Genomic DNA, 144,179 nt, shown 5'->3' on the forward strand with positions numbered 1-144,179 from the left:
AAAACTCCCCTTATCTGCCTAAAAACAGAACCTCCAAGAGGAACTTAGATGTCATAAATGCCTTCCCGGAAGTTTCATCATCCAGGGAGGACTGACTCTTCTTAGAGGAGAGGAGACTAGATGTTGACACCACACCCAGACACACTTTGTCACAAATTAGCACCCCTTTCATCCGTTCTTCTCAGGGTCCACTCTCCTTTTCTAAAAAGTCACCTCTTCTCCCCTAAGATGCCTAGGTTTTCCCAACCCTTTCTTAAAATGGGATTTAAGCCTAAATTCTTCAATTTACTCATTTTTCTCTGGATATCCCCTACATACACACAAAGCACACATGTTAATGAAATTTTATTTGTTAGTTTTTTCTTGTTAATCTGTATTTTATTACAGAGATATCAGGTGATAACTCAGAATGGTAGAGGCAAAATTATTCCCCCTACTACACACATGAAATCTCCTAAATTCATTATAATGCAAAAGTTTATTCTATTGAACTCTCAACAACTGTCTCTTATGAAACAAAGCTACTTCTTCTTAAGACCTGAATACTGAGTTTATGAATTTTTCTCTTAGGTTAATTGAACCTGATTTTTCCTTCGTGGGCTCAAACCATGCTGTTGTGTATAAGACAAGCCCCAAAGGGTGTGATAGGTCAAAGCCACTCTGAAACATGAGACACGGTCAGGGCTCAGGAAAAACTCTCTCCCAGAATTCAGTTCACAGGAAAAATCAGGTCACACTGAACAGCAGGGGCAGTCATAAAGACAGAAAATGAAACCAGGCTTGTTTTGGAAGTGGTGGTCCCATGGAACCTCAAATCAGCCTCTATATCTGGCTGAGTCACCCCAGGGGGCTCCACCTAAGGTAATGACAGGGAATGCCACTGTAGGTGGGGTCATCTTGGGGTGAGGAGATGGCATGTTCCGAAGAAGTTTTCAAGACGGGAAACCGCATTTACTGAGATCTTAAAATATGACAAGGCATGCTCTATGCCTTTCTCATTTTAATCCTGAAAACAACCTTATGACATTATCTTTAGAGACAGGGAAACTGCAAGGAACTCACATCTGGTAAGCAACATAGCCGGATTCCATGTCCTGTCTGTTCTATTCACACATCAATACGGGCAGATCTGTGGGACTGGCTCCCCCTATGGGGGCTGAGGTACAAGTAACCTTGGTTGAGCCTCTGTCGGGTGCCAGGCATTGTGCTGTCTCTGACCTTCCCTATCTAGTCCACTCTTCCTAAGTGCCCTGAAGAGCAGGTCCGAGCACTCCCCTTCTCCACGGTGGAAACACACAGCCTGACGTCGTCAGTGTGTGCACACAGAGACTTGGAGCCCAGCTCTGACTTACTTCAAGGCCATGTTGTTTCCACGAGCCAGCAGCCTCCCAATCTGTCTGGGGAGTGAAGATGTAAGTATCCAAAGATCGGGTATAGTGTTGGGCAGAGGACTCGAGCCGGGTGACTGGTTCGGACAGAAGCACAGAAGTGTGCAGCCACAGAGAGGAGAGCAGGGAGCCCTGGCGGCTGGGGTGGCCATGGACTTGTCATAGTTGTCTTACTGCTTGTGTCTCACTTTCCTGCCAGCATCTCTCTCCCATCCAAGTACTAACCAGGCCCGACCCTGCTTAGCTTCCGAGATCAGACGAGATCGGGCGCGTTCAGGGTGGTATGGCCGTAGACGAAGCATCTCTCAAAGGTCGAGAGAGGCCCAGGATGTTTCCATTTATTTATTTATTTGTTTGTTTATTTATTTAATTTTTTTTTGCAGAACCCAGTTATGAGTTTGAATTTGGGGTTCTAGCCAAACGTTCCTGCAGAGCTCCCCCGCCGCGGGCCTCCCCGCTGCCTGCACCCCGATCCTGGGCTCTGCAGGGTACACTCCTCTCAGGACCAAGGGGCTCACTTTTTCAAAAGGTCGTAAATAGAGCCGGGCAGAGCCCACGCCTGCTCTTTAACTGGTACCCTAGACCCGTGACATCACTGTGCACCCAGGGAATGGCTTATAAATATCTCCTGACCAACTAAAAACACACATTACCCTTTAAAAAAAAAAACAGTCCCCCAGCATTTCAGGAAAAATGTGGCTACTAAAGTCAATTTCATGGGGCCACACTGAGATTTGCCAGCGAATTCTGAGCAACCACAAAGCATGAAGATGGCAGTGGCATCGCGCAAAATGCAAGCAGCAAACCATAAATATATTATCATTTCTAAAATCTCTTCCTTTTAAAATGTGGTGTTACAAGACAGCGCTTCCTGCCTGGGCAGCTTGCTGTCATGTCCTCACCCCACACAGCCTGCTCTCGCCCTCCTGTGAGAAAGAAGAAGGAAGAGGAGGAAGAAGAGGAAGAGGAGGAAATCTAGTGCTATTGGGAAATTGCTTGCTGGCTAAAAAAAAAATCCCCTCTACCTCAACACTTGGTCCTCCTAACCTAGTTCTGGGAAAGGTCTCAGTGGTCAGAGCTTTACACATCTAAGCCAAACAGAACTCACTCGGAAACAGAGAGGAGAGTGAGAGAGAGAACATGAGACGATCTGAATAAATAAACTACTTTTAGCCTAGTTTTCCATCCTAAGTAAATGTCACCTACAGAAGAATGTGTTCAAACACCATCTTATGAAAAACCGTCGCTGGGAAGCAATGGGCACGCGATTTCCTCCGGGCAAGGAACTTGGGTCTGCCTTCGGTCTCACACGTGCACATCTGCGCGGGTGATCAGGAAGACAGAAATGGCGCACGGCACTGCCTCCGTGTTCCACGGCTACAAAACAGACGTCGCGACGGTCTGATAAACTGCATTCCTAGCACTGGCTTTTAGCAGATTTTACAGACAGATTGCTTTAGTACCCTCGGTGAACTCCAGAAGCATTTCCAAAACGTTGCTTTCCTGCCCTCAGTTTTTGTTCCTCTTTCAGCTGTGAGCCTGCTAATGCTGTGGCGGAAGGGACCTCCCACTGTTCCGGAGTAGAAATGGATGGATGAATGGATGAATAGATGTACGTGTAGATGGATGTACCTGGTCCTCTGTCTCTGGGCCCAAGGGCCTGTGCCTAGAGGAGCTAGTTATTTCTCAGCAGTATCAGATTTCTGTTGACTCAAGAATCCACCCAGAAATCTGAGGAAACATCTCTTGTAGAGTAATACCAACACTCCCTCTCTTAGCTTGTGTATTGACCACAATACACAGGAAGGAAGTCACAACTTAAAAATAAAATTCACACATAAACCATCGGCCAACATTTTAATCTTCATCTGAAGTCTCACAGTATCCCACACGGAGTTTTACCCAATGTCATTAACAGTCACATGGATATTCAGACACCTCTGGCTGCCTTTAGCAACCGGAGAAAACCCTGGCCAGTGGTTGGCTTTGAGACCCACATCCTACTCCTCTGTCCATCTGTGTAGAGGTAAATTCCTCAGGCATTATAACAGGGTCAATGGACCTCTTCAAGTGGAACTTGAGAAGGATCTTGGGAATTGCTTCCTAGATGCTAATGAGAGATGAAGTACCTTGTCATTGCGTCAAAGGAATTTTCATCTAACTTTCTGATCTTCCACAAAATTATGCAACTAAAGTCTTCCTCCTCTACGTCCTTTCCCACCTGATGTGTCCCTGGATGTGGTATGATCATATCAGAGCCCAGAGCAGCCAAGAGGAGGTTCCAGTGTCTCTTCCCAGAGAGAAAGTGGGTTTCCATACCTTGAAGTGAACTTAAGTAAAAGATTTGTTTCAACTTCTGATATACATATTTCTTTTCCTCTTTTTTTTTAAGCGAGAAGAGGGTAAGTAGAGAGACACACTCTCGGATGCACCCCAACCAGGATCTACCTGGCAACCCTTATCTGGAGCCAATGCTCAAATCAACCAAGCTATTCTCAGCACCTAAAGCTGATGCTCGGACCAACCGAACCACTGGCTGCAGGAGGGGAAGAGGGAGAGATGGGGGAGAGGGAGGTGGAGAGAAGCAGATGGTCGCTTCTCCTGTGTGCCCTGACTAGGAATTGAACCCAGGACTTCCATAAGCCAGGCTGATGCTCTATCCACTGAGCCAACCGGCCAGGGCTATTTATTTTCATTTTTTAGATCACTTCCTGGTAATAGCGAACACTTGTATAGATGACTGGTTCCTTTTTATAAGTCCCAGTGAGCCTCACTGCTTCTCCTGATGCCTCGATGCTCTGCCTATTCCCCGATGGCAAAACTCACCCAGAGGTTATTGTGAGGCCAATGGCAGAGCCATCTGGCACCCAGGATGTGGAAAGTCATCATTTGAATCCATAGATCATCTGGGTCCATTAAGTGACCTCTATTTGTAGTCCGGTACTTTGTTAGATAAATTCTTTTCCAGAATGTACACTCCAAATCATCACTCTGTACAAACAATGCAATCAGACACCTAGTCCTGGACACACCTTCAAAAATATTACCGTACACTTATTCACAGGCTCCGCCCCTTCCTAGCCCTTCCCCTCACCCCCTGGCTAATGTGAATTGTGTATTTATTTGCTGACTGAAGTTCTTTCTTTCCTGGTCTCAGAGTCCCCCCCCCCCCCCATCAGTGTTAGAAGTTGAATAAACAACCTTATCTTTTGGCAGCAATTTTTAAAAACATAAGTGCTTTCTTTTCTCTCCACAACCCCCTGCCCTCCTCGAGCTGTACTAGTACCAACTTCCCCAGCGGGTCTCCAGAGCCTTGTCCTGGCACCCGGCACCTGGGAAAATGCCGCCTGATAGTTTTGCTAACCCAGTGGGGTGGCTGGTGTTCAGCAGATTATGCGGAGCTCATTTCTCTGCTGTGGTGTTACTTGAAGGTCAAGGTCCACTGTACTTCAAGCCACTCCTTTAGAACACAAAAGCCAATATCCTTCTCACAAAACCGGCTTCAAGTCGGATACCATGGAAGCAGGTAGGTGCGGCTGCACAGATGCGCTCAACCGGCTGGCCGAGAGCAAATATTTACCCCTGCAGGGGCGGGGCTGAGGGCCTGGCCCAGGGACAGTTGCCTCAATAGCTCTCTCCTTCTCTTGCTCCATCTGCATTAAATTGGATCAAGCCTCTTTTTACAGCCTTCCGGAGAAAGGTTCATCATTGCCTTTGATAGAGCCCTGTGATGCGTCATTTAAATCTAATTCACTTACACATTCAATCTGTGCCTTATCGGCACTTACTAATCCAGTGCGCGTGGGCCATTTCTCATTATGGTTGAATAAGCGAGAGAGAGGCACATCGGCGTGTCTCATCCCCACATCTCTCTATGATCCAGTCTGTGGCTGAGACACAGAAGAACCAGCGTCCCTTGGTTGCAGTCGCTGCCCTCGCAGAGAAAGTGCTCTGAATGCTGACCGTATCTAGTTATGTGGGAGGAAAGGGCCTTCTTGTCCCTCTGAGAACAAACCCCAGACACAAACCCCCAGCACCTGCCTGTTTCCGGGCTGCGTGGTCTCAGTTTCTCTGATTGTCTTTGAAGCTGTCCTTTGAACCCCCTTAAGGGTGTTTTCCTCCACTGACACCAAGTGTTCTGTGGCCCAAGTTTACTGAGTAAACAGCAGACAGGAGAGTCTGCAAACGCTGTGAAGAATGTGCAGCCCTTTAAGAACAAAGGCCACGGCCAGCCCTGAGTCCAGCAGGCAGAGCGTAAACAGGACAGGAGTGGCCAATGGCCAGGAATGTGGAGGTGGATGTGAAGGGCCAGGGGAGAAAGAGGCAGAGAGAGGAGTAGCTCAGGAGGGGAAGGAAGAACCCACTGCAGAGGAGTGGAGCATGAGACCTAGGTAGGGCTTGAGAGTGACTCCAAGGCTGAGCAACAGGTAGAGGGACATGAACACACTGATCCACAGGAGGTCCTTGTTGGACAAATAAGTTTGTAAACGTGATTTTTATGTTCACTTTGTTAAAAATGGCCACTGCTTGTGTGATGCTGCTGCCACGTGATAATGTTGATTGCCTTTCTGCTTGGGAAGGGGCGTGGTTATGCTAATGTGTGCTGGAGGAGGGATTGTTGTGCCGAAAAATTTTAAAAGAAGGAGCTAGAAGGCCATTTTAGAAGAGAGGCCATGTGGTGGTTGGAGGGAAGGCAGTCAAGATGGAGGCATGCAGATGGGTAAAAGGAGAGCCTTTGATTCTAGGAAAAACCAGAGAATGTCAGTGGCTTTGGAAGCCCTGAATGGAAAGGGAAGTATTTTCCTGCTGTGTGTATTTACTTGCCCACCGGATGCTAACGAGAATAAAGGATGGCCCACCATTTCTTGGCTCCGTTGTTTCATTACAATCTGTCTGAATCAAATGAGAACCTGCACTGGCCAGGCGGCTGTGATGGTGGCTGGGGCTACTGGATTTCCAGTCCCGATATGGGGGGCCGGTGTGCGTTGGAAGGCTTGCCTGTGCTATACTCTCTCGGCAGGTGGGGCTTTTCTCTCGTGTTCTGTGACAGGCAGAGGCACTGGAATCATCTGATGGATCTTGGCTGGAATGGTTGGGAAAGGACGCATCTCTAGGCCCTGCTCTTCTATATTTTTATTTCCTCCAAGAGGACCAAGGCCACTAAGTCACAGGAGGCTGCATTCAGGGGGATGTTACAGGGGCGAGGCATTTTGAAGAACGCGAGAGCAAGCAGCAGTGTGTGTAGGTGTGAGCAGAGGGGTAGCCCTGTCTCCTGGAGAGGGGCTTCTAAGTGCCACATGCCGCCACTCTCATGGGCAGCAGCCGCTCCCGCTCCGGTGTGGGGAGCAGCAGCCACACGTAGGAGAGGACCGCTACCTCCGGGCGCCAGGACTGCACCCACTGCCCCCCAGGCCGGAACCGCCAGCCTTCACTGCCGCCACCACTTACGGTCTGCTCTTTCTCAGTTATTCTAAGTGATCAACACTTTGAAACAATGAGAAGCAAGGCTTTTCAGAGTTAAATAGAAAGTGTCGACCCTTTACCAAAATGCCAAGAAGAAAAACAAGATCTGAATATTTTGCAGAAGTGTTTACCATGACCGCAAGTAGGAGCCGGTTTCCTAATTTCAAGGAATCGGCCTTTCCCAAATGTCTGGGGAAGTGGGAGCAAAGAGAAGGGGTTTGTGGAGACCTTTCCCCTGTGTTTAGAAAGCCGTGATTGACCAGGAAGGCCATCTCAGGATTGTATCATTCATTTGAATGAAGGGGTCAGTGACAGACATGCGTGCCCTCATCCATGTTCCATTCTCCAGGAGGAAACAGGCGCCCAGGGCACAGAGCTGCCCGGCCCGGGCTGGCGGGCAGAGAGGCACTGCCAGGGGAGGTGACTGTGCTAATACTTTCATAAACACTCTTGTTAATTTTATTAGTGCCCTGGCTGTAAACTCCACAGTTTTTGAATAATCTGTCCCAACCCTCCTTTTCTCATAAACCCGATTATTTTTCATTTTTGATTTTGCAGAAGGAAGATTTTAATTTTGGGGAGGTGAGCAGGGGTGGGATGGGGAGGAGGCACCTATGGCATTACAGTAGAAACACCCATATTTGGCAATTTCTGGCTTGTTGACCTATTTCCTGGATTCTTGTCTCATTCCACTGTGCTGTATTCATTTCCTACTGCTGCTCTAAGAAGTTATGACCAGCGTAGCAGCTGAAAACAACTCAACACTTGTTATCTTTTTAGACTGATAATCAGAAGTCCGAAATGGGTATTACAGCACTAAAATCCCGGTGTAGCCGGAGCTGTGTTTCTTTCTGTCTTTTCCAGCTTCCCTGCGCGGCTCTCATTCCTTGGCTCGTCGCCAACCACCTCCAAAGGCAGCAGTGGCCACTCAGGTCATTGTTCTGCTTCGTGACGCTCATTCTCTCCCCTCCTCTCATTTATAAGGACCCGCATGAAGACCTGGGGTCCCCCCTGGCGGATAACCCAGGACAATCTCCCTGTCTCAGAGCTCGGACTTAATCATATTTGCTAAACCCTTTTTATCGCGTTTAAGATGTGCACAGTTTCTCTGCGTTAAGATGTGGACATGGAAAGGGGCGCACATTATTCTGCCACCAACCTGTCCTCTACCTTTCCCTGTGATCCTGGGAGGCCACCCCAGCTGACAGGCAGCTCATTGAGGGGAGGGACCACTTCTCTACGTTTCTGTTCCCCCCACAGCAGTGCCCAATTCAGATACTCAAAGCATATGTTAATTAACTTTCCTTCCTAATTCTCTGTGTGTGTGTGTGTTTAAATTATTATGGTTTTTCAATGTATTGGGATGATATGGCTCACCAAACCATCCAGGTTTCAAGTGTGCAGCTCAGTATAACACCATCTATACACCATATTGCGCACCGCCCCCACCAACCAAAGCCTCTTTCATCCTCACTCCCCGCCCCTTGCCTCTGCCCGTGGCTCCACCCCCTTCCTCGGGCTGTTACCGCCTCTGGCTGTTGTCTGTATCTGTTATGTATGTAAGTCTTTTTTTTCTTATAATCCCTTGATTTGAATAGCACCCAGCTGTATATGCTTCCAGGTATGAGTTGTGTTGAGCCAACTGAGCTATCTTCCCATCTTGCCAGGCCCTGGGAATGCAAATTGGATTACATATTGCCTCCATTTTTAATAAATTTGCCTTGCAGACTTTTCAAGATGACTGGTTAGCATCCAGGGCAAAGGTTCTTTAAAATATGAATAACACACAACTAGAGATAAAAGGAAGCGTGCTGCTGTACCAAGTGCCACCTGACAGAGCCAGGACAGAGTCGGGGGAAATGACTAAGTCCACCAGCGTCAAAGCTTCTCTCTCCATTCTGAATCAGGTCACGGGGAAAATACGCAAAGATGTAGTAGTATAAAAATGAGAACCTAACGATAGCAAAGTATATTCATCCTTAAACATACCAGAGGAGCTAAAAAGTGCTCGCCTAATTTAAAGGAACACAAATAAAATTTAAATGTAGAGAGACTCTTGGGGTTAGGGAGAAGGCAGGAGGGACTGATATAAAAAGCCCTGGGGGGTCCTCTGCTTTGTCTGTCAAATGCTCAAACAAATTCAGGCTCCATTTCCAGTTCACACTGCCCTCTCTCCACCCCACCTCTCCAACTGCGCAGGTGCAGTGATGTAGTGACATTGCCCCAGCGGTGCTGCCTCCCTCTACTGGAAAATGCAGCCTCCTTGGCCTACTGTTCCCTCACTTTTCCAGGTGTAGCTAAGATGCAACCAGATTTATCCCAGTGAGAGATCTTTCCCCTCTTGTACCCCCAGAGCTCTTTGCAAAATGCAGAGCACTGATCACATAGGGCAGGGGTCCCCAAACTTTTTACACAGGGGCCAGGCCAGTTCTCTGTCCCTCAGACTGTTGGAGGGCCGGACTATAAAAAAAAACTATGAACAAATCCCTATGCACACTGCACATATCTTATTTTAAAGTAAAAAAACAAAACGGGAACAAATACAATATTTAAAATAAAGAACAAGTAAATTTAAATCAACAAACTGACCCGTATTTCAATGGGAACTATGCTCCTCTCACTGACCACCAATGAAAGAGGTGCCCCTTCAGGAAGTGCGGTGGGGGCCGGATAAATGGCCTCAGGGGGCCGCATGTGGCCCGCGGGCCGTAGTTTGGGGACCCCTGACATAGGGCTTCGCCGTCGGCGACACAAATCCCCTTACAACCCGTAAAAGCAGAATCCAGCGAGCCTTTTCCAGTATTTCCCAAAGATGAAAAGCTGACCACATCTCCCACCCAGGCTCTTCTGGAAACTTGTCACAACTCTGAATATGTAGAGTTGAATTTCCTTTCCTTTGATCTGGGCAGGTTTGGGACTCATTTGTTTTATTCGGCAAGTCGCTGGTGGTCATGATGACCATTAATGCATGTTTGTATTATGTTACTTGTCAACTAACATTTGGAAGAAAACATGTAACTGTTAGTAACTGTGTCACTGCATCTCTTTCATTGGTGATGCAATAGGACACTTCCCTTATATTAAAAGGGCCAAGAATTGTACACTTGAAACATATCATTTTATTAGCCAATGTCACTCCAATAAATTTAATTAAAATATTTTTAAAGACTAAATGTTTTTTAGCCTGACCAACCAGTGGCACAGTGGATAGAGCATCAGACTGGGATGCTGAGGACCCAGGTTCAAAACCCCGAGGTCGCTGGCTTGAGCAAGGAGTCACTCGCTCTGCTGTAGCCCCCTCCCTGGTCAAGGCACATATGAGAAAGCAATCAATGAACAACTAAGATGCCACAACAAAGAACTGATGCTTCTCATCTCTCTCCTTTCCTGTCTGTCTGTCCCTCTCTCTGACTCTGTCTTTGTCACACACACAAAAAAAGAATAAATGCTTTTTTGTTGAAAGTGTCCATAAAGTTAGCAGTTAAGGTTGAAATTTGTCAAAAATTTCTTCCCAAATTATACTTGTGAACTATAAAATAAATTGGCTAATCAATTTCTATGGAAAAATGCAGTGGAAATGATACTGTAGGACTTCTAGGTCATAAAAGGCCCTGGGCTTCGGCCTTGACTGCTGGTGCACTTGCGCTTGGAGCTCTGAGCATCTGTGTTAGGAGTTCAATTGCTTAAGGCCACGATGGCATGAGGAAGCCACACCACACGGAGAGGCCGGGAAGGGTGCTCCAGTCAACAGAGCTCATCTTGACATGTTCCCAGGCCCAGCACCAGACATTTCAATAAAGGAGCCTTCAGATGACTTTATCCCCCAACTGCTGTGTCTTTTCAGCCATCACACCCCAGATATTATGGAACAAAGATGAAGCATTCTTGCTGTCTGAATTCCAAATCCACAAACTCCTGAGCACAATAAGGTGAAGATAAGAGAAATAAGCAGAAAATAAGCAGAACTGGTGTGCCTAGAGACCACTGAAGGTAAGTACAGCACCCCTTCCCCAGGATTCCCCAGGGTGAACTGTCCTCCTACTGTGGGGTAGACCAAGCGCCCCAGGCGGGAGTGGCCCCTGCAGGAGGACAGCAACAAAGGAAGCTTCTCAGATAGGTGAGGAATCTTTATGCAGTCTGGGAAAAGCTCTTTCTGTTACCTCTTCACATATATATATTCCCCCCCCCCACACCCCGCCATGCCACATCGTGGGTAAGATACACACACACAAACACATGCACACACTGCACAGCTAACAGTGGGCAGAACTTCCTGGTGATTGGATAAAGTAATTGTTGCTGGGAAGAGAAGGGAAGTGCCCACTTCCGGTGAGCTTTGCCTTCTGTGGCTGAAATGTGAAGAACTTGGCGAACTTCCCAGCCCGAGGAGTCTATGTGGCAGACTGATAAGGACAGGAGAATAATCCCCCCCCCCCCCAGCTACTGGAGTAATTGTGAGCGGTCCTGCAGGAGGCCCTTCCTTATATGGGCAAGGGTGAGGATACAGAATAAAACAGCAGATTCCCTGAGATGATCTTGACAATGAACAGTCAGCCATGGATATTGTCAAGACATTTAAAAATCCAAGGGATTATTATTATTTGGACTGTATTTTTTCTTTGCTTATAAAACAAGCTGCACAATTTTGCACAAACCAGGAACTATAAAGTTCTTAGATTTTCTTCCCCAATTAAATTAGTTGATCAGTAAATAATTACTAAGCAGGTAACTCCAAATATGTTCATTCAGATAAAGAAATTCCAAGAACCAACTTAAAAATCTGTAGTGGGTGGGCGTTTCCTTCTGTGTCATCTAGGGCTCATTATGTATAAAATATTATAAATGTGCTCAACGTTCAAGGCTCCAGACTTATATTTCAAATATCAGGCATCCTTCTTCTTGTCTAGAAAAGTGTCAATACATACTGACTGCTGGTTTAAGTTTCGTTGTTCTTATAGTATAATCATCGACCAGTCACCCTCGATGATCCGGTCACTGCATAGCAAAGTCTCCCGCGTGCCTGGGCTGACATGCTGGGAAAAGTCAGTTACATCATCTTGTCTTAGTGAAGGTGATGCTGTGTTACCAAACATAAACCCCCAAAGTTCAGTGGCAAAATACTATTATTTCTTTATATGAAACATAAAATTTTGCTTATGGAATTTACTTCCCACTCCTGTAGTGTCCAGTTGACACAAGGAAAGGACAGGCCGAGCTCCACGCTGCATAATCCTGTGGAAACCCCGGCTAAAAGGAGCAACACATCCGCAGTGCGTGACTGGCAATGCCGCCCGCGGCACAGACATCCCGCCGACCTACCCAGAGAGAGCGAAGGAGTGTGTGGACCGGGCCTGGAATTGTCTACATCACTTTTGCCTACATGCTGATGGCCGGAACTCAGTCACCTGGCCCAAATTAGATGCCAGTATTTCTAACAGGAAATGGCATCCCTGGCTGAGAGATCCACTCTCCAGAAACAGGAGCGAGCATAGTTCTTTGGTGAAAAAGCAACCCTCTACTACGCATCTTATTGAGACTGGGGGTTCCATCTGTCCCCAGGTCTGTGGCTAGTGCTATAGATGATCAGGTCAAGCTTAGTCCCATCAAGATCCAAAAGCTCATACTTTGCTGTCTTGGTCTATATTACATTTAGTTTGGAATAAGGCCATGGAGCTGAGGGACAGTCCTTTGCATGAGGACGTAGCACAGATGGATGAGGTTATGTTGGCCCAGCTCACGTTATTTGCATAGAAGTGCTATAACCTCCTATGTTCATTCACCCAAGGAATGCGACCAAATGTGGGCGTGCCTGTGAAAGAAGAGACTGTTCTTCTGGCCCTCAGGGATAGATGGGCATGCTCACTGTCCCCAGCCCAACCCTCTGAAACCAGGAGCAGACTTTAAGAAGACTTGCTGTGGGACTAGGCCTTCACCTAAATTTCACTTAGTAATAAATTTCTATCTATCCCTGTTCTTCTGTGAGAAGCTGCTAATGATGTAATGCCCAGGGCAAACAGATCTGTGCAGAGATGTATCACTTACATAATAAATTGGCCTGGCCTGTGGCCCCATCACCCTCCTTGTATGTAGACCTAGATTATTTTTAAGAATGGCAATGTGAAGCATCACTTATTGTTATCCCATTGTACGAGGCACTCTGCAAAGTACAGTACTGTATAACCTTTTGTCTGTAATAGTGACAATTGTTCTGCTAAGTAGAAATTGGGTCTTCATTTTAAACTGAGGTACCTCAACAAGGTCAAGTAGCTCACTTAAAGTAAACGATGAATGGCTGAGCTGAGATTCAAGTCCAGACCAAGGTAACTCTACGATCTGTTCTCCACCCACCATGCCATAGGACTAGTATCACTGGCTCCCCCACAATCGCACCATGGGGTGCTTACTACCAGCTTCCAAGAGCAAATGCTTAGCATACACAAGGAAAACACCAACCTGTTCATTCTTCCCTTGCAAGATTCACCCAAGTAAGTCTTTTCAAATTGCTGGGGGCCAGCCTGATGCCTTCACCTCAACAGAGTAAACCCCATGTGCAGAAAGCTTGAAGAAGATGTACTCATTGAAAAGGAAGATTTCATTGCATAACAGTTACATACAATCTGTGGCCACACCCATGCTAAGGGTAGGCTGTTGTGTTTTAGATTATTGTAAGTATTCATGTCATCGTCATACAAGGCTGACTTCCCTTCACATAGCTGCTTCTTCAGAGTCAGCAGTGAGGTATCCCTTCTCTATCTCCAGAGATGTTACAAAAGCAACATAGATTCAGAGAGTGACCAACTGGTTGCCAAGACAGCATGTTTGCCAAGCCACAGAACATTTTAACAGATAGTTACTAAAGCCAAGAATCCATATATGACTTAGTAGCACCTTCTTGGATAAAATTTTTTTGTGTGTGCATCTTTGGAGACTTTTAGCAAAGGCACAGCATTTTTGGTGTTGGAGATCACGACAAAGAAAAGAGCCTTGCATGTTCCCTTAGTACTATTATCAAAATAATGACTTCGTTTATTAGAGTACTTTACTTAAGATTGCCAGTCACTATGTGGATATTTTATGCACGTTGTCTTAATCAACCCTCATGATGGTCCTAAAAGACTATACTATTATTATTTCTATTTTACAGAAGAAAACAAAAGCAAAGAGTCAGATTAACACCTCACAAATGACAGCAGAAGAACTTGAGCCCAGGTTTGTCTGGCTGCTTCTAAAGCCCTGTGTTCTTTTCTGTGTCTCAGCCCACCTAGAGACCCAGAGCTGTTTGCAGAGAATGCCAGCCAGAAGGAACTACGGCCTGGAGTGGGAAGGCTGTCCGGGCTACATAGCAGTGTTGTTGTGCAACTTGAAGGAAAGGAACACTGTGTTCTGAAGTTGCACAAGGAATGTAAACAAGACGAATGAAATCTCTCAGAATCGGTGCTAATCCCTGGCTGAAGTCTGAGTCTAGAAAAAGCTTTTGTGTAGCATTTAACTAGGTAGCTTGGCTCCCAAAATACTTAAAGAAAGTGGTGAAAGCAATGACTGAGCTTTGCAAGTGTCTGTGCATTTGAGGTAGTTTATTTTCTTTCTAAGCAAACAGTTTCCTTGCTTATTTCAGGTCTCAAAGGCTTGTTGAGCTATTTAAAATTTCCTAGGAAGACTGGAATTAGCTTAACTGACATTTGTTGGTGAAAGTAATTTCACTAGGTTTGATAGCAGAGCCTCGGTTCTTCCCAGTACATTCCAGGGCCATCTATGTATATTTAAGATTTGTGAGCACTTACGGGGGCAGCAGTGAGATGGAGTTTCGTGTGGGACCCCTGGCAGCATGTCCCCTCACATACAATAAATAGATCAAGGCCATGACTCCCCAAAAGTGCTTCAGTTGCTTCAAATGAAAATGCTTACAAGTAAAAAGTTCATGTATATTTTATTACATTTTATCTGTAACCAAGGCTTTAGGAAATTACAGGTACAAATGAGTTTTTTAAAAATGTACCATTTATCAGGTGTGTTAAGTCTTACATATATTATCTTATTTTATCCTGACACCACCTTGAGTTTGTGGAGGAAATGCTTCTCACGTCCACGGTACACAAGGAAACTGAACTTCAGAGAGGTTAAGGTATTTTTCGCAAGGACACAGAGTAGCTGAGCCCAGATTCAAACCCAGGTCTCTCTGCTTCCAACAACAGGCTCTTTATCACTTCTCTGAATAACAGACCTGAAGTTTTCTAGCGCAATTATGCAGCTGCTCATCTGAGAGACAGAGGACCTCAGCATCACTTTGAAGTTCCTGATCTTCCGAGACATCTTAGGAATCCTTAAAGAGTAGCAAAGGGTGGTTTTTATATGTTCTTAGAGATTGCTTCTTTCTTTTTTTTAATATACACGGTCCTTTCTTAGTCCACATCGACCCTGGCCAGGTAGCGTAGCTGGTTGAAGTATCGTCCTGATACACCAAGGCTGTGGGTTTGATTCCCAGTCAGGGCACAAACAAGAATCAACCAATGAAGGCATAAATAAGTGGAAAACAAATCGATCTTTCTGTCTCTGTGTGTGTCTCTCTCTTTTCTTCCCTCTCTCTAAAACTCAATCAATAAAAATTTTTTTCATAAAGAACAAAGCAAACCCACACCATTTACATACCAAAGTCCCCTAAGTCTACTATCCATTATGTAAAGTAATATAGAATTCCATCAATCTGCAAGTCACTTATTTTGAGTCTTAAGAATTTGCCCATAGCCACCTATACATTGTGGAATTCTTTGTTTTTTATTATTGAGTCCTTCACACTTTTGTTATCTGGAAGCCTTCACCTTTCCAGACGTAACTATGAGTGGATACGACTGCGAGACTGAGCCTCACGGCCACGTGAGCCTGCCGGCCTCCTCCGCTGGCCCTCATCCCGGCTGGGGCTACGGTAAGCTGGCATCGTTTCACCTGCTCTTGGGATCCTAGCAGGCCTTCCTGCAGTTGAACATCGCCCTTCAGTTCCCCAAAGATGTTGATGACATCACAAGTCATAGACTTGGAAATGTCACTATAAAATCCCTGGTTATTTCTGAAAATGTTCCATATAACCAACTTCTTAGTGTTCACAATTCCCAAGAGACCACATTGTCACTGTTCCTTTGTCAGGGATGCCCAGAATAGCTTAAAGACAGGAAGGAAGGTGTCACCTCCCTTGATCCAACACAAAGGTAACTGTTGATGCAACAGGCTTCTGAGAAGTCCGAGAACTCATAGCGACCATCTCCCCCTTGACTATCCCCACACCCACTTACTGTGCCCTTCGCTCAAGTAAAGGTTGAATAAGACACGAACCCCTTTCTATGGAGTATGGCCTCCTCCCACATGACTGTTCACTCATGCTTTGAGCTTCAAAAGACCAAACCCAAAGAGAGCATGGCTTTAACTTTTGTCCTGGGCTGTAACTTGAAAAAAAAAAAAAAGCTAAGGAGCCCAGTTACCTCTTTTTGGGTGAGGTGCCCGGTTCAGTAGGGGAAGTAGAGGAAGAACTCACAGAAATTCTGGACAGGTTTGGACAGATTATAGAAGAGAAAGACAGGAGTGGAATGAGGTGTTGTTTATATAAAGTTTATATAATTTGGGGTGCCCCCTTGAAGGAAAAGAATGCAACATTATAAAAAAATATGTATGAATGTCAACAGAGTGAGAACACAAAGCAAGTTATAAATTTAAAACTGACAATACAAACATCAAGAAGTTCAGAAAATTAAGATTTTTTTTACTAATTGCTTAAAACACCTCTACTATACTTTTAATGTACGTTTATTTTTAACATTTTTATAGAAAAAGTGTAAATATAATACAGCCTTTTCTCTAGCTTACTAGAAAGTTCCTTTGTACATTACAAGTTGTTTTTGATAATATATAAATACTCAGGCTTGTTTTCAAGTTTGGGGAAACTTCTATAGTCTTTCGTACCGGAATTGTATCAGGTGCTGTCACTATTTGTAATACTGCTATGGGTTTGTGTCCAAAACCATAGAAAGTCTGACAGAGTCTAGTTCATGCAAATTCTATCAAAAAATAAATTACATATACAAATGGTGAATTTACAATTAAATGCTCTGCATTACCAAGGCCGTTCCCAGTTGGGAGAACTACCCCTTGAGCAAGTGTCAGTGAGAACCGTATCTTCTGCTTAACAGTTTTCTACTTGGAGGACTAGAAGAATTTCCGCAGACTGGCCTCTGGCTCTGGCTCCGCCCATTTCGGGCATGATTCTCCTCCACTCCCCTCCTGCTCTAATGCTGGTGCGGCTTGTCTCTGACTCTGCACATTCATGTCCTCACACTGTGTAAATCTGCCCAGTGGGCCGAGAGAGTATTCTTGGAAGTCATTCCTCATTGAAATGGTTATTAATAACTACATGTGATTTGGTCTGAAAACTGCATAAATATACTTCATGTAACCCAAACTAAATATATCTCCAACTCAAATTCAATTAAAGCAAATGCAAAAAAACACCCAGGCTCACTCCCAACACTAACACACAGAAAATAGAAACGGAGAAGAAGTCAGAATGGAAAAATAAACAGCAGTCTTAATTTGTTACTTAAGTGTTTTACTTTCACAAATTTTTAAAATCTATGACCTTTGAACCCATTCTTAGCACCCTGGTGGGGACTTAAAGAGGCCCGAGCAGGTCAGAGACCCTACAGCTTAAGCATCAAGAGTTTCATGGCAAATGGCCCACGGTGGTTACAGTTCAAGGAATGCCGGAGACAGAGTGGGCTCTGTGTGACATGCTCTCCTCGGCACTGCTGGGCACCACGTACCCCCACCCCACCCCAGAACCCTGGGATTCAGACGGCCTGAGGAATGAAAGAGGGAGGGAAGAATCCTAAAATTCAGTTTATACAAAAGAGGCTGAGTTTAAACCTTAATTCTGCCATCAAGTGAACAGAGGGCTTGACCTAGTGATCCAATTGAACTGCAGAAAAAGAAAAGCTACTTTTTGCCGTGAGAACTGTAAGCTGTTGTAAAGTGTACCCCCAAAATTCAGGTTTACCCAGAACCTCAGAATGAGACTTTGGAAGTAGGGACTTTGCAGATGTTATCAGTTAAGGATGAAATCATCCTGGTTTCAGGATGTGCCCTATATCTAATGACAGTTGTCCTTTTAAAAAGAGGAGAGGGCACAGAGAGCCACCCACAGAAGAGGTCATGGGAAGACAGAGTCATGCAATCTCAAACCAGGAAACTCTTGGGGTCACCATGAACTGGAAGAGGCCAGGAAGGATACTTCCCCAGTGCCTTTAGCGGGAAGGACAGCCCTGGTGACACACTGACTTCGGTCTCTTAGCCCCCCAGAGGGACTGTTGAGCAGAGCACCACATGTGTCCTCTGCAGCACGGCAGCCCCAGGCTGCGTACAGGGCTGTTCCCTGCTCCTCGGGCTCCCAGACAGCAAGGCGAGGCCAGGCGAGACCGTGTGAGTAGCCTTTTGTGACCTGATCTTGGAAGTCACACGGCGTCACTTCTGTCATTGGCTAATGGTCAAAGCAATCACAGGCCCAACCAAACTGCAGGGCAGAGGACACAGACCCAACTTCTCAATGGGAAAAGTGTCAGAGAACGTGTGGTCACGTTTCAAACCTACCATACTGTGTGTCGTTCTCTCAGACTCTCCTCAAGTCCACGCAGAACCTAGAGGAACGAACTACATTAGCTCTGTCTGGAGATGTGCACAGGGACCCCCCCCCCCCCCCCGGCTCAGTCCACACGGCATCTGTCAAGAGAGACCACAGTAATGGCACATTAATAATTTAAAGCACTGTTTCACCGAAATCTCCGGTAAGTGTTTGTCACAAAAAGCCCATCGGCGGACTGTATCCCTAGACCTTTTGAAAACAAACTTTGGAAAATATGTTGACATCATTTCTTTGTGTGATGATTGTGTGGTTCCCCAAGGGCTGTAACATTCCAACTTGTCAATCATGCTGGCAAGAGATCATTCCTGGGGTAGGAGATAAGGACCTTGAACTGAGATGAAGGGTACAACTTCTTTCTCCCTGAAGCCATGGCTTCATTTGGTGCTGAGTCTGAGGATGGAAGTGCCCCGAGTGGGTATGAGCTGTCCCTGGTCACATGTAAACAAGCCATGAAGACAGCAAGGTAGTGAGTGGTCTGGTGAGAAAACCCAGGGCAGATCTTAGTCTGTGCAATGTTTGTAAATTATTTCCTGGGAATATCTATATCTATATCAATATCTATATATCTATATCTATATATATCTATATTTATACTGTATCTATATCTATATCTATACTGTATCTATATCTATATCTATACTCTATCTATATCTATCTATCTATACTTATATCCACAGATTCCGAGAAGAACGCATATGTGTACACACGGTTTTATGTTTCTTACTTTTTTCCTTGAACCTCAAGAAAAACCTGTTATGGTTTTGCAATCTCCTTGGGAGCTCCTCAGGGGAAACCTGAAACTGGCCCCTGTAAGCAGAGGGCAGGGAGAGACCAAAGAAAACCTCCAAGTATTTCAGATTGGTAGGTGGCGGGTTTCCTGGTCAAAGAAGCTTACCTAAGAGGCCATCCTGGGTGAGGAGTTCTCCACCCCCAACTGCCAGGGTCCTTAAAGTTTATGCAGAGGCTTTAACTGAGGTCAGTCTCAGAGAGCGGAGGCCTTGACTGGTGTCAGCCACGTACCCAGTCCAGATGGTCTCATCGCCACATTATTGTCCCAAGGCTGTGCCCTTGGGCAGCTTCTGGCTCGGGGAAAGCGAGCGGAGTGCACGTTCCAAACACAGAGGAAGCAGGGAGGCCTCCCACTGCCCAGCTCCAGCTCACAGGGCCAAGCAGGGGTCACGTCTTCTTGACGACCTTCCCTAGCACTTGTTAAACATCATAATGTGGTCTTGGCCATGCTGTGAGGAATTCGTGAAAATCCAAGCCTATGCGATCAGTGGGCAAAGAGCACAGAAGAGGGTGGCATCTCCTCCCGCAGGCTAATAGTGGGAGCCGTCTCTAAAGGAGGCCAGGGCGCCCAGTGGAGATGTGATCCTTAGGACGGTCAACTGCAGTGTGACCAGAAGGTCAAGGTGGAAGGAAGGCCCTGAGAGAACTGCTCCTGAATTCCGGTCGGATGAAACCTTGGGAAACAGTCATAAACAGCAAGCAAACAACTGTGAAGGCAGCCAATACCTCACGGTAATCCAGTGAGGGGCCGTGTCATCAGGATACAGAGCAGATGGGATGCATGGACGTCGCCGCTCAGAGTGCAGAATGGCAGCTCAGCTTTGGGAAACAGTGTCACAGTTTTTCACAATTAACTCAAATACACGCAGTCCTAGTCAGCCCCGACTGCCAGAACAACACAGCATAGGTTCAAAGCGGATACTTGTTTTCTCTCAGTTCTGGAGGCCGGCAGTCCAAGATCAGGGTACCAGCAGGGTTGGTTTCTGTGAGCACTCATTCTGGTCTTGCAGGTCACCACCTCTGGCTTTGCCCTCACAGGGCAGAGAGAGGGCCAGAGAGAGATCTCAGCGTCTCTTCTTATTACAACACCATTTCTATGATGAGGTCCCACCCTCATGACCCCACATAACTCTAATTACCTCCCAAAGGCCTCATCTGCAAATACCATCATTTTATTAGGAGTTAAAGCTTCACCGTATCAAGTTTGGCGGAGGGTGGGGGAATCCACAGATTCCGTCTACAACATTCTAATCTCGGCCCCTCCACAATCCATGTCTTTTTACATGTAAATACATTCATTCAATCCCAACAACCCCTCAAACTCTTAAGTAGCTTATACAGCATTACCTATAAAGTCCAAAGACTCATCTAAATGTCATCTAAGTCATGTACGGGTGAGACCAGAGGTACAATTTATCCTGAGGTCAACTTCCTCTCCACACATGGCCCTATGAAACCAGACAAGTGATGTGCCTCCACACAGTGGCGGGGCAGGCACAGGGTAGACTAGACGTTCCTATTCCAAAACAGAGAATAGGAAAGAACGGAGGAATGGCGTGTCCTGACCATGTCCCAAACCTGGCAAGGTGAGCTTCACTAGCTCCAAAGTCTAGAGAATCATCCTCCTGGGTTCAGTGCTCGGCCCTCCAGGCACACTGGGGTGGCAGTGTCACCTCTGTGGCTCTAGGTGTGGGGTCCTGCCCCCACGGCTTTGGTGGGAAACCGTCCAGCCTGTTGCATCACCGACGGGTCGTTTTTCCCTCTTCCTGAGGAACAGCGCACATGGACAGCTACATGGCTCTATCGTCCCATCCTGTAAGACCCAAGAAGTCCGGCGGCCTTCCTTCCTTGTTCCCGGTCTCCACGCCTCCGCCTGCGACCAGGCACTGTTTCCGCTCGTCTAACCCCATCAGCTCGTTATCAAACAATAGCCCGGCCCTGTCACTGGAGTGCTCTTCAGAACATGCTTTCTCATTTTCAGCAGAATGGACAGGCTGAGCATTTTCCAAATTGTCAGCTTCTGGTTGCTTTTTGCTTAACAATTCCTTCCTCACTTCATCTCTTTCCTTTCACGTTTTACAATAAAGTTAGGAAGAATGAAGCCACACCTTCGACACTCTGCTTAGAAGTCTCAGCGAAATGCCCAGTTTCATTGCCCACGAGTTCTACCTTCCACAGAACCTCGAATACAGTTCAGCCAAGGTCTTGGTCACTGTATAGCAAGGATCACCTTTTCCAAAGACATGCCCCTCATTCCTGCCTGAGACCTCATCACAATTGCCCCTACTGTCCATATTTCTAGAATGCACCTCAGAATTCTTCCAGTCTCCAACCATTACTCTGTTCCAAAGCGGCTTCTAGATTTGTCGGTCTATGTTACCGTAGAACCCCACTTCTTTTTTTATTTTTTATTTTTATTTATTTATTTTTTTACAGAGACAGAGACAGAGAGAGTCAGAGGGATAGACAGGGACAGACAGACAGGAATGGAGAGATGAGAAGCATCAATCGTTAGTTTTTTGTTGCGTGTTGTGACTTCTTAGTTGTTCATTGATTGCTTTCTCATATGTGCCTTGACTGTGGGCCTTCAGCAGACTGAGTAACCCCTTGCTGGAGCCAGCGACCCTGGGTCCAAGCTGGTGAGCTTTTGCTCAAGCCAGATGAGCCCGCACTCAAGCTGGTGACCTCGGGGCCTCGAACCTGGGTTCTTTCCACGTCCCAGTCCAATGCTCTAACCACTGCGCCACCGCCTGGTCAGCCAGAACCCCACTTCTTGATACCAAAGTCTGCTTACTCAGCTCAGATTACCATACAAAATACCTTAGATTGGGTGGCTTTAACAACAAAAGTTTATTTCTCACAGTTCTGGAGGCTGGAAGTCCAAGATCAGGGTCTCAGCGGGCGGGTTTCTGGTGAGAACACCTCTTCCTGGCTTGTAGACAGCCACCTCCTCTCGGTCCTCAGTCCAGTCTGCAAACATACACGCACCATAAACCCAGCAGTCTCCTCCCCTCAATACTTACCCAAAGGAACTTGACATAAAACAAGAACACCAATGCTTAAAATTTTTTTCCACCATCCCCTAAAACTGAGAACAACCCCAATGTCTTTTGAAGAGGACCAGAATAGGTCATCCCAAAGTATGCCACTTTGGTATAAGAATTATTTGGAGCTGAGGGCAGTTGAAACACAGCAGATGAAGACAGGAACCTTCTCAGAGCTCCCCTTCTCGGACTAAGAGCAGAAACTTCTGAGAAAGGAGCGAGGCCATAAATTCTCCCTCTTCAGGGAGTTTACGGCATGAGGAAGATGGAGAGTTGGCACCTGGAGGGGCCTGCACAAACAGACTGTACTAAATAAGACTTATCTTCATTTGTTTCCCAAAATACTTACCTTCCCATAATTTACCAGTCCTAGAGGCTCAAAACCCTTTTCTCTTGTCTTATCACTTCTCCGCAAATTTATGGCCCTTTTGCTAAAATGGTAGATAAGCTTCTAGGTCTGATGGTCCTTTTCAGGGTTTTAATATCTGTGAGGGCCCCCTCACCCCTATGCATATGAAGTCAACCTTTTTTTTTTTTAATTAATGTTAATCTTTTTTTATCTTTTTTTTTTTTTGTATTTTTCTGAAGCTGGAAATGGGGAGAGACAGTCAGACAGACTCCCGCATGCACCCGACCGGGATCCACCCGGCACGCCCACCAGGGGCGATGCTCTGCCCCTCCGGGGCATCGCTCTGCCACGACCAGAGCCACTCTAGCACCTGGGGCAGAGGCCAAGGAGCCATCCCCAGCGCCCGGGCCATCTTTGCTCCAATGGAGCCTTGGCTGCGGGAGGGGAAGAGAGAGACAGAGAGGAAGGGGGGGTGGAGAAGCAAATGGGCGCTTCTCCTATGTGCCCTGGCTGGGAATCGAACCCGGGTCCTCCGCACGCCAGGCCGACACTCTACCGCTGAACCAACCGGCCAGGGCCAATGTTAATCTGTCTTTTATCAGTTCAGTTTCCAGGGCTTCAGCTACTGAATCCAGGAGGACAGAGAAAAAAAGGGTTTTTTCCCTCCCCTGCACTTTCAACAGTTAAATGGATGAACACACTGGGACCCCTCCATAGGGGGGAATACCGCTCCACAACAGAGAAGAACCGACACATGGATGAATGACATGGTTGGATATCAGATACACCACGTGAAGAAAAAAAAAGCCAGACACAAAAGGCTGTGTGCATTGTATAATACCATTCATATGACATCCTGGAGCAGGCAAAACTTCAAAACTTGTAAGAACACAAAGCTGATAAGCTGCCGCCAAAGTCTGGGAGTTGGGGGTAGGGATGGCCACAGCGGCAGGAGGGAAGTTTCTGGAATGCAGAAAATATTTTACATCCCAGTTGTGGTGATGGCTCCGTGGCTGGGCATTTGTCAAAATGGAATTGAACACATTTAAAAGATTAATTTAACTACAGGTAAGTGATGGCTCAGTCATTGATTTTTAAATGAGGACAAAAGAAGAAAATGACAGAGAATGAATGCCAGGCCATTAAAAACCATGTTGAAAGCCTATTCCCATCTGCTGGAACTACGCTCACATTGCATGGACCACAGTTTGTAAGGGAGGGCTTGAAATAACAGATTAAGCCTCCAGACATCACACTGGGATCCCTCGTTTATTTATTCATCCCACAAACATTTAGTGAACACCTACCATGGCGTTGTTCTAGATCAGGGGTCCTCAAACTACGGCCCGCGGGCCGCATGCGGCCCCCTGAGTCCATTTATCCGGCCCCCACCGCACTTCCGGAAGGGGCACCTCTTTCATTGGTGGTCAGTGAAAGGAGCATAGTTCCTATCGAAATACTGGTCAGTTTGTTGATTTAAATTTACTTGTTCTTTATTTTAAATATTGTATTTGTTCCCGTTTTGTTTTTTTACTTTAAAATAAGATATGTGCAATGTGCATAGGGATTTGTTCATAGTTTTTTTTTAATGTCCGGCCTTCCAACAGTCTGAGGGACAGTGAACTGGCCCCCTGTGTAAAAAGTTTGGGGACCCCTGTTCTAGATGCTAGAGCGTGTAATGGCAAATTAAAAACGAGAGGCTGGCCTGAGCAGGCAGTGGTACAGTGGATAGAGCATTGGACTGGGATGCGGAGGATCCAGGTTCGAAACCCCGAGGTCGCCAGCTTGAGCATGGGCTCATCTGGCTTGAGCGCAGGTTCATCAGCTTGAGTGTGGGGTCACCAGCTTGAGCATGGGATCATAGACATGACCCCATGGTCACTGGCTTGAGCCCAAAGGTCGCTGGCTTGAAGCCCAAGGTTGCTGTCTTGAGCAAGGGGTCACTCACTCTGCTGGAGCCCCCTAGTCAAGGCACATATGAGAAAGCAATCAATGAACAACTAAGGTGCCGCAACGAAGAATTGATGCTTCTTACCTCTCTCCCTTTCTGTCTGTCTGTCCCTATCTGTCCCTCTCTCTGTCTCTGTCACAAAACAACAACAACAACAAAAAAATGAGAGGCGTAATTCTGCCTGTTGAAAATAAGGGAAGAGACTTTCCCCTTCTACTCATTCTTTCAGAAGTTCTTTCTCTCTGTCCTCCTCAAATGTGGGGATTTATTTTTAATGGCTAACTAAGGCTTCAGACAGTCTCAAATCTCAAGAATGTTTCTCAGGAACCCAAGAGCTATCTCTGTGAAACGTGATCATCAAAGAAGAGAATGCTCTATCTCCTGGTCACTTGACTCAGATTGCAAAATTCTAGCTTATTTCAGAATCAGAGACTAAACACTCTTCCAAGTCAGCCTGGTCTCCTGCATTATCCGCAGCCTGAAGGGGGCGTGCTGCTTTTCGATCATGTTTAAGAACGTGGCCTCTTTGGCATACTTACGATCCATAATGGCATTTGAAGGCGTCATGGAGAATCCTAGGGGTCTGTTGGCATTTCCTCTTTGGTTAAACTTATAATTTCGCTTTTCCTTTTTTTAACAAAGATAAACATTAAGCAGCTTCTATTGAAAGTCACTAGAAACTTCTGATAAATCTTGGAGCCCGAATAAGGTTTTTTTGGTATGTATGAGTGTTCTTATGGTGCATGAAGCAGCCACACCAATTTCCCCCAGCTTTAACATTTTTATCGTTTCCTCCGCGTGATGAGGCCATTTGCCAAGCGGCCAGGCCGCTTGAGCTCACGTGGTTCAACACGGTAAAGCAGTGTGATCTTTGCGAAGACATTTCCAGTGACCTTTAGGGACACAGATGTAAGTTAACAGGGTGTGGTGCCACCTGTGCTGATAACGAGACAGAAGAGGCTGAGAGGGCGAAGAGAGACTTCTCTGCTAGCGACGTTTGTGCGGCCAGAGGCGGTGCCAGCCGTGTTGGCACCTCTCTCCTCCGCCCAGTTGCTGGTGTTACAGATCCTGATTTCATAAATGTTAACACACGGGAAAAAAAAAGAAAGTGAATCATCAATCGGAGGAAATCTGGCAGTTTTCAGAAATCACAGACCTTGAGAACCCGACTTAGTCAGCAGAACGGGGGCAGGTCCACCAGTTAGAAAGTTGCGTCCGTCTCTGCCCTCCCTGCCAGCCCGACTCCCTCCGCCAGCAGCAACTCTGGAGGTAACAGAGCTCAAGTCCCAGCCTGGAGGGAAAACCAACCTGAAAAGGAACAAGATGACCATGGTTATGCTTAAATTTCCTGCCTGAACGACCATTGGGTTCATTTCTTCTAGATTAGACGTCATTTCCTGAAGGCTCCTAAGCCTATGTATGTATGCTCAGGGCAAGGACATCAAGGTCCCTTTTCTAGGGCCTTGGACCTCATTTAAATTAGTATGAACACAAAGCCATTGCGAAACACGTGTGTGGTTATTATCCTTGTTTTGGGTCTTTTTTGTTTCTTTCTTTTTAATAAAGTGATAAAGCAAACCACCTTTTCATCGTGGGTGCGAGTTCTCACACAGCAAAGCTCCTCCCATCCTGTTTTGTCTTGCTAGTTTTCTGACAAGATTCCCAGCTTTATCAGAAAGCATAAGACCTCTGGGGCCTGGAAACAGGGGACATGCACCTACACAGGAAGGCAGAGCCAAGCCAGGCCAAGATGCACGTGTCTGCGAGGAATTTGTGCGACGCCCTGGAAGAAAAAGTCCCCTCGTGGGGGCTCGGTGCCCGGCTCAGTCAGAGCCTGCCCCAGGGCGAAGTGGATGAGCCCAGTGTGTGTCTCTGCAGCCACTGCTCCAAGCCGGTACACACAGACCCACGGAGCCCGCCGGCCGGAGGATCAGTGAACAGGAACCCAGCCTCCTGCCCCGCACCTTCCTTCTTCACTCCTGGGCTGGACGGAGAGGGCAGCATCTCTGCTGGGGCAGCTACAAACCTTTCCCTCTCGTTTCTGACCATGGACTCCTCCGCTTTGCCCCACCTCCTTCATCACGCAAGCTTTCAGCTATATCTCACTAATTTGGGTTGATTTATGGGAGGAAAAGGCCTCATTTTTTGTTCCCGACCGTCTCTGCATGGCACTCTGGGAGGACTGGCCTGGCAGGATGTGGGTGGAGCATCCTGCCAGAGCCAGGGGCCCGGCACTGGGCCACTGCAATTGCAAACAGAAAGAATTCATTTAGAAGAACAGAGCTCTGATCTAAGTAAAAAGTCGTCGCTGCTCCCCACCCCCACCCCCACCCCCGCCCCCGCCGACCCCTCCCCCACCCCGCTAGGTTTATGTAAACGCGTCTTCTGCAGCTGCTTACATTAACTAGCATAATCTTCTTAACATAACAACTAGCTTTTGGGACGCTGATACTTTTTTTTAGCAGCAGATTTTGTCCACAGGTTTTCTTGTGGTCAATGATATCACCATCATTCTTTTGCTGGATAATAAATGTCTACAAACATTTTGTGCAAATTACATCTTCACCATCCACTTCCTTGAGAACCAAAAAGATAGCAATACATTTTTTCATTAAGCATGCACTTAAAAAAAAACCAACCAACCACCACATTGTTAAAATAAATCGTGGTGGGTTTAGGCCGCAGGATACGAGACAACCGCAGCCGCAAGAGCACGCAGGGCGCTTGGGACACGCTCTGCTCTACGGCAGACGTGAAGGCTCTGACTTCGGCCTTCTGCACATAGTTCACGTTCAGCCCGCTAACCTCTCTTCTCCCACATTTCCTGCTGGCCTGGTCACATGGCAGTATGATGGCATTGCTTCTGTCCCAGGCCAGGGCACAAGAGACTTGCAGGAATTGGCTATTCCTGGGCACGTGTGTCTGAAAACGCATTTTACTGTAAGCATCCCACACGCTGTCCTTAAACAGGAGGTGATTGTTATGCTGTGTCTGGAAAGGGTCAGGGATGCAGGTGAAAGTGAGAACTGTTTTCACAGCACGGCACATGCGCCTCATACTGTGACCATGAGACCACGGTGTAAATACAATAAGACCAGAGATTTACCAAACTCATTTAGGTTAATGTGACCATTAACGTGAATAGATGACCAATTTTTCAAAATGATCCATGTTCATTATAATTGAAGAGAAGACATGAGGGTAAAGTATTGAACAGACACATGCATATGTTCTACCTTATTTATTAAATTCTTTAAAACACGTATCTCTATCTTCTTTCCATTGGACTTGCCCCACTGAGTGTGGTGGTCAAGTTCCCGGTTACAAATGTGTTTCTATCTGCTTCTATTTTCATCTCACGTAATTTCTGCTGTATATTGGTGGTTACTGTATTATTTGGTACATAAATGTCTATGATTTATCTTCATTGTGAATTGTCGTTCCCAGCCTGATACAGTACACATTTTGATTCATTAACAGCTCTTTGGCCTGAACTCACTTTGCTTAATATAAGAATCATGCCTGACCAGGCGGTGGCGCAGTGGATAGAGCATCAGACTGGGATGCGGAGGACCCAGGTTCGAGACCCCAAGGTTGCCAGCTTGAGCAAGGGCTCATTTGGTTTGAGCAGAGCTCACCAGCTTGGACCTAAGGTCGCTGGCTCAAGCAAGGGGTTACTTGGTCTGCTGAAGGCCCACGGTCAAGGCACATATGAGAAAGCAATCAATGAACAACTAAGGTATCGCAACGAAAAACTAATGATTGATGCTTCTCATCTCTCTCCGTTCCTGTCTGTCTGTCCGTATCTATCCCTCTCTCTGACTCTCTCTCTGTCTCTGTAAATTAAAAAAAAAAAAAAAGAACTACTGCCTGCCTTCTTATTGTTTTTATTTTTCTAGTATATCTTTGCCCATTTCTTTGTTTTTGGTCTCTTGTGTCTGAGGTGTGTCTATGAAATATAACATAGGGTTAGGTTTTGCCTGGTGAGCCAATTTGAGAATGAGCTCATCTGTCACTATAACAAAGAAGAGAATAAACCAGTAAAGTATGACTCATATGTTTAGTCTCAAGACTGTCACATTACTTTATGTTCTAATTATTGTTATATTTAATGTATTACTTTATTTGGCATGTTGTTTTTGCTGTTCATTTTTTTCATGCCTTTTGTCATTTCAGAATGTTTATATGTTTGTTCCAGTGGTTGTCTCTGTACTCATTTCATTTAGAGCGTCCTTAATCTCCCTTTTTTTCTTACTAAACCTTTACTGTCTTATCTGTTCATTTCCATTCTTCTTCACCTGTCATCTATGCAGTGGTCACCATCACTGTTCTACCCTCTTGCTCCTCTCCCTTGCCTTCTCTGTTTTGGTTGTGTGATTTTTTACTTCCTCAGAACACATAGCATATAGACACTATACTTCAATCTATATCCTCACCCTTGTCTAAGCCTTAGCTATATGATTAACATGTAATTGTATTACTATATATTATATTTATAAACTGCATTTATATATTACATATAAATGTATTTCATATTTATCTATAAGTATATAACATAATTTTATATAATTATATAACACATGATATATAAATAATATAACACTCAATATAATGTAATAATATATTAGAGAAGTGTTACATCATAAAACACACTTCTGCTGCCAGTCTTTTTGCTGAAGTTTTCCACTCACCACTTGGTTAGACAAAGTGCATCCCCTGGAAGAGTCCACAGTATATGTGTCCATTAGCCCCTGAGCTGCTGCCTGTGGAAACCATTTTCTTTAACCTTGATACTTGAAGGACAGCTTGGCTGGAGAGAAAAATCCTTGCCTTCCATTCTTGCTCTTAAGCCTCTTCAGAATGCTGCCTCGTTGTTGCCTGGCTTTCTAACTTGCCCATGACAACTCTGGTGCTCATTTAATATTCTTACTCTTGCAAGCCCTGTAGTGCATTATTACATCGTGGTCCCAAATAGATAGGTCTGTGCCCAAATCCCTGGAACATGTGCATGTCCCCTTATTTGTAAAAAGGGACTTTACAGATATAATTAAGACTATTGACATTAGATCATCATGGATTATCCAGATGGTCCATAAATTCAATGACAAGTGTTCATTTAAGAGAAAGACACAGAGGGGTAGATTTGAGACAGATCGTGAAATAATTACAAGGACACCGAGGAGGAACCCACGTGAAGACAGAGGCAGAGACTGGAGTTATGTTGTCACCACAGAAGGAACACCTGATGTTACCAGAAACTAAAGAGACAAGGAAGGATTCTACCTTGGTGCCTTCGGAGGAGGAGGCCCTGCTGACATCTTGGTTTTGGACTTCTGGCCTCCAGAGCTGTAAAAAATTATTATGATTTGTTTTAAGCTATCAAGTGTGTAGTAAACTGTTAACAGCAGACCTAGGAAATTAATATAGGCCCTGAAGATTGTGTGTGTCTGTCTGTCTTTAAAACCTCACGATTTATAAGAAAAATGTCTCAATATTGTTTTTTTATAGATAAAATTTCCTAGCTATACAGTTGGTTTTATCAATATGTAGATTTGCATTTTCTCTATATTTCTGGAGAGTTTTCTGGAGAACTGAACCCAAGTTTATCTGCTGTCAAAAACCCAATCTCAGCCCTGGCCGGTTGGCTCAGCGGTAGAGCGTCGGCCTGGCGTGCAGGGGACCCGGGTTCGATTCCCGGCCAGGGCACATAGGAGAAGCGCCCATTTGCTTCTCCACCCCCACCCCCTCCTTCCTCTCTGTCTCTCTCTTCCCCTCCCACAGCCAAGGCTCCATTGAGCAAAGATGGCCCGGGCGCTGGGGATGGCTCCTTGGCCACTGCCCCAGGCACTAGAGTGGCTCTGGTCGCCGCAGAGCGACGCCCCAGAGGGGCAGAGCATCGCCCCCTGGTGGGCAGAGCGTCGCCCCTGGTGGGCGTGCCGGATGGTTCCCGGTCGGGCGCATGCGAGAGTCTGTCTGACTGTCTCTCCCCGTTTCCAGCTTCAGAAAAATACAAAACAAAACAAAACAAAACACCAATCTCTTTCAGGTACAGTGGAGGCTATAGGAAGAATGTTCCGTTCTCTATCGTTACCTTGGATGCTTTACTTCCTCTGGGTGCTCCTGGGGAAGCGTGGTTTCCTCAAGGCTCAGCATGTCGTGACTAGGCGCTCTGTACCCATTCCAATCTCCTTCGAGGTGCCTTCCTCTACTGCAGAGACAGGAAGTCTGCCAGCGTCGCTCCTAGGCTTTCTAGCAGCTGGGCTTCTAACTAGTTACACGCACTGGCATGAGATCGGAAGTCAGACCCAAAACAAAAGCCACGTTCCCACTGATTGGGCCACTGGCGATCGTGATTGTGGAGACTTTGGGAACTTCTAAAGCTGTGTGCGAATGTCTGGCCACTGATTTAATGGGTGTCGAGAGATAGTTAGGGTGGGGGAGACAAGGACGTCCTATCTCAGATTTCAGCCCAAGCAGCGTGTTCTCATGGTCAGTACTTCAGTGACAGCCTCCTGATGTCCGACCCTCACGGTGGGGGCGAGGTGGAAGCAGCCTCATCACGTGGGCTCAACGTTGCAAACACTGGTGTCTCTGTCTTCAGTGCCTCCGCTTAAAATAGCTCGTGTGGTATCTGTTTCCTGCAGCTGAACCCTGCTGATACATGCAGTGTTCCTCCTCCCCACTAACCACTGGCTGCTGCATCTGCTGCCCTGTCATTGGTTCACGACGCTCTAAAATGAAGGCTCTGTCCGTCACTCGTCACTCCCTACCTCCCTGACCCGGCTTTATTTGTCTCCATACTACTGGTTGTCACTCAAAGAATACTTATTGGTTGAATGCCCGCCCCTGCTAGAATCTAAGCTCCATTAGAACAAGGACTGTGTTTTCTTCACTTCTGAACAGCTCTCTCCAACACTCAGAACAGTGCTGGTCAACAGAAGGAACTCAATAGGTAGAGTTGAATGAACAAGCCTACTTTTCTTAACAGAACCCCGACTAATAAATTAACATGTCAGTAACAGACTCATCGATACTACACAGCCATGCTTTCTCCGGAAGATTTCCACCAGGTGTAGACAATCCTGAAAGACACAGAACAATGTGCGTTCCCTGAACTTCAGCATGGAATGTAGGGTGACCAGCTCCCTCCGGTTTGCCTGAGACTTTCCCAGGTTGGGTGCTCAAGTCCCATGTCCCAGGAACCAACCCTTTCAGGCCTGAGCAAAGCGAGGCGATTGCTTCCCCTGTTTAAATCCATGAGGTGTTCAAGAAAGGCATTTGGAATTCTGTTCCCTTAAATCAACCTTGCAAATAAAAGTTTGCGAACACGATGCTATTAAGCCAGCCTGGGGTTTCCTTCCGGTATCACAGCTGGGTTGGCAAATGATTCCCAAAGCCATTATGTAAAGCGTGCGCCACGGCTTTGGGCTGCATTTTATACATGTTTACTAAAACTTCTGTTTGCCATTACTCTAAACACATTAGGGCTCAGCCTGTAAAAATCTCTTCTGTATCACAGCAAACACACTACCTGAGCTTCTCAGAGAAAACGCCGCAGCATTTATATACTAGATTTTGCGTGGAAGGCTGGAGAAGTCTAAGTTTATAAGCTTGTTGGAAGACGGAAGACTGAACTCTGTAGAGAATACTTATCCATGGTAATTCTAGGAATACGTCAAGGCTTAGCCACTGCTAACCGTAAGGAACTCACCCCCTCTAGCTGCTAACATTATCCTGAAACGTCAGACAGTGTGTTCGAGTACAATTTATGGATTCAAAATGCCCATGTCTAAGAACTGGCGCATCAGAGAGAATTTGGAGGCTGTGAGTCTTCTTGGATCCTTGACTCAAGTTTCTGGCAGATGGGAGGGACATCCTGTGGTACAGTATTGGTTTTCCCTGATGACTCACGCGGATGAATGTTTGGTTGTTTCGATTTTAAACTGTTCTTCTCAACCAAAACTGAAACTTAAGAGACGCTATCACCCTGGAATTTTTTTGCACCTGCAAAAACAGTCGTGTTACTAAAATCAACTGTTTTTGCTGCACGGGCCATTGCACATGACAGTGTTGTTTCTCCAGCCATGTGTGTAAGCAGCCGTTGCACAATCCAGCACAATCTAGTCCAGAGAGCTCACGGTCTCTGTCTGTACATGTTTGAAGCAGATACGGAGAAACTGACCAGCCCTCTGAAGGGCCGTGCGCTTTGTTAGAGGAACAGGTCAAAGCACTTTGGAAAAATGCTCTCAGGCTGTGTGAGCTCTGAAATGCCCTGCGTCTTGATCCTTCCCCAGCATGACTCAAGTTCTTGGACAGACTTAACATTTTTGCTAAAACCCGCTATTAAGCCTGGCCACTTCCTTCCTCCCAGGCACTATTTTCAGTAGCAGAGACAGGAGCCCCTGCACCTGTTGCCACCAAAACCTCATCTGCCCGCAGAGCAATGCCCACGCTGAGGCATGGGATGGTCTCAGTGTCCAGAGGGCTAGGCGGGGTACAGAGGCCAGAGAGCCTCCAGAGGGAACATCTCATGGACCATCTTCCTGCATCTCCTGACCAGACTATGTGCACAACCTGGGGCTCTCCTCTCCAGGTCTGTGGCTGGCTGTGTTCTTTTTTTTTTTTTAATTTTTAAAATTCATTTTAGAGAGGCCAAGGGGAGAGAGCAAGAGAGAGACAGACAGAGAGAGAGAGAAGAGCTGGCTGTGTTCTTAAGGGGTGCAGCCAAGAGTCCCAACCCCCTTCTTTTGACATTGATGTGATGATCCCAGGGGAGAAGGAGACCCGGGGCGACTGCCTACTATGAAGCCTACCCGAGTCCACACCTGGGAAGTAAATGTGGGTGAGACACAGCCCTGAGCACTTACAGTGCTGGGGACTGCGACACCCTGGGGGAAGGGTCTACGGAGCCGAGGGACAGAGAGAGAGCTGGCTCCCCCACTAGCTCTGAGGATCCTGGCCCTGGGTACGCCACAGGGTGGAATTTCAGGATGAGGTGGCTGAACACCACCAGGAGAAAACCAGTTCCTGCCTCCATTCTTTCCAAACCCAGTCTGGTCTGAGACTCTGGAGAGCTGTCACGGAATGCCAGGGACCCGTCTTGGCTACTTGCTTACAAGCCTCTTCCCAACATGCCTTTTGTCTTTCTTCTGTAGAAATTTGGCAGAATGGCCGGGATTCTTATTTTTCACCTTTTATCTGGTTCTGTTTGTCCATTGCTAGAATAACAGGGGGCTTTTTCAAACCTAATGAATGCAACATTCAAAGAATGGCCTCAAGCAAATGGAATGTCTAAGGTTTCATCCTTCTGGCTTAGACTAGGAGGCCTCTTGGGGCTTAACGTCTTTTTCATTCATTTGCAAAATACTTCCAAAATCACAAGTTTGAAAACTCAGGAGATCTGAAGCCAAATCACTGATCTTCCTCTTCCTAACATGTTCATCTCAGTAGCAGTTAACCGATCTCTAATACACCTTAGATTGGGGGGGGGAGGGGGATTCTATTTTGGGGTTTTGATTTCCAATGGATTTGTGTTGTGTGCTTCTTATCCACGTCTATTTCTTCTTCTCTATAAATACATTTAAATAGAATAAACACCTCCTTTGGCACAGACTTCACCAAAACATGGAAAATACGCTCTTGCTGAACATGGATTTATTTATAGAGACTTGAAAATGGTGTTCAGGAGGGACGTGCTGGGTTCTCTCAACATTAGGACGAGGCGGAAGTCCCTGTCACTGGGGTCACAGTTCCCAGCTGTACAATCTCCTCGTTATCAGGGAGGGGCCTGGGTGCTGGCGGTAGAGAACGGAGACTGGTGTCCCCAAGGCCACCGTTGCACGGCCCTCCCTACTGAAGCGCACACACCACCAATCCCCTCAGGGAAGCGTATCAGCCCGCACAGATGCCAGCCCCAGGAAGCACGTGTCCCCAGTCCTTCCTCTAACCGACAGCTAGTCCGGGACACGGGTCCCTGGGACGTCCCACCAGCCTTCCTTCCTCCTGTCCGCCCTCGGCATTGCACTGGGTACCTAGCTTGTTTGCCTACAGACGGGCATGTGGCCCTTAGGAACGACACAGCCTTCCTCAGCAACTGTTTAAACAGGATTCTGTTTCTCGTGGCCTCATGGGCCAGCCAGGGATGTACTTCCACGTGCTTTTTCCAAATTTTGCGTTTTCTTTCACCTGACAAGGTTCCTTCCATCCGGGAGTCTGGTGACAGCCACGGACCGACATAGGAGCCAGTGGGATGGAGGTGGGGACCAGCGGAGCTGCTGAAAAGGGCGGGATGTGAGCTGGGAACTCCTTCTGTGCTTGGTAGACGGAAGGGGGACAAGCCAGATGGGCCCCCCTGGACCCTTAGATCGCCAGGCCCTGGGACTCAGGGCTACCTTCTGTTATTGCTTCTTTAAAATCTGTTGTAAAACAGGGTGACTAAAGAAAGTGACTGAGCTGTAAGTCACGACGAACTAGGGGAAGAGGAGGGCTTCACTGAGGCAGCCAGGAGCACATCTTGTCTGCTCCCAATGCTCCCCTTCTCTAAGAAAGCGAGGTGTCCCCGGGAGACGGAGGCAAACCTAGGCCCCCAAGTGCTCCTCACAGCCGGGCCACCATCTGTGCACGGCATTGCGACACCAGCACATCCACCGGGATAAGGCTGCAGTTAATTTTTGTTCAGGGCTGGATAATTTTATGACCACTCATTATATCTGCAGCCACACACAGAGAGAGGCATAAAAATAGCCCTTTGTCCTTTTGCTGCAGGAAGCTTTTTCAAAGATTAACTGAGCAGTCTCCTCCACAACCCCCCAGAGGGGGTAGGTAGGTAGGTGGGTAGGTCTCCGTACCCCGATTTCGCAGATAGCGCGGGTGCCCGCGCTCAGTGCAGTGGCTTCCCCAAGGTCAGGGGCACACCCTGAAATACTGAATGGGTGGCAGAGTCCGGGGTCCTTGCATTCACATTTCCCACTCGAAAAGACAGGCCCTAAGTTCTGAGACCTCTGTCTAAGGCCCCAGGTCCTAGGAAGAAGAAGGACGTGGAGTGGAAATAAACATTTCCTGTTCTTGAAGATGTCCTGTCCGTGGGCCCGGTATGGGACATAAGTACAGGTTTTCAGCCATATGGAGAGGCTTCTGCACGAGAACAGGAAAAGCACAGAGGTGGGTGGCCTATGCTCCCAGCAGAGGATAGGGGTGAAGTGGTAAAAAGGGACCCCCCCACCCCGTCATCACACCAGACTTGGGCTAACCTCATGCCCTTGACTCTGATGACCTACGTGACCTTGAGTAAAGGCGTTTTCATGTTAAGTCTGTTTCCTCCCTGTGGATGCGGATTAGTCCCTGCTCTGTAGACAGCCCTGGACGGCGGAGGGTGACCCCGGAGGACACCCGCACAGCGCCGGGCCCAGGGCGAGCCTCGGCAGAGGCAGCCACTGCTGTCCTCACAGTGGGCACGTCTGCGGTTTCTCGCGGTGCAAAGGAGAGCAATGTCTGGTCCCCAAGAAGAAACGATACTGTCAGACCTGTCCCCGACACAGTAGATACAGACAAAGCCAGGTGGGATGCCCATTAAAAATTTAACTATATATCATATTCATTTATTATCAATCCACAGGATAATTTGATTGCTACATGAGCTCATAAAAGCTTTTTCACCTTTACAAAATTAAAAAAAAAAAAATGTGCCACAAGGATGTAATAACAACTGCTGATAAACAAGAAAAGGAATCTTAAAATTATAAATTTGCTGTAGAAAAGATAAAAAACAATTATATTTTCTTTAGAATTTTACCTTGAATAAAATATTCCCCTGTATAAAAAATAAAAAAGCTTGCTCTGGTTAGAATTAGAGTATTTTTTTCTTTTTGTCTTCAAATCTGGGAATTTGCATAAGGTCTCCATGATAAGTTTTCCTTGTACCGCGTGGCATTCAAGCATAGCAGATTAGAAAGATTTTTCTTTCTTTTCTTTTCTTTTTTTTAAAAGCAGTCTTAAAACGGGATATGTGTGAGGAAGTTGGGGTTTCCTCCTCCTCCTCCCTCCTCCTCCTCCTCCCTCCTCCCTCCTCCCTCCTCCTCCTCCTCCTCCTCCTCCCCCCTCCTCCTCCTCTTCCTCCTCCTCCTCCTCCTCCTCCTCCTCCTCCTCCTCCTCCTCCTCCTCGGGCAGGTGGAACACAGCCTTTGCTGGGAGGAGAAGGAGGAAAGGAACAGGGAAGGCTGGGCTGAGAGGTGTGATAAGGGCGGGGGAGGGGGACTGAATGTGCTAGAAGTAGGACAAGGTCACAAAGTCAATTTGTAAGTGCTTTACGATAAGGTGCAGAAGCCGACGGCGACGTCGCTAGTACTGCCCTATGTACATATTCACAAGAATAAAAAATTCCAGCTAGTTCACATTTTCTCCTCCGTTCCGAGGCGTCCACGCCACCGTGCTGGCCTTGACCGCGGGCAACGCAGCGCCTCGCCGCCTGTGTGGGTGTTGGTCCTGTGACGTCCTTGAACTTGAGGGAGCAGCCCTGGGAGACCCAGCAGGCTCTAGAGAAACACGTCTACCAACGGGCTGGAGTCCTGAGTTAAAAAGAAGCTCCGGAACTGGAGTTGGACACAGCAATCAATGTTCTATTGTCAAGGCTTTTTTTTCCCTTAGATTTGTCTAAAACAGGTATCAGAGAGAAAAATAAAATACAAACAAACAACAAAACAAAAAAGCCAAGATATCCCAACAACCACCAGGGGAAATCAAAGGCTTTTAACAGCTCTTGACACGGGCCTGGGCGATGTCCGACGTCTTCTTGATGACGCTGGCCCGGGTCTCCCGGTCCGGCCGGCTGCTGCTGGGCGCCGGTGCCACAGAGGACGTGAGGGGGTGGTCTGGGTAAGGGGGCCAGGAGCTGCTGAAAGGCAGAGGGTAGCTCTCTTCTTTGATGGTGACCTGGAGGTCCGGCTTGCTGGACGTCACGAAGGTCGCCATGCTGGGCAACAGGTAGGTGCTCCGTGTCCCCATGTTGCTGAGGTACTGCTTGCCTTCAATGTTCCTCTTCCGCCAGTGTGGCCGTCCCTTTCAAAGAAAACAATGAACATGTGGATTTGCTTGGCCTTCTACGGAATGGCTGTTTTAGAACACGTCCCTCCGCTTCCCACGTGTTGGTGTTTAACTGAATCTCTTAAAAGAGTCGCAGAAGGAACAGCAGCTTAGCAACTCGGGTGAAACCCATGCCCAGCTGGCTACGCACGGCCCCAGCCATGGTTTTCTCTTCCCTTTTCATCAGTCCCGATGGGCCCCCGGTCCCAGAAACACAGCCAAGACAGCTCTGGGAAGGCAGGAGAACAAGGCAGCCACTTGGTTTCTGGTTCCCCTCTGCTCTAGCTGCACCGCCCAGTCATCGGGCAGGTGGCAGGGGCCCTGATGGCTGCGTTGCCATGCTGACTTGGTTCCTCTCGATGGCCCAACCCGGAACTGAGAAACCCAGCACTGGGCAGCGAATGCCCCTCGACAAAGGGCTAACTAGCCTTGGGGGTCGCGTCACTCAGAGAAGGAGCTGGAATTCTGACCTTAAAGAAACAGGGTCGGAATGTACGGGACAATCTCACCTCATACTGTCTTTTCTGAATTCCTGGACAAGACTTGAAATTATTGAGCACACTGGGAAACCACCAATTCAAACCACCACCAGCCAGTCTCTCCCTCCCTCCCTCCAACACAGACACAAAGCAGGCTTTAGCAGGAAGGCTTCCCATCACCATTACAGCAGTTTCCTGCCATTGTGCCAGCCCAGCCTAGAGCAGGGGAATGAGAGGCCAGGCCTCTGACTCAGAGTCAAGACTGAACACACACCTGGCCCCTGGGCAGGGATGGGGGGACTCCAGGTGCACCTGGAGATCCTTTTGCTTAGTGCTTTCTGACATTTACTTCTGGCTGTTAGCTTTTGGTCACTTGGACAGATTATTTCTGCATGTGAATGAGGCTGTTTGGGGCGGTAAGAATATCGGTGTTTCCTGGCCTGGATGTCAGTTTCCTTTTCCTGCTGTCACAGCCTCTCTTTCTAATGGTTTAATGTCCCGCCCCCTTTCCTCCTGGTCAGTTCCCGAAGCTTAATTGTATAATTCAGAATCCAAAAGTGCGGTAAATTTTATGTTTCATATACTTTACCCCGCCCCACACATACACACACAAAATCCAAAAGTAAAACGCATGCCCAAAAGAAAAGAAACTTAACGAGCAGCTAGGAAAACCGAGCGCCGGTGGGGAACGCGGTCTGCGGCCGCAGCGCGGGCGCACAAGCGCGCGCAGGCTCACCTCAGTGCTCTCTTCATCGCTGGGCACACTGTCCGTGGTTTCGCTTTCTGTTCAGAGAGAAAAAACAGGCCATCATTCCTGCCGCATGAACTGCTCTGTGGCTCGGGCAGTGTTTAACAAAATGTATCAGCATTTTTTTTCCAAAAGAGAAACGGGTAACTTAACACCCAACATCTCCGTCCCCCTGGTAAGGTCGAACACTTGCACTCGGGAGACGCCCTAGTGAATGGGTCTCTCTGATCTGGCCCTTCCAGGAAAGAGGGCTTGGTCGCTGTGGTGGCCGTCTGCTTACTGCTCCCCTCGCCCTCTGCTGGCTCCTGCCTCCTCGCGGGCCTGGCCTTCACCCCTGCTCTGCCCACAGTGCCCACTGGTCTCCTCTTCTGTCCGTGCCCATTAGTTCTTCAGGTCCCCACTCAGAGCCTTCCTACATCACCCCCGCTGGACTCAGATCCCTACCGCTGCACACCCCTTGAGTGGTTACGTCTCAATTTGTAAGCTGTATCTGGCTCCCAGGTCACGGTGGGTGAGCGGATTCTAGGGTGGCCGCCTGATCTTCATCCTGGGGTTACCTTTCCTGGTTGATTCCCTCCTGGGAGTGTGGATGGGACCTGTGTGGATGGGACCTTCTTGCCTTACACCTACCGAGCACAGCGAAGGTGACGGGACGTGTGCAATGACACCACGTGAGGCTGAAGCCTATTTTGAGGACTCTTTCCATTGCTGGATTCAAGGGAGCAAGTGGCCATGTTATGAAGGCTCTTGTGACAACAAATAAAGGTCTGCTTCCAGCTCACAGGCAGCAAGAACCCAAGGCCCTCAGTGTGACAACCCGCAAGGAGCTCTCTTTACCGTGTCCCCAACTGTATGTGCTGAAATGTAGACACCTCCGCCCGCCCGCCCGCTGTGACCCTCGGCTGGGACAGCAGCCCTGGGCTGCCCCTGGCCGCAGGTCTGGGCAGGTAGCGCCCTGAGCCACGCAGCAGGCCGCCTCCCGTCACTGAGCTGCAGCATCCGTCCTCGTCTGCAGTCAGGAGGACACCTCCTTCCAAGGAGGGTTACGTGACAGGTGAGAGGTGTGGGGCAGGGCCCGGCAGGTGGCCTGCGTCAGCAGAGGTCACTGCACCTTTGAACAGAGCTTGGCCAGCCACGGGCTTGTACAGGCTAGCTAGGCTCACAGCGACCCTGTCACGAGCTAGTGGTTACAAAATCGCCCACACGTAGGTTATGAGATGTTTTTTTAAGTAAATAACATTTACTTTGTCAGTAAAAAAAATTTTATTTACAAACTGAGCCACAGGTCTATTCCCTAAACAAGGGAGGTGAGCTTGCTGACCAGGCTGGTCCTACCCTGCAGTCTTCTGGCCCGTGTCTTGGCTCCTGCGCTCCAGTGACTTCTCCCGGGCATGCGTGATTGCTGACGGGGACCATGAGCAACTACAGGGCGGCCTCTCCTCTCCCCAGACTGAGCAGACATCCCCAGAGCTTCCCCGACTGGGAGGGCCAGTCCCTGGGCTATAATGGCCCTCCCTAGCTGTCACTCCCGCGGCTCCAGCCTCGGACGGAATTTCAAAACCCCTGCTTGGCTTGTCTGTGCTCTGAAGCCAAGGTTTCTCTTCCTTCACTGGGTCTAGGCCCCTCCTAGATACAAGCAGAGGACAACAGGCATGCTTAGGGGGTGGAAAATATGGATAAATGAGCAGTTATCACCAAGGTCCTGGGATTCCACCCCAGCCCAAGTCACAGTGGCTGGAGGGATTTGGAAGGCGGACCCTGGGTGAGCCCGTGCACTGACCACGAACATGATCAGAATGTTACCCGCCTAAAGCATCCAGTTTCCAACGTCAGAGAAACAGCCGGAGACAAGAAAAGACCCGTTTTGAACTCATGTTTTTGGCTGACACAAATGTTCACTGAGAGTATCGTTTCTAAATTAACATCGATGGTTCTGGAGTAGCTATGAAGACTCTCCATATTAGCAAACTGAGATTTCTAACGTCACAGTTGAAAAGAATGGCTCCAAGTGCCTTCAGTCTAAGAGCAGGAGACGCTTGAAGCCCAGCCCAGGGACCCAAGGCCCTTCTCTCTAGAGTAACAGTGGCTCTCACAGCTACCCCAAAACAATGTGCTTTGTTGGGAGGACTCATGCCTGTTTTTCTGGCTGTAGGTCACCATTATTGTCACTTTTAAGATCCATTCTTGTCCCACAAATGAGCTCATCGCAGCGGCTACTGCTGCTTCCAGATCAACGTTACTGCCTGTTGGTCAAATAAGTTTGTAAATATGATATATATGTTTGCTCGCTTATTATATACATAGTTTGCATTGGGTGAGGGAGACAGGCTGTAAGCAGGCAGGGTCATTATAGCCTACCTAAGGCTTAGTTTTAAGACTAAGCCTTTCCTACCCTTTTAAACTAAAATCTTTTCAAAACTAAGCTTTTCCCCACACCCTTGACTGTTGCATGATGTGGGGTGGTGCACTCTCATGAAGAATCCCATTATGCCTCAGATAAGTGACTTTGTATCAGAGACTTCCTTGTTTGTATACTGGATTAAAGGTTTTGATTTCTACACTATAAAATGGGGCAGAGGAGTCCATGCTGGAGGAGAACAGAGAAAGGCCATGTGGAGGAAAGGAGAAGCAGCCAAGATGGTGGAGTGCTGAAGGAGAAGCCAGTTAGTGCAGAGAGAAGGAGATGGGGACAGAGGTGAATAAGGCTGATGAGGTAGAACCCTTGGATTCTAGGAAACTCAGATAAGTCAATGGCTTTGGGAGCCCTGAATGGAAAGGGAAGCGTTTTCCCACTGTGTGTATTACTCACCCGCCAGGTGCAAGCTACAATTAAAGCTAATGGCCCACCAGTTCTTGACTCTGTTGTTTCATTACTGTCTGTCCAAATCAAATTTGAACCTTCACAGGCCAGGCGGCTGTGATGGTGGCCGTGGCTACTGGCTTTACAGTACCGAAATACCCACGTGGGTTACTTCATTTTCCCTTTGGGTTACTTTGGATTTTTTATTTTATTTTTTTATTCTGAGTACAACAGAATAAAAAAAAAATTGGGAGCTGCTTCCCCAGCATGGCCTGAATAAGTTCTGAGAGTCCTAACAGGGACATTAGTAATTCACTTCCTCTCTCTGGCCTCAGTTTCCCTGAAAGCACTGGGCTGAGAGGGAAGGGGGAAGTGTGAGTCAGATGATCTCAAGCTCCTCTTCTGGAGCTGCAGTTCCAATTCCAGAGTGAAGCTCATCTTGGGGTCCCACTCCACTTCAGCCCAGTATTACTGTCCAACCCTCAGAGAAACATCGGGGGGAGGGGTGGGGGCGGGACAATAACTTTTACAGTAAAGTCTGTCCGCACTCTGACATCCTGGTATGTTTTCTGGAAGGCTCTTGTTCAACAAATTTTATTAAGGTTGACAAGGGTTTCTTCCCCTCAATTATCCGCTTGATTCCTTTCACTAGAAGGCTGGATTAAAAGGTTCCAATCAGAGCCGTCTTCATCTCAAAGAGACTTTTATCTCTGCCCCACCCAATGGAACGCAATGGCTTCCATGAGGACCTGAATGAAATCTTTAGTGCTGGCTGTTGGTCAGGAGGGGAGCCCCAATCTCTGGGCTACCACCGGTGACTCCTCTGGGCCGTGCCCCCCCCCCAAGCTGGTCTCCCTCCTCCCATCCAGCCTGCTCCAAAATGCTCTGGCGCTGTTGGGCAAATGAGTTTGTGAAATTTGTATTTTTTGAGTTTGCTCACTTTCAGTGTATGATCTGTGACATTGCAAATTACAAATTACCTTCCTGTTTGGGAAGGACCATTGTCTTGCTAATGTTTGCCGGAGGAGAGGTTTTGGAGCCAGAAAAGTTTAGAAAAAGAAGAAAACATAGGGAGAAGCCATGTTGGCAGAGAAGGGAGAAGGGGTGCGGATGGGGAACCAGAGCTGAGGGGCTTTGCGAGCTCCGCTGAGACCGGTGAGGCCTTTGATTCCAGGAGGAAGCGGAGAAGACTCTCCTGGTTGTGGAACCGGAGAATGTGTCAGGGCTTTGGGAGCCCTGAGTGAGAGGGAAGTGTTTTCCCTGTGTGTTCGCTTGTTGCCCGGTGCGAGACTTGGATAAAGGCACGGCCCACCCTCTTTTGGCTCCCCTGTTTCTTTGCCGTCTGTCTGAATTCAGCGGGAACCTGCACGTGCCTGGCTGCGATGGCGGCGACTGCTGGCCAGACAGGTAGGTTTCTCTCTCAGAACCATCACAACCCAGTAAAATCCCGGGGCCACACACCAGGCAAGAGGCCACATAATGGGAGACTTTTAAAAACAAAATGACTCGCCGCTCGTTTCCCAAGGTTGGGCTCTGAGACATCCCTCGCTCGCCAGGAGGAACGTTTTATGAATCCAACTAGGATTTTATGTCGCCTTAAAACATCCAGTGCAAGTACTTCGAACTCAAAGGCACTGTCTCCCCTTTTGCTCACCATCATGTTTAGACCGGGGAGAAAACAGACTTGCCAAACTGACTGTGGTTTGGTCATCCCGCTGGGATGGTATTTCAGTGATCAGTGTGCGTGTGTGTGGGGGGGATAGCTAACAACAGCCTCCAAATACCAGTGTCCTAAACAAATGAATGGAAGTGGTTAGAGGAGGTTGAAATTCAATTGAATAATCAGAACAAAACAAAACAAAAAAAACCCTGTCAGGAGGAGGAAAAAAAAAAAAGCCAACAGCCAATCCTGTTGGGGGAACAGAAAGGTAGAAAGGTGACTATAGCCAAAACCTGCCCTTCCCAGCAGTGTGCCCTAAGATTCCCGACGAAGACTCAACCCAGCCATCCTCAGTAACAGATACGTTGCTTCAGCATCTGGAGGCTCAGAAAAGCCACAGTGACCGAACATTTTGGCTCCAACCACCAAGCCTCCCTCCAACGGGTTCAGGAGAATTCAGACAATAAAAACAATAAAAAGAACTGAAGGCCGGGTCCCAACAGAACCCTGCTGCCTGCCAGCCCGGTGCTGACATCTTTCTTTTCAAACCTATGCCAACGTCCCAGAAAGGGTAGTGACATTTTCATTTCTCCCTCCTGAGTCAGCTGTGCTCGCCCTTCTTCTGCTAACGCGAAGTGCCACTCCTGGCAGGGCAGCAAGAGGAGGTCCCACCAGAAACCCCGAGGAGACTTCGGGAAAAGTCTTACTCAACACACAAACAGGAAAGTGCATTCTAAAGCTCCATCCCCTTAAAAAAACAAAATAAAACCCCACCTGGGGAGTAAGGATGCAGCAGGCTGGAGCAGCCCCACCATACCGGCCATCGCTACGTCAATCCAGGCAGGGCAGCTTTGGGTCCCGAGCCTCAGCTCTCTCTACAGTAAAGCCAAGGCAGGAACACTGTGCCCCACCCCCTGTGGTGGGTCTGGGGGGGGACAGGGGGTCACAGGGATGTGCGCGTGTTCTGATGGCAGAGCGCAGCAGGGCTGACTGGGGCAGCATTCAGGGGGCAGGGCGGAGAGCAGGCCTGTGGCATAAGCTCCATGTGGGTTCTAACTGCTCCCCTGTTCTCTGTCCCTGGGCACACTGCTTTACCCACGTCGGTCCCCGTGTCTGGATTTCAAAGAGAGAACTACGAAGGTACCCAGAGTGATGAGATGATGCCCACGGTAACCAAGTGGCTGGGTCCCGAGCCTCAGCAGTTTCCAGGGCCCAGTGAACATGCCAGAAGCCGCAGTGGCTTATCACTGGGGACTGGCAAAGACCACCCAGGGACTCACGCAGGCGGTCGAAAGATGCCGGATGGTTCCACAAAGGATGACGGAGCTTGTCCTGCTTGACAGAGTCTAAGCTTCTCGTGTGTGGCCAAGGCTATGCTCACACTGCTTCCGTGTTCCACAAACTAAAGTTAGGGCCTGAGCACAGGCTGCTAAATGAAACGAGCCAGTCGCACAAGGACAGGAGGAGCTCACATCTAAGGGGGACAGGGTTTCAGTTTCGCGAGCTGAAAAACCTTCTGGAGACGAGGGCAGCGGTGGCTGCACCAAGATGCCGGTGCGCCGGACGCCACTGGAAGGCAGGACTGGCCAGTTTGACGCGATGCACGACTTACCACAAGTCCAAAAAGGAAAGCTGGGGTTCAGATGATTTAGAAACTGGTCATTCACAACCAAGCTGTCACTGGGATGGCACCCTAACTGAAGGACACTTGATGTGACCGCATATGCAAAGGACAGTGGGGAGAAGTCCTGGACCAGTCACTAGAGCTGACTGCAGTTACATACTCGGGCCTTGGCTTTGTCTGTTTAATGGCTGCAAGCAATAACATGGACTCAGAATTTATATTTCCTAATTAAAATCGAGCCCCATCCCCCAAAATTAAACAGTGATCACTGGGAAGAGTATATAAGATGATGGGACAAAGGAGCCATCACTTAAATCCGTAAGGACGGAAGGATCCACTGAGTCCGGTTCTAACCGGTGACTGGACCAATCCCTGCGACGAGGCGGCCACTCCCCGGGGAGGCAGCACTGGGCCCAGCTGCCTGGCCCTCTTAGATGCTGTGCCCAACTGAAAAGGAAGGGAACACACGTGGGGTCGCGAGGAAGCCTGGTGGCATGGAACGCGGCTTGGGGTCTGACGGCCTCATTCAAGTCCTGACCCAAACACTTTCCGGCTGCGTGACCGGTGCCCTTACTTCCAAAAATGCAGGGCCTGGGAGAAGGATCCCTAAGGTCCTACCCAGCTTGGTCCGAATTTCTGAGCATTTGTGCCATGTATATAAAATAGGCTCAGATGAACTACTTCCTCAGAGAAACCTTCGTATTTGTTAGTCATGCATGGAAACATCACGGGTGAGCAAGGAAAGAAATGCTGTGACCACGTCTTCTGAGAATAAAAGTGTCCAAGGTCCGTTGGTTGAGAAAATTAAAGCCAAATCCATTCCCAGGGGAGAGGAGAGGCTCTTTTCCCAGGAGGAACGCGGGCGACCCTGGGTCGAAGGGCTGCCCTTCGCCGCCCCTGCTCTGCCCCAGAGCTCCCCCCACCCCGACCTGCTCACCTGCATAGGAAGACACAGGCGAGATCTGCAGGGGGTACAGCTCACTCATGCTGACCGGCTGCTCGTCACTCTCGGTGGTCACCTCGACCACCTGGCAGATATCTGGGGGATTAGTGACAATCTCTTGATCCTCGATGTTGTTGTCCAGATGGGATTGTCCTACAACTTCAAAGAAAAGAAAGCCATGAATGCACCAACGTCTCCTGATCTCACAATTCCAGCACTCGCTCTTAAGATACATAACCTTCCAAAAAAGAGCCCAAGAGCCAAAAAGTCAGATGCTCGGCCGCCATGTGGTATCCGCATGAAACTGAAGAACAAGGCTTAGCTTGGGTTCCTGTCTCCAGAGAAGCTGCCTGCCAACAGCCTGGCCCCCCGGGACCCTCCACAGCGGACCCGCCAGAGGTGCTTCCACGTGGCAAGGTCCCCAACTCAACCCAGGCACAACACAGGCACAGCCCAGGCGGCAGGGCCAGAGGCTGCACGACCACAGGCTGCACCCAGACCTAGCCCGGGCCAGACAGACAGCGCTCTGAGCCCGACCCATTTCCGTCTTCTGCTCTCACTCTGAACAAACCTGCTGTGCTAGGTTCCGGGTCCCGTAGTTCAGAGAGACACGATCAAATCTCAGGAAGAAGGAAGGGCCACCCAGATGACCCCACTGTGGCATTTCTAGCTGTGGGATGCTCTGCTCACACTCCCAGCCCCCTTCCTCCTCTGCAGGCAACATGACCCCTGGCTGGAATATCAGAACGATGGAACACAATCAAAGGCGGGTTTAACGGACGGCACACTGGGTGCGCGCCCTGGGCCCCGAATTCTGAAGGGCCCTGCAAAACCCCAACTTTACATTTTTTTTTCTAATGACACCAAGTTTGGTTTCATCTGTGCAATTTTAACATTAACAGTACATAATATTTTTTATTTATTTAAAAATATGGTTAACATGTGTTTTTATTTTCCCTGTCTCTCTCTCTCTCTCTCTCTCTCGTTTTTTAAGGGGCCCAATATTTTCTTCTGTGCCCGGGGCCTCGACCGACCTTACTCCGCCTCTGAACAGAATGGTTTCCCAGTCCTAACACACATGAGGAGCGCCGACCCCCTACAACACGGACAAGATGAATTCTGACCGCCTGGCTCTGAATCCTGCCTCATTTTTTTCAAAATGAAACTTTTTAGTTTGAGAAGATGACAGATTCACAAGCAGGCCTAAGAGAGAACCGAGAGAGGTCGTGGGGGCCCCTGACCCCAGTTCCCTCCCGTGCTCACTCCGAGCGGAACCATAGCACCGGGTCAGAACACCGACAACAGTCCGTGCCTCTTGTCCAGACCCCTTCCGTCTCACTTGTGTTCTTGGGCGGGTGGGTGTGCTCAGTTCTGTGCAACTGGATCGCACATGTAGCTTCCCACACCCGCCGCCCCGGTCGTGTCACACGCCTCTCCTACGCTCTCCTGTCGTAACCACGTTCACCTTCCTTCGGCCGCCCCCCCTCACCTCTGCTCCCCGACGTTGACTCATCTGTTTCCCATTCCTCTCATTTTTGTCATCTCAAGGATGTGTCAGAAATAGACTCACTCCGTCATCTTCTAAGATCGGTTTGTTGTTGTTGTTATTGTTGTTTTCTCTCAGCACAGTCCCCAGAGATGTATTCGTTCAGGCTGTGTGCAGCACAGTTCCCAGAGAGGTATTCGTTCAGGCTGTGTGCAGCACAGTTCCCAGAGAGGTATTCGTTCAGGCTGTGTGCAGCACAGTCCCCAGAGAGGTATTCGTTCAGGCTGTGTGCAGCACAGTTCCCAGAGAGGTATTCGTTCAGGCTGTGTGCAGCACAGTCCCCAGAGAGGTATTCGTTCAGGCTGTGTGCAGCACAGTTCCCAGAGAGGTATTCGTTCAGGCTGTGTGCAGCACAGTTCCCAGAGAGGTATTCGTTCAGGCTGTGTGCAGCACAGTTCCCAGAGAGGTATTCGTTCAGGCTGTGTGCAGCAATAGCTGCTTCCTTTTCACTGCCGAGCAGCGGTCCCTGAGCTGAATGTCCCCCCCGTCCAGCTCAGCACCCTCCCAAGGACTTCTGGGTCATTTCCACTCTTTGGCTATTACAAATAAGGCTGCGATGGACGTTTGTGCACAGGTTTTGTATAAACCTAGGTTCCTATTTCTCTGGGATTAATGTTCAAGAAGGCAGTTGTTGGATCGTGTGGCAATTACACGTCCGGTTTTACAAGACGCTGCCAAATTGCTGTCCAGAGTGGCTGCACCATTTCCCACCCCCTCCTCCAGCGGACGGCTCATCTAACTCAGGCACGTGCTCACCAGCTAGTGGTGGCGGCGCCATGATTTTCCTTCAGCCGTTTTGACGGATAGGTATGGAGTAACAGTTCATCGTGGCTTTAGTTTCAATGCCCCTAACGCCCTACTTTTATACAGAGCTGACCTTATATTTTGGCTGGCTAAAATTAATGAGATGGAATGTACCTGGAAACTGACACCAATCAACAAACGGGAATAACATTGCTTTCCCGAGGGTCTCAGCACTTTGCCATCAGAATCAATGGTGTACCTATGCGTCACGTGTTGTTATTTTAATATTTTTGTACCAGGAAACATGACAGGGAAAAGTATCACTATCCTGTTATACATAAAGAAATTCAGGCACAGAGAAGTAGAATGACTTGTCCAAAGTCACAGTTTGGATTACACGCAATGCCCTTTGCCTCCGACATTTCCGCGGCCATCTGCAAAATGTTCGGGTCGGGCAGCAAGGTGGCCACATTCCAGTCTCCTCGCAAACTCCGCCTCGTGGATGAGTTCCTGTTTTCACTGCTCCAAGTATTTTAATTGCTCGAGTGCTTTTGTTTATAACTGGGAACCTGTTTTGATTGCATTTTTTTTGGGGGGGGGTGTGATGAAATGACTAGCATAAGGCAGGGAGAACGTTACCTGCTTTCAGTTCAGGGAGTGTTTTAGGAGGAGCGAGAATTCACGAGTTCTGTGATGAAGACAGGAGAGGCAGAGGCCCCACAGAGGCTGTGAGAGGAGACTGCGGGACGTGAGCAAAGCGTCCACTAGCCACGGCACACAGAAGGGAAGGGAAACTGGATGCTGCTTGGGTTTTTCCTGGATGGGATAAAATTTTTAAAAAGGCAGGCCAGGCTAAATCTGGCCGGCAGACTCCCAAACTCTTATTTTATCCTTTAGACTATCTATTTGAGCATGAGAACATCAATTATGCAGCTCACTAGACACAGACTGAGAGCCGACATTGACCTCTCTCAAGTTTCTTCTGCCTCTGCTCCCAAATAAAATAAAACAGCAGGGAAATGAGATTTCCCAAGTCCTCAGAAGCAGTGGGTGGGGACAGAACCCTAACAGGGTGTAAGAATGTATGTCTGTCTGTGTGTGTGTGTGTGTGTGTGTGTGAGAGAGAGAGAGAGAGAGAGAGAGAGAGAGAGATTGAGGAGGGGGTGGGTATAAGCAATACCCACGCCCAGGCAATTAAGATCTTGTATAAATGTGACTTATACGAAAGCCACTTTAACTTCACATACTGCAAAGTTCATCTCTCTCTTTTGCACCATTGCTCCAAATAGAGTGCAAGCTAACTATATGTAGCAACAAGGGGCAGCAGTTCAAGCATCTTTCTGATTATATCCCTTTGTTCTGACCAAGAATTCTCTCCCTCACTGTTTTCCCCACAATACCCAGGTCTGTGATTCAACGAAGAAAGATGTACTGAGCACCTACTTGGTGCAAGACATTGTTGTCAAGGATGGGGAGGGGCAGAGAGACCACTCTGGTCAGGGACCCAGTGTGTGAGAAGTCCGGGCGGGCTGGGGGCCACACGGAGTAACGGGAGAATGAGTTTAGCCCAGACGTGAGGAGAGAGAGACGGGGAAGTAGGGAGAGGCCGTGTGACGAGAGCTGAGGAAGTGGAGTGTTTTTTCCAGTCCGAGGAATCAAAGGCTTCAATGGGGCGGTGACGCGGAGTTGGGGGGGCAGGGGCGGAGAGGGAGGGCAGCGGGCAGGATTACAATGCCTCTGTTTTTTCAGAGCCTTTTTCTGACCACCCCAGAACAGACTGACCTCTCTTTGCTGAGAGCCTCTCACTCACTGTCCCCACTGTTGAGCCAAAACTACAATGTGACACGACCTTGTGACCGTTCTTGACTCTCTGCCTCGCACTGCAAGTCAATTCCATCTATCTTTCCTTAGGTTTTTACTGGAGTGTCATCTCCCAGTCACGCTGGGGCCCGTGAGAGGGTGGCGGACCTGGGGGGGCAGATGTTCCTGCCTTGCCCAGAGCAGCTCAGTGAGCCCCCCACTGAGGAAACCAATAGAGTAGTGGATGGACAGACCCAGGCTCCCTCACTGGAGCCGAGGCCTCCAGGGGCCCACGGCCACTTGCAAACACCGGATTTAACAATGCATGCTTTCTAGAAATTTTCAAGACCTCTAGCAAGTGCACCTGATTAGATCTAGAAGGAGTGTGAGAAAGACACAGCAACCCATAGGTCCAGACGCTGCATGCAGGGGGACGGAAATGACCTGGAATGCTCACAACGTCCTGCGTCTCAACAACAGTGGTGGTTACACAACAGAGTGCATCTGTCAAAGTTCACTGTACTGTATGCCCCAACGGGGTTACTTTTGCTGTGTTCCACTTAATGTATTCCACTTAAGGCAAAAGCGGAGAGATAAGCGCCCCTACTCAATTTTCCAAATAAAATTTATTGGGGCAATGTTGGTTAAAAACATGATGTCAACTTCAGGCGTACAGCTTTATAATAACACCACATGTGTCTACGCTATCGCAGGCCCTTGACCCAAAGACTCGTCTCCTTCTGTCACCACAGATTTGACCCCCTTACCCCTCTTCTTCTGAATGCTGGTGACGGGGATTCAAAAGGAAGTCTTTGTTTCCCGGGCTACCATCTGGATCCCCAGTTAATATAATTACCTTATCTTTAAGGCCAGCCACCCGCTCGGTGTGTGGCTTTATGCCTTGGGCAGGAACACCACTTGTCTCCACCTGAACATCACTATGGACACTTCAGAACTTTCCAACTCAGGAGTTGCAAGCCCAAGAGAGAAGTTAGGGAAATCCCAGCATTGGAGATGTTCTCTGACTGTGCCGCAGGCCCCCTCCCTAATTAATCGGTTGTGTGTGTGTGTGTGTGTGTGTGTCTCTCTCTCTCTCTATGTGAACTCATTTCAATCTTTGCCCCAACTGACAACACACACAATAACACTTGAATCATGACAACTGAAAAGTCACAAGAATAAGCAAACTTTGTAGCAATCTGCTTCAGCTAATAAGGTCACAAGCAGCAGCCCGGTAGATGCTCGAGTATCCCGACAGATAATAATAAGAACAAAACCTAACATCCCCTGCAGGATTAGCTTCGCCTCCCCCCAGCCCCCCCCCCACAGGACCCCACACCCCACGAGGAAGGTACGATCATCACCCTCATTTCAGACACGAGGACAGACATGAGGGAGAGTTAAGTAACAAATTCAAGGTCAGTCAGTCAGTTAAGTGGCAGAACCAGGACTCAAGTTCAGCTCTTCCTGACCCCGAAGCCCAACTCGAGTCCTTCGCAGCCAGGTCTTCCTAACAGACAGAGTGAATAAGTTCAAACCGAGCAACTCTTGCCTTTCTAAGCCCCTCCTAGGATGAAAAACACTCGATTCTCACCTTAATGAGACTCTGGGCTCATAACCAATAATGAAATTGCTTTTCCCCAGTTCTATATCAGATGCCAAGGGACGGACGTCTCCAGAGGTCAGGGGAGCTAGAAGCCCACTAAGATCTTCCAGCTTATGAAGGTCAGCACACGGGGAAGAGAGTCCCCCACAGGGATGCAGTTTCATCGGGACCGAGCTGCTGAGAACTGCAACAATATTAATGGCTGGTTACTGATGAACCGGCTTGATTCCTTAAAAGGTCATTCTGGCTTTATTAACACTTGTTGACTTAAGGTAGGGCCCCGCCATCGAAAGCCGTGGCCCCCCACGCCCCAGAGAAAGCTCTTATTAAAAGTGGAGACTATCGGAGGCGAAAAGGAACGGCTTTACAGCCGAAAAGAGCTGAAACCCAGGGGGGCTGGATCAATCGTCCACGTTGCCAGGCAGCTGCAGAGTCGAGAATAAAGCTTGTGAAGGAGGGCATCTACTACCAGGCCGTCACATGGTCCCGTGGAAATTCATTCTTGACCTGATCTGAAAGTTTTGAGATTTGAAACTGTTACTATCAGCCCCGATGACACAGTACAAAAGGGAAGCTACTTTCCTCACTCAAATATATTTTCAATATATTTTGATGAGAGCATCGTCATAATCATGATAGATAGTATATGTTTTACTATCTGATAGCCACACAGTGACTTTTCCGTTACATGCTTTTGATCCTCGTAACAACCCTGCGAGGGAGGTAGGGTCGGTGTTATTATCTCTGCTTTACATATGAGGAAACTTGAGTCTCAGCAAGGTTAGGGGATTTGCCCAAGATCACACAGTAAGTAAAACACTGCAGAGCTAGGTCTAGAAGCCAAGTGTTTTAACTTCTGATCTACTGTACTTAAATAATAATAATAATAATCAACTAAAATACGGCCCTCGTTTGGTTCAGGAGCCCAAGAGCAGTGGCGGGAGAGAGAGAGTGTGCGGGCCGGTCAGTGCAGAGAAGGGAGCGCTGTCCTCACAGGGCAGGCTGTCCCCGCCCGCAGCAGGTGGGTGCAGGTGCTGGGTGGGGCAAGAGGGTGACTGACACTGCGCTTGCTCGTACTCTTCCGGCCCCACCCCCAGAGAAAACAGCACCACAAACAGGGGAGCAGATACCTGGTCCCAGCAAAACTCAAGTCGAGTTCAACAATATGTCTCAAGGCTCAACCGTCCGGGAGCAGAAGTCTGGGTCCGACTTCTGGGGCTGGCAGCTCGAATTGACCGGTGGAACTACACTCACTGGGCTGTGTCAGAAACTCCCAAGCAACCGGCTTTCTCTCTGCCTGGGCCCACGGGAGGCACATTGTGCAGGACAATTCAGATTCAATCACAAGTATAAAAGTATAAAAGGGGTAGGCAGGAACCAGGCCCCTGGGGCATGAGGGAGACTCCCGGTCTTTGTCCTGGTGAGACTGGCACTTTCTTTTTTAATCACTCAGTGTGGAGGAGGGATGGGGAGGGGAGAGAATGAAAGCAGAGGAGGTGACTGGGAGGAGTTTCAGAAACAGAAGGGAAGGATTTGGGAAACACAACGACATGACAAGATGACAGGACAAGACCCAGGAAGACAGGATTTCAGGTTAATTATAAGTGAGGGGGAGGGGGAGGGGGAGGAGAAAATATATATAGCTTCATAAAGAGTCAGCCGGTGTCTTAGGTAAACAAAAACTTTGAAGGTTGAAAAGACCATAGCCAAACTCCACGGGGAGCCCGGGGCTGCCGGCTGCACCCGGTGACAGAGAGAGCGAGCCAGGTAGCCCCACCTCTGTGACCAGGCTTTCCGGGGCATTCCGCCGGAGGAACGTAAGGTGTAGTGTTGGTTCGGAGGCTAGGCATATGGTGATACCTTGGTTCACTTCTTACATGGAGTTCCACATTGTTCCGAGCTTTCTAGGGGTCCTGGGGAACCTGGACACCTGTCCCGTCTCTGGCCCCTGTTCCTGGGGGTGGGGGTGCACACACAGCTCAGTGCTCCCAGGACAGCGCATGGGGCACAGCCAACCCAGGGACCTTCTCTCACTCGCTCTTAAGAGGGGGTGCCTTCCCGCTAAAATTCCACCCAAAACTACCATTTATCTTATAGCTGGCATTATTGTTATTATTATTTTGCATCTTAAGCACCAGGAAAAGTGGCAAAAACAACAAGGAACAGAGGAGCTGGGAAAACTGAAGATGCAGTTCCACAGCCTGGAGACACCTCTGGTGCCAGAGGCCCTGCGGGGGTCCTGAGGGGGGGGGGTCTCTATGTTGTGAATCACTGTTCCGCAACTTCCGTCCTTCCTGTGGACACCTGAGTCTCCAAGCCTGCCTAAGGACCTAACCAACGCTTCAAGTTAGTCAAATGTGGAAACAATTACCAAAAAAAAGTTCATTCTATAAGATGTATTTGGGGCAGCCAAAAAAAATCCAGACAAAGTCCAAATGACACTGCTTCCTAATTTCTGTATGGGTAGTCACACAGGATTGCTTGGCTTCAGGGTATAATGAATAGCCTCCCTTGTTTCGTGGCAATCTTGGCTTTACTGAAGGGTGGGGTTACCTTTTATCAAGAAACACAATGGAGTTATAAAGCACTGCCCAGGCAAGTCCGACAGACCGCCAGCACCTGCAAACCTCTCACTCCGGCCTGGAGACCCGTTCCATGCGGCTCAGCAACAGCGCGGCCCACCGGGCACCGTGCCAGCGGACCACAGTCCGCTCCCTGAAAACAGAAGTTACCACACACGAAATAATACAGCGCTGAAGAAAAGGCAAAAGAAAAATAAGGCGTGTTTTCTCCTTCCTCTTAAAGGGAAAGCAGGGACAGGTCTGGGGGTAGGGGGTGGGGCTGCTAACTTGTGCCTCTAACCGCAGGGAGAGACGGGACCTTAAAAGACGTGCGTGTCTTGAACACAGAGAGTCGCGCTCCTTTTTGCTGTGCCCAGCCAGCCCAATGGGAAGGGGCCCTGGGGCGTTAGGGGCTGCAAGGCAAGACCTGGATACAGCCCGCTGACAACTGCAAGTGTGCATACATGCGTGTGTGTGTGTTTGCACGTGTGTGTGCACGAGCTTTCCTGTTATGATTTGTGGCAAGAACTCAAGTAAAACCCGCAGTCCAGCAAGAGCTCACTCGCCAGGGCAAACGGGGCACTTCATGTTCCACACGCCGCCCGGACCCCCGACACACCGGCCACCCTGTCCCAGAAGAACGGGCCAGGGGGCCAGTCTCTGCTGGATTATGTTAACGATTTGTCAACCATCTGGCCCAGCTGAGAGGCCACGGACACCGTGAAGACACACTGCTGTCACGTGAACCGCTCATTTCCGCCCCGGTTCCAACCTCAGCAAGGTGTGCTCCCAGCAGCGGAATGGAAAGCTCCGGAAGCTTTCAGCTGGGCGCCTCGTACAAAACTGAAACGAACTCTGGGTTTAGAAACAAGTGAACTGAAAGCAAAAAAAAAAAAAAAAGGTGTCATTTGAAATAAAGCAAGTTTCAGGAGGTTCCCATTCCACGGTGGCCTTGGAAGTGGAGGCCCGGTCACCGCTACCCACCCACCCATCACCAAGACGGGGCATCGAGGGTCACAGGGTGCAGACAAAAGCCCTGCGAAGGGTTTACCGTCGGAGGCAGCGTGGCTGTCAGCAATGACGACAGGTGACCCATTCTTCAAAATACTCGTGTGGAGCCACATTGCAGATAATTACATACCTGCATCAGCCACCAACGACAACGAAAGGGATATCCCAACTCATCTGACTGCCACCCATTATTATTTTAGTATTAAGCTGAGGAAGAGAATCACATAATTCTAACAGGTAGTTCCTAACTAAACCTGCATGCGACTGGGCCCCAGAAGTAATGGCTAAGTCAGTACCACGCCCCGGGGGCGCCCATCACAGCAGGGGCAAAGAACAGTATCCTGACTGTGAAGTTACAGGCCGAGACTCAACCTAAGTAAATAAAAGCCCGCTGCAGCCCCGATGAGAGGGTGGTGAAGGCCTGAGGGCTTGGCGGGGGGGGGCCCTGGGGGAGGACAGCTGGGCTTCTGGTCAGGCGAGGAGCCTCACTGCAGAGGGGCAGTGACAAGGACGCTGGACCCTGATGGCCTCTCTCAGCTCCGAATGACTGTGAACTCCACACAGACAGCCCAGAGTAACGTGAGCATGGGGGGGGGGGGGGGCAAGGCCAGCCTGCCCTCAATGCACCCACTGCTCCTCCTCTCCGCATCCAGCCAGACCCCCACCGCCTTGCTCAAGGGGCACCCTGCATACGTGCCCCCCCCACAACTCCCAGACCGAGGGGAACGAGTGTGACTGACATCCTCAGCCACTGCGACCTCCTAGCCATACCCAGCTGAGAACAGCCATGGGGGGCCAGGCAGGAGGCCCGCCCAGGTAGCCCTGCCAGTCCCGCTGGTATCTCTCTGGTTCCCACCCAGCGTCATGCTGTCTACAGCGGACAGCAAAGCTCAGTGGACAAAAGGTACCCAAGGGCCAAGCCCATCTCTGGATTCCGGCCTGGGGCCGGGCCTCCGCAGTGACACAGAGTCCCCACCAACCATTCATGACAACATGGCAGCGACCTCATTGAGATGTGACTCACCCTTGTCGCCCTCCTGGCCAAGTATCTCCAAACGGTGCTCACATTGTGTTTGCATGTCAATCATCTGTGCACTTGACTGTTATACTTGACATTTTTTAAAAGTATAGTTTTTTTTTGAAACACACCCTCCCGCATTTTGGAAAGAAAACCCAACCTCCTTCCCATGGCCCCGCAAAGACCCCTGTGACCTCTTCTGCCACCCTCTACGAAGGGACCCACAGGGCCCCGTGGTGTTGAGTCACACTGGCCTTCCTTCTGGGCCAGCCCCCAGGCCTGCCCTGCAGGGCCCTCCCCACCCACCCGGCTTCAGGGGCACCACCACTCCCTGGAGAAGCCTCCAGTCTAAACCCAGTCCCTGACCCTCTCTCGTCTCCACTCTCTTCCTCTGCAGCCTTGGTTATCTGTGGTTTGTTTACTGTCTCCTTCTGGGGAACCCAGAACTGGGCTGCCTTGTTCCCCAGCCTAGTTCAGTTCTTGCTCATGGGGCCGAGTCTGGCATATCGATGGTGCTCAAACCTCTCCGTGGAACCAAACTGTGCCCTTTGGCAACATGTCTGTGTGCCCCGGGGTCTTCCTCTGTTAAGAGGAGTGCCACTGTGGTGCTGAAGGAAGTCTCCCCGCTCCTTGTTTCCAAGTTAAATAAACAGCTCTGCCCACGTGAGCAGTCACTGAACAACTGAGAACTGCTAATCATCAGCCACTGGGGAAATAAAACCCTTCGCCTCCCTGGGCTCTCCAGGGAGGTCACTCTCAGCCTGTTTCCTTGAGGCTGAGCCCTCCGGGTCCCTTTGTCTGACCCTCCAAAATCTTTCTTTTTTAGCCTTGCAGCTGGGGACCAGAACTTGCATTCTGAGATGGTTCCAAGGCCCCCTCCCAGTGACTGTTTTTTCAAATCACATTTTACAAATCTTAGACCCCAGAGGGCTGTCCATGTGGGTATATATATATATATATAAAAAGAGATGTCAAAAACAGTTTACCTATGATGTTCACCGTACTATCCACTTCATTTTTTATAGCTGAAGTCAGGACCGCATACTCAGGAGAAAGATCACTTACTCCATTACTAAGCCCCAAAGATGACTCAACTGGTTCTTGCTAGGAAGAAGAAAAGAAAAAAGAATTGAGACCACTTCCTTTTTCCTCCCTTTCCTCAGCTTAAACCCCACCCTGGCTGCTTTCTTTCGTGCCAGGGTGACTTCATTCCCTCACTCGCCCAATCAGCCTGGAGCCTGGGGAGCACATTTCCACGTGGAGCTCCTCCTTGGAGGAAACAGGACCAGCGCATCTGCTTGCCTTCTGAACGCCTCCACCTGCAGGCAGTACTCCAGGGTTGAGCAGAGCTGCGGAACTATCTGTGTCGAGTGTCATGTGCCTGGATGATAAGTCTTCCTTCTCTTGGTGGGGGGTGGTGGTGCTTAGAAGACCCAGTGCTTGGCTTTCTCTCAAAGAGAGGAATCATGCTACTTCCTCTTTAACAATTATTTCTAAGGAAAATGCCTCAACCTAGGAGCCCAGAGGATGCTGTGAATACATTTTTTCTCAGAAAAGGTTTGCCCTGGACTCTGGCTACTTGAACAACCTGCCCTGAGTGGGCGGCTGCTAACAGGGCCAGACTCAGGGCCAAAGCCCCCCTCCCCCGATGGAGGGACATGGAGCAAGGACACCCACAGCTCCACAGGAACGCCTTTCGAGTGCCTGCGCGCCCCTTGCCGCCCGGGAGGCTGCGCGTTCACACGGCTGAAACAGTGGGGCCCATCTTCCTCTCCTTAGGAGAGCCCCCGGGAGCTGCTGCAGTCAGGACGCCTTTCGAGTGCCTGCGCGACCCCTGCCCTGCCGCCCGGGAGGCTGCGCGTTCACGCGCTGAAACAGTGGGGCCCATCTTCCTCTCCTTAGGAGAGCTCCCGGGAGCTGCTGCAGTCGGGTGCGCTGGAACCCTCCGCGCTTCGAGGGCGCCAGCCAGCCCCGGGGGAGCCAGCCCCGGGGGAGCCAGCCCCGGGGGAGCCAGCCCCGGGGGAGCCAGCCCCGGGGGAGCCAGCCCCGGGGGAGCCAGCCCCGGGGGAGCCAGCCCCGGGGGAGCCAGCCCCGGGGGAGCCAGCCCCGGGGGACGTGCGCACGGCCGCACCGCGGCGGGAGAGCTGCTTCTCCAAGTGAGACTGCACGTGTGCCTGTGACAGCAGTGGAGCCAGACACACACACAAAAGGAGGCCATACAGGACGAGTCCTTTGGGAAACCACGCTGGAGACGAGGGTGAAGGGCGGAAAGCACTGGACAGGACGGAGATCATGTGAGGCCGCCATGACTGTGCTTTGAAAAACGCAGAATGTTGGATACCTCTAAGGCACATGGGGCACTTTTATCAATTTATTTATATGCTACTTGGAATCAGTGACAACTCCCCCCCCCCACACACACACACACAAAGAGACTTAGGGAAGTCACAGAGAAGGAGGGAGAAATGACCTCCTCCTTCATGACCCCACCTGGCAAACTCCTACCACAGTAACTAAGTTCAAACACACCACTTCACTGTACAACTCAGTTCTAAAAACAAACAAAAATCATACACTGTGTGGTTGACCAGATGGCAACCAAGGGCGAGCGAGCGTTAAGGAAGGTGCGGGGACAGTCTCACTGGGCAGGACCGTCACCCCTTCTCCTGCGGCCTCTAGCACTTTCCTTCTTTTACAAGTTCCACATAAGGAGTTTGTCCTTTCCGGGGAAAACCCACTTGCTGGTGACTTGAGTCACCATCTTTTCTCTTCCCTTCCAGCCAAACTTCTGCAGGAGCCTCTGCCTGCCTTCCCCGTCTTCGCCCAGAGCCCCGGGTTGGAGCCTGCGGTCCCCCCGCCACTCGGCTGCAGACACCCAGTGTCCGGCTCCCTGGGCCCGAGCTGCGCGGAAACGTCGCTCAGGCCTGAGGTCAACGCCTGGCTCCTCCGCTTCTCACCAGTCCCAGGACTGTACTTAACCTCTTCAAGCCTCTCTCCCGGCATGGAAGACAACAACAGGACCCACGTCACCAAGATCGGTGCAGACTAAAACGTGGTGAATAGGCACCTGGCACTTATTTTAAAAATGCTCGCGATTATCTAAGGTCACCAACACAACTCTGCGTGCCCCAACTCAGTGACCTTTCCTCGCGTCCCTTTGCCTCAGCGCCACGCTGACACCTGCACCTCCCTCCGGATGAGATGAGCAGGTGATGTTGCTGCGACTCCCCACCTTCCTGAGGGCTCCTTCCTTCCGCCCCGTTTCCCCAACGCCCCCTTTGCATGTCCCCTGCCGGCCCGGCCCATGCCTCCATCACGTCCACTCGCTCAGAACTCCCTCAAAAGCAGCTCCAGAGCATCTGAAGGGATTACGGAAAGAATTGCCACGTTACGAGGCTCTTCTGTCGTCTTCGGCTATATTTTTTTAACTCATTCCGTGTCTAGCTTTCTTGTAACTCACTGTAAGGAGGCCGTCAGTCTTGCATCTATTTAAAAACCTACATTATTCTGATTTCTCAGTTGAAGACCTCTCAGTGTTTCAGAGGACCTGCCGTTTCATTAGTGGCAAGTGATACTTTTATCACTTTACACGCAAGAAAACCATGACTCAGAGACTAAATTAATTCCCTGAGGTCATACCGCTTTTAACCTGCGGAGACACAGGAAATGAACTCCGTCTCTGATCGTGGAACCTGGGCTGATTTCAGGAGCTTTCCGTTTCAGTCAACCCTGTGTCGCCCACCAGTTCCAACGGAGACTGAGACAGAACGATCTGCAACACCGCTGACCCCCCAGGCCCGCCTTGTGTCCTGCACTGCCTCCGTAACGGAACGGCGGAGTCTCCAGTGGAGACCGAGTCTGACCCCGCTGACAATCTACATCACCGCTGACCCCCCAGGCCCGCCTTGTGTCCTGCACTGCCTCCGTAACGGAACGGCGGAGTCTCCAGTGGAGACCGAGTCTGACCCCCCAGGCCTGCCTTGTGTCCTGCACTGCCTCCGTAACGGAACGGCGGAGTCTCCAGTGGAGACCGAGTCTGACCATGCTGACAATCTGCAACACCGCTGACCCCCCAGGCCTGCCTCGTGTCCTGCACTGCCTCCGTAACGGGACGGCGGGGTCTCCAGTGGAGACCGAGTCTGGCCACGCTGACAATCTGCAACACCGCTGACCCCCAGGCCTGCCTTGTGTCCTGCACTGCCTCCGTAACGGGACAGCGGGGTCTCCAGTGGAGACCGAGTCTGGCCACGCTGACAATCTACATCACCGCTGACCCCCAGGCCTGCCTTGTGTCCTGCACTGCCTCCGTAATGGAACGGCGGAGTCTCCAGTGGAGACAGAGTCCGACCACGCTGAGCACTGCTCCACTCCTCCCATCCCGCACTTCAAAAACGACCTGTCCATCTCACAGTTGCCAGTGCTACCATCTTGACGGCACAATCACTCTGGAGGACAGCGCAGTCGGCCGTAGAGTGAATGTACCCGTAGTCTCCCTGAAAGGTGTCTGACCAGGTGCAGAACAACAGGGATCCTCACTGTACTCAGCTGGAAGTTTTGAAATGATTGGAATAGGATGCGAGGGTGATCTGGCTGTGACATCTGTCACCGCATTGATTGCCAGGGTTGAAATGATTGGAATAGGAATATCTACACCTAAACTCACTCTCTCTGTATCTATCTATCCATCCATCTATCTACCTACCTACTTATCTACATTTACTTATTTATTTAAAGGGACCCAAAATAAACACGGAAGTACAGTTCTCAGTGGAACCTGTGCCCAGACACCCTCCAGGGCATGAACGGTCTTTGTCCACAGTGTCCCCTGTTCCTCTGTGGTGGCCGCTCCTGCCTTGTCCCCACTCTGATTCTCCATAACCTGGCCTGGTCAATCCCAAACCAGCCTCCTCTTTCTGTTCCCTTTCTTACTGTAGACAGAGGCTCTAAGTCAGGTCATCTTGGTTTCTAACCCTCTCACCTCACCACAAAAACAAAAAAACAAAAAAGAAAAGACTGCTTGGGTTCAGAGCCCACTGGGGGACGGGGGTGCATTAACGCTGCCAAACAGTTACGCCCAAGAACTTCTTCTCTCCTCATAAAAATCCACGGTTTGGTCCACAGTTTAAGGGATTTTAGAAAAAAGCAAACCTCACAAGACAGAGTTCCGAGGCGGGCCAGCCTTCTTTAGACCTCTAAGTGTTGGTTGGCCCCAGCTACGCTTGCTGGAGGGGTTTGAGTCACAGAACAGCAAGGGTCACTCATCCTGTTGCTCCAAGCCCATTCTGTCTCATCCCTGTGCCACAGTCCCTTGTCTAGATGTCCCTTCCCTAAGGCCAAAGATAATGGTCATAAGACCATTTCCCGCCCCAACCCACCCCCCACCCTCATAAGTGAATTCTGTGCAAAGCCAGTCAGTCTCCTTGAAGCCAAATTTAAGAGCATCCTTATGTCTCTCTACTGACTAAAATGTCAGGCTGACAGCTGACCTTCATCAAAGTAATGCAGGGAATGCACACTGCACACCACAGAGGCCACGAGGCCACCAGGGACAGGAGCTCTAGGAAAACAAGCTGAAGCTTCCTGCCTGGTCCTCGAAACACCTTCCGTCCTGTCCTTCTTTCCCGGGAACGAGACCGTCTTCATTCTCTCCCTCCCCACTCTCGCTGTGGCTTCCCCTTGCCTGGCTCACTCTTCTCTTGTCTTCTCCTTGGGCCTCTGTCTGCACGTCCTACAGCTTCCCCGTGGGAGAGGCATCTGTTTCCATGGCCCCCGAGAGCACCTGGAGTGAGGGACCACACATCTCCCCAACACATCCCTGAGCTCTCCACCTGCCAGAGCCAGCTTCCTACCGGACGCCTGCCGTAGAGGCTGCCATTTCATATTCGGCCCGTTCGAAGTTAAACTCATCCTTCTCCACAAAGCACGTGCTCCTCCCAGCAATCCCCTCTATGAGGGCTGAAAAGGCAGGGCCTCCCGTTTGACCCACTCCTGTCTTCGGCCTCTGTGTCCTCTTCCCTCCTCTCGAGGAAGGTCTCCTCCTCTCCTCTCTGGCCCAACTGCCACCGTTTTCATCCAAACTTCCTACCACAGTCTCTCCTCCCCGCATTCCTTCCTATCACCATGAGAAAACCTCCCTTAAACAGCGATTCCATCACACTCCCCTCTTCCCCAGGGAGCACACCTCCGCCTTCCTTCACAGCATCAGCCACAGAGGCTACCGAGCCAGTCACTCTTCAGACTGAGCTCTGCCTCCTACCACCCTCACCCCAACCCCGTCTGATTGAGGTTTAAGGACTGAACGCCTCCTGCGACCAATGAAGGGGCTGCTCTAGAATCAGCCCTGCAGGTGGTCATCTGGGCTGCGCTGGAACGGTGACCGGAAGCGTGTTGTTTTTGAATCCGGCTCAAGTCACTGAGAGCCACCAGCTCTACTAGCAAGTTCTGCTAAACCATGATCTGCCTTCTGCAAGGTCTACCCAGAGGTCTGCACTCAGAGCCCAGGCAGCCCAGCCGCCTCCCTCCCCAGTGCCGCTGGAGGGCCGAGAGACTCTGCTCTCCACCTCCCCCAGCACAATGATCCTTTGATCTGAAAGCGCTTCATAGTTTCACAGCATGCATCCTTAGTCTGCAAAGGACACTCTGAGGCAGGAAGTATTCGCTTCTGATCGCCCTGCCTACCTGTTTGTTTCCCATTGTTCCCTCACACAGACTCCTGCTCTAATTACAGCCGGTTTCCTGACTCAGCACTGAAGGCCACACAGCAGCTCTAATCTCCAGGCCCTCGTTGTAGGATGCTCCGGGGAGGGGGTGCAAGGGAACGACTTCCCTCTGTCCGGGCTGTCCCCCAGGCCCTGGCTCGGGTCCCACAGCCTCAGAGCGCTGGGAGGCACCGAGCTGGTGAGAGACGCAGGTTCTGCGGTCGGACTAACCGGGATTGAAACTGCAGCTCCATGACTGTGTGACCTGGGGGAATGACTCAACCGTGTTGTGTCTCCAGTTCCTTGTGTGCAAAAGGGAGGTGACCTGCCCGTCACAGGGGGCACTCAAGGAGGTAACCGTGAGAGCCGAACACTTGGTCGAGGCCCCAGAACGCCAGCTACCACGCCTCTGTTATACTCACTCGGTCCTTACTGATCTTGACCTTGTGACATTTTTGAAACACACATCTGCACTGATAACATACAACCTAGTATTACTCACTATTGCGTTCCTTATCTTTACTTCCTTGAATAGCCAGTTACCTCCACACAGGTGGGTTCTAGTTCATGTGCAAACAGCTCAGAGTCCCTAGAGTACACTCACTAAGAGAACAACAGGGAACACGGAGGCGGCACTTCTGCGCCTACTACATGGCCAGTGGCCTCGGGTCTCGGAGCTGAGACAACAACATGTGGCACGGAGATACACCGCCTGAGTGACCCAGGGAAAGGTCGGACGGTGGGCCCGTGCACTCTGAACATCCTGGGCTGGTTAAAACCTCCATCCGCCTTGAATTGAATGAAGGTTGAGAAAGAGCCTGCTTCAACAGCAAGTTTTCACACCTAGTTACAACACACAGACCAAAATGTCCTCGGTGGAAGACATCTACCTAGTCTATCCAGAGGCACAACTGCACGGGACGCAGACTCAGAGCCTAGGTGTTCTCACATACAACAGAAAGCAACGTATTGCTAGGTCAGAGAGGAGAAGGGCCTCCTTACACACTTCCAGACAACCTGGAGAGTGGCCTTCCTCCAGAAACAGTAAGAGAACACTCGGGCACTCCCAGTCACAGGCCACAGAACTGGGGAGGCCTTACCCCGGTTACACTGGCGGACAGATGCACGCAGATTTAAATTCCAAGGATGAGTCACCTGCCTTCTGCCGAAGGAACAATGTCCCTTTGAAGGGAGGTTTCTGATATTAATCACATCTTGGCCACAGGAAGGTTTCACAATGTCCACTCCGCTGGGATGGGACTTGCCCTGCACTGTGGCCTCCTGACAGGAGACCTCTCTCCCTGCTTCCCTGGACTGAGCCGACCGAGCCCCGCCCAGGGCTGGGCCTTCCCCGACTCGCTCATCTGAGTGGCCTCGAGGAACACAACGCCACTGCTGATGTGACTGCCTCGGCCCTGCACTTATGAGAACGTCACGTGTCACTTCTAAGATGCACATTTCCACATCCCTGAAAACCAATGATGTGTCACAATTTTGTTGCAAGCAGTTTTTCTTGCTTTGAGATACATAAAATAATGATGTGTTTTGTAATCACTGGCATTGGATCGTCACTGGAGTATGGTGGACCACGTTTCAGGAAAGCTGGTTGAAAAGTGAGCATCTGTTACTCCATTATCATTTCTCCATTAACTGAGATTATGAAATTAAATCTGCATTCATGTAAAACCTGCGCTCCTACCCTACATGTTATATTGATTTATGCATCTACGTGGTGGTCCACCAACACTCACACATGTGTTTACTGATTACATTTGTACTGATTATCTGTTCTGTACCAGGCACTGAGCTAGAAGCTGTGAAAACAGAAGTAGGATCTAATCATAATGAAGACTGTAGGAAGTTCTTCAAAATTACACATTTGTGGGGAAGCTCTACTTTTCTGACTAAACAACACTAATCAAAGTGTAGGTCTAAGCCCTGGCTAGTTGGCTCAGTGGTAGAGCATCAACCCAGTGTGTGAATTTCCCAGATCTGATTCCTAGTCAGGATACACAGGAGAAGCAACCATCTGCTTCTCCACACCCTCTCTCTCTCCTTCTCTCTTCCTGTCCCACAGCCATGGCTCAGTTGGTCAGAGCAAGTTGGCCCCAGGCATTGAGGATGGCTCTGTGGAGCCTGGCCTCAGGTACTGAAAGTAGCTCAGTTGTCAAGCAATGGCCCCAGATGGGCAGAGCATCACTCCTAGGGGGCTTGCTGGGTGGATCTCAGTTGGGGCACATGTGGAAGTCTGTATCTCTGTCTCCCCTCCTCACACTTAAAAAAAAAAGTAGGCCCTAAAATATTCCAAACTATGGAAATCATAATAGGTTTTTTCAATTACAAGGAAAATTTAAATGTTTTAAAAAGTGATGTACGGGAAACCTATAAATTAAAAAACACTTGAGACATATCCAAAAATCACAATGTATAGACCATCTACGAATTTTGATTAAAATAAACAGATGGTCCAAAAATTGTAACATTTATGAGACAACTGAGAACTTGAACCCGGACTGGGCATTTGACAATACGGGGAATTGCTGCCAGTGCCTTCAGATGCAGTCATGACACTGCATTTTTAAACACCACCTATCTTTCAAGATATACAGTGAAATACTTATTTATAGAAGAAATGATATATCTGAAATTTGTTTGAAAAAATTGAGTTAAACCACGTGAAATTGTTTTTGTAGGTAAGAAATGACTATCTGCCATTTTTTTTTATCGGGAATAGGGAAGTAGGTAGAAGAACTAATAAAAATCAAATGGCCTTGAGCTGATGAATGCTGAAACTGGGGCGATGGTCTACGGAGTCAACTATATTCATTTGTCTCCTTCTTGAGTGTAGAAAATTATTCCACAGTAAAAAACAAAACCAAACCAGGGCTTAATACTGTGTTATATTTAAAGTAAATCAAAAACAATAATAATGAAAATAAAACTGAAGGTATGGCTCTTTAAAATGATCTGCCTAAAATATTTATTCCCTGTCGTAGAGGTCTTAACTATCTTCACAAGTATAGCTTAAGAGTAACTGGCTTGTGTTTTAAACATCGTACTATCTGGACAATCCGGTTTTTTTCTTCAGCAGTTATTCTAGATCAGAAATCAGAATACTTGGTGTCTCTTTTAAGTTTAGTTCTAAATAATAGAGTGGCCTTGGCCAAATGTCCCATAGCTTCTGGGTCCATGTTCCTCGACTCTCTCAAGCCTCAGTTTCTTCATCTGCAAACAGAGCATCATGAACCAGACAATCTTCCCTCTGATGGTCCAGGGGTTGGAGACTGCAGGGTCTGCCCTTCACCCAGCAGCTGAAACTCACCCGCAGTTCTGCACAGGATATTGGCCTCTCCACTGCCAGTTAACAAGTCACCCAACTTACACACAAAGATCCTTGCATACGGGGGACTTCAGACCACACAGCCGACTGAGCGGCTTGCTCACAAACACAGCCCTGTGGGACACCTCTGAGAATGATGACAGCTGGCTTCACAGCGGAGCAGGAAAAGACCTGTGAGATCCTCACTGATACAGAGTCTGATCTCATGGCTGGGTCCCTAACCTAATGGCCTGTCATGGGATAGATCTACAAAATATAGATAACACATACTAATATAAGTATATAATATTTAATGTACTTTAAAATATATTTAATGGTCTGAAAATGTGCTTAATGGTATCAAAGAGTGGCTGGTTGCTGGGGCTTAGGGGGTACCGAGGGACCAGCTGGCGATAGTGTGGGGACCAGAGGGAGGCCTGAGACTGTCCAGGTCATTGTCAATTTGTGACTTCATTCATCAACTCCTCCATGAAACCAGATGAGGCGGGGATATGTGTACTTGAGTCTACAAGTGGGCACGTGCCGAAGAGAAGACAGGTAAAGCATGTAACACACAGCAGCAAAGGAGGAAAGATTAAGTACTTCCCAGAGGTCACGGTACTTGCCTCTAGGAGACAGACTATGAATCACTAACACAGTCACAACCTTGGCCTTCCCCTGAACAACCAAAGATTACCTTGATGTGCTTAACTCTGTCTTCTTTTTCTGTCTTTGGTTTCTTTCCTGTGGCAACAGAAAAATAGTTTGGGGTGAGTTCAGGAAAAACACGCAGGGAAACAGTTCCCCTGAGTTACATGCGTGAACCTGCACGTGCTATAATCTGTGCACGGCCCACACTCCTAACGTGTTACTGCCCTTGGTGACCTGACAGCCATTTTCCCCAGTGTGGTCAGGGCACAATTATCATCCGTGGTGTGAACTACAGGGGTGGAAATTAAGAAATCACAAAGGTAATACAACAGGTATTAATAGATACTGAGTGACCGTCGTGTTGGTAAATCTCTTCCTCTACCTTTTTTGGAAGGCCGCTCAGACAAGGGTAACATCCGGTACACTCGGAAGGCATTATTCCCTTTCTTGATGCTTTTATCCTTGACTTCTTCAATGTCAGGCAAAGAGTTCATGGCACATCGAAAATTCGCCTTCCATGTTTTTGGATCAGGTTTATCGACTCCTGGTTGATGCTTTCCTAACAAAATAGCCCCAAAAATTAAGGTTAAGGAAGAAGGAAAAAAAATAGGTTCAGAGGAAACATTTCTGGGAACACTGGATTGATAGCCAAGTAGTACAGAGAACCCCTGGAATCCCAGGTTATGCCAATAGGGACCAGCGTCCTGATTTGCCTGGGACTAAAGTTATTGGAGTGCGGGAATTTTTGTTTTAAAATCTGGACAGTTCCAGGCAGATTGGTACAAGGTGGTCACTCTGATTTTACCAAACAGCTTGATTAAAAGAAATTAATAAGCCCTGGCCGGTTGGCTCAGCGGTAGAGCGTCGGCCTAGCGTGCGGAGGACCCGGGTTCGATTCCCGGCCAGGGCACACAGGAGAAGCACCCATTTGCTTCTCCACCCCTCCGCCGCGCTTTCCTCTCTGTCTCTCTCTTCCCCTCCCGCAGCCAAGACTCCATTGGAGCAAAGATGGCCCGGGCGCTGGGGATGGCTCTGTGGCCTCTGCCTCAGGCGCTAGAGTGGCTCTGGTCGCAACATGGCGACGCCCAGGATGGGCAGAGCATCGCCCCCTGGTGGGCAGAGCGTCGCCCCTGGTGGGCGTGCCGGGTGGATCCCGGTCGGGCGCATGCGGGAGTCTGTCAGACTGTCTCTCCCTGTCTCCAGCTTCAGAAAAATGAAAAAAAAAAAAAAAAAAAGAAGTTAATAATGGTAGAAGAATGGAGAAATAATGTAAATCAGTGGTCCCCAATCCCCGACCGGTCCATGGGCCATTTGGTACCGGTCCGCAGAGAAAGAATAAATAACTTACATTATTTAGTTTTATTTATATTTAAGTCTGAACATTTTATTTTTTAAAAAATGACCAGATTCTCTCTCTTACATCCATCTAAGACTCACTCTAGATGCTTGTCTCGTAAGTTCGACAATTATATTTAGAAGTATCACAGTTTTTATGCCGGTTGCATAATTTTATTTTGTGCATTTATCCGTCCCACCCTAAAGGCCGGTCCGTGAAAATATTTTCTGACATTAAACCGGTCCGTGGCCCAAGAAAGGTTGGGGACCACTGCTGTAAATGATACAGAAGGCTGGCTGGCAGGGAAGCCAGTAAGCACAGACAGATAACCAGTGTTTCGTTTTCATCTGACTCTCAAATATTAAGTCACAAGCCCATTCCTGTAAGTAGCTCCTTACTTAAATTTTGTTGTAAATAGATATATTTTTGACTTTGGGGAAATCAATTCTACCCCAGTGTACAGCTACAGACAGGTAAGTTCATCATGCTGGCACACGCCTGGGGAACTTAATCACAGCTCTACGTGCTAGGAAGTTTTAGGACTCAATGGGGTTGTTGGAACATCACTTCTGAGTGATGAAGTTTGTCCCCCAAGTGTCCCCCGGTGTGCCCGGGGACAAGTTACCAGCTTTTCAGAGCTATCGTCACGAGACCATCATCCAGGAGATTTTATGTATGTAGTAAAAACAAAAAAAATAATGTATCATAGAACTGAAATTTGCTAAGAGAGCAGAACTTCAATGTTCTCAGTAAAGAAAAACAAAAACACAACCAAAACCCCACAAATAATTAAAAGGTAAATAGGCGAGGCAATGAATGTGTTAATTAACTCAATGCGGTGCATCCTTTCACAAGGATGATGGCTATCAAATCGTATCTTTACATAATTAAAAGAAATGAACTCACGAAACCAACAAAGAAACAACAGCACCCATCTCTGTCAAGGAGGCAGGGGCGTCGATACCTGTGTGGATTGCCCAGTTTCTAAAGAGCGGGGCATCCTTCTCCACATCCCACCCGTGTCTGGCTGCATGCATCCAGGGGATCTGAAAAATCTTCTTTTCCTGAAAAAAAAAAAAAAAAGGAAGTCAGAACTGTAGCCCTGGCTGTCAGGCCGCCACTGCGGAGGGCTCTTCAGTCCCAGCTGGTAGGATTCACCGACACACCCCTGCTTCCCCAGTAAAATCTACTGTCAGCCAAACCCACTTCCCCACGGGGCACCAAGTCGTGACAGTCCACCTGGGTGAGATCGGAGCCCGACGGAGTCCAGAGGACCAGGAATGCACCCCAAGGGCGCAGGGGACGCAGTGGGATGCGCCCAGGGGGTTCCGTTATCTGTGCCGTTTTTCTTTAAAGAACCATAGACAACTAGACGCTGGAGGAAATTTCTCATGCTTATTCTTATCATTTATTTCCATCAGTTGGTGAAGCAGACCTCCAGCTTCCTCAGTAAATTAAAAATTAGGCAACTCTCCAAAAATAACACCCGTTTGTGCTGCGAAAGGGAAGTTGGGCATATGTAGCCACTGGTTGCGGAGACCAAGTGCCTCACTCCGCTGGGTACAAAGATGTATCAATTATGTATCGAGATGATACTCCTTGAGGAAAGTCCCTCCGTAAGATTCCTCTTCTATCAGACACTTTCATCCCTCTCACAACCCAAAAGACAACTCAAACTCGCTTCTACCAAACCCCGGCAAACGCGTGACTAGAAGCCACTACTTTGGGAACAAAGTCACACTCATGGTACAACTACACATGGGTAACCTGGTTCAGCCAGCAGCACCTGGGCACCTTACATGTGACTACAGGTGCTCACATGGCCTCAGTTCTGGTTTTTTTGCAACAGTCTCATGAGCTACAGGTATGTTATTATTTCCACTTTACAGTTAAAGTGGCTGAGGAACAGAATTAAATCACTTGAACCGAGGAACTCAGGGCAGACAGAGTTTCAATTCCGGACCAAGGTCAGGAGACCCAATCTCCATTCATTTTTCACAGCACACCTGGCCTCCAGTGTCTGGATTTACAAGGTTTCCAGTTTTACAATGCATCTGTTGACTTGGATTATGTGGAGATCAAAGCCCAGGAAAAATAAATTTGTTTTTAAGCTCGCAAGCCGGTTCTGAGGATCCCCAGGTCCGGGCATCCCTGCACCATGCCCCGAGGAAGGAGAGAAAGGTCAGTAGGGGTTTCCCGCCACTTTGGGCTCACAGCGCAGGACAGAAAGGGACCCAACCGACCTCAAAGGGGCTGGGTGCCTCTCCAGGGAACCGATGACAAAGCCTGAACTCAAGTATTTCAGTACATTTGAGAGTTCCCCCAAAATGGGTAGAAGGGAAAATCCTGCCTTATTTAAAGCTCAGTCAGTAAAGAAGAACCGAAAGTGAGACTTCTCATAAAGTCCATCTGGTATCGCCCACCCAGAGGGGAGCGTCTCTGGGTCGCCGTGTCTACCCAGGCAGCCATCAGAGACGGACGCGGTGAAATCTTACTTTTCAATGGACATGGAAACCCCGAAAAGACTTATTGTAGGAAAGAGCTTTTCCTGAAATGCACGGCCAGCATCTACAGGTCCAGACTTCAAGACACAGCCCCTTGAAGAGTCTGCTACTTCACAGTTTTCTAGGTCAAAGGAGTTCGGGGCTGACGCATCTGAAATCTATCTCATGAGACACAGAGTTCATCTGATAAGGTCTTTTCAGGCACGGCGTCCATGCAGTGGGACGTGCACACAACCCAGTCTCCTGGAAGCCATGCCAGAATCATGAAGTGATGAAAGTAATAACTGAACTCAGCAAATATCCACCATGGATCCCCTTATAATGCGCAAAGATACCTAAGGAGGCGGAATTAATGCCAGATAAGCACATAAAAAGACTCTTAACACCACTAATCATTAGGGACATGTAAATCAAAACAATAATGAGATACCATTTCACACCCAGTAGGGTGACTAGAATAAAAATAATAATAATGACAAGTGTTGGTGATGATGCAGAGAAACTGGAACCTCCAGACGCTGCTGATGGGGCTGTAAGGTGGGACAGCTGCTGGGGGACACAATATGGTTGTCCCTCCAAGAGTTAAACTCAGATACAAAGTGCCACATAGGATATGCTTCCACTTATATGAACCTATCCAGTCTAGGCAAATCCATGGATTGATGGATGGATGGATGGATGGATGGATGGAAGGAAGGAAGGAAGGGAGGGAGAGAAGAAGGACAGAAAGAAGGAAAGAAGGAAAGAAAGAAGGAAGGAAGGAAGGGAGGGGGGAGGGAAGAAGGAAAGAAAGAAGAAGAAAAGGAAGGGAGGGTAGGAGGGAGGGAGGAAGGGAGGGAGGGAGGGAAGGAGAGAGGGAGGAACAACTAATAAACATATCACACATATTCCCTTGAAAGACCGTGTTGAAAGGTAAAGGTAAATTCATTTAAACCTGAAAGAGATTCTAACCAGTAAATGTCCCGGTCAGATCACTGTGTTATATGGGATGGATCTGAGTGGACTGTGACATCAGACTGAGCCCACAGCCCTGACTGCCCAGCCTGCACATGTGGTGGCTGCACACACCACGTAGGACCGCATGAACCTGAGTCCACTCATGTTTACATCTAAGAGCGTTGCTTGATGGAGAAGAACATTAAGATTACCTTGAGCAATGCAGAACAAACATACCTTGGCCCCAGGTGGAAACCAGTTCTTTTATTTCCCTCTGCCTCTTCTCCCCTCACCCCCAATATTCACAAGATGTTCCAATTTCACTTGCTAGTTTTGTGTGGACTCCTTACCCTGTTCCAGGACGGCCTGATATGTGCACAAGCCGGTACCTGCCTTCAGTGACGAGAACGGGGAGGTCTGGATCTATGTGCTGACCTCCGTTGCCTGGCAAACGGCCTGGCCTGGGTCCAGGCAGATCTCTGATATGAAATGAGATCATTGGTGAGCAGAGTGGGAACTGATTGAAGCTACCAGAGAAACAATGAACCCGGACGCCTTCCTTCCTTCCTCTAGAAGTGGCTCAGGAAAACCACGAGAGAGCAACTGCACAAATCCAGAGTGAACCTGGTCCTTTCAATGAACCAATCGCAAGAAGGCAGAAAAAGAGGGGGTTCTGTTCACAATCAGGAGAACTTGGAATGACAACAACCAAACACAACGTGTGGATCTTCTCTGGGGTCTGACTGAAAAAAATCAATTGTAAGGAGGTATTTTGGGAATATTCAAGACATTCTGAATATAAAAGGGGCAGTGATGAGTCTCTAAAAACATGATTAATCTTTGTAATGGACAATGGTACTATGAATATATGAGAAAACTTTAAGTCTTATAGATGTCAGAGAGTTGCCATGCACACAAAGATAAAACAAAATGTTCATGACGGTTAACTCTAGATGTGCATTACCAGGTCTAGATGGGAATCTGCTATATTATTTTTTCTAGTCAATAAGCTATTCAAAAATACTATATGTATTTGCAAATAGTTATAATAAAAAGTATCTGGCCCAGCTGAGCCCCCTTCCTGAGCTCATTGCAATGCTGCTCTGCCCAACTTCCCCGTGACTCCTTCTGCGGGATCCACCCCCTTTTCACAGCCACCCTCCTCCCAATTTACTGAAAGCAGGAGATGGAAACAAATCTAAGGCATTAATCAACCATCTATTTGTCTCTTACAAGAATGTAGTAGATTTGATAGACCATCCATTTGAGAGAGAGGTGACAACTGGCAGTGTTCTTAAGTCTAATTACCTTAACAGAACAATCAAGCCAGTCAAAATCAATGGGTGTGTCAAAAAAAAAAAAAACCCCACAAACAAACAAATAAACCTGAAGAAAAACTCATTCTGTTCAGATAACAAGGAATATGCTTTAATTTCACACTCTAAGCAATGTTATCTTATTCTTCAAAATATAACCCTACTTAACTGCTCTGTGCTTTGATTTCCTTGTCTATAAACTAGAAGAAAAAAATAGCAGTTATGTACCCCCGTGGTGGGGATTATGTGAGTTAAGGCACATATGTTACTTGGAAGCTTACCTGGTACTTAATAAACGTTAGTCTTCATTGTCAGTAGTGTCACTGTGATTGTTACCGAGTGCTTGATGTCTCTCCAGCTCTCCTTGCCTACCATTGCCCCTTTCCTCAGACCTCGCTGTGCACCCCGCTAACAGAGCAGGCCAAGGCACAACCTTAGTTCTTATCTGCTTTTTTGGAAGAGGCTCGTTGCAAAGCTCCTCCAGGATGCAAATCCAAAGCACGATAGAAATAGCAAGCCTAGAAAAATTATATTGCTTGCCATCAGGACCTTGAGATACACGACAGGTCACATGAAATGATCATATGGCTTCCTTAAGTTATTTCTATGGACTTCGTACCCCCATTAAGCTAAAAATTAGTGAAAAAAAAAAGTTGATGAAGGAAAAGGAACAAAAAGAATTAAGATTTGAGAGATATCTGAAATGATCAAAAGAGGTCAGAAGTGATATTAGTTAAAAAAAAAATGAAGCTGCAATATCCTGTACAGTTGCTAGAAGTGGCTGCAAGCTGCCCCGAGCTCTCGGCATGTGATACAGAGATAAAGCCTGACCAGCTAAATGATTCATTCATCGTGCCCTTAAGATTAAAAATGAGGGGGTAGGTAAAAGAGGAAAAAGAAATTTGCTCAGAAGAACTGCAATATTCTTGGTAGTGGAAGAGAAACATCCCTTGTAGGCCCTCTTTAAAAAAAGCATAATCTGCCCTGGCTGCTTGGCTCAGCAGTAGAGTATCCTCTTGGCATGTGGAAGTCCCGGGTTTGATTCCCAGTCAGGACACACAGGAGGAACAACCATCTGCTTCTCCACCCTTCACACTCCCTTTCTCGCTTCTCTCTCTCTCTCTCTCCTCCCTTCCCGCAGGCATGACTCAAATAGTTCAAACAATTTGGCCCATGGGCTGAGGATAACTCCATGCCCTCGCCTCAGGCAGCTGAAATAGCTTGGTTCCCGAGCAACAGGTAGGCCCTAGTCCAGGCACATCTGCCTCCCTGCCTCCCCACCTCTCAATAATAATAATAATAATAATAATAAAGCATAGTCTATTATATTTACTTACTTTTTTAAGTCATAACTATCATCTCAGGTGTTCTTTACTATTACAGACACTGTCTTCCTTCCTCACCCTTACCAGGTAGGGTCAATTAAATTGAGAGGTTGAGGCAGGTGAAGTAAGGAGGGTTTATGTCTACATGGGGGTGTGTATGATAGAATGGTTCTCTTTTTTTAGGACAGGTAGGCACATAAACAGGGTTTCACAATGAAGATAAAGAGAAGACATTTTATTACTATGTTGTAGACCTGAAACTAAACTAAGATGGAAAATCAACTGTAATTCAAAAGTATAAAAAAAAAGAAATGAAAAAAATTTTCGTTTAAGAAAAGACATTCTTAAAAGACAAAACAAGTCTTTACAGAGAATATATTGGAAAACAATCAATAAGCTCCATTCTCGATATGAACCCCTGCAGCCTCTGTGTCCTTTCACCCTCAAAAGCCAGGAGAGGCCAACAAGGAATTTAGAGGAGGAAGAAGGTGATAAAAGCACAGGCAGAAGCTTCTGGAAACAGTCATCCCAAATACCCAGGGTGAGCTGAAACATAAGTCAAAGGTGATAAAAATCTTTCTACGACAACGATGTTTTTATGATCATTTTTGCTTGGCTGATTTTGCAATTAACAAGCATAACATGTTGAACGTGAAGAACAATTTTGTTTGCGGAGGTCCACATGCACACAAGCGCACGCGCACACACACGAGCGCACACAGGCACCCAGCGCACTCACCTTGTTCAGCCACTTCAGCCCCGGTATAGTGTTGGAGTTGATCTGGTCCTCCAGCCACGGGCGCATGCGCATCCTTTCCACCGGCATGGTGCCCCTCTGCAGGGAGAAACACAGCGTGAGGCGCTTCTGCTGCCGTGCCCACACTGTCAGGTTCTACACCCCAGCCCGGTCCTCTTCTAGTGTCTCCTTCCTATGACCACACGGCTATGTGTGTGGGGACTGGTGGGGTACGGCATGCTGAGGGCCTCTGCCTAGAGCGCCCTGCTCCTGCTAGAGCGCCCTGCCCCTGCTAGAGCCCCCTGCCCCTGCTACAGCAGGCGGGTCGGGTCATTCCAGAGGGGCGGCCCAGCCTGCTCTCCGAGGAGAGGGTCCCAGGGAGGAGGCCGGGCAGGCAGGAACGGGCCCGGCCACCTCTGAGTGACCTTCCCTGAAGCCGGGTCCGACCGGCTCCCAGTCGGGCTGTGTTTCCAGCAGACACCGTCACTGCCCCAGGCACACAGGGCGCTAATGCTGTCCAATACCTGCGGCTAGCGTCCTCCCGCAGACCAAGGGTGGACAATCAGTGCAAAACGGTAGTCGTGAGAAAAGCCTTCTCATTAACACTTCAGTCCCCTGGGTACGGGGATTACAGAAATGCCTGGAGCCCCTACCACTGCCACTTGAAAGCGGCAAAGGAGTCCATTCACGGGCGAGGTTTTGCACTAAACAGGAGTCCCTCCTGGCTCCGCCCACCTACTCCCAGGCCCCCCCGCGTCCTGCTCTGGCTTCAGCCTTGCTCCTAGTTACAGCTGCTATCAATGGCTCCCCCAAGGACCTCTGGGCACTGCCCTCCCCCGCTGACCTGATAACACCCTCCTTTTCCCTTGCACTCACTCTCCCTCTGAAAAGTGCTTCATGAGCTAAACACCTTTTCTCTGCCGGCCACTTGATGTTCTCCCCTTCCCCCCCCCCAATCTAGACGGCCTTTCCTTTGTCCATCAGGTTACATCGAGTAGAACCACTAACAAAGAAGTACTGTCAACCACTCATCTTCATCCCCCTTACACATGTATTTCTATTTAATGCGGATTCAAAAGCCAAGACGATGCCAGTTCAAGCCTCCATTCTATAGGGCCTCGCGACAGTGTGACATCATCCTCTTTCAACCCTTAGCTGTTTCTTTTACTCATTTCCTCTCAAAAAAAAAAAAATGACCTCTGAAGATTCTATTCAGATGAATTGAAGCTGAGATGACCAAAGTCTCATTAAGTCCCCTGTCCAGCTCGCAGAGGACTTCCCCTCCTCTGTGCCCTGCCTCCAGCTCTTGCCAGAGTGCAAGCATCACTGCCCCACGGCGTGGGGCGCACCTTGTTCCTGGAGAGCCTGATTAAACTCCGGACTAAATTCTAGAGCCCTGGTCATCTCTGTGTTACGGATGCGCTCAGTGTTCCCGATGCCTGCTGCTCCCTGCTCACACCATGCCCTCTCTCCTTCCTCCCTGGGCCTTGGCAATCCTTACCCATCCTCCCTCTCCTCAGGACTCGCCAGACCACACCAGCCTGAAGGAACCTGCCCCCCTCCCATGCCCACAGCACTCAATGACCTTACACGCACATTTGCAAACCAAACATAACTGTCAACTTTCAGCTGTGTACACTCTCTCTTCCTAACCAAGCTATAAGCTCTTTGAGAGCAGAAACTCTGCCTATCATGGGTCTCTTTATACCGCATTTCCCCATGTGTAAGACACACCCTTTTTTGAAAACTTTGGGGTCTAAAACCTGGGTGTGGCCCTGGCCAGTTGGCTCAGCGGTAGAGCGTCAGCCTGGCATGAGGAAGTCCTGGGTTCGATTCCTGGCCAGGGCACACAGAAGTAGCCATCTGCTTCTCCACCCTTCCCCCTCTCCTTTCTCTCTCTCTCTCTGTTCCCCTCCTGCAGCCAAGGCTCCATTGGAGCTAAGTTGGCATGGGCGCTGAGGACGACTCCACAGCCTCCGCCTCAGGCATTCAAATGGCTCTGGCCACAACGGAGCAATGCCCCAGATGGGCCGAGCATTGCCCCCTGGTGGGCTTGCCAGGTGGATTCCGGCCAGGCGCATGCAGGACTCTGTCTGTCTGACTGCCTCCCCACTTCTAACTATGGAAAAAAAACAAACAACAAAAAATTGGGTGCATCTTATACAGTGGTTGCAGATTTTTTTACTTGCATTTCCCGCTTTTTTGCGTGGATGAGGAGTTGTATGAATTTTATGATGAATAAAACTTGAGTTCAATAACTTTATATAATACATATTTTTTTCAAATTTCGGGCCCCAAAATTAAGGTGCGTCCTACCATGGGAGCGTCTTATACCCGGGGAAATACGGTAATCCCACACAGCCCCAGTGCTGCCTTCCTCCCAAGAGAGTGCAGTATGAGAACCAGGCCAGTTCTGAAGACCAGCGGGCGGGCTGCTGCTGCTGCAGGTTGGCTCCGTCCACTCAGCTGGTGGCGTCAGGCCATCATTCTCTGAGACAAGCAAAAGAAACGTCAAGGACAGTCCATAATAAGAACATGGAATGGTCACAAGGAGCCCCAAATAGAGCTGCTCTTACAGGTGCTCAAGTCGTCTCACTCATTCAAAGATCCTTTACAGAGAATGATCTTACAGAGAATGATATTCCAGGAGGACAAGGGAAGACATTCCCTGCCACCTAGGAACGCCCGGAACGGTGGGACAGGAGAGAAGAGACTCGGCACAGCACACACACAGCGCTGTTACAGACTGCAGAGCCGGGGGCGTGGGGAAACACTGTCCACAGAAGACTCCCCGGGGGGACTGACCACAGGGACAGCTCTGCCCAGCAGGGTGATGAGCACCAACCTGGTCTCAGGATTTCAAGACCCAGAGAAGGGCAGAGCAGTGAAGAAGGTCGAGGGAGCAGCGGGAGTAGCTACGGTAGTCACGAGTCCTTCTGAGGGGACATCACGGCAACAGAACTGCTATGGACGACTGTCCTGGTCTGTCTAAACTCAGCAACATAGAAAGTGACCGGTAAGAAATGACCCTGCTTTCAATCTGCCGTGATGGTCACATGGTATTTCCTCCCATATATTTCTTACAAACAAACTATTTAGGGGGGAAAAAAAAAGGATCACACATAAAAATACTTCAAAAAGCTATCTTTAGGCCCTGGCCAGTTGGCTCAGCAGTACAGCGTCCACCCAGAGTGTGGAAGTCCTGAGTTCGATTCCCAGTCAGGGCACACAGGAGAAGCGCCCATCTGCTTCTTCACCCCTTCCTCCTCTCCTCCCTCTCTGTCTTTCTCTCCTCTCCCACAGCCAAGGCTCCACAGCATCAGGCCGTAGAATGGCTCTGGCTGCAATGGAGCAGAGAATCGCCCCTTGGTGGGCATACAGGGTGGAACCCGGTCAGGCGCATGCGGGAGTCTGTCTGACTGCCTCCCCGCTTCTAATTTTGGAAAAAAATACAAACAAAACAAAACAAAAAATAAAAAAGCCATCTTTAAAACAAAAGTTTACATGGGGCAGTACGACGATCAACGTCATTATTTGCAGATTCTGTCTTTGCAAACTCTCCTACTCACTAAAATTTATTTGTAGAACCCAAATCAATTCTCGGGGTACTGTCATGGTCATTAGCAAACATGCATAGAGAGGGGGAAAATTGGGGTCTTCCAACATAACCATTTCCAGCTGAGGTCTGACCAGAGGACCTTCTGCCTTAGTTCACACTATAAACAAGTATTCTCTTCACTGTCTCAACATTTTTCTCATTTTTCTGCTCTGTCATACCCAGCAAGGATGGTTTGTCTGATTTGTGGTCCAATGCCCCTAAGCGCAAGAAGGCTGTCACGTGCCTTATGGGGAAAACACATGTATTTCTGGCATGAGTTACAGTGTTGTTGGCTGTGAGTTCAATGTTAATGAATCAGCCATTATTAAATACGAAGTCTTTAAACAGAAACAGACATAAAGCAAGATCACCGATTGGTGGGTGAAAATGCTGTGATCAGAGGCTCACAGGAGCCTTAAGTTCTTATACAAAGAGGGGAACTTTGCACAGAGACTCACACAGAGAACGCCACATGAAGACACACAGAGGAATGGTGGCCATGTGAGGACAGACGCGGAGACTGCAGGGATGTTGGGGAGGCAAGGAAGGGTCCTCCCCGTGAGGCTTCAGAGAGGGCAGAGCCCTAACAAGCTCTTCGATGTTGAGACCTCTGGCTTCCAACACTGTGAAGAGACTCATTTCTGTGTTGTCAACCACCCACCCAGTACGTGCACTCTGTCCGGCAGCCCCGGGGAACTAAGACAGGGGCCCTCTGAGTCAGGTCACAGGGCGCCAACCCGGAGCACAGGTGAAGGCGCCCTGAGGGAGTGAGAAGGCAGGGGAGACTCGGCTCCGGCCCCAGGGCAAGAGGGGGGGCCAGGGCACCAGAGACAGGCTGGCCCTGCAGGGCCTGGAGCACCATGCCCAGGATGGAGCCCGCCATGCCAAGGCTGAGAGAACACTGGAGATTTATATGAATAAAAGGTATGATCAGTTTTATTAATAGTAAAGGTTAAGAGCTGATTAAACTATCTAGATCAGTGCTTCACCCACTCGAATGTGCAGACAAATCTCAACGCAGGAAGTCTAGCTCAGCCCTGCGATGAATAAGCTCCTAGGCCCTGGGACCGCACTGAGGAGCAAGGCCGTAGGTTAACTTACATTTTTACTTGGCACCTGGTTCTTCCGTGACTTCCTGCAAAGTCTGGTCATCCTGGCAGACAGACCTCATTAGTGTCACTGTCAGATTCCGGTGTGTCACCTACCTATTGGCTCAATCCTTATGTACATACTAAGCCTTTCTAACCAGGATGCCACTCTGCCAAACCTCAAAGTTTATCACTTACCAACCAAAATACTATGGAAATCACACATGTCAAATTTTTTCTTAAGTCTCCAATCAGGACTGTCGTTAATTATAAACAGATTTTTAGGGAAAGCAAATACGGCAAGGACCTTATCAGAGAAGGGAAAGGGGTATAAAGGGCTTCACTTATTTGGGGTTTTTTTGTTTGTTTGTTTTTTGGGTTTTCTGTTTTGTTTTGTTTTGTTTTAATAGCCAGCACATCCCTGCTGATACAAAATGAAAAAGCAAGCCTTTTACATGAAGGCACTTCCTTTTTTTAATTCGATTTTATGGAGGGGTGCCACCTCCCACACTGAACAGGTAATGAGTGACCAGTGGTCTTGGCACACGACACGACTGAGAGAGGGTACAGCTTGACGCGGAATGTGAGAACGCACTCGTCCTCTGTGGAAGAAGCAACGGTGGAGCCCTCCACGGACACTAGCGCCAGAAACTCCCCCTGCAGTTTGGCACTATAAATGTATTTTATTTCCAGGGATGAAAAGGCTTCAGTGACGGTCCCAGAGGGTCCGGGGACTGAGTGTCGAGAGTGCTGAGTAATACTCGGCGTGCATTTTCTAGCTTCCACCAATGACAAAGTGACAGGTTGGTCTTCTCTCTACAACACAAGTTTCCCACAGGCACCAAGACCGTGGGCACAGGAAACTTAAACAAAGCAGAAGAAGGCAGGGAACAGGGTAGAAAACACCCAGAGAACTAAAATACCCCAGGAACCCAGGACTGGGTTCTAGTCCTGATTTTGGCCATCACTACAGTGTGTCCTTGGGCTGGTCACTCAGTCTTTCTAGACTGCACTTCGATCATCTGGAAAAAAGGAGAGGTTCACCATGATAATGGCCGAGGTCATCGAAGATTCTAGGAATCCTTTTGTAACACGAAGACTCATTCTCTGATTTATCTCTTTTATAAGCCTCTAATCTTGTGCACTGTGTTGCTTTTCAAAGTGAAATGCTCAGATTTTATGATTCTCTAACTCTAAAACATGAAGCATCTAACCTCAAGCCTGACAAATTCTGTATATATTTTTTAATGTTTATTTTTACTGATTTGAGAGAGAGAGGAAGGGAGAGAGGGAGAGAGAGAGAGACCAGAACATTGATCTGTTCTTGTATGTGCCCTGACCCAGGATCGAACCGGCAATCTTGTGCCTTTGGGATGATGCTCTAACCAACTGAATTATCCAGCAGGACTACCCTCAAGCCTGATAAAAGGTACTTTCTGAAATCAGCTACCACGACCCCTTTGAGTCTGGGTTGGGATCAGGTTCCAAACCATGGTGTCGTGCTGTAAATCAGTTCGTTACAGGGCGGGTAGACAGAATGTTACTGCATAAAGGCATGCGAGTTGACCGCTGTGATTTATAGGGCGGGAATCATGTTCCCTGTCAAGCTGACAATGCTATTAGTGGCCTTAACAGATCTTGGTGTAGTCATAGCAATGACAACTAGTTACTGGACACTTACTATATGCCAGGCATTAACACCAGGGTTTTCTACGAGTCTCTCACTTAACTCTTACAACCCCAGAAGGTAGGGCCGTCATTACCCGATGTTACAGATGAGGGGAGCGCTGGGGAAGTGCTTGCAAAGGCCACCTGCTGGCAAGCAGGGAGGCCCAGACTCTCGCTCAGGTCTGTTGGGAATGCCCGGGCTCAGAAACCCCAACCTCAGCCTGCATACTTTAGGAAGCGGTTTGAGGGCCTTTTCCCTGTTCTGCCTGAGCCTTTCCCTGCTCCTCTGCTTTGCATCCACTGACATATTAATCTTCCTAAAAGATCACTTAAACAACTTACTGTCCTGTCCAAGAGTTTCTGAACGTCGCTGCCAGCCTGAACGCAATACAATCTTTGGCTGAGAGAGGGGTGCTCTTGGTCAAGCCCAGGAGCCTCACAATGACTACTCAACAGAAAAAATGGCCGACAGGAGACCATGGAAAGATGCCTTCAGTTAGTGCAAGAAAATAACTGCTATTCAAAAACTTTACATACAGCAAACGTTTCCGTCAAGAATGAAAAGGAAATAAAGGCGCCAGAGAAAAACTTAAGAGAATTTCCCACCAGTAGCAGGGCCTATCAGTTACAGAAGATAGGTCACACTCCCCAGGGTCAAAGGAAATAAATAGGTCAACACTGGGCAAGGGTGAAGGTCCAAGCATGGGCACGTGGACACGAAGAAGCGGGGTGACGCTCGAGTCTGCGTCACAGAAGCTGACACCGCAGTGCTTGGCCCCGTCTTACAACCGCATCGTCTGTTCCAAATAAACTCATGAGGATTCCTGTCCCCTAATAGCCCTCCTTACACAGCCACGTGCCCACCCCTCTTACCAACCCACAGAAATGCTACCCTCCCAACCAGAGCGAACTCAAGTCCATCCTCCTCCATGAAAACATCTCTCCCAACTCAAACCTCTTGACCCTCTTCTCTTACTTACTGCATGCATTGCCGGTGCACCAGCAAGTATGTACTAAACATACATTATTACAAAAGAAGTAAATAAACCGTGCTATGAGCAATGGAAGAAGATTCCAAGTTGTGTACGACACGATCACTACCCTCAAGGAATGAATGCATCAGCTGGGGCTATGAGACATAAATCATGGGAAGGTCTCTAATACTGTAATTATTACTACAAAGGACCGCACGCGAGATCAGAAGGCAGCATGTGATTAATTGCCAGCTAGGCGAGCGAGCTCATAAAGGACACATAAATCACTATTAGACGGGTTTGCAAGGGGAAGCTCGATGGTAAAGAGCTTCTAGGACAGGGAGGAATTACCTCGGCAGAGAGAAGGCGGCAAGCCAGGCAAGGGAAAGGGTGGCGGAGGTGGCCAGAGCAGGACAGGGGAGGAACACGTGCCTGCTGGCGCGGGCAGAGCAAGTGGCTTACGCACCAACAAGGTCAGCTGGCACGCGGGAAGCACACGCTGGGTACTTTACATAAGTCATCTCTCACCCTCACAACAGCCCTCATCAGTTAAATATTATCGTCCCCACTTTACAGATGAGGGAAAGTACAGCTGGAAAAGGTAACCAAAAAAAAAAAAAAAAAAATAGCAAAAAAGAAAAATGTGTCCTAGTCCCCAGATGAAGGACCAAGGTTTGAACCCTGGTCTTTGTGGAAGGTCTCCAATGCCCAGCTAGAGACGACTGAAAACTTCTGAATTCCCACATTTTACTGCCATCAACCGAGCAGCGCTCTCTACAGGGGCCGACAGAGGCAAGGGGGGTGAGCTGGACGCTACCGCTCTGGTCCAGGATTGTGGCTACGGGAATATACAGAAACACACACACACTCACACACACACTCACACACAAGTGGCAATACACTTGTGGAAATAGGACAGCAATTTTTCGTAGTAATTTTTCCAGGATATACAGTGATCCTCAAACCACAAGTTATTCTTACATGACATTCTACATGCCTCACACTGACTTTTTTTTTTTTTTTTTTTAGCAAAGGCAAGAATTTCAGCACAAAATGATGTGAACTGAGAGGACACTGGAGTTGAAAACTGAACAATCATCGTCGTCATCCCCATCACATTCGTTCAAGCGTTCCCCAGAAACCGTAGGCTTTCCCCGCACCGCTGCCTTTAACCTTCAGACCAGCTACATGAGGTGTACAGTATCTCACCTCCCTCTGGCAGAGCAGGGCATAAAGCTGCAGAGCTATGAGGTGGTAAAGCCAGCATTTCAAATCCAGACCCGCCTGACTCCGGAGAATATGCCAAAAAACCTCTCGACCAGTGTTGTTTCAAACCTCGGGGTAAAACCCATCTGAAAGCAATTTATTGGATTAAGGTCAGCACTGCACCGTTCACGCTAGGAGAAGGCAGAATAGAAACTGTGCGAGTCCCCCACATAAGAGTGAGCACTGCTTTATTAAACTCTTGTTTCCATTTTACGTTCTAACTGGCTCTGTGGTAGAAAAAGTCTAAGAAGCACTGCACCAGGCAGAACTGCTTCCCAGATGTGGAAGCAGATGTGTGCGAGCGTGAGCACATGGGTGGCGGGTGGAAGGCGGAAAGCAGAAGAGAAGGCGTACGCCCTTCGAGCTGGACCGACTCCTGGCAGACGGAAGGGAGATGGATGCAGGAGCAGTTTCACGGCACGCTCAGGGCTGAGAGAAAAGACTATGATTCTGTATGGGGGGGGGCTGGCGGACTTTGGGACGTACCCATTCAGCTCTACTTAATACTGCTCTGACTACAGTGTTGAGATCGCCTCACACTCCTGTGGGATCCTGGAGGATGCAGTTAACACGTAGCGTTAAGTCATGACATCAGAAAGACATTACTGCCTGGATGGCGTGCCGGACACAGAATAAAGCCTGCCTCTCAGTGGGCATACTCTTCACACCAGTGCCGAACCAAGTTTTAAGGATTTGTTCAACTTCAGGAAGAGTTCATTCAGCCATGGCAATCCGCTGTAGGAGAGCCATTGGGTCCCAGATGTGATCCTTAGTTCATGGATTTCTTGTTTTATTCTCCTGAACTTTTCAAAAGATGCATGGCAGAGAGTCACTCAAGGGATTGGGTCTCTAACCCAGTTTCTCTCAAGGTTTTAGGCAATTCAAGCATGAATTCTCCTAGTCGGTGGAAACCCAACCTTGAATGATGTAGCAGGATTGCTGTATATGGTTGGTCTAAATATATCATAATCCATATTTACACTTTCCTCTTCACCTAAGTCAGCATCCCAAAACTCTTCCTGCAATGTTATTACCTGAGGAATTTTAAAAAAATTCTGGCCCCATGCCAGACCTACTGAGGAAGGATCTCTGGGGCCCAGGAATCTGGAATGCTTTATTGTTCTAGGATCATTCTGATCTCCCTGGGACGTATCACTCCATTTAGTGCCCATTCACCCAGTGGTCTTCCAGTTTCCACGTTTAGCAAACATCTTCTATTGAGTCGTGGGAAACGGGGAGGCCAATGGTGAATAGATTTCGTTATGAATGGATATAAATGCATACGAAATTAAAATTCTAAAATGCCTTTAAATACCACAGAATGAGTTTCCCACGCTGAGAACTATCCAAATGATAGTTTTGCATATTCACCGTTCTACTCACAATTTTCTTGTTCAGCATGTTTTCTGTTATCCTTTTAGAAGATATTACCATAGCTCCTTTACCAAAATTACCCCGTCTCTGACCACAAGCGACGCTGGGATCTGAAACAGTGTGATTTGGCCTCTGACTGTGACTGCGCTGAGCCCCAACCCCAAGTCAAAAGAGAAACTGACATATGGCCTCCACGTGTGTGCTCGAAAGACACCAAAATATCAGTGGTTTTCAGTAGTGTCAGTGGCCCCACAGGCGTTCTAGAAACAGTGCTCCGTCCAGGGAGGAAGCCTGGAAAATATACGGAACGCGTGACATCTATGAGGATGTGCGCTTTCCCCAGAGAGACAGTCCGTCCTGTACAGCCGGCTCCGCTCCCCTGCCCCCTCCCCCTGGAACGTCCACGCTCTGACCCCTTCTCACCGCTCGTGTGCACCAACTCACGGCAACGGCTGAACGACACCGTCAGCACACAGAGACCACGAGCACCTCGCCTGAGCTCTCGGGCTCTGCAGACCCCGTTTGCCTCTCCCTCATGGGTTCCTGGTCCCCACAGCAGTGGTTCCGGCTCCTTCCACCCTCACATGCCCTGGTTCCCCGCCATGCTCATCAGTCCCCGCAAATGACCTCGCCTCCAACGTCAGAGAGAAACACAGAGCCCCCCACCCCCCGCCCCCAGGCCCTTCTTTCTGAATTGCTGACGCCCGGTGGTCCCTCTTCACACTTATCCGGGCTTCTGTGGCCTCTTTTTGCCTTCCCCGGAACAGGTGGGTGGCAACGCCTCCCCATGACAGGGCACATGAAAGGTTTGAGAGGAGAAATACTCTGGTTCGTTTCTGGTCTACTGGATTGGGAATACCTTCGGGGTATGCAAAAAGAGGTGTCGGGCGGACATTTAGGCTCAGGAAAGAGGTTTAGCGTAGAAATAGCCACGCACCCCTTCACGTATTGTTCAAATGCCACCTCTTCCAAGGCCTGTCAAGCCCAACACAAAACTTCCCTTGGATTTGTAAAGCACGCCGCCTGTAACATGTGTCCTACGCTGTCCCCTTTCATTGTTATGTGCCTTACTCCACTGAGACAAAAGCTCCTTCCCAGCTGGAAACCTACCTGAAACCTAAGTTAATATTGCTACATACGTCAATTATGGAGTCTTGTACTTGCACCCCGCAGGTAACCAATAAATACAGACCAGCCCCATCCGGCAATGCTGGACGTGTTTCTATCCCCCACCCCACCCCTGGTCCGGCAAGGGAGCCACTAGCCAGATGTGGCTACTGAACACCTGCAGTGTGTTGGTGTGAATGAGGAGCCATCCGTCCTCAGCAATGGACAGAGTTTCAAGGCTGGTTCTAGTCTTTCCAAGTCACACTGAGTGGTCAGGTACCTGGTAAAAACAAAGTAGCTACACAGAACGCCCCTGCCCCGCGGGGTTTTCCTGAAGAGGCAGGTTATGCACCTGCCTGTTTTGAGAAAAGCCCCATTTTAAAAGCCTGACTCACACTCTAGCCTAACCCTCTTTGGGAAGGCAACCTGTGGGTGGGTGGGTGGGGAGCTCCCGTGTAAGTCTTATCCTGGCCGAGACCTGCCAGCCCGTGAAGACACCCCGAGCCAGCAGGCACGGCGCGCACACCCCACAACGATTTCAACAGTAGCTAATGGGTAGTGAGTGCGCAGTGGGGTGAGGCAAGTTCTAAGCTCATTAGGACCATCAGTGTACTTGAATCTCAACAACCCTGTAAGTTAGGTGCTACTTAAATCCCTATTTTATAGATGAAAAAACAGAGGCGCATAAGGTTAAGTAACTTGTCCAAGGTCACAGAGGGACTGAGTCAAAGAGCTCAAGTTCAAACAGGAGTCATAGGCCCTTACTTAGCCTTTGGACTGTGAGGCCAAACTGGGGTCTACATAATGAGGTATGGAGAGCCCATGGCTCCCAGTCCCCAGTCACACACAGTGTCCCCACCTGTGCTGAAGGCTCCCCAGCCAGGGCCGAGAGAGCTGCCACAGACACACCTTTCTGGTCAGGGATGTTCAAAGGAGCATTATTTATAATAGCAAAACACTTACATTGATCCAAATACCACACAGCAGGACGGTAATTAAATACAATGTGGCAGAGTCAAACAATGGAAATATTGTGACTATGGAAGGCTATTTCATTTGTGTGGGAAAATGCTCACCATATATAAGCTAATATGGAATGGCTTTATAGAATTATACATCCTATGTGTATATGATATGTATTCTATACTAGTAATACTTAAGTTAGCATAGCTCAGAATATAGTACAAGTTAGCACGTGAACAAAAGCAGGGAGTGGGGGTCATTGTCCAACCATCAGCGCAACACACTTCTGGGACATACTGGGCCGTGGTGACTTCCCCACGCTGTTGGGTCCCAGTGCTGAGACAGTCCTCTGCTCTTGGACAGCAATGACAACAGTCAGAGCTCACCCACCACAAGGGCTGCGGCCAGCTCTCACAGACCGCCACCACCGCCTCGAGCGGGACTAACAACTGCACCAGGACAGCGTTATATGGGCTGGAACCGGACAGCTACAGGGGCAGGGGGTTGGCACCCGAAACCCAGGCAGCACTGGATCAGCCAAGTAAGTTTTCCGAACAGAGTAACGGGCTGCGATGCTTCTACAGAACGGGATGTCTTGAGGGGTGCAGTCCCGTGAGGAATCGTCAAGTCCTACAACATCGCAGTGGGTGCCATCCTGCGTTCACGCCAAGCCCTGAGATTTCCCAGAGTCCCAGCGTCAGCACAGCGCACTCATCTGAGATCAGAAAATAAGGACAGTGTGACGACAGGCCTTCTCCTTAAACCACCCGAGAAAGCGTCTTCCTACCCTTCCTTCCTCGGTCCCTCCCCCCCTTTATGAATAATTTAGTCCCAAAGCCCATTAAATGAAACGGAGCAAAGCAGATATACTAGATTGAATAGTGTCCCCAAAATTCATGTCCACCTGGAAAGAGGCCTTCTTTGGAAATTGAGTATAAGTGAGCTCACACTGGATCGGGATGGGCCCCAACTCCAACATGTCCAGTGTCCTTATAAGAGGGACATCTTGCACATGGACACACACAGAGGAGAAGCCTCATGAGACAGAGGCAGAGCCTGAAGTGGGGCAGGCACAGCCCAGGAAGGCAAGGACTGCCAGCTGCCACCAGACCCACGACAAAGGCCCAGAGCAGATTCTCCCGAGAGTCCCCGGAGGGGACCAACGGCCAGCACCCCGATTTCTGACTTCAGGTGCTTTGTTATGGCAGCGCTGACCAACGTAACACAGAAGTCATTAGAGGTGGGGGGAGCAGTAACAGCTCAGTGGGGGGAAATGACATAAAGAGAGTGTCCATGGGGGGGGCACTGAAGCCCGTGGGGGGGGCGAGGACAGACGCAGTAGGGACGCCAGGCCAGAGTGGGGTGTCAGGGCCCAGGGCGAGTGAATGGCAACAGCCCCACCAAGGTGCAGCAGCCCGAGGAGAGAGGTGACGAGGGCGTCTTCGCTGAGGTAGGGCAGGCAAGGGGACATGGGATTAGATGCATATAGGCAACTGAGTCCATTAATATATATATATGAAGGACAGTGGGAGCCAGGTGTCTCACTTTGCAGAAGGAAGTTCAAATACAGGGGGAAAATAAAAAATAACCACTTTCACCCTGAGTATTAGATTAGAATAGGGTGAAATTCATGGTTTTTACATCTCAATAAATACAGAGATTAAGATTGATATAAAAAAAGTAGGTCTGTGTAAGTATATGTATCAATAGTACATATATTCCCTAACCCAGTCCCTGCAGAAAGGCCGGGGTGCCAAGACACCCATGGTGACGGGCACAGGTAGTGCCCGAGTCTTAGTTTCTAAATACCATTCTCCACTAAAAGGAATCAGGGCTTCTTGAGGAAATGGCTGATTCTATGGCAAGGACAGAGAAAGCAAGAGATGAGCCTGAACCATCCGGGTGGGGGGGGGTGCAGAAAGCAAGGAAGCGCTCAAAGAACGCTGGGAACACATCGGGAGGACGTCGCCACCAAGGTAAAGGGGGCGCCCCGATCTGAGACAGTTTGAGCACTCACATAATGATTTTTTAAAAATGAGTTACAGCTGGCCCTGGCCGGTTGGCCCAGTGGTAGAGCGTCGGCCTGGCGTGCAGAAGTCCCGGGTTCGATTCCCAGCCAGGGCACACAGGAGAAACGCCCATCTGCTTCTCCACTCCTCCCCCTCTCCTTCCTCTCTGTCTCTCTCTTCCCCTCCCACAGCCAAGGCTCCATTGGAGCAAAGATGGCCCGGTCGCTGGGGATGGCTCCTTGGCCTCTGCCCCAGGTGCTAGAGTGGCTCTGGTCGCGGCAAAGCGACACCCCGGAGGGGCAGAGCGTCGCCCCCTGGTGGGCAGAGCGTTGCCCCCTGGTGGGCGTGCCGGGTGGATCCCGGTCGGGCGCATGCGGGAGTCTGTCTGTCTCTCCCCATTTCCAGCTTCAGAAAAAAAAAAAAAATGAGTTACAGCCCACTGAACAACATAGGGACCTATGACGAAGGACACAGGGAGAAGAGAAAGCTTTTCCACACAGTAGAAAGCCAACTAACGTGTGGAAAGATGACCGAACTAGAAGATGGCCGTGTGGCAGCTGTCACAGCGGTAATGACTCAGCCAGGAAACATCAGTGGATGCCAAAACCAGCAGGGCAAAGGCTGATGAGACACGAGACACGTGCGTCCTCTCAGAGTGCCTCCCAGAAAATGTGTTTTATCACAAAGGGAAAAAGAGTCCCTTGGTTGACAATGGAGAAGCCTGAGGGATACGCCCTCGGGTCAAATGATCAGAAGAACAGCACCAATAAGGGGAAAGCCCTGCACCCCCGAGAGGACGAGAGGACGCAGCAAGGAGAGAGAGAGCCGCACACCTGGGGTACTCTAACGGAACACGAACCACCTGACTCTTAATCACGAGAAAGCCACCAACAAACCCAAACTGATGGACACTCTATAAGGTAACTGGCTTGTCATTGTCAAAGATGTCAAATTCATGGACGTTCAGGAGAGAGTCAAGAGGACTGACCCCTGAGCCTGAACCGGATTCTTCTGCTACAAGGGACATTATCGAGACAACTGGCACACCGGCAGGGGGCCTGTGGCTCGGAAGGCACTCCTATGGCACGGCGGTCACACTGGAGAGTGTCCTTGAGTGCACGACACTCCAGTGTTCATTCTGGCAAGTTGGTCTCCGAAGGTTCAGGAAACACAACCGTTGTGCTATTTTTTGCAGCTTCAGTGTAAGTCTGAAATTAGCTGCGAAGAAGACGACTTGGGAGAGAAAGACGTGAGCAAAGGACACAAGTGATTCACACGCAGTCCGGAGGGGAAATCACAGCATTTCTGCAGATACAAGCAACTCGAGAAAATTCCCTCCTGTGGGACTCCAACTAAACTGCTGCAGTTCCTTCTTCCTGGACCCCAGGCCCCACGACTGTACTAAGTACAGCCATCGATCACTGTGCCGCTGCGTCCAGGAGGGCGGGCGCAGTCAAGCAACCAACCATCGTCTGGACCGGGAGTCTGGAAGCTTCACTTCCTGGGGAAGAGGAGGCGTGATGGTCCGTGACTTGTTTCAACTGAGGGTTATGTAGAATGCTGAAAGAGAGATGGCCAAATAGCTCGCCTGCACGGTTTTTTTTTCTTCCTTTTTACTGAATTTCTTGAGATGACACTGGTTAACAAAATTATACAGGTTTCAGGTGCACGATTCTACAACACTCCGCCGGTACACTGTACGGAGTGTTCCCCGCCCTCGCCAGCCCGTCTTGAAGACGGTGCTCAGATTTAAATGTCAGAGACAACCTCCAGTCCAACTTCTGCAAGTCCTCTTTACTCGAAGTTATTTCAATCTTACAAACACAAGGTTGGTCACCACGTGAACTGCCTCACCTCGCAGGTTAAGTGACAACAAAGGAAAGGGGTCAGCCTGTTGTTCTCAAGATGCACCCATGCTGTCATAAACAACACGAGCCCACAAAAACTCACAGACACGGACCACACACAGTGTGGTGGCCACCGGAGGGGAGGGCAAGGGAGGGGGGGTAAAGGGGAGCAAAGAAATGGTGACCGAAGATTTGACTTGGGGCGGTGGGCACACAGAGCAATACGCAGATGATGTATCAGAGAATTGTATACTTGGAACCTATATAATTTTGTCAACCAATGTCATCCCAATAAATGTAATGTTTAAAAAAGTACAAAAAATGATTAAGATGGCAAGTTTTATGTTATGTGGGCCCTGGCCGGTTGGCTCAGTGGTAGAGCGTCAGCCTGGCGTGCGGGGGACCCTGGTTCGATTCCCGGCCAGGGCACAAAGGAGAAGCGCCCATTTGCTTCTCCACCCCTCCCTCCTTCCTCTCTGTCTCTCCCCCTCCCGCAGCCGAGGCTCCATTGGAGCAAAGATGGCCCCGGGCACTGGGGATGGCTCCTCGGCCTCTGCCCCAGGCGCTAGAGTGGCTCTGGTCGAGGCAGAGCGATGCCCCTGATGGGCAGAGCATCGCCCCTGGTGGGCGTGCCAGGTGGATCCCGGCCGGGCGCATGCAGGAGTCTGTCTGACTCTCTCCCCGTTTCCAGCTTCAGAAAAATACAAAAAAAAATATTTTTTTTTATGTTATGTGTATTTTACCACAATAAAAAAATTGAAAAGGAAAAAGAAGAAGAAGTCAGGAGCATCATCCCGGGCTGCGGGGACGGCGTTTACTAGCGATTCAGTCCCTGGAGCCCCCCCCCCCCCCCCCCCCCCCGTTCTCTGCAGGACACCTCAGGCCAGCTGCGCTCTCACCAGAGCTCCCAAAGCTGGCATCCCCGGAGTACTTCCATTTTCTTTCATGACAACACTGCCACTTGCCAGAGCCTTCCATGAGCTTGGCTCAAGGAAGGCCTACCATGAGTAAGGGTTTTGCATTTCCTTTCTCATTTACACCTTATCCTCCGCTTGTAGAATCCGGGGCCTGAGTAACCCTCAGGTGGACGTGCTTGGACTTGGCTGAGGAGTTCGGTACCGGCTCTGGCCTCGGAGGAACACGCCGGGCACACATTCACAGTCCTCCCAGAGAGCAACTGAACTCAATAGGAACAGAAAGTGAAACCGACGACGGGTAGGAACAATTCCTTCCTTCAACACAGCCGTACCAAACAGCCAGCCACTGTGACGGCTCTCCCCACCCCCAGCCCCAAGCTGGCATCGGCCCTGCAGCCCGAGGACTTTGTAAACAGCACAGACACGATCCACGCACGCCCACAGCTGTGTGGGGGCCAGCGTCACCTCCCTGCCTTGTCCTTACTCCCTGGACCTCTAACCCCCGGCCTGCGATCCACCCAAGGCCTCCACACCTACCGTCCACAGCCTCACGCCTGTCCCCTTTCACTGGCTAACTGTCTTAGCTTCGAAAATCACTTGACAGCAAGCTTCCTGAGTCTCCCCCAGCCAGGCCAGGCCCCAGCTAGACATTAACCTCCATGAGGCCGGAGACCAACGCTGTCTGCTCACTCTGTGCCCAGGGCCTACAGCAGGGCCAAGGCCGATGCTTAGTGAACGAACTATGAACTCACTGTGTGGGCTGGCAGCGTGATCATCAAAGGGGGCGCACAGAGGGACTCTCCAGCTGAGTAAAAGCAGTTACAGTGAGGAAAATGACGATTTGCCATTAAAAAAAAAAAGGTACATATAAATGCCGTGAGAAATGCCGTCTAAGGAAGCAGTGGGGTATATACATTTTAAAAATTATTTCTCATGAATGCTTTATATTATTTTAAGTTTTCAAGACATCATCTGGAGCTGGTTTATTGCAAAGCTTTATATATGAGTTCCTTAGGAAAGTACTGATGCTTCCCAACATGGCGCTGCCCATACCAAGAGTTCAACAGATGTTCGTGATGGTGACCATACCCAAACGGAGCACCTTCAAGTGTGAACGGACTCCTTGTCTTGAAGTGAATGTAAAGAGGGACTGTCCCTGTTCAAACCAGACAGTCCTCTGGTTGCGGGAGGCAGGTGCTCTGGGAACAGGTTCAATATCTTTTATTGAAAAGGCCTGGACCAGGCGATGTTTCAGAATTCAGAACCTTGTGGGTTTGAGAGAGATGATATGGTGCATACACCATAGCGAACGTAACTCCCCCCGCCATCGAAACCCCTTACTCCAATCCAGAAAGATAACATTTCTGTAGTAAAATGTAAACATTCACACTGATTGGAATGGCATAAAGCTATCTTTTATGCCAAGTCAATGCAGCCTACACTGTCCAATGAGTCATGCCCAAAATTTCCAGATTTCAGAGCTATCTGAATTGCAAATGAGGGATTTCGGATCTGTTCATTGATTTCCAGTTATTTCTATCCTCGGAAAATACTGTTCCCGTGTTACACAAGAAAATTGGCATCTTCTCCTTTAAATTGTACTTAAATTATAAATTAACCTGGAAAGCACTATATTTAAATTAGTGAATAACAGCACATTTTTAGTCCTGAAATGGAAAAGTTTAATGCAAACTGTGCTGGCATGTTAGAAAGTAGGGAAAGACTTTTACTGAATGTTTTTATAAAATTTGAAATCTTAAGTCACCATTTAAAAATGACTGATTTTAAGTTAGATCTGCCTAGTATATGTATACATGTTTTACTTTACCAATTTTACTTCTAGTGGCCCAAATGCAAACGTACTCAAGCAACTGTCTGGAAAGTTCACCTCTTGAGTTCGGAATGAAAGGGCAGCAGCAGAAGTATGTCCGCAATGTGGGGAGTTAACACGCACCGGGCTGGTAGCTCAGAGCGACTTGGGTAGAAATTCAGTTCGGAGATCGCCGGTTACGTACCGGGCAGTGTGAAGAAAGAAAACGAAGTCAGGCTCACGATGGTCACGGTGAAGAAGCCCGCAGACTCTACCCTCCCCCCCCCCCAGGGTTAAACAGTCACATGCACTGAATCAAATTGCTTATCAATATATGCATAAAAAAACATCAAAACCTGTTTCCAAAACTAACTGTCTCCTGATTCCTCGGGAGCTGAGGATGGTTAGGTGACGATGGCAATGACCGTTCACAGCACACCTAAGACGCACCTGCTGGTCAGTGCTATGCACGGTGTCTCCCTGAACCCTCACAAGAACCCTGACGGGCGAGAACTACCTGTCTTGTCTTAAGAACGGGAAGCTGTGGCTTGGTCTGTGCCCCAGCTGACTCTCTGTCATGGAACTCCATGACCACTGGGACAAGTGTCCAACACTGGGCTTTCACCTCGACTGGGCAGCATTCACCTCCACGTGCCCCCCGGGGGCTTGAACACGCACACTAGAAAACTGGTGTGTTTCCCACGCTCAATCTACCTGGACAGCACGCTGCTTCCTCATGCTTGGAACCTTCTGGGAACAGGAGTGTCACTGTCCCCCAAGACTAAAGAATAGAGATGTTGTGGCATTTCCTAACGCTTTCTGCTTAGCCGGTCTCTGTTCTGGGGGAGGGGCCTTTAAGAACACAAATGCCCCCCACTCGGGGATAGAACTAGGAGATGAGTGAGCTGTCTGGGGCTTTTCCTGAAAGAGGAAGTCTTCTGACCCCGCAGGACTCCAGGGCTGCACTGTGAACACACTTTCTTTTAGGGGATTTATCTCACCACATCTGACATGGGTTTAAAACCTGAAGTCCCTAAGCAAAACTTTGTTAAACTTCCACTGCCTGGGGTGATTGTCGGTGACCACATGAGACCCCCAACAGGCATCCCTGACTATCAGGCATGGGTCCCACCAACACCTCAGTAAATGAGGCAGGGGTCATAAAGATAGAAGAGTTAATTAACACTGTCCCCCGTCTTTTCCTTAGCCTTTTTCTTAGTCTGCGGCCAACAGGACAGGGAAAGGTGCCGGGTCTCTTCTTTCTTAAAGAACACCTTCCCAGTTTCATGGAGAACTCCGTGATCCAAGGTTTTGCCTCAGGAAAAGCATTCTGCCCCTACCTGATGAACCAAGAATGAGAATTAAAAAAAAAAAAAAAAGAGGTCAAATCCATAGCCAGGGACTCACAGAAGAGTCTCATCACAGCAGTCCTGTGTTAATTTTCCCAAGGGAGGAACAGCAGAAAAGGCAGCAACAGTGTGGGCTGTGAACCACCTACATTTCCAAAGCCCGGCTTCGCCACTGATTAGCAGTGTGACCTGGGGCAGGTTACTGACCCTCTCTGTTCCCATGGGGCTTTGCGAGGATGAGATGAGGAATTAGGTCAACCATCAAGTCTAGCACTTCCTATCTCACAGGTGCTATGGGTTGGGGTATAAATAGGTACAAAATTTCCAGACAGCAGCTTGGCAGTAACTATCAAGAAAGATTTTTAAATGGCATCCTTTGAGCCAGCCTTATCACTTCTAGGAAGGTTTCGCAAGCAATTTAATCATGTGTGACGCATGTTTTCTTTAAAAAATATATTTCTTCAATGATCATTAAATCTGTTGTAGAGACAAGTATAATATTGTCTTATAAAAAAATAAAAAAGATGAGCCCTGGCTGGTTGGCTCAGCGGTAGAGCGTCAGCATGGCGTGCAGGGGACCCGGGTTCGATTCCCAGCCAGGGCACATAGGAGAAGCGCCCATTTGCTTCTCCACCCCCCCCCTTCCTTCCTCTCTGTCTCTCTCTTCCCCTCCCGCAGCCAAGGCTCCATTGGAGCAAAGATGGCCCGGGCGCTGGGGATGGCTCCTTGGCCTCTGCCCCAGGCGCTAGAGTGGCTCTGGTCCCGGCAGAGCAACGCCCCGGAGGGGCAGAGCATCACCCCCTGGTGGGCAGAGCGTCGCCCCTGGTGGGCGTGCCGGATGGATCCCCGGTCGGGCGCATGCGGGAGTCTGTCTGACTGTCTCTCCCCGTTTCCAGCTTCAGAAAAATACAAAAAAAATAAAATAAAAAAATAAAATAAATAAAAATAAAAAAAATAAAAAAGATGAGAAAGTCTTAGGAAAATGCACAGATAAATTACTTTCCAGATATACCTCAGTTAGGAAAACCTAACAACATTTTCAAAATTCATCGCCTTTTTAAAGAATATGTTCTGGCAGAATTCATAGAGAGTAATAAGAACCTCAAAGGATAGATTGACTTTGAAAAATATTTCATAAACTGGAAATCCTGCCGGGACCACTGGGTGTGTTTGGCCCCAGACCCCACTACCTAGATGGCACCAGATTCTGCAATTCAGCAGAGCAAGAATGGGGCACAGATCTCCAAGCACATGGGCCCGGGCTCGTACTGCATGTTCGAACCTTCTCCCCATATGGAGAACAGGAAAGACACGGCCCCCCTTTCCCCTGAATCAGCATGTCCTCTGAGCGCTGCCTCTGCAGTTCAAGAGTGAGGCACACTCTGAAAGGCACAGCTTCTCCTCTGGGGCGTTACGTGGAGAGTTCATTTAAGACTGCCCCTCTTTCCATGGGTAGGTTGGCAGCCCTGGACCATCCATCAAAGTCAGCAGTTTGAAAGGCCGGAAGAGACATCTTTGTCCTCAAGGACACTTTAGGTAAAGTAAGGAAAAAGTTACATAAGATGGTGCATCTGAGAAAAGTGTGGACAACAAAGTGGACAAATGACACACACACACACACTCGCTTGGGGAAGAGGAACGAGGCAGGAAATGGGTTGTTGATGTCACCCCCAGTCCCTGCATCCCTACCACTTCCTTTCCGCCCTCCCAGACCTACAGAGGGTGTGCTTTGTCCCACCAGGAACACAAGAAAGACAACGGGACAGAGGAGAAAGGAGATGGCAATGCTCTCGGTATGTAAGTTTGAAAAGTCAAATGACAGGGATTCTTAGAAGGGCCAGCTTACTGGAACCTTCCAGGAAAACCTTATTTGCATAAAATGACAACACTCTTTGCTGTCATTTGTTTTCAGATCCATTCCTGGCAGACTGGGCCTTCCCTAAAGACAGCCTGCTCTGAAAAAGGCTGACCTCCGAGGGGGCTGCCTCTCTTTTCCCCTGGATGAGAGCGGGCTGGGCTTCCTGAAGCCCCCTTCTCCCTGTGGCTGCCACTGTCCTTTGGGGATTTCCTTTGAGTTATCCCCTCTGCCAGTAACCTCTCAAAAAAAGGTTACCTAACATTACTGGTGTTGTTATTATTCTTACTAAGCCACCAAATTCAACTTTTTAAATACAAGTCAGGCAGGAACACACACTGTGAACGTATGCACTACAGTGCTCGCGAGTCTGAGTCTATTCCTGAGATAAGCCATCCGGAACACCAAGGAATTCCAATCAGAAAAGAGAGCCAAAATTGCTACCCACTGTAAGTACAGGAATACCTCTGAAGCAAAAACTCATCTCTCCTCCACACACTGCAGAAGTGTCTTCAAATATTTTTAGAAGTCACTTACTGCGGCTAAACAAGTTCCAAATAGTCCCCGAAAGTTGGATTTGGCATCCACCACACTGTCACTACCTCCCCACCACCACCACCACCACCGCCACCACCACCCCTGCCAACCCTTTCCGGGGCCACACTGGTTTCCTTCCAGGTCCTTGTTGAGGCGGAATGTGCTGGAGAGAGCTCGGGTTTGGTGTCAGGCACACCGGGATCTGAACTTCCGCACTCACAACCTGTATCTTCTCCAAATCTTAGTTTCCACATCGATAAAGACATCTTAATAGCAACTTGGACGACCTACTCTGAGAATGACTGAAAGGGCAGTGTATATGAGAAGGAAACGTATAGCATGATTGCTTTGGTCTCCCCTGAGACTTCCCCAAAGACGTTTCAAACAGGAGAGCCAGTACCCCTCCGAATAACGAGCGGACCAAGCAGCTGCCTCGTGAGGAGGCCTTCTCCTCCTCAAGGGCCGTCTCCTGGAATACCGGCCGAGTCACCACTCCGCACAGGGCTGGCCAGGTTAGTCTTCCCAAACATCTCTTCACCTCCGTTGAAATCCTTCAGTGGCCCCACAGCACCCCTTGAACAAAACCTGGGCTCCTGGCCGCCACGATGGAGCCCCATCCCAACTATCCGACTTCCTGTCCTGCTGATCCCTTCCGCCGTCTGAACAGCCCGCAGCTCACGGCTTTGTGTGCTGAACTTGAAGACAGACCCTCTCTGTATAAAGTCCTTGTGAGCAGGAATCCCATCTCATTCACCTTTAAACCTCCCAAAACACCAAGCACAGTACCTTGCCCATAATATGTAGTAAGGATTAAGAAAGTGGATGAGTGTCTCCCACAGAACCCTCTGGGGGTGGGGGGTGAGGAAGAAAAGGCAGAGGATGTCCACTGTATGTTGTGATGGATAAAACTCAGTAGGAACCAGTGATCAACGAGCAGGGGCAAATGAGTGCAAAAACATGCAACCTATGAAAGAATCATTTTACTATTGTCAAGACATTTTCTGGGCAAATCAAGCCAAGAACGATAACAAACTTTTGAGTTATACTTACTGAATATTTCATTCAAAAATAAATAAATCTTATTGAGCCAAGTACTGTGTCAAGCACTAGGAAAAACTGCATGTGGGGGAGGGGTGCAGGCTGCCACAATGAGGACACGATCTCTGTCCTCAAAGGTTTGCACTGCCATAAGCAGCCGCTCGGAAACAAGGCGTCGTGTCCCAGAACTCACCCTGCAGAAAAAAACGAGGATGATGAAACTTTAGACCGTGCACTTTATGGGACAATGTCCCCCATGAAAACTGAACACAGGCCCTAGACACAACTGGTTCTCTGTTCATTCTCTGCATCAGACTCACCCTACCATTTCATTAGCCTCACAGTTGATAATGAGCCTGCATTTTATATGGGTGAATTTTTGGAAGGCATTTTGGGGGAGTTTTACTATATTATATAAAAGCCTAGGAGAGAGAGAGAATTCTGGAAGGCTTCAAAGAAGAGGGGTCATCTGAACTGGGCCGGGGAGGGTAGGAGCTCCTTAGGTGGGTAAGGAGGAAAGACATTCCAAACAGAATTAACAGTAAGAGCAAGGGCGAACGGGAGGAAGGGCGAACGGGAGGAAGGGCGGACGGGAGGAAGGGCGGACGGCGCGTTTGAACCATTAGTCACCCCAGGAGCCATGTCCCTGGGAAAATGGGTGCATGTGGCAGAAAACCAGATTGACCAAGACTGGCTGCCTAACAGAGAGCCGCTCGTCCTTGTACCTGACACAGTCCCAAGGCACATCAAACTGGCTGACGAGCTTCGCACCTGCTCCCTGGCCCTGGCCCTTCCTGGAAAACACGGCCCACGGGCCCTGTAACTCTAAGGTACTACTGATGGGTCTGTGTCTGGTCAGAACATAACAAAGGTTGAGCATTACAATTCAGTTCAACCACCTCTTACCGAGTTCTGGGTATTGCTGAGCCCTCACATAATGCACGGGCACTCAAAAATTTATAATGGGGTCAAAAAGGCAATCACTGATCACAGATATAGAATGTGATATATTGAAATATAGCAAAGAAATGTCCAGGGCCCTTGAATAAAACCCTCAGAGCTTATCCCTACCCTGAAACGAGGAGCCCGGCAGATAGCCCACGTGCGCTATCAGTGCAGCCAGACGGCCTCGCTGTATGGCCTCCGCACCCGATGGTGGCATCGTTCCCACCTCAGTCGGGCTGTGGGGATGCCACCAGCTCCCTCTGCGAGGCCTGAGAGTCCCTGTAATTCAGGCTTGACCCCAAGGTTCCATGGACCGGCCCTTCCAAGGTGTCAGTCAGAGAACCTCACCAAGCGCCTGCCTGCCTGGCAGCGAGGAGCCTCCTAACCCAGCAGGCAGACCCGCTGCCGAGACGCCCCCAAGATCCCAGCACTGTTTGAGCCACTCGGACGCCCTGTCCTGAAAACGTGTGCTGTGCGAGGGCCTGGTTTCTGGGCACCTTGACCTTCTCTTGGTGCCCTGACTTGCGTGTCTCCTCCGACTTAAAGACAACTGTCTGTCTCTAGCTCACTTGAGTATTGCAAATCTAGTCACGATCTCTTCCCTCTATGAACCCAATCCAAACAAACCAACGAGAGTACAAAGAACGTCTGTGCACCTGTGCATCACTTCCTCTTTGAAACGTATGAAAGCACCTCAAGGGCAGGCTGGTTATTATCAGCACAGCCCAGGGTGCCTATGGATGACAAGTACCCCTCCCCCTCGTCTCCGTGTCCCTCTTAAACACGGCGGCAGGCGTGTGGCACTACCACACCCACCTGCGAAGAGCATAGACCCTTTTCTGAAATGCAACGGCAGGAAATGCTGCAAATCCTCAGTAACCATCTCCCCCAAAAGCTTGCCCCGTCCTCAGATCAGAGCCTTCCTGACTGGTTAACACAGGACCCCGTGCCCTGGGGCCACCAGGAAGGGACTCGGACACTTCTCTCTGCTCCCACGGCACCAGAGGACCCTTCGTGCACCAAGAGAGGAAGGAATGTTCAGGCCTTCATGTCTCTGCTCTTGCCGTTCTTTCCAACGAAGATGCCCAGCTCACCCGTTTGCCACCGAGGGCACTCCCTCCTCCTTGTGGCCGGTGGCACGTTGGTGGCATAGCACACCCAGTTTCTCTGGTCAAAGACACCCCTCCTTCCAGTTCCCTCTGCAGCCTTTCCCGGGCCGCGCTTTCATTAAAGCACATAGCTCAGCCTTTCCCTCTCTAGAGAAGGTCCTTCTCTGGCCCACCTGTCAAACCACCAGCTCCTTGAGCATGAAATTTTGGACTTTCCATCCACAGCACGGGGCTTCACCCCCGGCAGTTCAGAAAGGTCTGCCGGAGGAATTAATCCTCCCAGGAGTTATAGTTAAAATATTTGTTTGCAGAAAGAAGTCTTCGACTTACTCCCCTACTTCCATCATTAGCGTATTTGCCTCCATAGCACACTCAAGGCCAATTTTAAGGCCGTTTTTTAAAGAGTTGGCCCCAAGCCTGAAGGAAATACAAATTTTTGCAATTCCTCTTGCCCTCCTGCCTTATGTCAAATACGGCCATTATGTACCTTCTCTCCAATTATTTATAACTCCCTCTCAGTTATAATCCATACGGTATGTTGCCAGGGTGTATTATTCAATCAAGACCAACTTCTACAAAGGAATGAGTGAAATGAAAAAGTTTAACAGACTATGAAAGTAAACCAACAAGAGACTTGCTGCTGTCAAGTTGTGGTATTTCACCGAATTTCTTCATCTACCATCGCCCTTATCAGAACAAATACATGGTTTCTCTCCATCGCTAATTCATTGTAAGTACACAAATGTTTTTATCCATTTTACTTAAAAGACCTGTTATTACAGCAATAAAATGTCCACCCCACTCACATAATAGCATTGAACTATTATTAAGTGTATTTTGTTTTAAGTCTCATGACCCCAGATATTATTCTCAGTCCATTTTTACTCATTTTTATCCTAATACCGCAAGAGTGATAAACCCAAGGGTCTTTTTCAAGGGCCTCAAACACGAAAGGTACCATGTGAGCAGCTGCTATAATTAATTCACTACCATATTCAAGCACTGCTAGAAATCTTAGGAGTCAACTCACGCATATAATACACAGTCAATACTTCTTGACTGCGGAGTTCAACAATACATACTGAGAACTTACTGTGGACACATACTCCCGGGGCCAGTCATTCACCTTCTCCAGCTGAAGAAATAGAGGAGCTGACTAGAGTCCCCAAGGAGACTTCGCAGTCCAACACTGTGTGGGAAGGTTAAGCAGGCTGATCTGAGTCCCCGTGTACTTACTTCACTCAGTATCCTGTGCAGGTGCTCTAACGGCGTTCCGCCATCTCAACTTTTTTTGTTGTTTGTTTGTTTTAGTTTATTGTGTTTAATTTATTGTATTTATATAGATTCTAGTGAACATTTCAAAATTTTCAAAATGTCATTGTGCCACATGTGATTTATGTTACAAGGGAGAATCTCCATTGGTTTTTCAGACCATACTAGTGTGTCATTTTGGAGCACACAAAAAGAATGACTCAATCATCCTACAACGCAACAACAAAAACCGCCAAATAATCAATTCAAAAATGGGACAAGACCTGGAATAGACATTTCTCCAAAGAAGATTTATAAATTGCCAGGAAGCTCATGAAAATATGTTCGCTATCACTAGCTATTAGGTAAATGCAAATCAAAACCACAATGAGATACTACCTTATACCAATTAAGATGGCTTTTATCAAAAAAACAAAAACAGAAAATAACATATTTTGGCGAGGACACAGAGAAACTGGAGACTTGGTGCATTCCTGAGGGGAACATAAATGGTACAGCTGCTGTGGAAAAGTGGCGGCTCCTCAAATGCTAAACACAAAATTACCATATGATCCACTAGAGCAGGGGTAGTCAACCTTTTTACACCTACCGCCCACTTTTGTATCTCTGTTAGTAGTAACATTTTCTAACCACCCACCGGTTCCACAGTAATGGTGATTTATAAAGTAGGGAGGTAACTTGACTTTATAAAATTTATAAAGCAGAGTTACAGCAAGTTAAAGCATATAATAATAATTACTTACCAAGTACTTTATTTATGTTGGATCTTCACTAAGTTTGGCAGAATAAATCTTTTTTTTTTTTTTTTTTTTCATTTTTCTGAAGCTGGAAACAGGGAGAGACAGTCAGACTCCCGCATGCGCCCGACCGGGATCCACCCGGCACGCCCACCAGAGGCGACGCTCTGCCCACCAGGGGGCGATGCTCTGCCCATCCTGGGCGTCGCCATGTTGCAACCAGAGCCACTCTAGCGCCTGGGGCAGAGGCCACAGAGCCATCCCCAGCGCCCAGGCCATCTTTGCTCCAATGGAGCCTTGGCTGCGGGAGGGGAAGAGAGAGACAGAGAGGAAGGCGCGGCGGAGGGGTGGAGAAGCAAATGTGCGCTTCTCCTATGTGCCCTGGCCGGGAATCGAACCCGGGTCCTCCGCACGCTAGGCCGACACTCAACCGCTGAGCCAACCGGCCAGGGCCAGAATAAATCTTTATAAAACAACTTACTATAGTTAAATCCATCTTTTTATTTATACTTTGGTTGCTCTGCTACCGCCCACCATGAAAGCTGGAACGCCCCCTAGTGGGCGGTAGGGACCAGGTTGACTACCACTGCTCTAGATTAAAAGCATTGCCAGCAGGGACTCAAACAGATACTTTTACACCAACGTTCACTGCAGCATGATTCACAAGAGCTAAATGGTAATAGCAACCTGAGTGTTCATCAACAGATGAATGAGTTAAAAAAAATGGCGTAAGGAATGCTGTTCTGATACACGCTTCAATGGGGATGAACCTGGAAAACATCTGATAAGTGAAATAAGTCAGTACCAAAGGACAAATATTGTATGATTCCACCTACATGAGGTACCTACAGTAGGCCAGTTCTGAGACAGAAAGTAAAATGGTGGTTGCCAGGGGCTGAAGGAAGCGGGGTTATTTTTTAATGTGTCCAGTTTCTGTTTGGGATGATGCAAAAGTTCTGGAGCTGTGTGGTGACGGGGTTGCACAACACTGTGAGGGCACTGAATGCCACTGGATTGTATGAAGATGATTACAGTGGTAAACTGTATGTTGTGTAACCTTTACCGCACACAGAAAAAGAACTAGACCTGTGTTTATAAATTCACTACTTGCTGCCACTGTTTCCTTCAGTCCTATTACGGATAATAATTATTCTTTAATTCCAGGCAGCCCGAAGTATCTACTGGCCAAACAAGACAGAGAGAGTGAGAGGGAGGAAGGGAGAGGGGGAGAGAAAGAGAAAGGAGGAGGAATAAGAGGTGGAAGAAGGGAAGGGGGAGGAGGAGGGGGAGGAGAGGGAGGGTGAATATGAACAAGTGAAGGATTTTCAAAATTAAATAGGGCCAATTCCCCTTCATGGTGATGCCATCTCAAACAACAGGAAGACAAAGCCTCCCCTGGGTCAGATTCTCCCAGCACCCCCTGGGGAGGGGTTTAAAGCACTAGTACAGTATTTATTAGCGCCCTGCTAGTCCTGGTGTCTACCCCGAGGCAAAGAGAAGCAGACAACTATCAGGACTTACCCACACGGTTTTCCTGAGTGACAAAGGACACCAGACAATGAGCTGGATTCTACCTGCCCAACTAAATGTGGAAGAATTGTATAGAAAAACAGCCACAACAACAAAACAGTATGTTGTTTTATGCCTATGATGTAATTTACTGAGAATCCGACTTTTAGAAAATAAAATGTATACCGTTGGCAAGCAACGTGTCATCTTAGCACCTCTGTTTCCCCTACGACCTGAGACGATGCCACGTGGCCCGTGGAAGAGCCTCAGAAGAACCCTAGAACCCACACAGATATCTAAAGTCACTTCCGGAACGCTGGTCACAGCTGCCAATTGCCTGGTTCGGTTTTATCTTGCTCCGTACGTTGGGCTCCCAACTAGGAGCAGTGCAGACCCGCAACCTCGCTAACTCAAATCCAAGCTGATTGTTTTTTTACCTTTTAATACCGCCCTCTACATATAGTTGCCATTGAGTAAATAACTGTTAAACGAGTGACTGACTGAGCAAAAACCCAGTTTACTGACCTGTTCTATCCCATCTCCCTACTGCAACCTGCTTTTGAAGGGGGGGAAAAAAGTCTTAAAGCATTAAAATCCCCTGTAAGAGAGGCAAATCCTCCACTGCAATATTTTACATGCATCCTGATGCCTTGATCGTCAGTGTGACCACACCCAGAAGTGGAAATAGCAGTTCATCGACATTCCCTCCCGGGGCCTTCCTTCCAGGCTCCCCGAGTTTCCACTCTCATCCTAGTAACGAAGACGGGAGGTGAGTAAGCCCATCTATGCGGGCAGAACAACCCACATGCCCAGGGTGTCCTCTTGGGACACCGGCCTCACGGCCAATCCTCTACCCCCATTCCACCTCGAGGACCTCAAGGAAACAGTGCATCTGAGAGAAGTGTTTCCACACAACCGAGATCCCCAAAAAGGCATCAGTAAAGATTTACCTACGAGATTACTATTTTAAAGTGAGATTATACTTTCCTGTTCTTCTGTCAGTGGCAAAATCCCCAAACCTACCAGAATTCACTTAAAACTAATCTACGGTGTTTTTGTTGGAAGAAAGCAATCAGGCGAGCTCTGAGCCTCTGAGCAGCTGGGACTTTTTTTTTTTTTTTTTTTTTTTGAAGGGTTGGTTTAGCCTTTATTTTTCTAGCTGCTGGCCCTGCTAACGCGACTCGGTGAAGGTCGTATTTAATCTCGCGGAGATATGCTACCTAAGCAGTTCTTAGGTAGGCTTCAGTAAAAATAAATTGCCTTGGCTCTGTGGGTAAGTCCGTTGCTTCAACCCAACAATTACAGTCCAAGTGAATCCATGGAGGCAACTGTAAGATACCATATGTGATCTCAAAGGAATTTCCCTGCATATATGCTACAGGATGAGTGTTTGTTAAGCACAGATTTATTGTTAATAACTAACCCACCAATAAAGTAGCAGCTCCCAAACATTTATCTCCAGTGTATCAGCAATGAATGTATCAGCAAACATCGTTTATTTACAGTGTCCGCAAAGTCATGGTGCACTTTTGACCGGTCACAGGAAAACAACAAAAGACGATAGAAATGTGAACTCTGCACCAAATAAAAGGAAAACTCTCCCAGTTTCATACCTATTCAGTGCAGTTCAATGTGGGCTCGCGCACAGATTTTTTTAGGGCTCCTTAGGTAGCTATCCCGTATAGCCTCTACAGACTCGTCACTGACTGATGGCCTACCAGAACGGGGTTTCTCCACCAAACTGCCGGTTTCCTTCAACTGCTTATCCCACCGCGTAATGTTATCCCTTTGTGGTGGCGCTTCCTTATAAACGCGCCAATATTCACGTTGCACTTTGGTCATGGATTCTAATTTAGCGAGCCACAGAACACACTGAACTTTTCTCTGTACCATCCACATCTCGACTGGCATGGCCGTGAGCTGCTCCGCTGTATACACGGTGTTACGTCATCACCTGCACATGCGCACATGCTGCCAAATCATCCTACAGAAACTGGGAGGGTTTTCCTTTTATTTGGTGCAGATTTCACATTTCTATCATCTTTTGTTGCTTTCCTGTGACCAGTCAAAAGTGCACCATGACTTTACGGACACACTGTATATGTACAAGAAGGTATTAGTATCATCGGTGCTTAAATGTCCAAGGAATGGACCAATAAAGATTTGTTTAAAGGCCTCAGTGGGAGGGGGACAAAGGAGGGGGCAGTGGGGGTGGAAAGAGACTTTGCATGGGGTATGGGGGCACGATGCAGTGTGCAGATGGTGTTATATTGAGTGGAATCCTTGAAACCATGTCAACACAATATATTTTTTTAAATAATAATAAAATAAAGGGAACACTCCGGGCACAGTGGAGGATGCCTGGGCTGGGGGCATGGAGACTAACTAGGAGTTTGTTAAAAAAAAAAAAAAAAGACAAAGGCCTCAGTGCCAAAAAGAAAACCAAGCAAGTTTCCACCCTGTGGGTGCTGAACCCCTGAGTAAAGGGACCCGTGCCCGTGGTCACGCACAGAACACACATGTGGCTGGGTATCTACCGCAAGGTCGGTCTGCGCCGTCCCCTCCGCGCTGGAATCCAGCCTCCTCCGCCAACCTCTGCTTTACCGCTGAAAATCAAACCAACAAATACTCATCCAGTCCTTCCTGCGGATCAAGTGCCGGTGGGAATGCAGAGAAAACCCGCCCGGGTCCTAGCTCTCCAATGGAAAACTCCCAGGAGTCAACGACTGACTTTTGTATCAGCTAGGCAAGATTCAAGATGCTCGTAAGGAATCGCCGTGGCACATACTGAGCTTTGCTTCTGAGGAAATTCACGGCGGTTTATTATTTTAGGTCCGGCTGGCTGATGGAGGCCCAGGGAGATGCAGGCGGTTGGAACCAACCCGGCCCCTCCTACTCTGCTCTCCTTCAGTCCTGCTGGCATCAGTCCCTGTGTGACCCTGTGACGCCTCCTCCCCACACTTCTCTTCCCACCCTGCTTCACCCTCAACCCGCCCGGCCAATGTGGCAGCTGCCACTCATATGTTACGATGTACTGAAAATGTGTCCAGGTTGAATCAGGGTTAGCATAATAGACACATTGGATTGATGACTGAGTATGAAAAAAGGGACACAAATTATCTTTATATTCATTACATGTTTCTATATTAATTACATGTCGAAATGGCGTTTTGGATATGCCGAGTAACATAAAATGTTATTAAATTAATTAATTTCACCTACTTATTTTGGTTTGCTAATGTTGCCACTAGAAAATTGAAAATTATACACGGGGCGCACATTATATTTGTATTGGAGAGTGTTGTCTTAATCTATATATTTCTCTTTTTGGCTGTGCTTTGGCATTCTGCCTCTGAACTCTTTATTTTTTTTCTTTTTGTATTTTTCTGAAGCTGGAAACGGGGAGAGACAGTCAGACAGACTCCCGCATGCGCCCAACCGGGATCCACCCCGCACGCCCACCAGGGGCGAGGCTCTGCCTCAACCAGAGCCACTCCAGCGCCTGGGGCAGAGGCCAAGGAGCCATCCCCAGCACCTGGGCCATCTTTGCTCCAATGGAGCCTTGGCTGCGGGAGGGGAAGAGAGAGACAGAGAGGAAGGAGGGGGTGGGGGCGGAGAAGCAAATGGGCACCTCTCCTATGTGCCCTGGCCTGGAATCGAACCCGGGTCCCCCGCACGCCAGGCCGACGCTCTACCGCTGAGCCAACCAGCCAGGGCCAAGGTCTGAACTCTTAATAGCTACGCTAAACCCTTGTTTCATACCAATCCAAAAATGTCTCCAGTATCTATAAAGGGATAAAAATATTCTAAAATATTTTCAAACATTATGAATTCAGAGGTTTCTTAATTGTGAAAAGTCAGAAGTCACACTCTGACTTGAGTCATGAGAAGTCATTCTCCAATAGATTTGTAAAGGTTGGGAGCAAGGGGCATAAAACTTCCCTGGACTCCGCAGGCCTCCTGTGACACAGCTTAGCTACCCGAGACACGGGACTGTATACAACAGAAAGTCAGGGAACGTCTGCCTTCACCGCGCTGAGAAATATTTCTTCTTCACAAGCCACAAGAATTGGCGATGTAGCCGCTTGTCTAAACTAATTGCCCTGATCCATAAAACGGAACTGAACTTCTCTCCCTCCTCAGGAAGGCCAAATGGTTACAGACTAGGTCCCTAAGTTAAGTTCCCAAGGGGCCAGGAGGACTCATCTCTCTAAGCGAGTCCATTTCAAAAGGGATGCAGCTCAGACCTTAGGGACGTCTCCAGATTATAAAAGCCTTCTATTCCAAAAGGTTAGGATGAGAACCTAGAAAGAGTGCAACCCACACCCACGTTCCACCGGTTTCCATAGCATCATCCGAGGGTCTACGTATGGGGACCAAGGCGGCAACGCCACTCCGCTGTTGACTTGGTTGTAAAGAACTCTTTTCTGCTACCCCAGTGTCTTGAGTGTCTGCAGTATTCCCACACATAAAGACGTGTCTGTGAAGTAGGATAACATCTCAGATCCTTCACAGTTCTTGACAAAACAAGTGTGTCCCAACCTCGACAAGGAGCCATCGATCTAAGGGGTGTGAACTAGCAAGCGTTGTGCCGGGACCTTCTCTTGTCACTGACTGGGAAAGCCCTGGGTTGAGAGCCTGGCCTTATACACGACAGCAGGGAGAGCTCGCGAACGGCCAGGTCCAGGCCCAGTCTCCTCACCAGCCACAGCCAACCCACTCGTCCCGATCTTACATTCCCCGGAAGGGAGGCCGGACGGGACACTTTAGAGTCGTCTTGAGAATATTTTTCCGCTTATAAAAGTAACTGTGCTGTTGGATTAAATGTGGAACATACAGGTGTTTCAGGGGTGAGGGAGCAGACAAACACCACTCTCCCACCATCCAAACACTTCCTTCCAGGTGTTTTTGTTTTAAAGATGTATATACAAATACACACACACATTTTTAAAAATAAAATGAAGGTCACAATTGACTATCCTCTTTTTCTCCACTCAACACATGACATAAACATTTGTCTCTCGTTAAATGCCGAAACATGAGTTTGATAAGCCATCCAGACTCACGGCCTGGACGTGCCACGTTTCCCTGAAATGTGTTCCTATGGCTGGGTACTGAGGTTGTTTCCAAGTTTTCACCATAACAAAAGCTAGTTCAGTAAACATCCTTGGGCATAAATCTTTGTTCTATCTCTGGTTACTTCATGTGAGTAAGTTCCTAGAAGTGGAATTACTGGAACAGACAGTTTAACATTTTTAAGACTTTAAGCATATAACACTACACTGAATTCCAGAAAGTTAATTTCGATGTACAAGTCCAAGGACAACACGGAGGGCTTGGTTTCCAACTCAGTGACCCGCAGTGCCCAGTCATGGCGTTCATGGCTCAACGTGAACTTACACCCTCAGTTCTCCAGGGGAACACAGCACTGGCCCGTTTGTTCTATTTTCCCTGATTCCCTCATCACCTCCTCCCACCCGACAAAAGTGAATCAGCAGCAGGCAGACCAGCCTCGAGGAGAGAAGAGGGTAGAAGGGAGCCAGGGCGGCATTCCTCATCTATTGTATCAACACGGGCCTCCCTCAGGGGGCCCCTGGTTGTCTCCAAGGGCAATCTGGGATTGAGCGTGAGGCCTCAGGTTGGGGAATCAACTCCTCCAACCTCCCCAGTTCTCACACTACCTCTACGGCGGCTTCAACCATGCCCATGTGACAACCGCTCACAGCCTCCTGTGTACTTGTGTCAAGCTGTTGGGTGCCTAGCAGTTTTCCCATCAGATGTCATCATCACAAGGATAAAAGGCCTAACTCCAAAGTCAGATGTGGGAGGTCCTCCAGTATGCCCACTGGCCCCTGAGTTTCTATCAATTAACTACCAACTTGCTCACACCATCTCTGAAATGCTTTCAATGACACTTGGGGCAAGACAAAACTTCTGCCTGCCTGACTCCCTCGTCTCTCCCACTCAAGGATTCCGGAGGCACTACTGTGCTCTCCACCTTATTCTCCGTTTTCATCACCCTGCCTAGGTGTTAGGGCACTCTTCTCATCACTGTCATTTTATAATTCTTCAACAATTCTAGGGTGAGGAAAACCAAAAAACCCCAGCTTTCTTCAAAAAATAACACATTAGACACTCCTTGAAGTAAAGCAGTTTGTACATAGGGTATTTATTTCTCACTCAAAATGTCAACCTCACGACATGGGAAAGTCACTAGGATTCTAAGGTTATGGGGCCAAGACAGTGTATTCTATTTATAAAGTATTTCTTTATATACAGAGCTTACAGAAATCTGACATTCATAGGCTCTATAAGAACAAATTCAAGCCTGACTTGTGGTGGCACAGTGGATAAAGCATTGACCTGGGACACTAAGTTCCCAGGTTTGAAACTCCAAGTTCTCCAGTTTGAGCACAGGGTCGCAGGCTTGAGCATGGGATCATCAATATGACCCCATGGTCACTGGCTTGAGCAAGGGGTCAGTATAGTTCATTTAGAGCCCTCCAGTCAAAGCATGTATGAGAAGCAATCAATGAACAACTAAGGAGCCGCAACTATGAGTTGATGCTCATCTCTCTCCCTTTCTCTCTCTCTCTCTCTCAAATTAAATAAATAAAAAGAACAAAGTCAATCGGAAGCTCATCTTTCCCTTGATCACATTAGGTGTGTGAGTATCAAATGCTCTTACACAGATAGCAACAGACTGCTAAGTACACCTGAAAAGAAATTATTTATGAAAATTACACAGCAAGTAGTTAACTCTCAAAAATGTTTGTTTAATGAAAGCTGGACAGGCTCTATCACACAAAATCCTAAGCTAAGGTATGCTATTGAACTGAATTGGTTTTGTCCTTGAGATACAAGTGCTTAGAATCCATCATCAGAAAAAACTGTACGGCCTTCTGTTTCTCATAAAAATGGGGACTTCGAGGCATGCACACAGGGCATGAGACATACGGAGACATTTTTGTTCAAGGCTAGTTCTTGCTTATGGAAGCTAAATTCTAAATTAAAAAGAGAGCCCTGGCCAGTTGGCTCAGTAGTAGAGCGTCAGCCTGGCATGTAGGAATCCCGGGTTCGATTCCCGGCCAGGGCACACAGGAGACGTGCCCATCTGCTTCTCCACCCCTCCCCCTCTCCTTCCTCTCTGTCTCTCTCTTCCCCTCCCACAGCCGAGGCTCCATTGGAGCAAAGTTGGCCCAGGCGCTGAGGATGGCTCTGTGGCCTCTGCCTCAGGCACTAGAATGGCTCTGATTACGGCAGAGTGACGCCCCAAGATGGGCAGAGCATCGCCCCCTGGTGGGCATGCCGGGTGGATCCTGGTCGGGCACATGCAGGAGTCTGTCTGCCTCCTCGTTTCCAGCTTTGGAAAAAAATACAAAAAAAAAAAAAAAAAAAAAGAGAGAGAGAGAGAGAGAGAAAGCCCAAACAGAAACAAACAAAACAAACCCCTAACTCTCTACAACCTTCCTAAGCAGAGACATACCCATAACACAAAGTCCTCTGGTCTCTTCAGAATGGAAAATTCAACGTTTCACAACCATAACAATACTACCATTTGCGTATGACAAGCGTGGTTAACACTGGCAAAGCCAACAGGGAGTGCCCACAGACTCCCTATTCAAAGCACTATCTAAAATGGCAACAGCAGGTTCCACCTGTTTAGCTTCCTATACATTGTAGCCTCTGAGCCAATGGAAAAATAAAAAGATGCGGCTCTGAGAGGAAATCCCTGGTCCAGGCTTCTCCACCCTTCTCTGGCCCACACCCCGAGGGACAGGGATTCGGGACACACCGGGAATATCAGAGGCTCACGGAGAGAAAGGGGGTTCCTCAGGGCTGGAGGGCAAGGAGAGGAAGGGGCCCAACAGTCTCAAATCCGAGGGTTCCTGTGTGGTTCCTAACAGCCCTTTCCCCCAGGTGATTCTCATATACACGGTAAATCCCATCCACGATGACAGAATTATGCAGGCCCATTTTGCAGATGTGAAAATTAAGGTCCAGAAAGGGGAAGTGATAGGCAAGTCAATAAAAAAAAAAGAGCTGAAAATCAACTCCAGGCTTCTGGACTCCAGGCTTCTGGACTCTAGACCCCCCGCCCTCCCCACTGCACAGAGCCTTGGATGTGGCTGGTCGTCACAAATATTTAATAAATAAGTGAAATAAGGGCACACTGTTTGCGTTCATTTAATAACATAATCACCTGGGTTACTACACTTGTTCATGCACCCTGGGGTCCCCGGATCTGCAACAGATCTCGAAGTTACTGATGGCAGTCGGAGGGTCCTGGGCGAGTTCTCAAACCTCAGAAAGCCTTTTAAAAGTTTATGAGTTTGGGCCCTGGCCGGTTGGCTCAGCGGTAGAGCGTCGGCCTAGCGTGCGGAGGACCCAGGTTCGATTCCAGGCCAGGGCACACAGGAGAAGCGCCCATTTGCTTCTCCACCCCTCCGCCGCGCTTTCCTCTCTGTCTCTCTCTTCCCCTCCCGCAGCCAAGGCTCCATTGGAGCAGAGATGGCCCGGGCGCTGGGCATGGCTCTGTGGCCTCTGCCTCAGGCGCTAGAGTGGCTCTGGTCGCAATATGGCGACGCCCAGGATGGGCAGAGCATCGCCCCCTGGGGGGCAGAGCACCGCCCCTGGTGGGCGTGCCGGGTGGATCCCGGTCGGGCGCATGCGGGAGTCTGTCTGACTGTCTCTCCCTGTTTCCAGCTTCAGAAAAATGAAAAAAAAAAAAAAAAAAGTTATGAGTTTATGTACAAAACAGCTGCCCAGGCTGTCCAAAACATCACTTTTTGGCTGCAATTAGGTCAACTAGATTTGACAATTCTAGCTCTCTCCAGTCGGTTAGAGAACATTCCTGGGTAATAAAGATAGGCATATCAAGTCTTCTAACAAAATGAAGTTTGTTTCAGAGACAGTTTGCCATAAGATGGAGCTGGTGAAGGGGGGAAATCATTTTAAAGGGCTCTCTGAAGGTCAAATGCTAGCAACTAGGGCCTCTTGCATGCGCCCCACGAGGCCAGGTGGAGTGCTGGGGACTGTTACAGCTCAGCCACAAGCACTGTGGGCTTCATTTCCTGCCTGTGTTTCCCTTGGTGTTTTATATAAAATACTGGCTTCAGGCTTCAATCTGGACCGTATAGATAATTTATTCTTCTTTGCTTAAAAAAAAAAAATCAAGATTTAATCAAACCCCCTCACTCCCATTCCCACCACGAGGACCATTCCTCAACCCTGCCTTGGTCAAATATTGATCACACACAATCAGGCCAAAGGTAGGACAGGAAGGGGGCAGAAAGCCGTGACCTTCTCTACCCTGGGGGAAGGCACATGCTATCCCATACAGACAAAATAACTGCCTCTACTGTTAATACCTGAAATTTCATAGCAATTTGTATTATTTTTATATACTACTTTTATGTGTTTTTATGACATAGATTACAAATATACACTATTCTATGTATTTTCACATATGTTGACACATTATTTTTACATATGCAGTGTTGGGCACATAGTAAGCATTCAATAAATGCAAGTTAACTGAGCCCCTTTGAAGATGTCATAGTAAAGCACTAAAAGCAGTGAGGGGCTACCTGTAGTAACAGAGAAGGGGTTGGGTCTGAAGCACTGAAGGAGGGGCTCAGACTAAAGCACAGTGAGTTTGGGAAGATTTTTTTCTACTGTAAGGAGGGGAAATTCACTTGGTCCCACCATTGTTATTTTCATATCACTTGGTGTCCTTGATTATCATCTGACTTTTCTTGTGACCAAAAAAAAAAAAAAAAAAGTCACTGACAATATCTTTCATCATTAAACATTTTGATGCTTTACATAAAAGTTATCCCATGTTTAATTCCTTACCACTATTTTGCTCAGAATAAGCAAAATCCCTTCTTGCTGAAAATTCTGTAACAGAAAGTGTTTAATTTATATAGTCAGGGTTTCTAGGGTTTTTAAAATTACTAATTATCTGACAATTCTGTAAATTAACATCATATACACTGGTAGACTGCTGTAACTTACACACCTTCTTTCATAGGTACTATCTCATCCGTTCCCCAAAGCAACCCTATCAGATATAGTTAAGTATTATTATCACCTTCCATGGAACTAATAGTAATAATCGCTGTATTTGTTCATAAGTCCTGTACTGACAGTTCACTAACTAGAATGAAATCTCCCTGGAGGGTAAAGAAATGATCTTCTTATTCTCATTTGAACCCACAGAGCCCAGCACTGTGTCTGGGGCATACTAAATGTTCTAGGGAAATTTATTAAATGAATGAAGGCCTTTGTCTGCTTTAAGCCCTTTTGGGTATATAATGCACATAATGGAACCATGTCCCAGATACCCCAATTAGAGTTCAGTGGTCTGTTCTCTATAAAAAAAAATTATATGAAAACTCTCTAAAAATAATAGAGCTTACGTTTGATAATACTAAGAATAAAAGTACAATGTCTGTGAAACATGAGAATATCAATGCACATCAAAAGTTAAACACCCCAAGTCTCAAACTTGCCACTACTAAGTGTAAACATCTATAACTAGTTTTGATGTTGGATATTTGCCTAATACAGCATCTCAGAAAGCAGAGTAAAATCAGGGCCATAGTCCTTAGAGCTGTTCAGAACTTTAAGACAAGCATTTATAGGCTATAATTTGCTTCCAATTTAACCACAAACCTTTACTTTTGATATGATCACATTTTTACAGATAATTGTAAAATTATCTGAGATATTATGAAATTATCTTTAACTTTTCAAGCTCCACAGAAGAAAAGACAACTCATTGAGAGAATGAAATATATAAATATTTACTATTAAGGAGATACAAATCCTAACAGACAAGAACTCTTTAATCTGAGAGGCCAAAATCTAACTTCTTATGCAACAGGCTAAGTTATAAATTATAATCATTCACTAATTACAGTGAAATTCTGGACTTTGCCCCATCAATCAATAGATATTTCAAGGTTACCCCTTAGAAATACCAGTTTAAGTTCTAAATACTGAATTCCATCTCCTGAAGCTTCCTTTAATAAATTGACAGGGTTTTCCAAGATTTTTTAGGTTTCTTCCCCCCTCCCTTAAAAAAAAAAAAGATGGGGTTTAGATAAAACTAGAGAAGCCTGACTAAGTTCAACAGCGATGGCCCTTCAGTCCTGGAAAGGGAGTGTGCATCTGTCTAACATCAAGACCATCCACCTTTGGCCCTCAGTCTCCAGACCCCTGTCGGCACCTGCCCTTGAGTACCAAAAACTGCAGGCTAAGTTCCAACATTATATGCAATCGGCCTGAAAACTATTAAATGACTGCAGGCTTGACAGCAACCTTAGTGATTCCTGAAAATCCACAACAGGAAATGTAACTATCCTCCACCCTCCTGAGCCATTCATCAAAAGCAGACTGAGTCACAGCAACCGGGAGCCAGAGGTAGAAGGCCACACTTACAGAAAGATTCTGCATTTCTCATTCCCTAACCAAGAACAAGGAGCACTGCTCACAGTGGAGGGAGGAGACTGAAGAGACAGGCAGCGGATAAACGTCCCCAAGTTCCAAACTCTGTACTATGGGGTTAAAAAACGAGATAAAGCTAAGCTGCTAATGTGTAGCCACCTCTATTGCCTGTCCCAGGAGTCACACTTACAGCTGATGAGCAAGGGTCGTGCCTACACCGACAGACACGGGCGCTTAACGGATGCCCTGAGCCCTGTCTTTGCGCCCGACTCTGGCTGCCAACCTTCTTCTCTTCTCCCCTCTAAAGGGGTAAGGACAGCAAATGCACGGAGACCTGGGGCCAAAGACAGACGCCGGTGCGTCCTGGGAGGGCGGAGGAGTTACATCCTAAAGCCTTTTGAACTTGGGAAGGCTTCCCAAACCGCCCCCCCAGGCCATGGCACTGCAAGCGGCCGAGGGTGGGCGGGCGCCACGACTGGCCACAGCCGGCAGCGCTGGGGGATGAGCCCGGCCGACCCGGCGGAAAGGAAGTGGCAGTCGCCGCTTTGCACCAACCATGTTCGGCCAGCGGGCGAGTGCCACTCAGCGCCCCGAACGGGGTTGGTGGGCGCAGGGCGGGCATTCGCGTCCCCAACCCGCGGTGATCCCAAGTGCCCCAGGGGACGCGGGCCCCCAAGTACACCATCAAGACACCGCTGGGTCCCCGGAGGCTCCCCGCCCCCACCTCGCCCGCTCCGTAGCCGAGGCGGGTCAGGCCCAGAGCGCGCGGCCGGCCCGGGGCGCCTGCGGGGACCCGGCTGCGCCCGGCGCTAGGCCGCGCCTGGGGCGGATGACCCCTCGGCGCAGCGCCTTCCTGGGACGCGCCGCCAGAGCCCCTCGCGCACCAGGACAAGTGCAGTGACAAAGCCACAGGGCCAGCTGGCCAAGGGAAAGGAGGATGCGACGTCCCTCCCAAGCGGCGGAGGCAGCGGCCCAGCCTTCCTAAAGCCGGGCGCGCCGGGCAGGCCCGGCGCCCATCCCGGCTCGGAGCCCGCGCAACCGCGACCCTTCCTGGATCACAGCGGGCGGGCGCCCCATCAAGTTTCCTTTGGCTCCGGCGGGCGGCGCCTCTCCCTCCCAGGCGTGAGGCGCAGGCAGCCGGGCGGCCGGTGGGTTCCTGCTTATTTATGCCGGAGGCTGCCCGCAGACAGGCGCCTCCAGGCACCCAGAGGGACCCCGCTCCCCGCCTTCGGATCTGGAGGCAACAGCGTCTGTGTACACATACACACTTGCACACGATAATTTTGTTGTAAAAGGAGGCCCGACTCCAGCGGACCTGCACCCCCACACATCACACCTGGGGCGCAGAATCACACAGAGCAGGTCTGTGTCCATGGAGCCACCTCTCCGCATCTGCAAATCCAAAAGTGAAATTAAACCTCCACCGACCTCCTCCTCCTCCTCCTCCCTCTCTACCTCCTCCTCCTCCTTGCAGCCTCAGCAGCCCCAGTAGCAGCAGCAACAGCAGCAAAACCTGCTTCCCCTAAAATCAGATGATCCGTAACAGCCCCGACTGTTCCTCCAAAAATCGGTATTAATATTTATGAACCCCAGCATTCTCCTTCTGCAAAACATTGTGTCAGACCATCTGGACACATACACACACACACAAACACACACACAAACACACAACACACACACACACGTCCTCTCCGGTCCTCATAAACATACCTTCAAGAATAACACACACGCAGTCACAACTATTATTTGAAAAATGTTACCTCTCAGGGTGCTTTTTCACGCTACCAATGCAATTCCGCAAGGTTTAAGTGTTGCTAGGGTGTGTGAAATGGAAATGAAAGCCCGTCAGTTGAATAATCGCAGGAGCAAAACTAAAAGTTACTCCCCGGCTTGCCTGAGAACAGTCCAGATCGAAAGCAAAACAAGGAGAGGAAACTGCGAGGAGCCGAGGCTGGAAATCCCCCCGCCCCCCGCCCGCCCCGCTCCCTCCCTCGCTCCCCCTCCGCCCTCCGCCCTCCTCCCTCCTCCCTCCGCCCCTCCTCCCCACTGTTTGTTTCAAGCTTGTGCAACCGGGAGGTGGAGGCGGAGGGCGGGCGGCCGGGAGGTGCGGAAGTTCGCCGCCGCTGTTCATTGGCAGCGAGCGCCGCTTTCATCATTTCTCGAAAAGTCGATTTCATTTTCACTTCCCCACGTCGCGGCGGGAGCAACAAGCGGCTGTTCGTGAGTCTGTTGTTCGCACCCTGGGGCGCTCACACTCGCCACGCGAACACTCGAGTACCGTGCAGTGGGGGTAGGGGGGTCGGGTCAGGAGCAAGTGGCTGTGCGAGAGGAAGCGGGGACCTGACTCTCCATCCTATGGGCTGCCTGAAGGTTGGGAGGGGGAAGGGGTGGGCGTCCACGGAAGCTAAGGGGCACCAGCCATCCGTCCAGTTCGAGGGGCAGGTGTTAAGTGGCGGTTAGACCCGCTCTTCTCAGAGTGAATAATGGCACTCTAACACTGTCCACTAAAAGCAACACTTAACTGACAAGACAGCGTTGCTTAGGTGTTAATGCAGGAGGAACTGGGCCAAGTGACAGGCGTCCTGAACCATATTTGAGCCCTTATCGGTGGTTGAGGGTATACCATTGGAGGGGCTGCCGCCATCTCTGACACCACCTGGCGCTGTTTTCCACCGAGGGCGATAAAGGCCTTAAGTCCAAGACTGAGTTCTCACAACACAAGTTACCTTACTGCAGGAGGACATGGGCAAGGATGTTAATTTTGCTTTAAAATGTCTTGGTCGTGACTGGCCCAGGGAAGAGGCTTTATACTATGGTACTTCCAGCCAGGTTCCACTTTGGCCTCTCCTTAACTTACTAGCTGGGCGTCCTTGGTCAAGTTGCCGAACCTCACAGCTCAGTTTTGAGTACTGTAAAATGGGGGTAGTGCAAGAAAACAGGTACGGCACCTGGCACCTTAAGGTGTTTGCTCAAACTAATACAACTCACTGGGGGCCTACTGGGTTTTGGTCCCTTGCTTTAAAAACATTGATCTCATCTAATCATACCTGCTTCTTCCCTGACTTGAAGTTTGATCAGGCTTCTCCCAAACTTCTCCATCCAGAGAAAGGCCTTTCCTGGGAGGCCACAGATACTTAGATTCAAACACTTTTTTACTCCAACACTCCTCTTTGTCACAGAAATACTGACTTCTGTGGACTGGAAAAAGAAAAGTGCCCAAATATGCAGAGACAGTGAAGAGGTAACGGTTTCGGGTTCTGCTTTGTGGATGGCTCAGAAATAGATGTCACATACACACTTTTCTTATCCCCTTTCACATAAGCTTATCTGACACAGCCAGTCACTTGTTTATTTTTTATAGCAATGACCCCGGCAGGCAATCAGTCACTATATACAAACTCTGTAGAATAATTGTCACCCTGTCCACCCAAGGACCCATATTAAAAACACAGTTTGAGCAAAAAAGAGAAGAAACTTGTGGACACGGGCAACAGTGTGGCGACTGCCACAGGAGCGGAGGGTGAGGGCCGGTGGAGGAGGGGATGGAGCGATGGTCACAGGAGTGGACGGTGTGGGCGGTAGAGGAGGGGATGGAGGGGGTAAGCGATGGAGCGGAGGGTGAGGGCGGTGGAGGAGGGGATGGAGGGGGTAAGCGATGGAGCGGAGGGTGAGGGCGGTGGAGGAGGGGATGGAGGGGGTAAGCGATGGAGCGGAGGGTGAGGGCGGTGGAGGAGGGGATGGAGGGGGTAAGCGATGGAGCGGAGGTGAGGGCGGTGGAGGAGGGGATGGAGGGGGTAAGCGATGGTCACAGACTTGACTTGGAGTGATAAACACAGTACAGTGTTCAGATGATATACTGCAGAATTGTACACCTGAAACCTGTATAATTTTGTTAAACCAGTATCACCCCAATAAAAACAAAAACTGTATGTTTAAAAAAAATAAATAAAAATTGATCCTGGTTAGTTGGGTCAGTGGTAGAGCATCCACCCAGAGTGTAGAAGTCCCAGGTTTGATTCCCTATCAGGGCACACAGGAGAAGTGTCCATCTGCTTCTCTCCCTTCCCTCCACCCCTCACCCTTCTCTCTCTAGCTCTCTTCCTGTCCCACACCATGGTTCAATTGATTCTAGTGCATTGGCCCAGGGTGCTGAGGATGGCTCTGTGAAGCCTCTGTCTCAGGTGCTAAAAATAGCTCAGTTCAATCATCGGACATAGATTGTGGTCACCAGGTCAATCCCAGTCGAAGCACATGCAGGACTCTGTCTATCTCCCCTCCTCTCACTTAACTAAAATAAATTTTAAAAGAGAGATAAATAAATAAAAATTAAAACCCAACAGTCATTCTTTTTATTATTTATTTATTTATTTTTTATTCAGTGAGAGGAGCCAGGTAGAGCAAGACTCCCTCATGCATCCCCACCGGGATCCATCCAGCAAGCCCACTAGGGGTCAGTGCTCTGCCCATCTGGGGCATTGCTCTATTGCACAGCAACCAAGCTCTTCTTAGCGCCTGAAATGGAGGCCATGGAGCTATCCTCAGCACCTGGGGCCATCTTGCTCAAATCTTTTGAGCCATGGCTGCAGGAGGGGAAGAGAGAGAGAGAGAGAGAGAGAGAGAAGGGAGAAGGAGAGGGGTGGAGAAGCAGATGGGCGCTTCTCCTGTGTGCCCTGATTAGGAATAGAACCTGGGACTTCCACATGCCTGGCTGACGGTCTACCACTGAGCCAACCGGCCAGGGCCCCAATAGTCATTCTGTTTAAAATTTTTTAGAGGGGGGAGAGAGAGAAAGAGAGAGAAGCATTGATTTGTTATTCCAGTTATTCATGCATTCACGGCTGATTCTTGTGTGGGTCCTGACCCTGGTTCAATCCCACAGCCTTGGTGTATCAGGACAACTCTCTAACCAACTGAGCCAGGGCTCAGTAGTCATTCTTCATGTCATCTTTCCTCCAACATACAATAAATCCTCACTAACATCATCGTCTAAAGGTTCTGAGAGTTTAAGTAAAACTACATACAAGAAACCAATTTTATCATATACTAATTGATGTAAACAACGGTTAAGTTCCTGCAACATCTCATCAACACTATAACGAAACAACATTGAACCAAACAGTGTTATTCAAGGACCCGCTGTACTTCCAATCACTAGTATTCTATTGACCTGTTGATGCTACTCCCAGGTATCTCTGGACCTGCATCCTCTCCATCCCCACCACATGGCTTCCTTCAGCCACGGCAATGGCCTTGCTCTCTGTCTTCTAACGTGGGCACTGCCAGGCTAGCAGCCACACTACTCAGTTAAGTAGAACATTGACTTCAGGTAAGGTGCAATTCCAGTCCTATCCCTCAGTAAAGTCCTCATTATTTGAGAAGATATATGAAGTCCATAATAATCTGGCACCAAACTGCTTTTCCTGCTGCTGTGCCCTGTAAGCCCTAACCCCCTCCCTCGTCAAACCAGCTGCCGCTCCTCTTTGTGAAAGAGCCATCCTCATGTTCGTTGTTTCATCCTGGGCATGATGTCCAGCACATGGGCACTCAGATACTTGTGAATTAATAATTACTTGCCCTTGGTTCTCATAAAATACTTTAGAATTGAATAGAGTATTTTATTTTTTATATATAAATGTAATCCATAATTATTATACAACGTGCAGATAAGTTGAAAGAAGAAACGGTGCCACCTAAAAGCTCCCCAGTCAGGAACAGACCTGTTGATGTTTATATATTGCCATCTAGTACTTTTCCTAAAGGTCCATTTCCACTCCTTCTCTGCGCAGTCGGTTATGTAACATTTAATAATGCCCATGGTTGGTGCTACCCATTTTCCATGATGCCTTTGTCACCTCCTCCTATCCTGGTCTATTTCTTGGCTGGCTCCTCTTCTGTTGCCAGCCCCCTAGATCCTGGTGTTCCCAGACATTCTGTTCTCAGGCATCCTGTCCTCTCATTCTATCAATACATTCCTTCCCTTGGAGTGCTCTTGCCCACACCCAAAGTTTCAGCTATCACCGTTCAGTGATAACGGCAAAATCTGTAACTTATTAAGTTGGGATGCGTCACTTCCTAGATGTCCCTCAGGTGCAACACACTGAACATATCTAAAACTAAACTCATAGTATCTTTCCCTACAACCTTGTATTTGTCACTTCGCTAACCAGCCAGGAAACTGGGACGCATCACCAACTGCAGCCTGGGGGCCCTGGCGCTCCCTGAGGCGTGGGTATTGTGTCTAATTTTCCAAGCCTCCAAGCTCATAAAGCATAGAACAGATTTCACTCTGGTCTTACTATGTCCTTGATGACATGTTAGTGCAGACCAAAAATGTAAATACACCCCCCCAACCCCACATGGTATTGATATACAGTTAAGAAATATTTCTTAGCCCTTGGATGAGGTGCACATAGCCATAAATCTCTGTGGGGAAAAATACAATAGGATCGATCTAGCAAAATATAACCACTTTGAAAGTCTCTGGAAAAAGTCACCTGTGCCATTCCAAGGAATCTGACCAAACACCTTGATCTGATACACAAGCCATTGTTGAAACTAGAGTGGCCCCTGCATTCACACGTGTATGTTTCAGCAGTGGAACGGGAGGTCCTCAGAGAAGATCCACCTGGATGCATTTGTGTAGGGAACCACCTCCCTGATCTGGACCCTCTGTAACTTGGGTTGGGGAACTTGAAATAACCCTGAGTGTGAATGGTGATGTGAATGTGATCCCTCTGCAGACACAGGGAAGCAGGTTTCTTGGATGCAAACACCAAAAAACTGTGTGAGTGCGTGACCTTTGTGCAAACACAAAGGAATGCATGTGAACGGGCTTTAGGAAATTAGCCTAGAGGTTTATGGATTGCCTCTCCCCTACAGCCCTGTTACATTCTTTCCCTTTGTCACCCAGTCTCCCTCCCCTGCAATCCTGTTACCTTCAGATCAATAAAAGCTCTGGGAAAAGGAGATTCCAGAGATTAGTCCCTCCTGAGGGCCTCTCCCCCTTCTCTTGACAATAGTTTGTGTCTTGAGCAGTTTTACTACCTAACACCGGTAGTTCCCAGTGGGCTGGAAGACTCCAGACTTGGCCTTATTTCTTTCCAAGGGAATGGAGTAAGAACAGTGATTACTTGGACATGTGTAGGGATTGATATCTCCATGAATGGACCTCAACTAAGGAAGAAATTTGAAGATACATTCAAGGTTACCCTCTTTTAGATGGGTTCTCAGTTTATTTTTCTAATAAATGAGAATGGCTTCATAAAATAATCCTTCAAGTAACAAACATTAAGTGCCTGGGTACTTGGAATACAGCAGTGAGCAAAAAAGTTAAAACTTCTGCCTTCCTAGAAACTTTCTTACAGTCTAGTAAATTGGCATGTTAATTGCCATTGTATCATCTCAGTAGTGGCATGGACATCACAGCCTTGAGAACTAGACATTAAAGTTAAGGATGTAGGGTATGATAGCATACTACTAAAGTGTTAAGTATTCGTGGTCATGGTTAGATCAGTGACCCTTCTGTCAGTTGGTGTCCGAGTTTTCTCCAGAGTCATTGATACCACTCCTCTGCTGAACACGAGGCTCTTCTCCTTGCTGCTCATTCAGGGGGCTCTAAAGTCTTGGGAAATGAGTGTTTCACACTTGCCAGAGTAGCTGTCTGATGCAAAACATAGTTCTGCATTACAAAGACTAGTACTGCGAAGTTCACACTGAAAATACAGCCAAGTTAGATTGTAGTTGGACAGTAGCACTGTGAAGACATTGAAAAAACCTTCCGAGTTCAGGAATCACAGGCATCAAGTTGGAGAACTTCTTGACGATTACCTCATGTAATAGTTTCTTCCGTTTCATTAGAAACTCTGAAATGAAGTTCCTTTGGTTGCAATTATTCTCTGAAAATCGTGAATTTAAACTGAGTAATATATGGCCCAGTCCTTAGTAATGAATATAAAATGTTGTCCTGTTCCTCTGATGAAATAAGGGAAAAATACGCTTTGAAATGTGTTTTGCTGTGATTTCTCCGTTGCATCCCAAATGGCTTTGAAATATTCATTAGTTAAAAAAAAAAAAAAGAAAGAAAGAAATATTCATTAGTGCTCCACAGTGATGAACTCTGGAGTAGTGCTTTAATTCTTTTAATCAGAAAGAAAGTGTTTATAGCTTTGCCTTGAAGTTTTTTAGAATTACTATAATAATAGCTTTGAGTATTAAAATTTTTTTAAACAATAAACAAATTTCAGGCCCTGGCGGGTTGGCTCAGCGGTAGAGCGTTGGCCTGGCGTGCGGGGGACCCGGGTTCGATTCCTGGCCAGGGCACATAGGAGAAGCGCCCATTTGCTTCTCCTCCCCGCCCCCTTCCTCTCTGTCTCTCTCTTCCCCTCCTGCAGCCAAGGCTCCATTGGAGCAAAGATGGCCCGGGCGCTGGGGATGGCTCCTTGGCCTCTGCCCCAGGCGCTAGAGTGGCTCTGGTCGCGGCAGAGCGACGCCCCAGAGGGGCAAAGCATCGCCCCCTGGTGGGCAGAGCCTCGCCCCTGGTGGGCGTGCCGGGTGGATCCCAGTAGGGCGCATGCGGGAGTCTGTCTGACTGTCTCTCCCCGTTTCCAGCTTCAGAAAAATACAATAAAAATAAAAAAAATAAACAAATTTCTAACATAAGTTCAGCCAGCCACACAAGTCACTGGATCTGAACATTTGAAGAATTTTCTGTCACAGCGTTAATGATTTTTCTGTGAGCTCCTCACGCACACATGAAGTTTGGTGATAATTCCACGTTTTCTCTTTGTCCTGAAACTTCCTAAGGTTTGGGAATTCACAGGTGAGAAAGAAGAGTGTCAAAAGACAAAAAATGGAGGGTATTGTTAAACTTCCACACTTCCTGGAAAACCTTTATGTCTGCTAGATCCCAGATGTGCATGACAACTGATACATACTCTTGGCGCTGTCTCCTTAGCCTTGGGTGCAACGCTCGGACATTCCCATCCAGGTTCACTGAGCGCAGCGAGGCCGCCGACCTGGAGAGCTGCTGTGAGCCACTCAGTGGGGACAGACAGGCCCCACTCTCCCAGAGCCTGCATTCTAGTCATGACAGCAGACAGACAGACAAGCAGACCAGGACCACAGCTATAGATTCATATTTGTGTTCTCAAGGAGATTAGCAAGAGCTCAGAGGAAATACCAGGGGATCTAGATGGTCAGGGTTCCTCTGGCAAAATGGGATTTAAGCTGAGACTTGAAGAGGAAGAAGATGCTGTCTGTAAGTTTCTAGAGCTGCCTAACAAAGTACCTCAGATCAGGTGGCTTAAGTTACAGAAATTTTTTGTCTGACTGTCATGGAGGCTAGAAGTTAAAAACATGTAAATGGCATTTTATAGATGATTTCAGAAAATTATGTCTTGAGAATGCTTATGATTTTTATATAAATTACATCTTAAGTTTTAGCTGGTTTCTTCCATTGTGCTTCATAAAAAAAAATACCAATTCATACATATTACACCACATTCTTTTAAGAATATTAAGAATTTTCAAGTCTATGTTTTTTTAAGTTACATAGAAGATAACTTTTTCCTACAAGTGCTATATATAGTTTCTCCTAGTCTTTTATTTTATCAAGATACTCATTTTTAAAATGCATTTGTTTTTATCTTAGCAGTTCAAATACTAACTCCTCAAAGGAACATTTAAGAAGCAACTTATAAATTAACATGTGTCAAGATCAATAGCTATTAATAACATTACAATAGCTATTAATAACTGATACATCCCATGACTATTATTAAAGTAATATTTTGCTTTCACATCATGTTTTAAATACACAATTTGAAAAAGATTAAGAAGATAAATTTATCACAACAAAAGAATCTTCTAACTCAGCGGTTCTCAACCTGTGGGTCGCTAGGCGACCCCTGTGTTTTGGTCATTCGACCCCCGCCGGGGTCACGACCCACAGGTTGAGATCCGCTGTTCTAACTGTAATTTTCATTTCACTCATACGCATATTTCAGTTGCTCTATTCTTAGCAATAAATTCAAGTTCTTAGATCTCAAACATGAATGAAAACTCTAAGAAAAATAAACTTTTATGTCAAATTTGTTCTTTTCACCTTTCTTCTTGCTTGCACTTTCACATTTAGTCATTGTATTTCCTATTTTGTTTGCTTAATTTCCACATACAACCAGATTAGCAGAAGGGGAGAGAAAACATCTCATTTGAGGGCCATGAAGGAAAGGGTCTCTCGTTCTCTCTCTCTCTCTCTTACACACACACACACACACACACACACACACACACAGTAGAAGAGGGTTCTCTGCATGCAGATGCTTATTTGGAATTCAGAACATTCTTTACCATAAAAATAACAAGCTAAAACAATATAAGTATATAGTTCACTATACTTATAGGTTAAAGTAAGTTTGTGTGGTGGTCTGGGAGTACACCGGTTTATAACACTGTACACATGGGAACATTTCATTCTGAAATCTTAACAGCTGTTTTCAAAGGAAGCTATGGGAGCACGTGGGTCCGTGGGCCTGGCATGCCCACCCTCTGCAGGGCCGTGCTCAGCAGTGAAGGCGAGAGGAAAAAACCAGGTCTCTGATTTCAGTGTACTGTACATTGGAAGAAGGGCCCACGGTGAAAAGATAATGATTTCACAACAGATTGAATGAGGCTCTACTCCTGGGCAACACTTTAATACGTTTATCTGTTCACTCAGCATCTGTTTGTTGACTTTATACTAATTAACTCTCTCTTTTTCATACTTTAAATGATATTTTCTGGTATAAATAATGGAGTACAATATTAGAGCAATACAGACTTAGATGTAGCGATGGAATCAGAAAGAACTTTAACTTGAATGACTTTCAAAACTGACTGATTGAATAAATTGTGGCTGATCTACAACAGTGGTCCCCAACTCTCGGGCCGCGGACCGGTACCGGTCTGTGGGCCATTTGGTACCGATTTGCAGAGAAAGAATAAATAACTTACATTATTTTCTTCTATTTATATTTAAGTCTGAACGATGTTTTATTTTTTTAAAATGACCAGATTCCCTCTGTTACATCCGTCTAAGACTCACTCTATGCTTGTCTCGGTCACGTGATACATTTATCCGTCCCACCCTAAAGGTAGGTCCATGAAAATATTTTCTGACATTAAACCGGTCTGTGGCCCAAAAAAGGTTGGGGGCCACTTATCTATAAGATGTTAGAGGCATCAATAAAAAAAGAACAGATTAAGAATATCTGTTGATCTGGAGAAGGGATTAGGATGTATTATAAAGAAAATCAAGATGCAAAGAAATGTTCATATTATGATCTCCCTTTGGCAAAGACAGCAGTGACCCACCCACAAAAAGTTTTAATTAAAAGGATAAAGGTGTATATACAAAGCTGTTAATATTGGTCACCTAAGGACAAGTAGGTTACTAATTTATCTTTGTTTCGAGGAAAAATGATTCTTTTAAAATAAAATGGAACTAAAGAGAACTAAAACCACCTTGACATCTGCTCTTTACTTTGTTAGGTTGTGTGTGGGGGGGAGTGGGAGTGTGATCTTGCCCTGGATAATTAATCATAACTACATTTTTCTCGACTGTCCTCTTATGTTTATGTCACTTGAGGGGACTCTGGCAAGAGTGCTTTAACCCAAAGCCACCCGAGAGACCCACAACGTAGGCATTTCTGCGCAGGCAGAAATTTCCGTTCCGGATGAGACCCCCCCGTACTCCTGTGGGAAGGGCCCACACAGCCCTTTCTGTATCTCTGCCACCCAGCCAGTACAGGGCAGTTTCCTCAGTGTGAAACTGGGACCAAAGGACCGTTGCTCTCATGCTGGCGTGAGCTCTGCTCTCATTAAGGGTTCTCTGCTTCACACTGATAAATTCTCCTACACCATCTTGAAGAACCAAGCCGGCTTCCTTCCAGCCAGCTGGACGTTCTCGCAGGAAGGAAGCCGGTGGAGTCTGGCCCACTGAGTGCGCTTTGACAAAGTGCTGTGTACATTTGTGCTCAACACTGCTGGTAAGTCCATGACACCGGTTCATTGGCCTCAGGAAAGGTGGGTATCTAAGTCCGGTCCTCTCTGCACCTCTTCAGAAGAATTATTCAGCAGGAAATAGATGTCCATTGTAGGAACATAACACTTGCATCAATCAAGCCCAAAAGTAAACAATTCCAGGTGAAAAACAATGCTGCATACCAAGGACTACAGAAGGGAAGGCTCAGTAGACTTCCCGTAGATGGTGGGATTTGAGCTCTACCTTAACAAATAGGGTTAAAAAATAAAAAGTAATTAAAAACATTTGCATGTGCATATTGTGTGTGTGTGTGTGTATCTGTCTAACAGCTGCTTTGAAAAGTCTTGACAGAAGCTTCCAGACTTTAAAATGTCCTCTCATGCCTGACCTGTGGTGGCACAGTGGATAAAGCGTTGACCTGGAACACTGAGGTCACCGGTTCAAAACTCTGGGCTTGCCTGGTCAAGGCATATATGGGAGTTGATGCTTCCTGCTCCTCCCCCCTTTCTCTCTCTCTCTCTCTCTCTCTCTCTCTTTCTCTCTCATTCTAACTCTCTCTCCTCTCTAAAAATGAATTTTAAAAAATGTCCTCTCATCCCACAGAGAACAGCCGCCTAACCAACTCATCTGGTCCTCAAGTCCAAGCCAGTTCAGGTTTAGACCAAAGGGATTTTATTGGATTACACATTAAATACATTGGTAGCATTAGGAAAATAGTTTTTTCAATTAAAAATTGGAGATGGGGGTTAGGGGGAGACTCATAGATTCAACATGTGGAAGTAATATGTGCATTTAGTAATATCCTAAGGGAGCTCTTCAGCCCCTAAAAATACAGATTGAAAACTATTTCCTTGTGATTCTTGAACTGATTTCTTAGGAGTGAAACAGAAAAGTCAGAGTCACCAGATCAGTGCCTGCAGGTGTGACTTCCTCGGGCCCTCTCAGGGCACGCCCCAGGGGGCTGGCTGATGGTGGTGGTGGGTCTGTGTGTTGGTCACAGGACAGGAGAGTAGCCTCAAGTTATGTGTGCCCTCAGCATTCCACTCACAAGTTACTTTATTCACATGGCTAGCTGTGTCTATTCGGAGGTAAAACATCTGGTGAAAACTCAAGAAGAAAATACCTCCTGTCCAGATGTTTAGCTTGTCATGTAGGCAGAACACCTGTGCACTAAATTTGTATTCTATCCAGATGTTTGACGGTGTGTGCCTGTATCCCTTCTGCTATACAGTTGATTTCTTCCGGTTAGCCAATATAGAGTCAAAATTAGATTAGAATTTAGCTTCTCCCACCTGACCAGGCAATGGCGCAGTGGATAGAGCATTGGACTGGGATGCAGAGGACCCAGGTTCAATACCCCGAGGTTGCCAGCTTGAGCGCGGGCTCATCTGACTTGAGCAAAAAGCTCACCAGCTTGGACGCAAGGTCGCTGGCTCGAGCAAGAGGTTAACTCGGTCTGCTGAAGGCCCACAATCAAGGCACATATGAGAAAGCAATCAATGATGAACTAAGGTGTCGCAACGAAAAACTAATGATTGATGCTTCTCATCTCTCTCTGTTCCTGTCTGTCTGTTCCTATCTATCCCTCTCTCGGACTCTCTCTGTCCCTGTAAAAAAAAAAAAAAAAAAAAAAATTAGCTTCTTTCCAAATTTAGGCTTTAAATAAAATTGAAGGGATTGATTATAAGAGTTCATAATATGGTGAATGTGTTTTCTGCTATAAAAATGTGAGAGACTCTTTTCAGAAAGGCAGAGTAAAGACAGACCCACTCAATCACCTTCTCAAACTTCACCAGAAAACAACATTAAGGAGAACTTCAAATAAACTTTAATATCACTAAAGATCTGAGAGAAGGTATTGACTGCATTTATAAAATAAAAACAAAATGATAGAAAATGTGTATCTGTCATTAGGAAACTAACAGATGTCTGTACCCAATATGTATGGAGACAGAATTTTGAAAGAAATAAGAAAGGCTAAGCAGAGAGAGAGAGAGAAGGTCAAGCTCAGCACCTGCGAAGGGAGCTGGAGGGATGTCTTTGAGAAGCAAGCAGGTCTGTATGAAGAATAGAAAGGCACAGGAATAGAAAAAGTACTGGGCAGGATGCAGCAGGGTAAGTTAAAAGTCTGTGTCAGGAGCAGTGAGATCCCTCCAATTCTCCACCACGTCCAGGTCCCAAGCAGACTGTAGACTTCTCTCCCTTCATAGGAAAGTGGGCAGATGTGGAGTTCCATCCAAAGGGGACTGTGGGAGTCTGTGTGCTGAACAGTGACATCTCCGGCCCCTTTCCAATTCTCGGGTCCAGAACCCCCATATTCAGAATAAAACTGCCAGAGGAGGTAGGAGGATGCTCCCCCAGAGAAAATGCCTGCAGACAGGGATATCTGGAAGTCCTCAGTAGAAACACAACTGGCCCCTAGCCTGCCTCAGTGGAGACCAACAGTGTGTACAGAAAGCTTCTGATCAGGTACATTTGGGGTGCCTTACTTCTGAGAGGGAACACCCAAGCCCTGTGGGATAGCTCATTCGGTTAGAGGTTAGAGCTTCCACCCAAAAAGTGAAGGTTGTGGGTTCAATCACAGATCAGGACCAGATCGATGTTTCTCTCTCTCTCTCTCTCTCTCTCTCTCTCTCTCTCTCTCTCTTTCTCTCTCACTAAAATCAGTAAGTAAACTTAAAGAAAAAGTGAACACCCAAGTTGTTAAGAAACATTATAACAACCATGATGAAAACAAACAATAAAGAACTCAGAGGACGCCTTGGCTGGGTGGGTTAGTGGATAAAGCGTCAACTGGGCACTCCGAGGTCACGGGTTCGATCCCTTGGTTAAGGCACCTAGGAGAAGCAATATGTGAGTGCACACCTAAGTGAGACAACCACTAGATGCTTCTCTCTCTCTCAAATCAGTAGAAAAAATTTTTTAAATAGAAAAAACTCGGAGGAAACAAAGATGATGCAGAAAGAGAACTTCAAAAATAATCTTTAATTAGCATCTCTAAAGATGCGAGAGAAGATATTGACTGCATTTATAAAAAAATAGAATTATATAAAATTAGAAAAGAAGAAAGGCTTCTAGAAATTAAAATTGACAGATGTTTTTAGTATTTTAGAATAATTGGAAGATAAAACAAGTAAATCTCAAAGTATAATTTTTTAAAATGGATGAGAGGCCCTGGCCGGTTGGCTCAGTGGTAGAGCGTCGGCCCGGTGTGTGGAAGTCCTGTTTCAATTCCTAGCCAGGGCACACAGGAGAAGAGCCCGTCTGCCTCTCCACCTTTCCCCTCTCCTTCCTCTCTGTCTCTCTCTTCCCCTCCAGCAGCCAAGGTTCCATTGGAGCAAAGTTGGCCTGGGCGCTGAGGATGGCTCCATGGCCTCCACCTCAGCCACTAGAATGGCTCCAGCTACAATGGAGCAATGTCCCAGATGGGCAGGGCATCGCCCCCTGGTGGGCATGCTGGGTGGATCCCGGTTGGGCACCTACAGGAGTCTGTCTCTCTGCCTCCCTGCTTCTAACTTTGGGGGAAAAAAAATGGACAAGAAAAAAATAAAAGTCGATCCTCAGTGCAAGAGGTTCAATTTCTAGTAGAAATTCCAGAAAACAAGAATTGAGATAACAGTAGACAGGAAATTAGGAAAGGCATAAGAAAATTCCTCAGTAAATTTTAAAGAATATGATTTTCAAAATCTAAAAAGCACCCTACTGTCTAAGACACGTGAATAAAAGTAAGTGAAGACCTATAACGAGACTATCTTCACAACCGAGAACTAAGGGACAGTTTGGCCATGAAAGTAACAAGGACTGGACTTGACCTCTTGCAATAAACACCTAGAAACCTGGACAGAACCTACAAAGCCTTGTACTCAGGCACTGAGCAGCAAGCAGCACGGACTAGGGCCCTCGAGGGAAAGGAAACAAATGATGTGGGCCTGTGACTACCTGTGCTTTCTGTTGGAGGCGATTTTCACACTGCACTGCAGGGATGGGGGGACCCAAACAGACCCAAGAAAGGCACTGAGGAACCAAGGATCAGAGATCAGGGAGGCTGAAGCCGCTGGAAGTTATAAGGCAAAGTGCTCAAAAAGAACTTGTTATATAGAAAGAGAGTTCCAGAAATGTGTATGGTGTCTACTATGTACTGGATCAGGCATGTGGAAGCTAGTACTTCAAAATCCTAGGTAAGAGTGGCTCGGGCTTGGTGAACTAAATATTCCCAGAGCTCACACAGACTCAAAACTTACTGAGTCCCCAACAGCCAAAGTTGGCCTTACTGATCATCCAACTCCCCGGATGAACAACCCCTGGAGTGAAGCCTATTTCCTGTGTGCCCTCAGCAAAGCTTAGAGACAGGTCTTAAAGGGCTACAGCTAATACACAAGTGAAACTGCTTGCATAAACAAAGCCCCAAACTCATCCAAGTAAGATGGAAAACAAACACACAAAAATGCAGATCTTCAATATAAAATATAGAATGTCTAAAATCCAATAAAAAAATTTCTAAACTAACAAGAAGTAAGAAAACATGACTGGGAGACTGCAAGTGGCAAAGCTTTTGTAAGTTTGAGGCTTAGCAAAAGGCTACGTTCCCCCCACCACCTCCATATTGGCATTGAAGCTGAGTATTTGCACTTATTCCATCCCCCTACTTTACTTGCTTAAGTTGCTAGAAGCAATTTACATGACGTTCCTCTCACCCTTTGTTTGTTCAGATGTTGGTTGATTTCAGTTGTGCATGGTGGGGGGATTCCTGTTTATGCCTTAAGTGGATTCCTGTTGATGCCTTAAGAGAATTCCTGTTTTTGCCTCAGAGTTGTGACTTGGTATCGGAGACTTCCTTATTTGCATATAATAAAGCAAACTGGAGGCTGTTGTGCTCTGTCTTGCCATCAGCTTGCAGAGGCCTCCGGGATCCCATCCTATTTCTCTTTAAGTCTATTTTCTTCATTCTACATTGTTCTTACTCAGCACCTGGAATTACTAGCCACACTGGTTCATGGCACATGACTAGTAATCAAGAAAAAAATCAATTTCAATGTCACCCCAATAAATTCAACCAAAAAAAGAAAGAAGAAAAATCAATCAATCAGAAAAGATAGAAATAAAAGTCACAGATGATAGGGTCAGCAAAGAGGGATATTTTTCAAAGCTATTATAATTGTGAATGTGAATTTAAAGGAAAAATACACACCTGATAAAAGGGAAAAAAGGGAAGATATTGAAAAGAATCAAACAAAATTAAGATAAAAAGCACACCATTTGAAAAGAAAGTTTCACTGGATGAACCCAGATCCAGATTTTGGTTTCTAAATCCACTCTCCAGTAAAAGAAACCAGAGAGCCTGACTGGTGGTGATGCGATGGGTAGGGCACCAACCTGGGATGCAGAGGCCCCAGGTTTGAAACCTCAAGGTCACTGGCTTGAGTGTGGGATCAGCCACATGATCCCATGATTGCTGGCTTGAAGCCCAAGGTCATAGCCTTGAGCAAGGGGTCACTGGCTCAGCTGGAGCCCCCCGGTCAAGGCACGTATGAGAAGCAATCAATGAACAACTCGGGTGCCACAACTACAAGTCGATGCTTCTCATCTCTCTCCCTTTCTGCCTGTCCCCCTTGAAGGAAGGAAGGAAGGAAGGAAGGAAGGAAGGAAGGAAGGAAGGAAGGAAGGAAGGAAGGAAGGAAGGAAGGAAGGAAGGAAGGAAGGAAGGAAGGAAGGAAGGAAGGAAGGAAGGAAGGAAGGAAGGAAGGAAGGAGAAGGAAGGAAGGAAGGAAGGAAGGAGAAAGAGAGAGAGAGAGAGAGAGAAAGAAAGAAAGAAAGACGAGGAAAAGAAATGAAACGACACTAGGGATCCTTAGAGAGCCGATGGATTCTAGGGCTGAGTACAGTAGGAAATACGTGGGAGGGAAAGGAACTACAATTCAGAACCCTGACAAGCACTGCCTCAAACAGGTGACCAAAGTCAATATCATCAGTGACATCATGTTGACAACAGGGACCCTTAATTTGATGTGATGAGAATGACACTCGACCTCTGTGGTCTTCCTCCCCAAAAACCTATAGCTCCAATGTGGTGGGCGGAGTAATGGCCCCCAAAATGTCCACGGACTGGCAGTTGAAAACTACTGTCTTATGGCAAAAGGGGTTTTGCCGATGAGATTAAGGATACAGACTTTGGGATGAGGAGATTATCTTGGATTATCTGGGTAGACCCAACCTAATCACAGGAGTTCTTAGAAGAGCTTTTACTGGCTCTGTGGTCAGAGAGAGGTGTGACGCTGGAAGGAGAGAAATGGAAGGGTCAAAGAGAGGTGCTGGGTTTGTCGATTGAAGAAGTGACCACATAGGAACTATAGAGGGCCGCTAGAAGCTGGAAAAGACAAGGATGTCAAATCCCCCGTGTTCCCAGAGAGGAACACAGCCCTGCTGACATCTCAACTCCAGCCTAACCAGACTCGGGTCAAGTTCCTACCTACAGAGCTGTAAGTAATTACCTATGTGTTGTTTAAGCCACTATGTGTGTAGTAATTTGCTACCACAGCAAAAAAAAAAAAAAAAAAAAACACCTAAGACATTCAGTCTAACCATGAGAAAAACATCAGACAGATGTTTTTGTCTGATTTGAGGGACATTACACAAAACACCTCCTCAAAGCTGTCAAGGTCATCAAAAACAAAGTCTGAGAAACTGTCACAACCTAGAAAAGCCTAAGGACACATGAAAACGTCATATAATATGGCATCCTATATGTGAGAAAGTACACTCGGTAAAAACTAAAGAAATCACAACAGCGTATAGGCTTTAGTTAATAGTAACGTATTGGTATCGGTCGTTCAGTTTCAGCAAATGTACCACGGTAATAATGTAAAATGTTCACAACAGGGGAAAGGAGAGGGGAGGACGCAGGAACCCTCTGTGCTGTCTTTGCAATTTTTCCATAAATCTATGACTCCTCTAAAATAAAAGTGTATTTTTAAAAATTCACTGGGTAGGATTAGCAGCAGATAAGACTAAAAAGACCAGGGGATGTGAAGTCACAGGAATATAATCCAAATGAAGCACAGAGATAAAAAGAGGCTGGAAAGATAAACGAGACTGAGTGAACTTTGGGACAATGCAAAGCAGCCTGGGACTTGGTTCCGTGTCTATAACTCAAGTCCCAGAAAGAGGAGAGAGGGGAGGCCAGGAAAAATAACTCGGAGGAAATAATGACCACAATTTTTTCAAGTTTGATAAAAACTCACAGATGTAAGAAGGTCAAGAAATCTTAAGCAAGATAATCAATTAAAAAAAAAATAAAACACTCTGGCATATCATAACCAAATTTCTGAAAACATGATAAGAGAAACATCAGAGAAGGAAAAGATATATAGAAAAGAATAAAAATATAAATGACAGCAGACTTGTCCTCAGAATTTTACAAGCCTAGACGAAAATGGAATGATATTAGTCAATAATTATGTTGATGAATGAATTCAGTTTTATAAGCCCTGTTCTGGATATAAAGCCTAGAACTTAGGTAAAGAGGTAAGATTTGCATACTAGGAACAATGAGGAAATAATCCTAAAGCAATGTATTAAGTTGCAGGGTGTACATAGGCAAATTATGCTGCCAGTTCCCTCAAGTAACCTTTTGGCAAGGATGGAGGTTACTGTTGTAGTGGGTTGAATAATGTCCCACCCCTCCCCCCCAAAAAAAGATATGTCTATTTCCTAGTGCCCAGAACCTGTGACTGTGACCTTATTGGAAATTGGGTCTTTGCAGATATAATTGAGTTAAGGATCTGGAAATGATATTATTCTGGATTATCCCGGGTGGACCCTAACTGCAAAGACAAGTGTCCTTAGGAGAGAAAGACACATCCACAGAGGAGATGGCGATGTGAAGACAAAAGCAGAGGTTGCAGTGCTGGTGCCGAAAGCCGAGGAATGCTTGCAGCCCCCAGAGCTGGAACAGGCAAGGAGGGACTCTCTGTGGGAGCCCTCAAAGGCCAAGGACGATGGTCATACCTACACTTACGCAGTGTATTTATTAAGTTCATGCTATGTACCCGGCACTCTGCTGGGCGCTTCAGGATCGTATTCCCATTTTAGAATTGTATCACCTCTGCCTAGTCTGTAGAAGCCGGCTCCTTAATGGAATCTGCTTTTACTTCTTTCCTGACGGTCCATCTGGAGTCAGGTGCAACAGTGTTGATAAACTACATCAGTCACTTCCCTGCCTAAAGCCCTTCGGTCACCCCCATGGTGATTAGAATAAAATCCACACTCCCTCCAATGGCCCACAAGTCTTTTGCACATGGTCTGGTCCTGCCGCCCGAACTCGCTCCCATTTCATCTGTACCGTTTTCTTTCCCTCTGTGCTTGAGCCCAGGGGTCAGCAATCCACAGCCCCCAGGCAAGATCCAGCCAACTGCCTGCTTTTGTATAAGCCCCTGAGCCAAGAAGGGCTTTTACATTTTTAAATGGTGGGGGCGGGGGGGGGATCAAAAGAAGAGCAATATTTCGTGACATATGAAGATGACATGCAATTCAAATGTCAGTGTCCATAAATAAAATGCTGTTGGAACACAGCCCCACTCATTCATGCATGAATTGTCCAGGGTGGCTTTCATGCTACAATAGCTGAGTAGTCGCAACCGAAACCCAATGGCCCCAAAAGTTCAGTTATTAGCTGGCCCTTTGCAAGAAAAGTTTGCCGGAGCTGCTTTAGTCACTCTGGTCTCTCTCCTCTGTTTCTAAAGCTCAGCCTCTTTATTCTCTCCTCCGGGCTATTTCCTGTTTCTTCTCCCTGGAAAGTTTTCTTCAGCTCTTTACACGGCTCGTTTATTTCCAGGAGGTCTCCCTTAACATTGGACAGAAACAGGACAAGGTCACATACTATTAGAGTGAGCTATTACCTATACAAAGACCAGTCTCCAATCCTGGATAGCGACCATGGCTGTAGGATTCTTTCTTTCCTATCTGGGAGCAGTGAGGAAGTGACGTGCTTACAGGAGGCCAGGGTCGGCTCTGAACTGCATGGACCTGGTGCTGCCTCCTGCAGTCGGTACCAGCGGATGTCCCTCCCCTGTTGCACCAGGAGACAGAGGCTGGGGGAAGCTGCCGCCTGTGCATCTCTCAGGCTCGAGGGAACAAAGGCGGCTTCAGAGACCCCCTGTGTGGTCCCACTGGCCACATCGCTGTCCCGTCCTAGCCTGTAAAGCAGTGTGCGCAGCCCAGGACTCCAGGTGTCACTTGTGGATGTCAGAACTACAACGGAAGGCGAGGTTTTCTCTCATGGCTGCACAGGAACCACAGAGGAGTCAGCAGCCCTTTGCATAAAAGGCAGAGACGAGTACTGTATTTCCCCATGTATAAGACGCTCCCATGTATAAGACACCCCGTAATTTGGGGTCCAAAATTTGGAAAAAAATGCATTACATAAAGTTATTGAACTCAAGTTTTATCCGTCATAAAATTCATACAACTCCTCATCCCTGTCAAAGCTCCCATCCATTAGCTTGTCCTTGTCTGTGTCTGATGATGAATCACTGTCTTCAACAATGAGCACAAAAACAAGCGGGAAAAAGTAGGAAGTGCAAGTAAAATAATCTACAACCGCTGTAAAAGATGCACCGAGTATTTAGACTCCAAATTTTTCGAAAAAAGGTGCATCTTACCTATGGGAAAATACGGTATATATACTGTGTCGGGTGAGGCGCAGGGAAGCTGGATGCAGGGCAGCATCTTACCCATGGGGAAATACGGTATATATGCTGATATATGCTGTCTCGGGTGAGGCGCAGGGAAGCTGGATGCAGGGCGCCCTGTGCCTTGCTCAGCAGGAGATGTCGCTGTTGCTGTCGCTTCCACTGCCGCTGCCGCTGGAACACGCCGCAGTGACTACAGCGATGTCCTCTGCTACAGTAATACAGTCATCACGAGGCTGTCAGGATACCAGATGCCTTCCGGATATTAGACGCTGACAAATCCTACCCAGGGCACCCAGAGATGATCGGTGATAGGAGCGCTACAGGTACAGCCAGAACCATCTGCGTCTGCAGGTGCCGAGGCGCCGTGAGACTCCCCGCTTGTTTAAGGAGTGGACGGCAGGCTAGGGTCTGACGCAGGACATGCTTGCAAGGACAGAGCCATGGGAATTGTTCAAAATGGACCCCAGGGCCTAGGGCAAGAGTACCATCGTAGTCAAGAAGGAAGGCCGAGGCCTGACCTGTGGTGGCGCAGCGGATAAAGCGTCAACCTGGAAACGCTGAGGTTGCTGGTTCGAAGCCCTGGGCTCACCTGGTCTAGGCACATATGGGAGTTGATGCTTCCTGCTCCTCCTCCCTTCTCTCTCTCTCTCTCTCTCTCTCTCTCTCTCTCTCTATCTCTCTCTTTCTCTTAAATGAATAAATAAAATCTTTAAAAAAAAAAAAAAAAAAAAAAGAAGGAAGGCCGAACTCCGAGCTGGAATAGCTGACCTGGGCAGAGGGTAGGACAGGTGAGAGTAGGAGGCAGAAAGTAGACCAGGAGCCCGGTGCCGGCAGCGTGCATACACGGCTGGGGTGGGACATCCGAAGCGAGGGTGTGGTGGGGCTCTTCCTTCCGCGGCCACAGCAGAGCTACATAGCTAACTATGCCTTGTCACCACCCTGTCCTCCGCCTCTGCCCACGCTCACCTGCCCACACCTTCCTGGGTGGATTCTTGCCCGGCTGCCTGGCACACCCCAGTGGCATCCACAGCTCTGCCCATTCCTCCCCTGCACAGAACCAGGGAACCAAGATGGGGGCGCAGGCTGGGCCAGGTGAGAGGCTGCTCGCCAAGGCTGGCGGCCACAGGTGAGCAAGGACACGCCAGGCCCCTGGCAATCTGCAATGTTCCCGTGGCCCGGACGGAAGGCACGATTCCATGTGGCAAGGGCTGACCCTCTTGCCCACCTTCAGACCCAGTTCTCTCAGCATGTATCTCTGTAGCAGCTCATCAAGAGTCCTCACTGCTGGAGGCTGGGAGGCGGGAGACAGCACGGGTGCTGAGGAGAGGCAGCCACGAGGTCTGAGGAGGGTCAGGCCACGGGGTCTGAGGAGAGGCAGGGCCCACTCACGTCCGCGCTCACCCTCCTCCACCTCACGTCCACCTTCCCTTCCCGGCCCCAGCCTGGCGGGCAGACAGGGTTACCGCGCAATTGTTCAATATTATCAGCCAAACAGCATTCTCTTTTACACAAAAGAGGACAGTTTAGGATTATCAGTAAAGTATAAAACAGTGGATATGTCAAAGATGAAGACTGAATATTTTTTAAGACTTTGGGTAAACTTTCACATACAGTTGTGCTTTGTAAATTTCCAAGAAGGATATATTATACTGTAGACAATGTTATGGGCTGAAGCATGTCCCCCTCCAAATTCATGTGTTGAAGCCCTAACCTCCCCTGGACAGACACACACACACACACACACACACACACACACACACACTGTGTTTGGACATAGGACCTTCAACGAGCTAATTAAGTTAAAGTGAGTGGTCAGAATGGGTTCCAAGCCTACAGCCTTTCTAAGAGGAGTTGGGATATAGACAGAGTTGGACACCAAACATGCACGCCCAGAGACATGGCCATCGGAACACACGACAAGAGCACGGCCATCTGCGAGCCGAGGAGAGAGGCCTCAGGAGAAACCAATTCTGCCCACACCCGTCATCCCGAACCTCCGGCCTCCAGCACGGTGAGAAAACACAGTTCTGTTGTTGAAGCTGCCCAGACTGTGGCACTCCGTTATGGAGGGTGGCCCTGGGAAGCCAACGCAGAGACCTATTGCTACCTTAATGAGCACTTTGGGACATGCTGGGATAGCGCTCATAAACCGCTTCAGTACTATTTTGTTAAAATTTACTCTGGACAGGTAGTCATTTTCATTTGTTAGCATATCTGGCGTCACTGGTTTATAAGCCCTAACTTTCCCTGCCTTGGTGTCAGTTCTTTGCACTTGACTCACACATATCCTTAAATGGCCAGTCTCTGTGCGTCCTCAGGCTGGACTTCTAACGCCTGGCCAGGGGGCTTTGGGACTGCGGTGGCTTTGTATGGTGTCCACGCAGCGAGGCTGGAGCTACGTACGTGTCCAGAAAACCCGAGCAGCATCGGAAGGCAGAAGTGGGACGGCAGCCACGTCTGCAGGCGGAAGGCCGGGGCGCGTGTCTGCTGGCTCCTCTCGTTGGTGGAGGGCAGTGGCTCAGCCATAGCTCCTCTGACAGCTCCTTCAGCTTCTCCGAGGCCTGGATAGGTCTGTGACTCCGCAGCGAAGTGCCCCAGCATCTCCGCAGGTCCCCTTCACCATCGAAGGTGGAGGACTAGAGGTGTGAGCGACTGACGTGGGACACGTGGGCTCCAGTTCACTCACATGGGTTCCACCTCATCCACACAGATGCCAGCTTGTGTTTGCTCTCTTCCTACCTCCGCCCCACGCCCACCTGCCCCTCAGAAAGCCAGCTCGTCTTGCTGGCAGCAGACCCAGATCTGACACAGGGACAACCGGTTACGCAGGCGGCTTAGCCAGCTCCCATAACCACGTGTGTTCTAATCCCTCCTAGACATCCGTCCCTTGCTTCTCTTGGAATGGCTTTGCTCCTCTGATCAAACATGGTAACTTGGAAAATAGAAAATGCACTAATGAACTGTATGATCTGGCCAAGGACACCAGCTAGCTCACACAGGCACAATGCTTAAAGTGCCACCTGGCCTCGTCCAGCTGCCTACAATAAAACAGGAGGGTACAAAGATAAGCTAAAGAACAAACAGTTAAACATAGAGGTGACAGGCCCACGGAGTTTAAAAATCAAAGGGTTGCTCATTCTCTGATGGCAAACAAATTAAGAAATGGCTTCTGGATCTGGTTCCAGGAAAGATGGAGCGAGCAGACCCCACAACCTCTCTCTCACAGCTGACATCTGAAAACACTGCAGAATCCATAACGCAACTGATGAGGGCTCTCCTCAACTGGGGAGGGAGCTCAGAACTTTAAGAAAGACTGATCAGGTGGTGGGGGAGTGTCCTGGGGTTTTCTCCTTCCACATCTCTCAGCCTCGATTCAGGACAACCTGGTCCTCGAGCTTCAGAAGTTGCACAGAGAAGGACCCAAGAGAAACCCCCTGTTTGTAAACAAAGGAATAGGGATGGGAGGCCCAGTGTGACAGTCATGAGAGAAAGCCTCTGTTCTTGTCCCCCCTCCCCCGACTTATCCTAATGTCATAAAGCAGTGAGATTTGGGGGTCTTGGGGAGATGAGAGTACTTTGCACGCGGAAGGGGTGTTAGTCATCGCAGCCGAGGGGTAGACTGTCACCCACTGTATCACCCTAAGATGGCCATAACAATGTCTCCCTTCCCATGTGCTCTTTTAACAAAGTGATTTTGTCATCTTTCATCAAGAGGCAGAGTCTTTGTCTTTTCACCTTGAAGCTTGGGTGAACCTTTGCGACTACTTCAACCGAAATAATATAGTAGAGGTGATACGACGTGACTTCCAAGACACGCTGATAAAAGGCAGTGCAGTGTCCTCCTGGCTTCTTCGCTGCTTCTTCGGACACTTGCTTTTGGAGCCCAGCTGGCATGCTGTGGGGAAGCTCAGGCCACACGGAGAAGACCGTGTGTGTCCTGACTGACTGCCAAGGGCCAGTATTAACCCTACACTCCAGGCCCGGCCACTGTCCAGCTGCAACCACGATGAGAGACCCCAAGAAAGACCTGCTCACCAAAGCCAAGCCAACCCCCCCAGTTGTGAGAAACACTAGTAGCAACTAATGTTTGTTGTATTCTGTTCCTAAAGTTAGAGGGGTTTGTTATACGGCAATAGGTAACTAGAACAAGAAGCATAAAACAGCTGTTTGGATTGCCTGTTCATCTACTCTGAGTCTTGCTCCAAATCTGTCATCCTACCTCCCTCTTGGAACCACCAGCCCTACCTATTGTTTGCTAAAGTTCCTCCACCCAATCGTTCTCACACTACGATTATCACTTCTCATCTCAGTCTTTAGGAAGTTACACCTTCCTCATTGACCAGGGAACCCATGTCCCAGACACTGACACAGGAATTGCCTCCAAGATCACCCTCAGTAACCTCACCCACCAGAAGTGGGACCAATAAAGTCAGAGAAAGGGCCCAGCGTGAGGTGGGAATAACAAGCCCAGACAGATCAGAAGCCTAGGACCCCTCGTGACAGTGAGGAAGAGCAATGAGTATTATCATTTTACTTGAAGTGTCATGTTATTGAAATCTAGAGAAATATAGAAGAATAATAAATGGAAGACTGAAAATAAGAAAAAGAGAAAGGATGAAATTGAATGGGAAGGGGCAGCCCAGCACTAGTAGTGCAATCCTGAGGTCGCCGGCTTGATCCCGAGGGCTCTGGCTCCAGCCCCAGTCAGTGGAGATGAGACACAATCAACAGGTGCACAGCTCAAAGCGGAACAACGAGTTGATGCTTCTCTCTCTCCCTTCCCCCTCCCTCCCATCCCCTGTCTCTCTCTTTCTTCCTCTCTCTCTCAATAAACAAACACATAAATAAAAGATTGAAAGTAAATAAATAATAAAGGGTAATGGGCAAAAAAAAATGGAAATAATAAATAGAGGGTCAGAGAAATAGGGAGGGAAAAGAAGGTCATGAGGTAAGAAATAGAAAATGAGAACAAAGACCAAGTACAGTCCCTAATGCTTGAGAGGCATGTTAAAATACCCACTGCAGACGTGGCAACATGAGTGGAGTCCCAAGACAAAAGAAATTTACTGGCACTTTACCATATATAATCTATACTTCATTTAAAAAGTAAATAAGGAGGGGGGAAAGTATATACTAAATAGACTATTGTATACTGATCATATATCTCTGCTGTTAGAACAGTAACAGTCAAGCACCATAAGTTATTATCTACTAACAATGCAAAGTTATGAGATATGGAGATGGGACCTAAAATGTGGAGTGTACTACAGAAAAAGACTCCACAAGGATGACTCTGCCTTCTAGGGTACATACAAGACGACTGATGGAACGCATTGAATGAAGGAAGTTGACTTCCTGGCCATCTGTTAGGATGTTAATCATTAAGGAACAAAGCAAGCTATACCATTAAATAAATCACACTGAAAGAATGCAACTGTTGTGGTAGATAGAGAGATAAGTAATATAATAAACAATACAGTACAAACCAACAGTCTATAGAATGTGTCCTTGCTTAAATAGCAAGACACCAAACAAAAGAAGCATGTTCTTTTTTATCTGTAGCCCTTGTACAAGAAACCATTACTGTAAAATGGATGACAAAGGGAAGTTGGGACCTGCATCTCTATTTTTGGATGAGAAGAAATGATTCTACCAATCAAAGATAGATCCTAAAAAGAGAATAATAACCTAGTTTGCTTCTGGTAGCACCTGGTTTGAGAGGGCGTGTGACAGAACATTTCAGCCAGTGGGTCTGGGTACATGATTACAAGTGGGCCAAAATATGAGTCCCTCTTCCCTTGGGGTGGCCATGTGCGGCCCCATGCACTTACCACGGTGTGCAATATACACGTCATGTTCCACTGTTATCATTTTCTATTTGTATCCAGTGAGATGGAGAAGGTTGGAAAACTGAGTTATAGTTGAAGTTGATTCTTTAATGAGGAGGCCTTCATGTAGGTGACGAAGTCTATGCATAATCTACCCGGACTCCAACCTAGTTCAGGAGATGGGAAATCCATTTCATGCTACCTTACTATTCATTTCAGGACCTCCCCACAACCCAGGCTGTACTCCCAAATTTACATAATGAAAGGTAAAGTAAGGTAGGGAAGGGTAATGGGATGAAGGGCCATTTGTCCCTGATCAGCTCACAGTGACCTTGGGCAAATTACAGAGATCACCTGATGAGACTTTCTTTACTGTATAGATGAAGGAACCTAGACTGAGGTCAAATAGCTTGAAATATGAAAGGTGTGGCAAGTGGTAACACCAAGACAAGAACCCCTATTCTCGCCAATCCCAGTATGGGGCTTCGATTGCCCTTGAACCAGACTACAGATACAAGTAAATTAGTCATTTAAGTAAAAGAAAAAAGTATCTACTATCACTAAGGGAGATCAGCAGAGCTGTGGTCCAGGGAGACTGGCCATCCACCATACAGGACAGTCAAAATGGGCAAAGGGCCTTGGCATGCTCATCACATTTAAAGATCATGGTTTTGGCCTGACGTGTGGTGGCTCACTGGATAAAGGGTCAACCTGGAATGCTGAGGTCGCTGGTTCGAAACCCTAGGCTTGCCTGGTCAAGGCACATATGGGACTTGGTGTTTCTTGCTCCTCCCCCTTCTCTCTCTCACATATATATATATTAAAAATATATATATTAAAATATATATTAAAATATATAATATAATATAATATATATTATATATTAAAATATATTATATTAAATATATATTTTAATATATATATTTAAAGTAAAGACCAAGGTTCCACTCTGCTGCCCCAGAAACCCGAGAATTGATTGCATCATGGAAAGACACTCACACCAGCTACCCCCAGATCCCCGAACTATAAACCAGAATGCCAGTTATTGCTTTACAAGGGGGAATAGGTCTTCGCAAAGACTGTGTACTCCATCCTCAGTGGGCCCGCCCAGTTAT

General features: G+C 48.1%; 1 protein-coding gene and 1 long non-coding RNA gene across 6 annotated transcripts; both read right to left on the minus strand.

Annotated features, from left to right (window-relative positions):
- Nucleotides 1-19,745: 19,745 nt before the first annotated feature.
- LOC136308106 (uncharacterized) lies at nt 19,746-31,369 on the minus strand. Its single transcript, XR_010726047.1, has 4 exons — nt 30,756-31,369; nt 29,948-30,010; nt 25,821-25,972; nt 19,746-22,290 (listed from the first exon to the last, which is right to left on the minus strand). It is a non-coding gene; the product is annotated as an uncharacterized lncRNA (long non-coding RNA).
- A 5,420-nt stretch (nt 31,370-36,789) lies between these two features.
- On the minus strand, nt 36,790-117,473 carry IRF2 (interferon regulatory factor 2). Of its 5 annotated transcripts, none has more exons than XM_066236387.1 (9): nt 117,289-117,473; nt 75,106-75,201; nt 69,250-69,349; nt 67,332-67,508; nt 66,996-67,042; nt 57,268-57,385; nt 45,990-46,148; nt 38,957-39,003; nt 36,790-37,717 (listed from the first exon to the last, which is right to left on the minus strand). In XM_066236387.1, the coding sequence occupies exons 2-9, from the start codon at nt 75,190-75,192 to the stop codon at nt 37,409-37,411; spliced, it is 1,044 nt and encodes a 347-aa protein (XP_066092484.1). In that variant the 5' UTR covers nt 75,193-75,201; nt 117,289-117,473; the 3' UTR covers nt 36,790-37,408. The 5 variants fall into 5 exon arrangements, with proteins under 5 accessions (XP_066092484.1, XP_066092479.1, XP_066092483.1 ...); XM_066236382.1 differs by having other exon boundaries at nt 45,990-46,154; nt 117,289-117,471; XM_066236386.1 differs by lacking the exon at nt 117,289-117,473 and adding an exon at nt 116,984-117,014 and having other exon boundaries at nt 45,990-46,154.
- Between the last annotated feature and the right edge of the window lie 26,706 nt (nt 117,474-144,179).

This window comes from Saccopteryx bilineata, chromosome 6 (genome assembly GCF_036850765.1).
Source record: "Saccopteryx bilineata isolate mSacBil1 chromosome 6, mSacBil1_pri_phased_curated, whole genome shotgun sequence".
NCBI classification, from domain to species: Eukaryota; Metazoa; Chordata; class Mammalia; order Chiroptera; family Emballonuridae; genus Saccopteryx; species Saccopteryx bilineata.

Bases quoted from the DNA above. Each gene is read 5' to 3' on its own strand.
- IRF2 (XM_066236382.1), bottom strand. From the start codon at position 75,192: ATGCCGGTGGAAAGGATGCGCATGCGCCCGTGGCTGGAGGACCAGATC. The intron at 57,386-66,995 runs GTAATCTTTGGT...TCTTCTTCCTAG, and splicing joins ACAGAGTTAAGCACATCAAG to CAAGAACCAGTTGAGTCATC. The intron at 46,155-57,267 runs GTAAACTGTTTT...TTTTCTTTGAAG, and splicing joins TAGTACGGTGAACATCATAG to TTGTAGGACAATCCCATCTG.